We start from the raw sequence: 144,179 nt of genomic DNA on the forward strand, positions 1-144,179 counted from the left end.
ATCGGTTAGGTAAATTTTCATGATATCTTGGTGAAAATGTATTTCATTTCAGTTGTAGTAGGCAAACATATACTTAAAAATGTTGACAATTTCAGGAAAACAGAAATTACACCGAAAGGTGATATACGGATCTAGCATTATAACACATAGGTCATGTAGATTTCAAACGACTGCAATTACAGCGAATGTGGTTCACTGTTTTCAGGACCACTGTAGTTCTCAATTAACAGGGGAAGACTACTCTCTGAAACATTGGGGGGAAAAACCAATTTTGGCTATTCTGAACAAAGCATTTGTAGGCATGTAACCTTCAGAGAAACCTCCTACAACAATCACTGCGGCATGGGTATCTGTTATCAAAATAATATGGTGTAGGTTCGTAAATGCAAAAAAAAAATTAATGCCGTTAAAATAATAGAAAAATTTCGACAGAAAATTGCATCCCACTATAAAAGAAACGACATTAACTTGAACAGGGGGAAAAATTTTACATCACATACATTAAAATGCTTAAGGAAATGGAGCGCAGAATTGGTACTGTACGAACCAGTTTCAATGCATGCTAATCGTATACCGTCAAAGTATTCTGTGAAATGATTTTGGTAATTTTCCTCTCTCTAGCGACTTTCATCATTTCTTCACTGGGGTCCACGGTGTCTATTTTTTCTAAAACCGAGTTTCAGAAGTTGAAAAAGATGCAAGTATGGACTATATCGATATACTCTGTAGTCGGGGCAGTAATAAATATAACAATAAATAATTAACCAAGAAGATATCTGGTTACCTTTAATTTGTTTCGAAAATATTTGCGTTATTTCTCAAATATTTTCAAGTAGGTTGAAGTCCGCTATATCCTAATAGAAAATATTACCTATTTGTACCCTCTCCATCCGAAATAAATTGTTTCGTTGGAATCTTATGTAATAACCCACACCGGAGTTAATTTATTTCACAGCATCAGTCCATAATGCCCTGAAGGTAAAAGTGTTTGTAAGTCGAAAAATTTATTTCTCTTTCAAGGGAGAAAACTCAGAAAATAAACGGATCACCTCATAAAGTCATCTACAGTTTAGGCGGTCATCATATCAGTCCTACTTTCAGTTAGTGCAGCGCTTTCTTTCATATGTATTGTCGAACCAGTCTTGTTACATTACTAGGTAAAAAGACGCGACTTAAACTAAAACTGTTTGATTGAAGGGAACAACTAAACGCAGGGATGTAAACAAACATTTCAGGCCGGATATAATACTATACAAGAGTGATATACTGAGAAACTTCACAATGGTGGTAAATACTAAACAACAGTGGTTTATTCAGAAACTTCACAATAGTGGTAAAATATTGTACAATAGTGGTATATTGAGGAACTTCACAATAGTGATTATATATATCACAACAGAGGTAAAATAATGTAAAATAGTGGTGAAATAATATAAAATAGTGGTGAAATAATATATAATAGTGGTAAAAAAATATAAAATAGTGGTGAAATACATCACAATACTTCTTTATAGTGGTAAAATAATATAAAATAGTGGTGAAATAATATATAATAGTGGTAAAAAAATATAAAATAGTGGTGAAATACATCACAATACTTCTTTATAGTGGTAAAATAATATAAAATAGTGGTGAAATAATATATAATAGTGGTAAAAAAATATAAAATAGTGGTGAAATACATCACAATACTTCTTTATAGTGGTAAAGTAATATAAAATAGTGGTGAAATACATCACAATACTTCTTTATAGTGGTAAAATGAACATTTTAAGAAGAAGTATTTAGCTACGACATACAATTCATTTTGAAAACACCATTTCACAAAGCTTTTTTATGTAGTTATGATCTGCGTCGATCCAATGACGAATTTCCCACATTTAATAAAGGCAAAATTCGGCAAAATATATTCCATATAACTTTATATTTGCACAGCAATAATAACGAACAATTAATAAATCAAAGGAACAAAATAGAGGATTTCATACGCCTACTGAGAAGAACGCTATGAACCTCAAGGAAGCTAATGGTGAGACTTTAGCAAACACCAATTTTTACATATTGAGTATTAAAAACGAGGAAATCGACTCGAATTGTGATGGGATCCCTGGGTTCATCTGCACGACTGCAACTATCTAGTTCAGTATCAGGGCTAATTTGTCTTGAAAGTGGAAAAACATGTGGTAGGATTTTCAGCACAGTTCAGGATCTTGAATTTGGTACACCCCTCTCCATGTAGATGGTCATGAAAATGAAAAGGAAATTTTAAATTCCAAATAGATCTCCACACATGTCGACTCTCTGGGATAAAACTGATTACAATACGCAATTAAACATGAAACAATTCATGAATGAAAATAGAGTAATAATAATGATTTAACATGGCTTGATTGTTTATATTGGTATTATGGACTTCCATGGTATTCACAAATTAAAAATATGCCAAGTATTTGTTTATCCTCCAATAATTGTCGTTTCTATAACAAAACGGGCTTTTTAAAGTTGTGATCGTCCAAAAGATTTAAAGTTCTTTCGATGGATAACAATTTATTATATATATATAGTTAAATAATAAGATATATTTCACATTGTGTATTGTAGTTTCGTTCACGTGAAAATTAAAGATGATCGAGATATATAAGGTTGGCACAAGTCAAGTGAAAAATAGGAACTGGTAAAATACCGCCAGTTTCCAAGTAAACACAGATCTCATCTAACCTATCGAAGTATATTTATATCATTGGCTGCAAACCTCGTGTTGATAGGTGTGACATCCCCCAAAATCTCTAAAAGTTGTTTTTGGTCTAATAATTTTTAACCATTTTTATGACCATAAGAAAAGTATAAGGGACACTAACAAAATACGGGGTTAATAACAGGGCAAACTATGGGCTGATCCTATAGAGGTGTATTTTATTACATTTATTCGGGGTTCTATTTCCTCCTCGTCGACACTTAGGCGGTCAAGAGTTGTCTTGTTAATTAGTAAATCAGTTATTGAATTTTTTTTAACCAGGGATATATTTAATTATATAACCCTATACCGAGTGCCCAGAGCTGAATTTGTTTATTTTGGATAGGCAATTCTAATAAGTATTTTAATACACTTCAAGGGAAGTAACTCTGTTAACAAAAATATATATTTCGAAAGTAGGTCAATACCATAGAGTTTTATATCAATCTATAATTTACCTCTATGGTCAACTAATGTTATGAGACCTTCTACAGAGCTGATCATTTTGGTATAACTCATAGAGAAAATCTTCTAGGATGGGAATCAGCTTCATTTTAAATGTTTCGTTTAAATTTGGGTACATTTCGCTAGAGTGTTGTAAGTATTTCAAGAAAAACTGTATATTTGTCAGATGAAGAGTAACTTGACCTACGGCAACACGAAGCGGCCTGTAATAGAAAATGTTTGATCGCCATCTAGAAAATTGAAAATATATGAAGGTAATCTATATACTATAACGTTTCAGCGTTCTGAGCTCCTTTTACCTATTCGGACAGGTAGCCACGTCTATAAGCCTAAGCCACAGGCGAATGTATCTGAACACTACACAACCATTTGACCCAAATTTAGGGGTTTTTTTTTTATCATGTCTTCGCGAATACTGAACCAAATTCAACACTTTTTAAACCTGAAAATTAAACCACATTTCTTCTATTTTTTCGTAATATCAGAATATAAAAAACAAACTTTTTTGGAACCTAAATTTTAGTTTTTAAGTTTTGTAAGAGTTAACTCCCTTAAAAGAGACTTCTGGTAACGCCCTGCGGCCCATTGCTGGTCAATATGTGATATACATTCAGGATGGTACAGGATAAGTTACTTCAAAAACTTTAGGCGGCAAACCATTTACAGGTGGAAGACCTTAATAAATAAATGACCTTTAAATGAGGTGGCCTGTCAAATATTGAAATTAATCTTCTGTGATTAGCACGAATTTCAATACAACTTCTAAGAATATTTACCCACCCCCATTAGTCAAAGAGCCATTAGTAGAGCGTAAAACTCTATTTCTTTCCATAGATTTATGTAAGGAACATGTATGCGTTAACTGTCATATAAATACAGTACATATATGATGACAGATGCAATAAATATTTATTTCATAAGATTTGACGAGTTACACATGACGCCTGATTTTAAGTCAATTTGAATTTTAAAGTATTTTCAAAATCCTTTTTATAGCTCTTTTTATCACTTGTTGTTTGGATGTAAAGAAAAACGCGTAACTGGGTAAGGTTTTTCTTGTATCAATGACAAAAACTGCAACGAAACTTAATAATTCATCCTTGCTGCTGTGTTTCCAGTTCCACATTGAGCTAATGAAATGAAATGGAGAGTTTTATATCACTGTTATGTACCTTATTGGACGCATGAAATGAAATTACGTTTGCGTCCTACTGTTCTATAAAAATTAGTAATGGGTTAAATGAAGTTTTATGTCCTATTGTTTTCCACCTTATGAGTCATAAAAAGACATGTAGTTTTATGCCCCATTGTAATGTACCTTTGGTTAAGTAAATGAAAAGGAATATCATGATTCAAATTGTCCTTAATAAATGTGTTTTACGCCCTATAAAAGGTCACTGCTCTGCTTGTAGAAGTGGTAGTGGAACGAAATATGATGATGACCAGACTTGGAATTAATCACGTGATGTTTCTGGTGGTATTCGTCTCAAGCATCCACATGATGTCGTCCTTCACACACGTCCGGTTGAATCAGGACTTGGGTGTGATTAGGAAACCAACGTTTCAAGGCGATATCGGACCAGGTTCGTGAACAATTCGTTTGTCCTTTGTATTTTCATAGTTTGAAGTAATTATCAGGTATACCAAAGGACAACCATCACAATATAGCTTATCAAAGTGTTAAAACTAATAGAGAATCTAACAAAATAAACTATGTTGACTCACTGAAAGGATTTTGAGTTAACAAACACAGTCGCAGCAGCATCAGGAGCTACGGAGAGTACGTTTTACTAGGGACACCCGTCACAATACTGATTATAGTTTGGCTGAAATTCAAGATTTTTTCGGATTATAGACTTTTATTCCCCAAATATATTGTATTTTTCAGGTTTAATCCAAATGATGAGAAACGTATTTCGGAAAGTTGTCAATGAAAATCTGGTGAACGAAAGAATTAAAAAGTTTAAAGCAAAGCAACGCCGAAAGAAATTACGCCAACAGTCAAATCTCGAACGAATGGTCGCCTCAAAAAGCAAACTGAATGATTTCTGTTCTCTAGAAGCATCTTGTACAGTATAACTGTACATTGATTTTAGTTTTTAAGTTTTTGTTAACTCCCTTCAAAGGGAGATTTCATGTAACGCTCTGTGGCCTTCCTGGGCAATGCTATTCATGAGTAAGAATTACGAACTGCGTCTAACACCTTGACATAATTAGGCAGCTATTTGATTGGATGTATAACGGACTGAGATGGATTGGTATTGTAGCTTATTATGTGTCTTTCTCTTTCTTAGATGGGGACTTCGTTTCTGACACAGAACGATTTTCTTCAAACAGAATTGGGATCTGAATTTTTCTATTAAATACATGCAGGTATCTATGCCACATATCATCTTTTACATAGCTTCTTATTATTCACAAAGGTCACTGCCTTTCAAAAGCACGTCACTGCTGAGGATGAGGTTAGCCTGGGCCTAAGTGTAAGCATTCTACTAATTATGTTCTACCCCCCTCTCACCCACCACCTCCTCTTTTCTGTGACACGTGTATATTATTTTTTCAGAAGTCCAATTAACGGATGTCGTCATAGTTGTTGAGTGATACTCTACCATAGGGTTTATATATATATAGTAAGATGTGAAAATCTGGTGCCCTATACATGGTTGACTTGAATTTTTATACTGTGTCATTCGTCAAGATATCTTCTGTTTACATTCATCATCTATGTATTTTTGAAGTGACATTTTTATGTCCAAAACACGCGGAACATGACTTGTAAATAAATTATTTTCGCGATATATTATCTACACTCTGACAAATATATTCAAATTATATTTGCCGCTGACGATATTGTTACTACTGTCTTAAGTAGATATTAATAAATCTAAAGTTCCTAATAGATGCAGTGAGGTGTCAGCTGTCAGGTGTTGGAATATCGATACAGTAGAAATTATACGTTTTCTAGGTCTTTCATGTCAAATAGTACTGTAATATGACATCGAATAATCCCCAATGAAAGTTTCGCTCACGCTCTGAACCTTGTCGACACTTTACGGCAACTTTAAGAAGGAAGCCGAACAGAATGGCTTACAAACTGAACAAGCCAATATTACGAACATAGAAGATATAGACTCGACTACTATAAATCAAGTTTACAGATTTTTAATGTCGAATACAGCATGTTATAAATAACACAAAACATAGAGAAAGGCCATAAAATTACCCGTGGACTTGTTTACGCTCTTTCAGGCATGACTTCATTCTCGTTAGTTAAAACAACGGTTTGCAAGCTTCGTATGGCTCACTTTAACCTATCTAGGAAGTGATCTGAAAAACAGGCTTTGAAACTACCCAAAAAATTGCGTTCCGGTTCAACCCGTATGTTCTTTTAGAAATTGGCATTGTGAACCCTCTGTTAAGCTGCCTCTGCTAGTTGGCTGTTTTCAGTTAGGTATTGCTGGACTTTTGAATAGTTCTTTTTCCACAACTTTGTTTGTGTATCTGATCAGTCATTTAGATTGGTTTCAAAGTTTTTGTGTCATCCGATTAAATTATTGAAAATTCGGAATGTAGATAGGTTACAAATGGATAATCATAATCTTTTCCGTACACATTATTTCCCAATTTTTAGTGCTACAACAAAAAGGGAAACTCCTTATTCGAATCAAGGCCCAAATCAACCTCCATCAAAATTAAAAACCTTGGCCTTTAAAGTTGCGCCTCACTAGAAACCTTTACACCAAAAATACATTGTCCTTAACTGTCATTATCTGGATAAGTTTCCGATGAGTTCCATGGCATAAGAAATAAACTGGTCTCAATAAAATTGGTTTAAATAACACAGATTTTAACAACAAGTCACTTTGCTTCATTTTTGAACGAAGAATTTTTTCCCTGTACGCCAGGCGACGTAAAATATCCAGATTTCGTTTCATGATCAATCGCTCAATTCTCCAAATTTTCACATGCCATGAGGCGATGTCCATGGTCGGTGTTGCCCGCCTGTTGGTTTCCATTCTAGATTTAGGGATGATAACGTTTGGAAGCTGTCGACTCTGTTGACGAGGTGGTCGGTTTTGTAGCACTCTTAAAACTTTGATTATATTTTTATCCGCTGCCAAAGAAAACTGAGAATGGTAACTAACTAGGACAATTAGAACCAATATCACATGAACTCTAGTCATGATGATCTGAAAAAGAGCGGAATGGGAAACGAATAATCTTCTCAAAGAAACGATCCATTAAATTATTAAACAAGAATCATAAAATTACATGGCAAATCTGGTAAAAAGACAAACGATATCATAAAATCTGCTAAACGACGTAACTAAGATGTTATCTGGTAAAAAAAAAAAGATATTCGTTATTTAAAAGGTTGTAAAAATTGGCCTCGTCGGAAACTTCGTGAATCAAACCTTTCTATGATAGCTGTTTGTTCAAGAACTTTACTATCTAAAAGAAGCTGTTGAAATGACCAGAATTGTGGTCTCACATAGTTATGTGGTGCTTTCGGTAGCAGGAAGTGCAAGTATACTGCGAGTTATATACAACTTGCGTCGCTTTGATATCTTGGACCCTACTTCCTCCTACCCCTACACAAATCTGGCTTTACCTGCTCTGCGTGCTGATATCCCATCCGTATAGCACGTACAGGAACGGGTAGGACCAGGTTTGTTGGGCTAGCAACCCCAATACTTTATCGAAGAAAAAATATGTTCTTACCTGTAATTAGAGGTCAGGTAATAAACATTGTTAGGGTGTAGTTTCAATGTAGTCATCAACAGAAACAAACTGAGGTATAATTTATGAGAATGATAATAATGTGTTTAATAATAACTGTCATGAAGATTCAAGCCATTTCAAACCCGATCCTGTCATTTACTGCATCTTTACTGTCTACAACCATCACATGGACGGTGTCCTATTTTACACCTGTGGAAATTGTGGTCTTTGGTGTTCAAATAAAAAGTTATCATTTTTTGCTCAATTTACACATGCGGAATCTGTATAAGCCATTTCAGTTCAGTGTAAAATTTCGGTGTCACATTTTCTCATGTGCAATTGGTTGTTCTTTATACTTTGTCAACTTGGTTAAGTACTATTTTGTAATGGTTTTTCCTGGATTAATGGTATTATTCTGGACACACATGATGCTGAAGGCTCAAATTTCGACGTTGAACTGTGAACACTATTACTGATTTGCTTAACTAAAAAAAGATCTGAGAATGGTCAAACGGATGGCGAAACTGTCCCTTTGAATAATGGTATTGTCGAAATACCATGGAAATGTCCAATTAGGACCTCGGTTTTTACACCACTACAAATGGATGAACTTTAAATTAATGGCATAACGCTGTCGGTGTCGATGATCTTGTCGTTGGTTATGCCAAAGGTATTAGTCTGTACTGAATTATCAAACAATGTATCGTATTCATTTAGACAAAATTGAAAATACGATAACGGGATAATCAAAACAAAGCTACTCCTGTCAATACCTAAGTATAAGTCGTCGTTCACTTTCACTAAGATTCCAAGCACACCTGGGGTGAGGGAATTCACTCTCAATGGAATTTCAGGCGAAAGTTCGTAAGACAGGAACGTGCCAATGCCCAATCACATTTCCTTTTTCATAAACATATCGGGCTTTTTTTTAAATTTTTATTAAAAGATTAATACTACGATAAATAAACAATAACAATAAACAGAGTAATACAAACAACAAACAAACAATGCTTTATACAGGATAATGATGTCTGATTCAAATTATCAATTCTATCAAAATTTTTAACTTATGCAGGTATTCATCATGCAAATAGAAAAAACTCATTAAAAATCGTAATTCATGTTTTTTAACTTATGCAGGCGCACCTAGATTAGGTGATGTCTGGTGTTTCTATAAAGAGACAATAGTACATCAGTGGACCACCTTAAAAAAATTAACCCAGATTAGTTGGTGTCTGGTGTTTCTATAAACAGACAATAGTACGTCAGTGGACCACCTTCAAGAATATAACCCAGAGTTGTGATGTCTGGTGTTTCTATAAACAGACAATAGTACGTCAGTTGACCACCTTCAAGAATATAACCAAGATTAGGTGATGTCTGGTGTTTCTATAAACAGACAATAGTACGTCAGTTGACCACCTTCAAGAATATAACCAAGATTAGGTGATGTCTGGTGTTTCTATAAACAGACAATAGTACATCAGTTGACCACCTTCAAGAATATAACCCAGATTAGGTGATGTCTGGTGTTTCTATAAACATACAATAGTACGTCAGTGGACCACCTTCAAGAATACAACCCAGACAAAAGTGGCCCCCCTCTGGCATATATCATATATTTAGATGATTCCTGGTTTTCTATTAACAGCTAACAGTATAACAGTTGACTATCTCTAGATTCTAGAATATAATTCAAAGTGAACTGATGCCTTGTGTTTCTATAATCTACTAATCAGAGGTAATTAATTATTTAGTTAATTAGAGGTAAATTCTGTATCTGTAAGATCTTAATTTATAAATTTATATTTTTATATAAAGTATTTACAAACAACTAATATTATGCAAATTAACAACAAGCATTGTTATGATATAAAAGTAATCAAAAGATTAGTAAATAATTTGTTTATAGGGATACTGTTGTCTAGCTTTTCAGTGGAGATGAAGCCACCCAAAGAATTTCAGAAACTATCAATACTATTTTAGCTTCCTTAAATTTGGCACTTGTTCACATATGAATGAGTGAAAGTGTGTAAGTTTTGCTACCTTTTGGTCTGAATTGCTAGTACATGAATTTGATTATCAAACTTTCCAATCAACTTGTACACAGCCATTTTTATGTTTTGTTTTGTAAATATGAACACATGCATGAAACTTAAAAGGTGTAAACAGGAAATTTTTGCAAAACAAGCAGAATTCTAGATTTAATGATCTTTAAATAAGCATGTCTTATAAAATGCAGGGGATAAATTCGTTTTTCATGAAAAGGTGCAACAGATAGCTAAAATTCAGATGCATCTGATTGTTCAACCAATACTTAGACAACTGTATCCCATCAAGTAATAAAATTTTGATATGAAGTTTTGATTAATAAAAATTCAACATATAAATACTAAGTTTAAAAGGGCGTAGTCATCTGAATAGTTGTTTTAACAGGGGATAAAGCTCAATTACAGAAGAACAAGATGTCAGACTTGAAATCTGAAAAGTGAAGCTTATAGTTGAAATTGAGCTATGTGGCTTAATAAAGCAATTATTCAGACTACTTTGTCATTTAATAGATGACATATTATATATGTATTATGAAATAATTTTTGTTAGTGAACGAATAATATGGAATTTTGTATATAATGTAAGTTTTTTCCTTATCTTATCTAATAAGATTAAAGAACTTGTTTGATAATATAACATACTATTGTGGTCAAGTCCGGAAAAGATATTAGAAAACATCTGGGTCCAAATCTAAACACATGCTGTCCATTTTATTTCTGGGTGAATTAAATAGTAATTGAGCTGTATAAGTGTGACGTTTTTTGTGCTCACTACTACTTAAAGTACCTTAAACTAAAAATGGACTGTTTGTAATTATTTTTTGAATCTTGCGCGGACATGATCAAATCTCATGCATGATTATACAATTAACATGATTTAAATACAGCAAGCAACAAACAGGCCAAAAATAAAAATTTTAACTAACAAGCAACATGATAAATATGTTATCAAAAGATATTAATTTTTGACCAAGGCAATAATAATGGAATGTAATAGAAGGCACTTTCAGGCAATATTGACATGCTGCTCTGATACTGTGAAAAAAACCCTTTGACTAGGTTTTATAATAACTGAAATAAACAAATTTTGAGAGATGCAAACTTTAGTATTCATTTAGTACATCAAAAAAATTTATTTTATGGTTCACTTTATAACATTTGGGTCAGTCTGCTGATCATGTCTGGCAAATACAGCCCAATCAACAACCCTGCTGCTTATTTACATGTCATGTAAAAGGTACATAAAAAGAAAAACTGTGAATTCTACAGAATATAGGTAAGAAAATATACTTCTACTTAGAAAGATATAAAAACAGTCATTAATTAATTTTACTCATTTATTCAAGCAAAGATGTGGATATCTGTTTAAAATATAAATATAAGCCATTTAATATTATCAAAACTATGTGAGCTAGACTTTACTATTTTTGATAAATATTTAAACATTGAAGCCCACACATATCTTTCATCAACTATTGTTATACTTACCTTAAATTAGGCTGTTGGCTGTATGTCACCAATTTTAGCTGTGTCAGCATTGCTTGAATTGACAGAATCATTGAAAGCCCCAGACCGTGATCTACGATTCCGCACAAACCTGATAATTCCTAGAACCCACTGGACAGCCCAACACAGAAAACATATCCAACCTGCAGTCTGCAAAATAGAAGGTAAGATAAATCTTTAAAAGGCCATGCCAAATATTGATCAGATAACTTCTATGAGGTTACTTCCTTTAGTATATTGACAATGGTCAGAAACCCCAGGCTCCATTTTACACAATGACACTATTTTAATCACTGTTTTTATGATTGAAAAATGCCTGCATTGTAGTTACAAAACCATCATCTGAAAGGGAATGTCCAATATATAAATGATAAATCTGGAAGTAGCTCTCATAAGTGTCTAACTTAAGGATCTGAAATTTAACAATATAAGGACTAACCTGAGCAGCTGTGAGATAGGGTATAATATGTTTTCCATTGTAATCATTTTGAAATTTGGTTAATTCTGCTACTTTTGAACAACTGAAATCAGAAGTAAACATGTGCAGAGGTCGGCATAGAACAAGTAATTGAAATGAAGCCTGGAAGTGATATACTAATATCTGAGATGTAAATATAAGCCTTTAAATAAGCTTAAGAAAATGTTTACAACACTTTCATGAATATTTCATTTGAACATCTACTTTCTTTTCAGACAATTAGTTGATAAAAATGCATTTTCAGCTCTCACGGAAAAATGTCTGACATTTACTCACAGAGCTTGAAAACTCTAGATGGTGAGATTGTACCTGAGTTTTTTTGAGTTATCGGCCAGTCCACTACAGAGCTGCTTATACCCCACACTGATAATACATGCAGCTATAAATTCCACCACACACATCACTGCACTGATTAATACAAATGGCATCACCCACATCTGAGATCTGAAATACAAAACAGAATGACAGGAATAATACAATTTTGGTCATTTTTATGTCATAAAATCATGAGACAAGTAGTTTATGGTGTTAAGCTAGAGAAATTTAATAGATATCAGAGAAAGGTCATGGAAATAACTTTTTCAAAATAATCAAAGGAATGCATACTGGTACAATATGAGCAATTGAGCATATTGCTATAAACTAAACAAATATTCAATCAAAAAATATAAAAGTTTCCCCTTGTGCAAATAAAAGCAAAGGATATCCACATTGATGTAAGCTTATAAATGTTAAAACAGAACAGTTTAACACTGTACGATCTTCAGACAGCTAACTTATTTTAGCATATGCTATACGTAAAAAGTTAAAATCAGTAACTCAATGGGATATATTCCTTACCCTATGTCTGGATCTCTTCTTAAAACTGCGTACCCATAGTATGCGAACATTCCCAGAGCAAATAAAATACAGGCAAATACATTAAAATAGATCGTAAAATGGCAATTGATACTTTCTCCTTCTGTGATTACAAAAAATGTGGCATTCTTCCAATCAATTTCTGCGTATAACATACATTTGCCATTGAAGTCCATCTACAATTTAATGAAGAGATTGATTTAGGTTAAAGATAAAGTAGAACAAAAAGGTTTGATGCCTTCTTTTTTGATATATTACTATAAAATATAAGGATCATACATTATAAAGCTCACTGAGTGATGTCTTAAAAAAAGATAGCAAAATGGAATATAACTGAGAAAACACAGTGTCAGTGATATCAGGTGTTTAAGAAGGTTGAACATGCCTTTCTACACTGGTGGTTCTACAACGGACCTCTCTGCCTCGCCACTGGGAAAAGAGCTCTCAAAAACAACAATGAACAAACCTGAAAAAGCCCCAAGGGCACTGACACTGTAAAACCCAGGAAGAATATAGTCAAGTACAACAATGCCTGCACAAATAACTGAATATCTGGAATCTTCATTTTGATGTCGTTTAGATACAAACAACTTTAAAAGTGAAACAAAAAAGTTTATTGAGAAATGTTGTCGGAGGGCGTAACAACGGCTGGATAATCCCAAACAAAACAAAAACCGATAACTCTCATAATAGGGTTGAGACTAAGTTATGGTCTGAATTCTTTATGAGAATTAGTTGTAGTCTGAAATGAAATAGAGTTGTTTCCCTTCAATGGCGTTTGTTTACAGTAGTTAAAAGAAGAATAGAGCTAATTCATCTGTAAATTGTTTAATAAAATGGAGCACATATTTCACGAAAAGGTAATAAGGTCTTTCTGAACATATATTGTAAATGGCAGACGACATTGTCTGCTAGAAGAAGACATTTTGATGGTCCATATACAATGATTAATTGGTTATCTATCTTCTGTTCTGATAAAATTTCGTTGTAATAAACCAGTACGTTGTCATTGACTCATGAGTCAAATTGTCACAAATGTTACATTATCATTATTAAGTAACTAGGCCTAATGATACTGGTTATATCAGTATGATCTTGACATTAATTACTAAAATCCTATTGTGCTGACCCTTACAAGCCTCTAAAATAAGCTATCATTATCAATGGTAAGAAGTGTCAGATTGATATGAAAAGACTATGTCTATGTTAAATTTTCCATGTTTATTTTGCTAAACTGTTCTTTCCATTTGATTTGATTACAGCAAGAAGGGTCACTGTGTGCTCAGCACTGTTTAAATGCCTTGCTTCAAGATCAGTATTTCTCGGCTGTAGATTTGGCACAGATTGCTGAGAGACTCGACGTTCAAGAGAGAGAATATATGGCGGAAGGAGGTGTTCATACTCAGGAATATCAACAATTTTTACAGGTTTATCTATTTGCATTCAATTACTTACATTCATAATTAAGCTTACATATTGCCTGAAATGAATGATAGTCTTGGTATTTAAAATTATTCTGTTGTTGATGATTCTTGATGATGTATATTTCAGCAACCATCAAGTAATTTTGATGACAGTGGTTTTTTCTCTGTACAAGTAATTTCCAATGCTCTAAAAGTATGGGGGTTGGATATGATTCCATATAACAGTCCAAGTGATCAGGCCACAGAGGCTAGGAATAACCCTACGTAAGGTTATAGACTGTTTTGTTTTGATTATATTCTTCAATTTGAAATGGGCTTTCCATTTGAAATCATGTCACATCTAATGTAATACTTGAGTTTTATATCACTTAAAATATACTATGAAGTGTATCGTGAAATTTTATGGAAGTTTATGATACTTAAAAGTTCTGCAAATCTTTCAAAAACCAAAAATATTCAATCTATTTTATTTCAGAAACCAGAGGGCCTTTATCTGTAATTTCCGTCAACATTGGTTTGCCATACGAAAATTGGGAAATCAATGGTTTAATTTGAATTCATTACTTACTGGTCCTGAATTAATATCTGACACCTATCTTTCTTTATTCTTAACACAATTACAACAGGAAGGTAAGTTGTAAAGGGAAGTGAAGGGAAAGTGGGGAAAGAGGGTAGGGTTAATTGAGGGGAGAGCCAGAGAGGTAATAATTGACATCAGGTTTCACTTTTGTCCATAAACTAAACCTCAAACCTTTTTGCACCTTAGATGTCACTAGAGCATTAAACAGACATTGATATCTAAATATTTATCAAAACTTTATTAACATTATCTCCAGTATAATGAACTAAGTAAAAATTTTACCTTTTTTCACCTTTCCTGTTCTTTTGTTTTAGGATATTCAATATTTGTCATAAAAGGAAGAATACCAGATTGTGAGGCTGATCAGTTATTGAAGTTAATACCTGCAGTACAGACAGTGAAACCAAGTCTACTGGTAGACCCAGACAGCCAGTCTGAAGATAACAGTAATAGTAGCAATATACAAGATGCATTAGAACAGAGTCGACAAGCTGCAGATCAAGAGGACATAACTCTTCAACGGGCTCTACAAATGAGTATGGAAGGTAAGAGTCCAAACTTATAATTTTCTGAAACTATAAATTTAATAAAGTCTAGACACTGACCAATATTTTGAGGGAACACTTGGATTATCTGGGGTAATAATCAGCGCACATTTGCAATTTTTTTTTTTAGCAAGCTCATGGAATCTGTCAAATGAGCATGTGATACATTACAGATATTTCCTTTCTTGTTTATGATCTAGAAAGTATTAATTGGTATAAAATGTATTATTGTGACTTATTTCGTAGGATATGTGATTGAACCTTTCCCAGAGGTCAACCCCTCAAGTGGTGCAGGAAATCAACCAGAAGTTCGAACTCCATCGATTGAAGAAGTTCGTCAAAAACGGCTAGAATTTTATAATAAACAAAGCACTGCTACGACAGATGCACAAGAATCAAGTTCTACTAAACCATCCACAAATACGAGTCAATCAAATACTACTGAGTCAAAATCTACTGGTAATATTGGATTAATTATTAAGAAAACTTTATCAATTACATAACCCAAAACTAAAAAGCCAAATTAAGAAGCCAGTTCAGCACAGTGGACGCTCATGGCTTGGAATGTTTTTTTCCCATGATTTTACTATTGCTCTCAACAGTATTTATATTAAGAAATAGAGTTACAGCAATTAAACAAATTTACAACTCATTTTTTGAGGTGAGGCTTACAAGAATTTGCCCTTTTCTTTTTTAAACCATTTGGGAAATTCATTTGTAAAATATAGTTGTTTCTTTCTTTCTTACTTATAAATATTTTTTTAAGATTAATCGAAATTGATTAATTTAACCAATTAAGACTTTGCTAGCATTTCTGACAGCTAATAGTGGGTATATGTTATCTTGCCTAGCAAGCCATATCAATGAAGGGCATGGTGAGTGGAATAGAAAACTGAAAGAGATTTTGTTGTGTTTTTAGAAGAAGAAAATGAAGATGAAATGTTAAGAATTGCTTTAGAAATGTCAATGCAGCCATCAGAGGGAGGAGGTACAACATAATGGAACAGCCGTAATGTTATTTCTTTTGTGATATTAGCAGAACCAGAGTTCTTGGGTCTTAAAAATCTAGTTCGCAAAACTAGGCTCAAAATTTAGTCCAGTCTTGTTTGTTTTACGTATAATAGTAAAATCAGCTTCCAAACTAATCTGAACTTTAATATCTCTAGCTTAGCCTCTGAAACCTAACTATGGATTTAAGACTATGATATAGTTATTTCAAAGTCAAACATACGCAGATAAACGGTCCACTTTCAAAATCATCTGAATGGCAAACCAGGAGCTTGGTTTACTCTCATAGACTAACTAAATTAAGCTATTATCAGGCTTAAAAATAAGCATGGTCTTGTTATAATTTATTGCTTAAATACCAATATAGTGCTATATATGTATATTATAATGTCATGAATGAACCATCACAAACCACAAGCCAAATTTTGTTTAACATGATCAAAGTTATTTATGGTGATTCAAACCATTATCAAGAGTATTTCACGTAGTTATGGTATGTTCAAACATATAGAAACTAGTACATAAACTACACGAACTCAAGCCAACTTCTTCAGATGTGTATTAAATCTTTGCTTCAATATGAATTTGCTAATCTTCTGTACCACAAATGTAGTATTTTTGAAAAACAAAAGAAGTGGAAAAAATGGAAAACTATTGCATAATTATTTTATGGACATGTACATTGTAACTACCGGTAAAAAAGAAAGCAACTTATTTTGTTTTTAAAAGTTTTAATTTCACATTTTGTACATTATTATTTTTCACTATGCAATAAAATCAGACTTTTCTGTTCTTGTCTGTAACTGATTTCTTAAATACTGGCCCTATTCATGCCTTACTGTTCAGTTCCAACTTCAACTTTTCAGGAATTCAAAATATGGTTTATGTGTATCAGTGACACAGGTAAAGCTTCCGTAAGCACCATTCTGATTTTTCTTCAAAGTGGTTCCTTGGTTTGAAGAGCATTTGCGATAGTGACGTCAAAATCTTGTAATTTTTTTAGGAGAATTTAAGAGATACAGACACTTGAGTCAAAGTCAGAATGGTGCAAAGAGATGCTCTAACAGACACAGATAAAAAGTTCCTGAAGCCACCACTGAATCCCTTTAAGGGCTGCCTTTTATAAGATTCCGGTATACAAATTCCATTACTTTCCTGTCACACTTTTTTGACTCAATTCCTCACTAATCGGACTGTGAATCTGGAATGAAAATACCACATATATAAATTGTGACTGAGTGGACTCTCTGCAGCGTTGACAAACCAATGTCATCAGGTATTCAAGAAGGGTTTCCACAGATAAGAGGAATTATGATAAGCATATTAAGTTAAAGAGGGGGAGCATACTTACAATATTTGCTATATCAATCCATTGTAAAGCTTGAGAAAGTTTATCCTCTTTGGAGGTTCCTTTATCAAGATTCCAGTAGGTAAATTCTGTCATTTTTGATCTGATGTCAAACTGTCTGTCTTCATCTTCTGTGGCAGGTTTTCTTAATTCACCAACTACCATACCTACAAATTAGACATATTTTGGTCGCCTCTCATTTGATATGGATGGATTTGAGTCAAATAGTTTTTGCAACCTGTGAAAAGGTACTGGTTTAAAGCATTTAATTCACAATGGATTCATCATTTCAGACTAGTTTATTAAGATTGTGGTTAAGAGGGGTTGTAGAGATTTTCATTTATCAAATTATGTGTTGACTTAAACCATACTTTCAAATTAGGGCAGTTGAGAGGGTTCTACTGTACCGTACACTGATATGCACAAAGTCTGCTTTATTTATGTCCCCATGGACTTTCATACATTGCTCAACCCTCATATATGATAATATTATGATAAAGATGAAAGATACCTGTGTAGCCTTCTGGTACTGTCACTTTTTCCCCATTTAAAGGACGACCATGCATAGAGGCTGTCAACCCTGCAATAGATTGGATGAAAATATTAACTGGCACAAAACAAGCAACAAGAATATTTTTAAAGCAAGTAAATTAAGATCAAAGGTACCAAGGCTTACACTTCATTTAAATGATGCATATTATTATTCTGCCGAAGGGGAATCTATTTGTGGTCTGAATGCAAAAAATGAAAGTAGATAGATAAATCAAATTCTTAACAATATGTACCTTCGGCTTCCGTTCTAATTGTTGACTCAAAATATTTAGAAACATTCGCCTCTGCATTGCAATGAATTTCACATGGCATAAGATGACAGGAAGCTTTCGAAACTTTGTCAAAATTATCAATGTTTATCTGTACCGCCATTTCCTTTCTTCGTTATATCAAGATTATCCAGTGTGTTTTTCTACTGGATGTAGACTTATAGGGAGCACCTTAGAAATATCAGTCCTTATAATCTCGACTAATTTGTTTTGGTTTTCCTGTCTTCGTGGGTACCATGAGGCTAAAACATCAACAGAGGTTTCGATATGGGAATCCCACAACACTTTTTGGACGGTTTAGAAAGTATTCGTCAATATTATATTTTGTTGCTGCTTGGAATGTAGCTGGATGTACATTATGGACATTGTATGATAAGCGGCAATCAAAAACCGATCCAAGTTGGGACAAATTAAGCTCAGGTAATTCGTAACCAAATTCTTGTACAATAACGTACCCATTTTAAAGATTAGAATGGCGAATATCAACTGATTTATTTGTTCTGTGTAGAAATATAATCTTTATGGATTAAAATCGCGTATTTGACATAGTTCGACGATCCATTGATTGTAATCATCAAATACCCATATTCAATTGGTGTCACTCAATGGCTATCTTACAGCATTGGATTGATATCTCTGCAATTAACGGCTCTTTTAGACATTTGTCTTTGATAGGTCATTCAGTTTCATGGCGTTAGCATTTAAAGGGACAACAGAGTCAATCTCTTTGACTAATTTGAGCCTTCCATTTCATGTACGTCAAGAATTATCCGTGTTTGAATATAAGAATTACGAGTCGTCATTTTAAGATACTCTGTGATAAAAAGAAAAGACATATATATATAGAAATAATGAGTAAAATTCCTAGTCTGAGATATTTTTAAAGGAATTGATTTTCGTACATTTCTAGTATTTTTGAAGACTATTTTCATATTTTCAAGACTCAAAACAACCCTCATACTGGCGCAACTGTCCCTTTAAAAAGTGCGATACGAACATAGAATGTAGACAATGGCGGTCCATGCCTAACCTATAGAACTATAGAATGGACTCCACTGAGTTCTTCAGCAGCCATAGCCTCTATCATCCAGTCTCTCTTTGCCTACGTACAGCTTCGACAAAAGACAGGTATCATATCATACTGTATTCTGTCTAAAGTAAACATTAACTGCTTCTAGACCACATTAAAGTTGACTTGTTGTTTGGTTGATTGGGGTGCGCACTAATCATGACTAAAACTTGTAGAGTTGTATGGATTTGGGCACCAGAGACTTCAGCCACCATAGCATGTAAAACTATTATATCGGATTTATCCAATGTGAAGTGATTTTCAGAAGAAAAATGATGGCCTGAAACGATTTTTCATATTATAGAATCGGACCTGTCAACCTTCTCCCTACTTACTCGATCAAGTTTTTAACAATTGTAATTTTTTTCAGCCGCCAAAGTGACAAAAGCTTCATCACCAACCATTTGGGAGGAATCAATCGTGAAACGAGTTGTGTTGTTTGGACGAAAGGACTCGTCCAACAAAACCGAGGATGTTTTCAAAGATTGAGATGTATATTTTAGTAATTGTGTTCACTTCATTCTCACCGCAGAAAAAACTTTGTCTACCAGATGGACATAGTTTGTAAAGTTTGACGTTTGCTGTGTGTTGAGAGCATAGAGTTGCCTGTCATTTTTAACAGTCAGCCTGAACTAAACGAACCCTAGCATTTTTAGAACTGAAATCCGGCGCTCTGTTCTTCAGTCAATCAGCCATTAGATCAAAATTTTGAGTTTTGTCTACATTGAAAGAGTGTCAGAAGATGTATAAGTTGTATAAATTTAAGGCAGAATTGTACATTATCTTGATTCCTGGTATTTTATAATTTGTTAGAGAAGACCACAATGTTCTAAATTTGGACAAGAGGGAGATCTATTAGAGAGGGTGGGGGAACTTTAATACGCAGTGTAAACTATGAAATATATTTTATTACGAGAAGATTACTGAGGTGTGATGATAAACTGGGTCTGTTTTCTGTCGTAGATTTTACTGTGGGGATGGGCACTGCCACACTCACCATAACATACATCTGAAAAACAAACATACAGGTTTAGGGAATGTAATGTAAATATTTGCTTTGCTGATAGAGCTGAGTTAAAACTTTTAATATCACTTTTGAGAGCGATGTAATCTAGTCATGTAGGTATCTACTTTATCAGCTTTCAGAGCTCGTATTGACCACATTTCACAATTAGAAGGATATACAGACAAGCACAGTTTCATCGATGCGTTGTACATTCTGGAATACAAATCGGACGTATGGCTCTTAGTAATTAATCAAAAAACGTATTGTGGAAATTCAGACTAACGACACCGTTACTTATAATCCCTGTGCGTTTACATATTTATGAATTATGAGTGTAGCAGGTGAGGTAGAGAAAAGTATCAGCAGAACAGAACTTACCAACTCTAACAGTATAATTTCCAGGTAACCATTGTTCACAGAAACCTTGTGTTGGATCACAGTTTGGATCCACTTCGGCTTTCAGATTAAATTGGGAAGGATAAGATCCAGCTGGTTGTTGATCATGAATGAATCCAGTTTCTGGAAAAGTTACAGAATGAAACCAATATTGATGTCATTTGTAATCGTGACGAAGTTGCAGTAAAAGAGATCAAATCACAGTTAAGTAGCCCACGTGAGCATCAACATCAGAACGATATTACAGCACAAAGAAACATAAATGAATATTACTATATTGAATCCTTGGTGGGTCTTGTAACTACATGAACTCATGTCGCCGTCATTCCTAAATTGCCCCTGTTGAATATGGTAGGAACAGTTGGACAAAAAGGATTAAAGGAACACGAAAACCTACCAATGGGTAAACCATCAACAGTTTCAACGACGACAATCATTTCACCAGTTCCTGTTCCGTTCTTGGAGGTATAGGAGAAGGCAATTGTCTTTTGTCCTGAAACAACGGAAACGCATCATAACAAAATTATATTAGCTTGATTTCGACAGGGTAAAATCGAGCGATCCACAGTGAAAGTTCTGCTGGCGCTCTGCAATACACCCTGTTTTACGGGACTGCAGGGACGTGCCAAATGTGATAGTACCTTGACGTTACCTTGAGGTCCACTGGCTGGTGTCACAGAAAGTTCGGTAATTTCAGCGTCACCATTTTCAAAAATTGGACAAACTTTGACTAATTCGCAGAAATAGAAAGGGTCCAAATCGGCCCTGAAAATAAAAAAGACATATTATTTACAAATCATTTTCCCAAGAAAGGAAAGAAATTCAGTTTATAGTGAACCATTATTTGAGTAAAAAGGATTCAAATGGTCTTTATATGCTTGTTGTTGTGTCATTCTTTTCTCCCGAAAGACCACTTTGGATCAAGCTAATCGAGAAAAAGGTTGCAATTGGCACTATCACAAAAAGCCTTACTACCAGACCCGAAAGCGAAATACCACAAGGAAGTCTTAAGCCTGTCAATAATGTCTATCCATAGGCCAGGTGTATATATTTTCGGACAGCAGTTGGGAATTTTGAGAATTCTTTTAGATATATTCCCAAGTTCCAGATTATTAAATGACTATGATGGCCAAATATTAGAGCCTGTCAGTAAGTCTCGGATTGTTAAAGATCAAGAACCGATGTTTTCGACTTACTTTTGGATGAACTTGACGAATTCATCAATACCGACATAGTCACACAGTAAGTCACAAACTAAGCCCAGAGCTTCACTTCCGGTTTTTTGTTCCAGGAGTGAACACACTTTACCACAGGATCCAACCACACCCAAATCTGAAACAAAGATCGTATGCCATCAAAATCGTCAAAACTGACCTGGTGGTATTCCCCATGAAATTATCTTGAGACAAACGACGAAAACATTTCATTTCATCTCAAAACCCAGACTATCACAAAGAAGAATACCAAAATTTAGGACACTAAATAATTTTATCTAGTTTGATTTCGAGTGGAACTACCCGATCGCAAAGTAGCTGAAAATGTGATTATGCTCTGCTCTTTAGAAACAATGTGAATACGCATTAGGTGTATCGATGGACTGATTCTGCACTGTCTGACCAGACACTCTCCACAATGTTGAAATACTTACTCAGTACAATGTTAAGAAGTTCGTTGATGGCTTCTCCAGTGAATTGGATACATGTTGGACATAAATCTAACCCGACTTTCATGTGCTGCGGTAACGATACCACTTGGGATTTGGCGTGGGGCTTCAGAGGCTGCAAATACCCCACAACGGCTGGTACAGCAATTAATCCCAAAACTAACAATACGCTCTAAAACATAATGATGGTATTTTGTCGAAAAGTTAAGATATTAGGTTAACCTTTCTCCAAAAATTTGCGTCGAAATGTAGCGATTTTTATATCACAAATTCGTCCTTTTGATTTGTTTTTATTATCAGTTTATATATGTATAAGGTCTGATATAATTATAACAGTAGGCTATCCTTTGAAATAAAACACTTAAAATAGGCGATGCCTGATGTTTCTCATAGCAGACTAGTGTACAACAGCGAACTATCGCTAGAGGATAATCCAGATTAATTTGATGCATGTTTCGATAAACAGACGAAAGTGCAACAGTCGACCATCCTCTGGAATGGTTTGGTGTTTCTATAAACAGATATTAGTACAACAATGAACCACCATTAATCACCTTTTGGTATTCAAAGAAGTAAGCAAGCCCTGTATTTTGACCTTACCTTCATCGTGTTCTCTGATATACTGGTTAAGAAGCTTGGAATAGTCAGGAATTATTTTAAATTTTAAAGATAAAGTCACGTGGTGTCCGTGGAACTCGGCAGGTGTACTAGACAACGATTAGCCTATCTTTGAGCTGGACTATATTTAGGCTGTTCTAGAATCTTTACTAACCTAATTTCAAGTTAGATGAAATTGAAATGAAACATACTACTTTTCTGATTGGACAACACCACGCAGAGAGCAATAAGGTCAACTTTTGACAAAGGCTTTGTTCGTCCGAAACATCTGCTTCTAGTCCAGCCTCTGGTAGCTATTTGAACAGTTGTCGACTGGAGATTTAGAGGCTTAAATTGAGGCAAATGTTTCGGACTTGGGATTTGTAGGTGTGAAACATCGCATGTACAGCGAGGCGCCCATAACTGCGATAACAAGAACTGTGTGCCTTTCCATTCTATATTGCCCACTTGAGCTGAATTTGCTGCCGGCTAAACTGGACACAGAACTGTCCATTAGTCAATGGGAAATTTTTATTTTTTAAAAACAATTAAAGTTACGGTTATTGATGGCTTATGTACATTTATTTAAAAGTAACAATATCTCTGAAAACATCCTCCCGGTTATCCTATGAATATGTATCTATACGTGAGTGTGTGTAATGTGGGTTTAAAACAAACCATGACCCTGAACTCACACTTGGTCAATAATGAAACTTTCTTGACCCTGGAAATAATCCTCTCTTGTCGGTGCCTTACTGTCACACTCGTACCCACATAATTCTGGAAACGAAAATTTATCAATTGATATTAAAACTTGCAAGATGATTTGTTCAATTAACTCTTACTAACGAAATGGAGTTTTGCGTTTTAATTTTGTAACCTTAATATTTTCATCTCTTGAAAAGAGGTTTATGTCTTACTTTTCTTTATCTCATTTGATCTACTAAAATAAATAGAAGTTTTATGTTCTACTTTTTTGGGCTTTATTAAAATTGCTGAATAGCATCAGCGTCCATACCCCTTTAAAGAGCACCCGAGATTGGATAGAGAAATGTTGAAGTGTTTATACTTACTGTAGTCTACAACATAGCGACCTGGTACCCAAGTCTCACACGGTTTGACTTCAGGGTGACAGGAAGCCGATCTAGATGTTTGTATGAAAAACTGTACAGCATATAAGCCTGGATCTGTTACAGTGTTGATACTCTCCATATCTGAATCAAAACAAAAAAGAAAAAGAAAAGAAAGAAACAACTATACAAATTAGATTCACAACTGAAATAATGAGTAAATGACCGCGATTAGAACCCACGACAACCATTTGTTTAACGTGATCCAGCAAACTACGTCAAGGGAAGATTCCAAAGCTCTAACCTCCTGATCAATCGAAGACTATAATCTTTGTAATGGCACTATTTGATTGGCAGCACCTGCTCAAAAAGCCATAGGAAACTTTTTTTTATCGAGAACTTACGGACAGGGAACCCATCGACAGTTTTCACCATAATCTTATACTGTCCCGGATTAATAGGTTTGGTGATCTCATATCTTAATTCTAAAAATCTGTAAACTACAAAAGAAAAAGACCAAGATCAATACATCTCTTGGATGCTGATGAATCTACGGGTTGACATGACTCCGATGTTGTCAGATCTTAATCCAGAGGAATTTAAGATCCTCCATGAATACCAGAACACTCGATGCTACTCAGCAACTGTGTTGGTAAACGTATCATAACCTAGAGCAGTGTTCACAATTGACGTGTAAGTAAGATGATCCAGGAAAGATCATTTAAGGGAATGCAGTCGACAGATTGGCTCCCAAGGTAAAAAGATATACAGGGAATAACATCTGACGTACCTTCGCTTCCATTGTTAGGGAAGAGTGTAGCATTGACAACATGCACCATACCACCATCTTGTCCAAAACATTCTTTAGCTTGTTGACAGTAGAAGATAGGGTCATTGTAAGACCTATTTAAATAATAGTCCATTTGTTATATTATCAATATTTATTTAGCGATCGGGAAGTACACATACAAAATAAACGGTTGCAATCAAATGAGGAAACTGTAGTTGACTTGGATAAATTGGTAGAGAGAGAAACCAGATGTTTACATATCTGAGGGCTTCTTGGATTGAATGATAAAATAGCTGATGTCAGGACATATTTTCGAAGATTAGAAAGTTAGCCCGCGTGTGTGACTGGATATATTATTTAAGCTAAAGAGTTGTCAAATAAAGCTAATTGTCATAGTTCTGGAAGAAGCTTGGAAAATCTGCCCTAAAACAAGACGGTAAGATAAGGGCAGAACGGTTGGAATATTTACCCTTTTATAAAGTCTATGAAATTATGTAGTTGATACTGAGGGCAGTATAAATCACAGACAAGTGCCGATCTGATATCTGGAAGTTGACTACAGAAAGTGGTACAGGTCTCTTCCGGTTTTATAGTTGTATCTAAAACCATTACAATACAGTTTCAATACATAATATTCTTTGTTCCCATTGATGAAGTTTATATGAGAGACGTACAAGTTCCCTCTCCTCCTAAATGTTCGGATCCACCACTTGGGTGATCAAATTGACACTAGGAAAAGGAGCATAGTTCTGATTGACCAAAACTGACAAATAAGTTGAAAGTAGGCCTATACGTAGTGATGATTATTTTGTCGTGAGATGACCATAGAGCATTTCTTTAACCCGTTGGTTGGACAGAAGGGCCCAACCGGAAGTAAAGTTGCGTCAATATGGTATTATATCATGGATGATAGGATCGTCATAAATCGGACAAAATGATTGAATTTGAAGGAATACCGGGCGGTCTTAATCTTAGTTGGTGATTAAAACGTAGTCTCGTACGAGCACTGACTTCTGGACTTACTTTGTACAAATTCAAACCAAACCGGAAGTGGTTTACGGACAACTTGGACGCAGAAGTTACAATCTTCATCATCTCGTTTGTGAATGACATGCTGAATAGAATGATATATACAGGAAGTAAACGCTATCAGATAAAGAACCTAAAAGAAATTCAAGAGTACAAGGACAAAAACTCGCTTGGGAAACTGTAGGGCATATGTTATACCCGGTGAAAATTGTCAATGTCAGCTCTTAAATTCAATCAAAACAACCATCAAGTCACATATCTTTTTTAACATTTGTTGTTGAAGCTCACTGGCCGATTTCTTTTTTTTACCCGACGGAATCTAAATGTGTTAAAAAATACGATTCTTGGTAAATTGCGGGACGATAACGTTTTAAGAGGACTCGTGGGAGGAGAATAGGGGCTTGACAAAGGGAATACTCAGTCCAGAATTAGTGGCATAGGGCCGTTTACACGAGGGTAAAATCCCTGGGCCCACCAAGGGTCGACCCGGGGGCAGTTGTTCACACGACGGAAACTCCGAGAGTCGACTCCGGGGACGCACTCGGGTTGCCGACTCCAGTCTTCACTAGGGTCGAATTGGACCCAGGTTCAGCAGTGTATGCCGACAGATGGTTACAACCACGTCTTGGTTGCCAAGGCTTCACTGAAATTGCGACCTAGCAGACTGTCCTCGTGTAAATGGGCTTATGTATTCTGAAGGGCGAGTGTGTCCCGCCGTGAAGACAGATTTAAAGTAATGAATTAAACTCAAGATGGTATTTATAACTACTTACCTTCATTGCTATGAACAATGTCGAAATGTTTGACCTAGTTGTTTACAACTTGTAGGGTAGAATGTCTTATCAACACATCTGAAATGTCAGTTGAAGATTAGCCAAAAACATTTTATCTGTCTTGTCCTGGTCTACATCATAAGAATTATTCTGGCTAGACCCTGAAGTCAGTCACAAAATGAAATTGTAACTGGCTCCAGTAGATTGTGACTGATTTTTCAACTACTATGCAAATAAATCAATTCATTTATTAAAAAAAAACAATTTAAGTAGTGAGCACCGTGTTTTATGGTGCTTGTATAAGGGTTTTCAAATAGTTGAAACAAAACTCGACCACGACTGATGAATAAAATACGACTGACGATTTCGACAAATTGTGACGGTTGGAGTATAAAAGTAAAGAGCTACGCGGTGGATAATCTACCCGTATGAAATAAGAAAGATTTGGCCAGGAAACAATATTTGCCGACTCCTTTTTAATAAAAAATCTTCAACCCGCACATAGCCATTCCGAGGTATCATCTAATCCCCGTCTAAGTAGCTACCGTTTGACTGAAATACTCCAACTCTAGGATTAAGTCGAGGATTCGAACTCGTTTTTCTAATGATAGACTGCCAATACGATGTAGTCTAACAGATAACTTTATTCAGGTACAGTGATAGTGGATTTTTTAGAATCGTAAATCTGACTGTTTGGATGATGTGAACCACATTTACACGAACAGACAGCTGAAATAGAATAATAATTTCAAAATGTAAATTGTAGAAACGCTGTGAACAATAAAACCCACAAGTCGTTCACGATAAATTTTAATACAGAACAGTATGGCGAAAGAATCTGGTTCAATTCAATTATCTTTTATAAAGTTCAGTAATAATGGACATAACACTGCATTTCATTTCATCAGCCCAATAAGATTTTGAGAACACGTTAGCTCAATAAGATATAGATAAGGAGGACACCAAACTTCATTTCATTACATAGCCCAAACAAGAATCAAAACAATAGAAGTAAAAACCTCTCTCATATCATTATTTCAACAAGGCAAAGATCAATAGAACCTAAAACCCCATTTTATCTTATTAATTCAAAATAGTATACAGTATTAAAAGACGGTTACTTTAAGACTTACAGATTTTAATGTTGTATTTGCCTGTTGAAAGCTGAAGAGAATCTTTCATACAGTCTCGATTATTGAGTGGTATTGTATATTCATGTTGACCCGAGGCCGTCTCCGTTATTGGATAATCCAAAGCTACAACAATGGAAAATGGATCTGAAACCTCAACCAGATACTTTGCCTGATAAAAAGAGCCCCAGCTGCCCAAGTCCTTTAAGTTGGATGTTTGGTTCGTCTGTGTTTTAAAAAACACGTTAAATCAGAAGTGAATGTCGTTTAAATTTATTAAAGGCACAGAGATTTTTATTTATGTTGAAAAAGAGAAAGTGTCCGATGGGAACCCACCTTTTGGAACATTACCACCATCCTGCATTACTTCAAGCTGGATTTCCCCAGCTCCAGTACCTTTGATTGTGTCAAAAACTATGCTAATTCCAGGTGGATCTAAATTTCGATATATAAACAATATTATAGATAAAAATACCCATGTACGATACACGGCGAGTTTTCATCAACCCAAAGGCAATCTAAGATTCTCAGCAGTATTTTGTAATTGATATTTCAGTTCATATGAAAATGATTGCCAAAATTCAATTCAGAAAGCAGTGTAGTCCGAGAGTAATAAATCTTATATATACTTCCAGATGATTTCCATTAGAGGAACCCTACAACTTTTACAGTGGTTGAACCCAAAGGCAATCTTGGACTCTCAGCAGTATTTTGTAATTGATAATTCAGTTCATATGAAAATGATTGCCAAAATTCAATTCAGAAAGCAGTGTAGTCCGAGAGTAATAAATCTTATATATACTTCCAGATGATTTCCATTAGAGGAACCCTACAACTTTTACAGTGGTAAGCATTTAGGTGAACCTGGATTCGGTTGGTGTGACTAAAACATCCCACCAGATATCATCATTACCTGTATCAGTACATTCCACCCCATCTCCCAAGTATCTACTGGTATCGTAGAGACTGTGCAGACTCACCTAAGTTAAATTTGGCAAGCTTGATTTCAGCATCACCATCAACTTTAAAACCACATTGATTGATTAGCTCACAGAAATATATAGAATCGCTGTCAAATTCCCCAAAACACATTGAAAACGCAACCCTAGCCTGTTTTGTACTATTTTTTTTTAGAGGGGAGGGGGGGGGGGGGTAGGTGGGGGTAGGGTTACTTACTTTGTGACAGCCGAGACGAAGGAAGTTATACCAGATCTACTACAATATAATTGACAGCCCGTCTGCTGGGTGGGGGTTGGTAAATACTGACATACCTCTTTACAGTCCCCTACTACCCCAATATCTGGAGATACAAATATACATCATTATATACCTGGACCCTATGTCTATGCTCAGGTGACAAACTCGGTAGTACAATGGCATCAGATGTTGCAGTATACCTACTTTTACTTAGATAGCAACACCGATCATTTTTATGGGGTCGGACTTCTACTTTATGAAAGATCTTAATTTACGCTACCTGTATAACTGATAAGCTTACATTAAAGTGAGATTATGAGATAACTTACTTAGAATCACATTAAGAAGATCTTGAAGAGAATTTTCGGCATAATGATAACATTGTAGACAGTCAGGGAGTGACGAGAGACTAATAGTGGGGCCAATACAAGTAGACAGTGACAGGAACAGCAGTAATACCTTTGAAAGAATCAAAATAAATTTAATAATTATACTTCTAAGCGAGACTAGATTTAGCCACAATTCTCTTTGCATGTCGTCATGATTAAATAATATTGGATAGCAAATTGTAGCTTTACTTATCGAGAGGGTAGTAGAGAGGAGTAGCATCACATTGGAGATGGTATAAGAAAGGGAAAGAAGAGATAGAAGGCTTAAGAGTCAAAGGGATGCAGATCAAGAAGAGAAGAGACTTGCGGGAAAAGATGATATACATTGTGTGATGGATAGGAGAAGGGAAGGGAAGTACAAGAGAAATTATGAAGACAGGTAAGGAAAGGAAAACAGACGAAGAACGAGAAGGAAGGAAGCTATGCAGTCAACGAGTTGGTATCAGATAGAGCGAAGCATTTAGAGCCTACCAGTTTATGTTGAGATGATTAGCAGAATGGTGTAGCAGTGACAAAGTGAACTTAGAAGGTAGGATTAAATCTTTTACATTGAAAGGTATATAATGTACCTCCATGCAATGCTTCGAATATCAGTACTCCGAAGACTTATGATGGAACTAAATCTTCCATAACTCTGACCTTAAGTCCCATTCTCTAAGGACCGAATTTGTATTTAATTTTTTTTACAATTAGCCTCAGTGGTCAACAAATAAAATTGTAGAGAATTCTCTCCCCTGAAGTAAAACATATGTAAAACGATCTTTTAAATGAAAACTTTAAATTCGCATTCCAGAATCATAATCATAAAAGGATACCATGGATCTAGAAACATTCCAGGGTTCTTTACATAGAGAGACAGTCTAGACTTAACAAAAGTTCTCATAAAAAATATATAATTTGATTTTGATTCGCAGATCGTCGTAAAATATTCTAATTTTAGCTAATCATAAGAAATATTAGATTGCAAAAAGGACTTTAAAAATGGCGATCTGATGCGGCATCACTTAAATTGAACTCTTTCCAATTAAAAAAAAAATAAGAAATATGCATGTTAAAAAAAAACAGAAAATGGGGACATTACTTTCTAATGTTTCGACACCAAATGCTCCCTTAATGCTTGACAATATGTTGACTTTATTAGCAATTATGATCAGGTGTATAAATGAAAAAATTTCGTGACTCTTAGACTATACATGTACTTTATTCGAGCTTTTTCTGGAATTACAGGAACCGAAAAGATCGGATAGGAAATCGGAATGCTGTGAGTTGGAGAAGACGCAAAAAGTGTCACAGATACATTTACAACGATAAGAAAAACCCTTTCAATCCCTTTAAGATTCACCAGAAATCTACCTTCATGCTTCCAGCAATTTTAAAATTCCAAATATATGTACGCAATAAAATAACATCAATAATTATGTATTCAGGTATAACGGTACTTCATAACAGTCCACCTGGACCAGTCACATGACCTACTCTAATCACGTGACAAATCTCCAAGGAGGTGAAGAAAGCTCATGAGATTTGTTTTGACATGGCGGCCAATAACGGGATTTCTTGTGGGCAAAAATAATCATGGCGAATTTCTCAATAATTTAAAAGGATTTGAGGACTGAATGAATCCAAAATGGCAGCGACTAAGAATTATAAACTGGATCTCGATCCACCGAAAAGAAATGTTTTCGTGACTCAATTACATGCCAGGTAAAAACTTATAAACATTGTTTTAATTATTTATATCTTGTAACAACTTGTGTTAATATGTTATGATGACTGTATGTTTAATGATTGCGAGCTGTAATTTATGAGTAAAATGTAGACTTATTAGATACGGTGTGTACATTAAATGCCTTTAAATTTATCAATATGCAGACAATGTGATGCAGAGAGCAACTTAGTATCAAATTGTGTTAGATGAATTGCAAAGAGATTACTCCAATTCAAAACCTCTGATATAATTATAACCCTTAAAATAATGTTAACGATCACTACATGCAATAATTAATATTATTACACTTTATTATACAGTACCAATGAATTGTTACAAATTGTTTTTGTCAACCTGAAATGAATGCCTAGTTAGAAAAGCCATGGAGTGGCATCAGGTATTCCAGAAGGATAGGCATATCCAACCCGGCTGGTTTCAGAAAGCTCCAGGCCCGTAGGGAGGGGGGGGGGGCACATTTAGATGACTTTAATAACTTGTTGAGTCGTCAAGTTGAACCCACTTAAAAGATGTTGGCCCCTCCTGAGACTCTGGGCTAGCTAAAGGCCTGGAAGGCTCTACTTATAGTTCTGAGTTCGGCGTTCAAATATCAGTTGAAGAGCAGTATAATCCTTGTCTTTTTGACCTTTTATAGTTTTACTTTCTTATATTTTAGAGAAGATGAAGATGATATTGTACAAATTCCAGTTGTTAAAGAAAAGGGACATCGTCTTCTTGAATCTAGTTCCAACACACATCAACGAACTCTCCTGTTAAAACAGGAGGTGGAGATAGATAAGGTTGATGCTGAACTTGAAGCCAAACGACGAGAATTCAAAGAGCGTATGGAAGCATGCGAAAAGCGTAGGATTGAAGTTCAGAAAAAACAGCAACGGGTATGACATTACTTACAGTGGTGGCTACAGAACTTTGTATTTGGAGTGACCATTAACTATTTTTTAAAAATCTGCATTTTATCCAATTTCAAGAGTTTTCTTTTTTAAAAAAAGAAGCATATTTCAACTAGATTTGTAATTTTTGTTTTTTTTGGGGCTTGGCTCCGATACTGATTATTTACATAAGCCTACATATATTAAACTTTTGTTGAGTGTCCTTATCTCTACACCATCTGCTATTAGGCCGACAAGCCTGGAAAGTCAAAGGCAGTCACAATGTCTATTTAACTGCAGACATTTCATTCTGACAAGCTTTTAAAACAATAATGGAGTGATCATATCCCTTTAAAGGTTTTAAGTCAATAAGTCAGTAATAATAGTTGATAATAAGATTATAACCGGAATAATCCCCCTTGTTATTAATCCTCTTACTATCCAGTCTTTAGGTCAAGCCATTTCAGGTCAATTTACTAAACAAGAACATTATTAGCTATGTAGAATATAAAATTAGTTTTTTTTCTAATATTTGAATGTATCAAACAATTTCTTCAAGTTTGTGGTCTGTCTTAGGTTGTTGTTCCAGAGCAACGACAAGATGCTTTTTTCAGGTAAAATCAGGTAACATAACAAAATTATACTTCAGATGAAAGACAGAGTGGCAAAGTTTGAAAAATTTATCGAAGAAAATGAAATAAAACAACGACGAGCGATACAGAAATATCAACAGGAAGTGAGGTTACGAGATCGAAAGAAATCAGAATTAGAAGAGTTACAGGAACAATTAGAAAAGGTTAAACAAAGGTAAGTGTTGGCAAAAATTTCAAAATGATTCTGGTTTCCTCCAATGTTTTAAGATGAGCAAAGCAGCTTTTAATTTATATTATATAATAAGAGTCATTAGATAACAGATCAAGATTTTTTGGTGTTTTGTAGACACAGATATTTACAGAAATTGTTAACTCAATATAAAAAATATGAAACCTATTTATTGGCTGTGGTGGAAGCTATGCCTGAAGGTAAGTCATGCTTTAATCACAGCTTTCCTTTCAGTCCATATAGATAATAATGTTCTCTTTGTACTTAAGTTTGTCAACAAAACACCCCTTTCATCATGGCTCCTAATGTTTGATAGACAAGGTGGCATTAAGAAATAAAGGATTGTTAATGCCATTTCATCTATTTCAGACTACATCACATCATCAGAAGATAAAGTAAAAGGGTTAATGATGAGACATCGAACATTATATGAAGCTAATAAAGATATCGTTGATAAATTAGGCCACATGGAGGACGAGGTTTGTTTCATGCTGTCGCAACATTAGTTAAGCTTAACTCTATTAATATAAGCATACCTATACCAACCTCATGATATACCTTAGTCCTCTTTGAAGCAGTCAATACTAAGTGACACAATATGCTTAAGGTTATGCTACATTGAATTCAGAGTACATTGCTTTACAATTTATTTAAATATTGTGTTCAAAGGGTTAAAAAACTAGGATGTTAAGACTACAGGAATTTGACACATCTATCTTAGCTGAACTGTAGACATTGTACATCCAAGAAACACCAAGCATCACTTAACTCTAGGTTACGCCCCAGAAACACCAAGCATCACTTAATTCTAGGTTACATGCCAGAAACACCTACACCTGCAACAGGCTGTGCACGTTAAAGATCCCTCGACAGTTGGAAATCGAAAAAAAAGGAGCAGGCTAAACTGCTGTCCTGGAAAAATTTCCCTCATGGCACCCTGCATGGCACCTTTTCTTTTACCCTTATATTGCAGAAAAGTAGGACGTAAAACTCCATTCATTTCATTTACGTCCCAGAAACACCAAGCATCACTTAAATCTAGGTTATGTCCCAGAAACACCAATCAAACACAAACGGTGAAATTTTCAAGCCATAATTGTGGAGATGATGTAAGGTTTTATTTCATCGCTATCAAATGTGTTTTATTCCAGTATGAACTGAAGAAAACCAAGTTAGAAAATATCCGACAGGATCATAATAAACGAAAAGTTTCATTTAACAGTGAGCTTGCTCATCTCAAAACATCAGAAGAAAATAAAACCACTTTAAATCAACGGAAAGAACAAGAATTTCTTTTATCAAAAGGAGCTTTAAGAAAGAAGGTGACTTTTTATGACATTTTTTGATAAATCAGAACATCAATCAAATGTAGAGTTGTAGAGAAGTTCACTTCGCTAGTCCAGTGCTGAACAGAACTCTGAAAGTAGAAGTAGTATGTAAAACTGCATATTATTTTTTCAGAGAACCAATCTAGGAGTGATTTATATGTCGATAGATAATATTTACGAGAAATGCAGGAAAATCTTAGACCTGCCAGCTGATAAAGTTGATATAGACGAAAAATTAAAACGAATTGAGGTAAATATTTCAGTGTGTTGAAATAAAATCTTTATTTTTTTGTTATTTAAAACAAACGAGCATTCTGTGGGGTGAATACTCGTGTAGTATTTTAGAATAGAAAAGAGTTTGATTATCCAACCTTTTGAAATTTAAAGTTTGTTAAACAGTTGATGTGGCTTCTTAAAATCTTGAATAGATTAATTGAGACAAAAATAACTCGAAATAAAATTGATCATAAATGTGAAAGATATTTTTTTTCTTGTTTTCCAGTCTTATCTAGTAGAAAGATCACAGGTTGCTGAGATTGTCCAGTCTAATACGGGTAGCACAGAATCATCCGATTCACATCCAGTTGTTCGAGATAAACAAACTAAAACCGTGAGGATAAAAGGGCCATAACTCAATGTCGGTTGTCTTAAGAACCAAAGTAACATAAACTGTTTCTTCAACAGGGATTTGAGGTATTAATTTTGAAAAGGTTTAGTAACTTAAGAACATAGAGAAGTTTTACGTCCGATTATTGTTTTCTAACCTAATAATTCATGCATCAGATACCTGTAGTTTCAACAACTAATGAAAACTAGAAAGGAGTTTTAACATGTATTCTTTACAATGAAATCCAATAGTCTAAGGTCTGAAGCTCATATCCAATAAACTGAGATGAAATTTAGTTTTAGGAGATATTGCAATCTGATAGATCAATCATTTAAATCAATTTTAGTGAGTGAATCATTTTGGTGATTGACCAATAAGGTGATCATGTTAATTAAGGGTTGAGGGTTTATGAAAGAGCAACTGACTAAACACTACATAGATTCAACAGTGGACATTGGGTATAACTAGGGCATAAATTTGCCAGTCATGTCAGAATGTTGCCACAAAATGTCCTGATGTTGCACTAATTTTCATAGCTACCTTCAATATTACAAATGTTAACAAATTTGATTAATTTCTCCAAAAAGCATGTCTGTGAAATTATTTAAACTTCAAACCTCATTTATTTTTTTTTATCATTTATGTTATTACTCTCTATTAATGTTGTTTTGTTGTGTAATGTCGCTTTTGTTAGTGCTCTTACAAAAATATTTTTTGAATCGATGTCATTTTACTCTTTTTTTCTTTTAAGATATGAATCATGTTAAATTTCCAAATATTAATATAGTCAAGAGAAATATTTATGTACATCACGTTTCAATTCAAGTCATAAACATGAACAGACTAATTTTTGTTAAGTAGGTAGTTTAAGTATGAATAAAAATAATAATGGTCTAACTTGTTTATTACTATTTTCTACCAAAAATCAGATTCGACTAAGCATGTTCATGTTTAGAATCGTACCTACATATTCATAAATACTTGACTATATTATTTTATTTAAGAAATTAATAACTGTTTATAAATTTAATATATAATATATGGGTATTTTTTCAATCTTTATTTTTAAATTGAGAAATAGTATTTTTTTTTTTACTTTGCTCAATTCTTTGTTTCAATTCTCCAGTATTTTCAACGATCTCGTATAAAATTTCTACCATAAAATGTTGTGTTATGTTAAATTTTCAATTTGGTCTCCTAAAAATTTGATTGAAAAATTCATGTTAAGGTTTATATTCTACATCGAAAGTTTTTATAATTTTTGGATAAAGGTGGCCATGTCAGAAATGTTGTATGACTTTTTGTAGTCTTGGGCCTATTGCCAGAAAATTTGTAAATTATGTTTATTGTCCGGCTATGCAGAAACACTAATTCTGAATATTTATTTTACCAATTTTTGTATTTGATAAACCAAATAAGCATCAACAGCTATATGGATTCTCTAAAAGGGATACTGATCCTGGTGTTATAGTAATACATGTATTAAGGAAAAGCTCAAAGATATTTAGACAAATTTTTATATGTTATATTTCTATGATATTTTATGTATAATTACGAACAAATTTTAGCATTATTGTCATTGTTATATTGAAGCCAATTCTTCATATTATGTATACAAATATATTTTATTAAAAAATAAAAAAAAAATTCAAAGGAGATCTATATAGTTATCAGCTATAGGGTCCTTTAAATATGTGAACGGTAAACACCAGATCTTATCTCGAAAGCACCAGTCATGGTTTTTGTAATTGTTCTGACTCTTGAACCTACAGCATCTAATTTTGTGTGTGCTTACATTGTTGGAAAAAGCAAAATTGTAAACTGTTGTCAATGTAATAGATTCATGCTCCATAAACAGGACTTTTCTATCTCACCCTTTTCACAAATTTAATAAAAGCAAACATTCAAGAATCCTGATTCAATGTTTTATTTATAATGATAAAAATGGAATGATTTTTCTATGTTAATAAACATAAAATTATCACAAAAACTATTGCAAATAGTCAAAATGGCTTCCATGAAAAAAAAAATACATTTGACAAGGCACTACATATCTAGCACTAAAACTCATTGCATCAATAATTTTTCAAAACTTTTCTGATGAAAGCACTCCAATAACTCTAAAAATTTGTTCTATAAATAGAATCATCACAGATTTTGGCAAAAATTGAACATCCACAGGTCAAGGACACAAAACAGACATTCAAGGTCAAGGACACTCAGGTCAAATGATATATATATATGTCCAGGACTATTCGGGTCATATGGTTGTTATAATATTTAATACCCAACCAGATAACAAAGATCAAAGACACAAAATGTCAACAGATACCAAATATCCAAGATACTAGTTCTAATATTCAACAATCTACCTCAAAGGTTCAACTGATAACAAAGGTCAAGGACACAAAAAGTCACAGGAGACAAAAGGTCAAGACATTCACTGTCACACTTTTGTTTCAATATTTTGAGTCAATTGTTTTTGCTGTTCCTGTTTTTGTCGATCTTTTTCACGATTCAACGCTGATCTATAACGTTCATATGACATCACAAGTTCTTCAAGTTCTTGTTTATAGATCCGTCGAATCAATGCATCGAAATATTCCAGTTCATTCAAACGAAATAAGTCCCACTGAAATTAAATTAAATTATAATCAGTGATAGATAAACATTTTGTCATGGCACTTCCAAGATAACACTACAGAGAAACATGAATGTAGACATTGTGCCAGACACACACTATTTCTCATACCACAGAAAACTGAATAAATTGATAATAATTCAATTTTGGACAGTAAAGAGACATGCATTATTACAGTCTTAGACCTTTATTTTCAGATGTTAATGTCTTAATATGTTGATATTTTGTAAATTCATATTAGAAGTGATATCTCATAAGGCTTCAATGAATGAGATTCAACCTGACAGTGCCAATAATGGGTTCCTTCTTACCTTTAGTTTATGGTCATGTTCAGGTTGAGCTTTAAAATACACAACTAGCCATGGTGGTATTTCTGAAATTGACAAAACATTAGACATGAAATATTTTCATTGGATAAAAGAAACTGTTTACTGCCTCCAATTTCCCTCCTTCATAGGATCTTTAAAATGCAAGGCATGTAGCACACAGGGTGTTGGTTTATTGACCATTTCAAACAACTTCCATCCTGCATCACTGAGAAAGAGCAAACAGTTGAAAAATCTGAGTCAAACAGCTGACACTTGGTTAGAGAACAAGCATCTAATTGACTAAGTCACCAAAGTTCCAGTGTTATTTTGTCACAGCAAATCTAACCTTCTTTTAAATATGGGTTAGCAGGCACTAAAACATTGGTTTGACGTGGTTGTTGAAATTCTAGTTGCTGTGGTAAAGCAGCTCCCCCTAGTGATGTGCTGTGTGTTGTCATGGTTTCTTGGCTAATCACTATACTTCGTGGTACAGATGTTGAACAAGGATGATGGGTTTGAGCTGTTTTTAAAATATGGCTGAAAAATAAAATTAAATAACCACATGACTTGTATCTATCCAAATTATAATCCTAAGGTCAAGGTCCACAAACATACAAATTTAAAGAGATAGACAAGATATCGAATCTAATTTAGTAACATCATTATTATGAAGTTCTTATTCAACTTATTAACCTCAATAAATGCTATGCCCCAACTACTGCCAGATACTGAAATGACTAAGCTTTTATAAAGCATTTGCAGTTACTGCTACTGTTTCAGAGATGCCCCTCAGCTCCACATTACAGCCATTAAACCCCTTATGTTAGTTTTACTATGCCACTGGCCTCTGTGGTCGTATAGACACATACGTAGTTATCGAAAGGAAATTGCAAAAAAGCTGCTGATGTGACAAACTTACTTGACATAAAATACTCCATGTTCTTTACTTTCAATTCTTTCCCACCCCATTGGTAAACTTTCTTTCTCCAGGGGGTGACTCCAGTGAGTGGTCTGGGTATTATGGTCTATATAATATTTTTTACCCCGTAATGTCCAGTCCACTGACCAACCGACAGGTAGGGGTAATTCTTCTGCACCTGGACTACTAAGAAAATTACCTGAAAAAATTAGCAGTTACTGTAAAATCATTATTTTCCAGGGCACCAAATTGTGCAGATTTGTCCTTAGTCAAAGGGAAATATATTCCTGTATTCTGCTAAGTTCATTAAACAACTAAAGAATGTCTTCATGGATTCTTAAAAGGTAAAGAAGGCATACATCACAATAAACTTTTTTTACAACATAAATAAATACAGGCACTCACTTTGGTTAGCAGATGAGACAGCAGGGTTTAATATATCACCATGGTGATCAACAGTAGCAGACGGATGAACTTTACTTCTTCTTACACCACTGATTGGTTGATTTCTGTCGCTTGACATTAAAGCTGATACCTGATTCGTTGGTTCTGCGGCATGTATTGCACTACTTGCTTGGCTCCTTTCTGAATATAAATTTGTTAATGGCGTGGAGCGGTCACTGGCTGAAAGTAAACTTGATTTATCACTTGTAGACGAAGTCCCCGATTTTGGCGTAGGGCTATCTAATGGTGAGCCAAGTAAATTAGTCCTGTTAGCACTAGGATTTTGTTGAGCGTAGTAATTTCGTATTTCTTGATGATACTGTTGAATTTGGTAATTGTCATCATATTGTTGTTGTAAATTTGAGTATTCTGAGTTTCCCAGCCCAGAAGATTGAAACAGACCCTCAGAACTTTCCTCTGAAAAAAAAAAGAATATTGCTCATTTACTTTTCTTCAACCTTTTGAGGTGAATCTGCTTATTCTAGTATCTTAGTTTTCATTAATTATTCCTTGAACACTATTGCTAGGATTTACTGTGTGTCCTAGGCCAGTGCTTTCATGTTTCCTCTACTTATTAAGCACACCTTGCCTACCAGCATTTGAAGAAACAAAATAGAATACTCCTTGAGAAGGAAAATAATCTTACCTGGTTTTACAGTGGCACTTGGTTGATGAACAGGCGATGAATGAAAGGTAGTAGTAGGATGGTAGGAGACATTAGGATTGGCAGCAGAACTGGTTACAGGTTTTTGAGCGCTTGAAGGTTGAGAAAATGTCACACCTGAAGTCCTGGTTGTAGCAGTGGTAACACTCTGTGTGGACGACAGTCGAAGATTATGTAGCCCTTGTGTTAAATTATGGGAGGGGCTAGAATGTGATTGTTGATACATTTGTATCTGTCGATCTGTGACTTGGTTAGTGTTTACCGGAGGTTGAGCAGGAGATGTGAGACGTATTGGAGAGGGAACACCAGTCTGTAGAAAGTTACCACCTGTTGCTGGAGTCTGTTGAGGAACGTAGGATGCAGGGTTTCTAGTTGTCCTTCGAGGAGTAATGATACTTGCTCTCACTGGTGTATGATAATCTAAAGACATAAAAATAAATTTAATAATATGTCAGAGAGGGTGATCCATTTTATAAAACTCAACACAAATTACTGCATATCATTTGAGTTTCATAAAAATATCGTCATAAATTTCTGCTTAATTATGAATTTGAATAGTAAACTTAAACTTACTACGCAACATAGGGGGTGTATCTCTTTTAATATATCGTCCTGCAATTCCTTCGTTTAATCCGCCATCTTTCTTTTTTGAATTGGACAACATCCTCTTTTTATCCATGGTTCAAAATGCAGATAAACACTCAACAGTCCAGTTGCACGCAACAGACATTCATATCATTTTGATATTCGTTTTTCTGATGTCATTAACTCTGGCACTGGCATAAGGCTTTTCTGTCTGGTTTTGGCAGTTAACCTTATTCTTCAACTTAAAAGCTGGTTGCACAGAGTGAAATATTGGAATAGAAATAACTCTTGAACAGATGGCACTAGAACAGGTCCAGGTATAAAAATGAAGTAATTTAAAATCAATCAACAAAATTATTTCATAAAAACTACTGTCTATAATCTAGGTCTTTATCCAGCTAGCAAATCAATCAGTCATACAAAGTCTGGAACACTGTTAACTTTCACTCTCTAAAGAACATTTAGAATATCCAAATTCGATCGGATAGTTGCTGATTATAAAATCTTTACGGCACACTATAATGTAAAGATATGTGAGGAATATCTTAGCTACATTGTGCAGTTAAACTTTCTTAATATTGCACATGTATCAGAGTTAGACACTTTGAGCAATCTGATTTATAAATAACTCTCTTAAGTGAGTAATGCACTTAAAATTGTAGGTCACATTCTGTACTTGAGAGACATTTGTCATCCCTTTGGTATTCATAATCAAGTGGTCACTTCAATCAAGATTTAGAATAAATGGAATGCAGTTATCTGAGTTAAGTTATTTCATCATTGAAGTCATTTTGACCTTGAAAATGACGGATTCAATTCATGAGACTGACAATAACTTGACAGTAAAGTGACGTGAGAAACAGAAAAAAAGACTGACTGACAAGGCTGCAAGAGTGTAAACAAACATAAACACGACTTTGACACCCTCTTAATGCACAAAATGGCGTTTTGATTAGATTAATTTGTTAATCGGCACTCCAACAGAAATACAAACAACACTACACATCAGCCAATTAACATGAATTACTTTAATTACGGTAGGAAATTAAGATAAATTGAACTTGATAAGCTTCACAGGAAATGGCTTCTCGCACCCTCATGTGCACTACGTCACAGTTTGTGCGTACGCTATAACGGAAGTGACGTTTTGTGTCCATTGTTTATGTTTACCGTAGCAACATTACAACCAGGGAAACGGATAACTTGTCTGGCTGAAACAAATGTGATAAAATCGTTGTAGCTTTGATTTGATACAGTATTCGGCGAGTAAACCTCACAATTTACTTCTAGCTGATCCTCAGGACACACATTTCACCGTACAAAATGTCTACGTCTCCAACAAATGAGGAAGTCAAGCCAGACACACCCAGCACAACACAACTGAGTGCCAAAGAAAATGAATTTATCAAGGCAAAATCGTACCTTCTCACTGCCAGTACAAATACTGGTATGAATCTGTAAGTAGATTGAGCTTTTTAGCAAATTTCTTAGAATATTTTTTAGTAATTTTTATTTGTGAATAGATTTGAGAAAAATACTGTATGTGAGCACATCATTTAACATGAAACTCCTACAACCTAATAAACACACTAAAAACCAGAATAATGTATTCCCTGAGTAGATATAAGCTAAGGTACGGTACTTGCTATGTTTGCATTAGCCTAAAACACTACTTATCAAATAATCTGTTCTTACAAAATAATTCAATTGCCCATTTTTCTCATATTTAACTAATACCGGTAGAGCTTTTTCCCCCTTCATTTATGAATATATTTTATTGTCTCTTCAGGTATGACCATCTATCTAAAGTTTTAAACAGAGTTTTAGATGAGAGGCCAAATAATGTAGCTGATATTATTGAAGATATTAGTAATGATACAAAACGATCTAAATTCACATCTAAAGCTGATACAGTTCAGGACAAAGTTGATAAATCTACAGAAGTAGCACTTGCCCAATTACAGAAAAAACTATTCTCAGTAAGTTCTGATTTAATCACATGCCATATAGTTTCTTGTTTGAATTTCAATTTGATTAGGCATTCATGTCTGTTGATAATAAACTAAAGTAAGACTGCTTACATGAATGACATGGGAAACCTATCTGAAAGGCATAAAATTGTTACCTAAATATGGAATCTGAACTCTTAATCATTTAATTTTTATTTTTAGAAAGGTGAAGGTGAAGAAGAAGAACCACAACCAGATGAAGAAGTTGAAACTCCCCTCCCCAATCTCATGGAATTGTCCTTTTATTTTGAACAAGCTGCTATTGGTTTGAATAGAGAGGAAGTGATTCGCGTCTGGTTGGCTTTAAAAAACTTGGTAGACAATCACCCGTTACAACATGTACGATTTTGGGGTAAAATATTAGGAACTGAACAGAATTATTACGTGGCTGAGGTGGAATATCGAGAAGGTGATGAAGAGGAAGAGGAAGAAGAAGAGGTAAAACTAAATAGTTTTAAATCTCATCTTCATTAACCAAAGATAAACGTGTAAAAAAAAAAAGTTTCATTGCATTTTATAAACCAAATAAGGTACAGAACAGTTGAGCATAAAACCAATTTAATTTCATTTCATTACCCATGTACAGAATAAAACTATATAGGATATATAACTCCATTTCATTCCTCATTTTCCTCAGCAGCAGTTTTAAAATTTTCCCATTTCTATTTTGACAGGAAGAACAGAATGAAGAAGACACAACAGAAAAAGATGATGCTGAGGAGGGAGAAGAGGGTAAGATATTTAGTTTGTAAAATTTCAGAATCTCAAATGCCACCAGATGCCACTATGCACCTGAGTTAATCATATTCTCTATAAATGTGATTTTTTTATTTATAAATTTATGTTAAAGGTCATTTCAATATCTCTGTATAAATTGGTAGAAGAAAAAGCATTCCTGGATTATTGTGAGTCTAAAGCAGTCTCTAGTGATCATTCAATCAATTTCTATTATATTTTCTAGAAGAGACTGAAGAAGATGATATTCCTAAACCAGAATTTAAATCACCAGCTCTTCCACCTAAAGAAGACAACAGAACTGGTGTTAATAAGAAAACATACTTTGTCTGTAATGAACGTAAGTGTCTTTTCTAGACCTTAATCTCATTTCTTCACAGGAGCATCATTAGCGCATAGCATAATACATTAATAAACAGAAAAGTGGATTGAATCCAAAAAATTCAGGTGTAAAGAAAATATTTGAAAGTTTATGTTAAGAGTTAGGATTATGTTTTTTTTTTTAGCTGGTAAACCCTGGGTAAAACTACCAGCAGTGAACCCAACCCAGGTTTCTGTAGCAAGGAAAATCAAGAAATTCTTCACTGGCCGACTTGATGCACCTGTAAGTTAAATAGATTATTTTACATAACTCCAAAAATAAGGAAAATAAATTGTTGCATGTTTCGCAAAATGCTTTTTAATTTTTCAGAAGGGTTGTGCTTTAACTTAGCATTCCTTAGAAATTCAATAATAGCTCTTGTTAAATTTCATTGTATTTGAATCGTAAATGTATTATATTTTTATAGGTTGTGTGCTATCCACCCTTTACTGGTAATGAATCTAACTACCTTAGAGCCCAGATTGCTCGCATCAGTGCTGGAACTCACATCTCGCCCCTTGGATTCTACCAGTTTGATGAAGAGGAAGAGGAAGAAGAAGAGGGAGAAGGTAAAGCTTTGAAATTTAATTCAAAATTGTTCTACTTATTTAACTTCATCAACTTGAAATCTTGTGACCTTCTCAAAATCTTGAATAACACTTTTTCCGTCCCTGTCTTCTGTTCATTTAGAATTTTCCCGAAAAACAGAAATAGTAGGATAAAAGTCCTAATAATTTTATCATGAAACATGAAAAAAATCGAGTATCACATCTTAATCAGATATATTTAGCTGAATGTTGTGAGTAAATGTAATTTTGTAGTCTGTAGTCTCTTATCTAGAGTTATTTCCCTTTATCTATTCAAGTCTAATTCCCCATTCGACATTAAAGACATATAGTTTAACTTATGAATGTGTTTTTCCCTTTTTTACAGCTAGAGATCATTTTGTAGAGAATTTAGATTTTGAAGGTATTACTGTGAGGGAGCTAGCAGACCCTAGTTTAACTAACTGGGTTCATCATGTCCAACATATTTTACCACAGGTGAGGGACAGGTCTTGTTTATTCCTTACAATTAAAAATTGTCTGTCACTAAGTTGATGCTCTTTTGTGTTTGATTTTTTTTTTATTTAAAGTCCAATTAAGAAAATTTTGATCATAAGTTTTAGATTCAAGGTTAATTTTTTTTTATGAAGATACAAACTTTTAATTGTAAAATCACAGTATCAAATTACCTTGAAATTTGATGTTCTAGGGTCGTTGTTCCTGGTGGAATCCTGTCCAGAAATCAGAGGATGATTTTGAAGATGAAGATGAAGAAGAAGAGAGAGAGGAACCAGATGAGCCTGAGCCAGAAGTTGGACCCCCACTCCTCACTCCCATTGCTGAAGATGATGAAGTAGGGGGCATGTCACCCTGGACTCCTAAACTCTCCTCCAATATCATTCCTCAATATTCCATAGCTGTCATGCACTCTAATTTATGGCCTGGTGCTCATGCTTTCGCTTTTGAAAAGTAAGTATTAATTAAACGGTTTATTGACCCCAACTTAAAACAGAATGCAAAATTAACCATAACCTTATACTGTGCATTGAATGTATGCAGTTATTTCAATGATTGATTTTAATGCTTTCTTATTTTTTTATCTCTTTTTTCCATTGTTTTTAACAACAACAATTAAGACCTAAAATGCTTATATTTTAACAATATTGCTCTTGGTTTTTCTTTTCAGGAAATTTGAAAATATTTATATTGGATATGGTCACAAATACGCTCAAGATAATTTCAGCCCTGTACCACCCCCAGCTGTCCAGGAAGAGTTCCCTAGTGGTCCAGAAATCACAGAAGGTGAAGACCCTACACCTGAGGAAGAAGCGGCATTACGTGCTGCCCAACAGGAAGCTGCTGAGGCTGCAGAAGAGATGGAAGAGGCAGAGGAAGAAGAAGATGAAGATGAAAATTAGATTAAAAAAAGGGAGGGGAATATTGCAAAATTTTGAACATGAAATTTGAATCTGTAATAAAGCAATGCTGAAAGTACAAAAACAATTCATTTTTGTTTTAAATATTGAGGATGTTTTTGAAGTATCAGGGTTTTAAGATTTTTGGTTGTCATGGAAACACCAGGGTTCATCATCATGTCATCAGATTAAAGTATACTGTCATATCATTTTAATTCTAATTCCTGTGCAGAGGTCAATTATGTTCTGTGATGCTACCTTTTTTCAATCTTCAAAAAGATTATATTGTCTAAATTTGCTGAACACTTTCATGTTAGATTGTTGTGATTAACTTATTTCATCTTCTCTCATCAGCTGATGATTACTGAGTTGTCAAAATTTTAAATTTTCCTTATTTTTGTTATTTTTAAGATCCAACAGCATTAACATTTGATAAAAACTGAGTCTAATTCTATATTTAATAATACATCAGACTGTGGTCCAGTGGATTCTTAAAACTTTGAGAAAGGTGGAAAAATAGAACTTTGATCCAGATGAATTCTGTAATTTGTTATATGATATAGAAGTTGACTCGGCTTTAACATCAACTGTATAGACAGAAGCATTAGTTTGTAAATAACTGAAATTTTAACCTCCTCGGTCAGTGCTTCTATTGAGAAAATGTTTTAAGAATATTTTGTGATAATTTTTAACTCCAAGACCCATATTGTACTATATATTATTATTTATTAATACAATAAAATCTGAAAATTTATTATTTCTTTTTATAGTTATTGTTATAAATATTACCCATAATGGGATAGTGTAAGCCCAATTTCGAACTCTCAGCTTAAAAGTTTCAAAACATGCCTGAAAATTCATTGAGTTTTTGGGCTGTTCTCACAGAAGACCCATGCTAATTAGACTTATTGAGAAAATCTAAACACAATAAACCTACGAAATAATCATAACCGTGATGGTGTTCAAAACTTTCTTGAATATAGAACAATTACACTAACCATCTAAAGATAAAAGGAGTGTATGCTTAACATTTCAAACAACTGATGCCATTCTATATTCAGCCTATTGTGACTTTACTCAGTATTTGTATGACTAGAAACTTGTTGTTCCTTTCGTGTGATGCTTTACTCTATACAATATGAGACATTTTGAAATAAAAAAATATTGATAAAAAGCAGATCATGGTTTTTTTTTTTTTTTTTCTGATGGATGTATAAAACACTTGAATCCATCCTGTGTTTGCTATTGTCAGCTATATTTAGCTTCAATACATTTGTAAACAACACGTGGACATTAGACACGTGAGTGCTAAATATAGATTAAGTCCCGCCTCTTACCACGCCTTAATATTGATTAGATAAGTGATTGACAGAGAGTTGAACCAATAAGAGAAGAAGGTGAATATCAATACTGTTATACATTGTATGACAATGAGAGACTGAAACCAGTGTAGAGATCAGTATACTGACTGACTGTTACACACTCAATATTACACGTGAATTGCACGTTTTTAGGATTATCTAGTACATATTTGTGGATTTTATTAGTTGAACTATGTTTTAAATACCACGGGGAAGTTCTTACCGGCTTAATTAGAGATTGGAATCGTTGCAGAATGGAGTCCAAGAGTGCAATGAATGGTGCCAGTCGAGTTTCCGAGAAGCTGCCTAGCATGAAACCATTGGCATTGTTGTCTGATACATCAAGGTATTCCTTGGCTGCTAGATTGCCCAGCTTATCCTTGGATTCATCTGCTGTCGCCAGTGGAAAAGTCGCCGAAAAACGTGGATCTCAAGGCTCTGCGATGGAAGAGGAATTAAAATGTCCAGTTTGCAGGAGATGGTATTCTAAACCTTTACTTTTACCTTGTTCTCATTCAATCTGTACTGCTTGTGCCGTGGCTGGTCAGGAACCGACTCAAAACATGGTGTCCAGCTCAGTAGGGGGAACTGGGGCTCAATGTCCATCTGAAAATGGTGTAGGGGTAAATGGGACCAACTGTCCCTCGGAAGCTGACACGGTGAGCATAATGGAAATGGATAAACTTAGCTTAATAAGCGAAGCAGACAGTGGAGTTGTGTGCAATAGTCGACCAAGTAGTTACTTAGGAACACCAAGCGTGGAAAATATTTTTACCCCTTCTACTGTACAAACATATCCCTACGGTCTACGTTGTCCAGTGTGTAGTAAAATTGTACTGTTGGATGATTTTGGAGCTCTATCACTGCCCATTAACAAAGTTTTAGAAGCCATCATTGAAAAATATACTCAACCTAAAGAACCTAAAAAGGTTGAAGTTCGTTGTGAACTGTGCATTAACAAGGCAGAGATAGCTACAACAATGTGTGAACAGTGTGAAGTATTTTATTGTGACACATGCCGTGATGGATGTCATCCAGCACGTGGATCTTTAGCTAAACATAATCTTGTGGACCCCACTCAGGGACAGAATATTATTGAATCTAAAAAGAAAAGAAAAGAAGTTAAATGTAAAGAACATTCTGAAGAGGTTTTAAATATGTTTTGTGTTGGATGTAAATTACCTGTTTGTTATGTCTGTTCTCAAGATGGACGTCACATCAATCATGATGTCCAATCTTTAGTTTCAATCTGTAAACAACAAAAGGTAAGGACACTAACTTCTTGAGCATGTCAGTAGAAGTAGAAAATAGCTTAATCTGGATGCCATATTCATGTAGTAAAAACTCCATATTGAATTGCATCAAGTCATTTTGTATCCACTTTTTTATTTTCAATAATAATGACACACCAGATACTATCTCTTGGATAGTTGCACAGTTTTCAGTACTTTAACCTATCTCACTGCTGTGCACAACTCATCAACTTGCATGTTATATTACTATATAGTTTGAAAACCCAATTAAATTAATTGAAATATTTAAGTAGTTGAGTAGAATACCAGTGTTCTTAATTCATATGAAGATAATATTGAATATATTGGATATCTGCACGTGAAACTCAGATCTGTTTTTCATACTTTAAAGAAGAGTAAAATTATCTCATTTGAACCCAGAATTCATTCCCACAATATCAGTTTCAGAGATAGTAGAACTAATCCTTGTACAGGCACTGTTTTGGGATATTTCTCCAAGAAATAGTTGAGTCAAGTCTTTTCATCCTTGTAGGTAACTAGACATTTGAACTGGCCTGTCGGTCATGTCTAGCAAATACAGTTAAGTCATGCATTTGTTAGAGGTTAGGAATATGTGGTTAAATTTTTCAAGTCCCTGTGATGATCAAGGTGACTCTATGATGTTTAGTGAGGCGCCAAATTTAATCTGAGCTGATTACTGGAAAATCTTTATGTCAACTGAAACAAGTAAAACATGACAACCTTAACACACCTGTATTAACCCTTTCCAGTCATTTTCTAAGGATGACCATGTTAACCCACCACTGGCCAATACTAAATAGTCAGATTTTTTCTTTTGGTCAAGTGACAAGGTGTGGGCAGTATTTGGTCAGCGACAGTAAAGGTGAGGGAAATATTTGACCAGCGTGTTAAGTGAAAAGTTGAGTCAACATGATTTGTAACTAGATAATTTACATGTTAAATTCATTTCTTTATTTAAAAGATTATCACCTGGCCGACTGGCTACTACTGGTCTAGACTCATTGACGCGTAATTCATTTACTATCCTCGTAACATACTTTTGATCAAACAAAAAAGAAGTTCACACAGCACAATTTCTAGTGGAGAATCTTTCATAAGCGGGTTCAAAAACCAATTCTAAGTTAAATGTTACGCTTAGCATATGTAAAACATATTCTTTCTGCATATCTTTCTTCTAATTTCTCACAATTTTACGAAAAAAAAAATCACGTCAACTGAGACTATTCTCTGAGTTAAAAACCTTAGATTAAATTCTTTTATCATTTTTTGGAAGGGTTTTAGTCAACTGCTGAATAAACAACAACCCACCCCTCCCATTGAGCTGTGATTTTTGGGGCACTTTATAACTTGTGACCCTGGTATAAATGTTATTAGATATTAACGAAAAGGAGCGGTTAAGAGAAATAAGACCCATTAAAATTCCCCTGGTCATAAGAGGTTCATATTGAAAGTGGGTGTGGTTTATTATAAGATAATCTTGTAAATCACTCCATAGTGTTTTTCAAAGTAATTACTCAGTACTATGATAGGTATTCTGATAGTCAAGGATAAATGGGAAAATGTCAAAACAATAAATTCATTAGTCTCTCATTATCTACCTGATTTCTGAACCTTTATATTATTGCAGCTTTCAAAGGCCTTTTCTATAGCTACTGAACTGAGTAGCTGCACAGTGTTATTAAGTTGTTACTGAGGATAAAACAAAATGCTTTACTAAAGCAGTTTCAAATGAACAGACAACTGAATGTAGATTGGCTGGTTTTGTCAGAAATTGATGCCCTGATGCTGAATACACATCTGAAACATGTACCTAGACAGCATGGGATGTGCTCTAATTAATTAGACCTCTTTAGCAACAATTAGCTTTTTAGTATACTGATCAATCCAATAAAAGCTTTTTAATTACTTATCATAGCTATTTAATCTAGCATCATTAACAAAATCAAAGGCAAGTTAAAAAGTTTGTAATGCACTGTATAGGTAACTGATGCCCAAGTTGGTGCATCTGCGAGGTCCACAGCATATAAACCATACACAACAACTTCTTATTATAATGAGAAGTTGGGCTAATTAGAGCTGAATTAATTAGTACAGAATCATACAAACTGCTACTGACAAACTGTTACAAGCAGTTTTCATGGATTCTTCTGTAAAAAAATTATGTATAAGACATAAGATTACCCACTTTGTGTGTACTTCATTGGTTCCTTCATACTGTACCATAATAATATAAGGCAATATTTTTGTTTCATATTCTTGATTAGTGACATCAGCTATTTCAAAAAGCTTAAACATACTTGCCAAAGATAACAGTTAGGCCAACAAATTTGAAGATTATTTTGTGACAGCTCCAGTAATGATTTTGTGGTTTTGGTGATGCAGCTGTAGCAATGATTTTGTGGTTTGTAGAATATTTTCTAGTTAATGTAATGATTTTGTAGATTATTTGTAGTAAAACCTGATCCTATATTTATTTGAGTATTGAAACAGAAGATGGTTTGATGAATTGTGGCGCCACTAGTCTTGTTTATTTCATGGTTTTTTCATTGATTTTAACGTAGCGATGTTTCTTTTGATAATTTAAAACCCATTGTGGTAACAAATCTGTTTTTTACTATGATTATCCCATTGGACATTGATATTACTGTTGTTTATTTTGGCTGTAAGTTGACAAGATCCATCTAAAACTCATCTTAAGTCAGAATAAATACATTTTTCAAGTTTACCAATCTGTAATACAATTGTGCCATGTATGTTCATAAGTCTTAATGGTAAATGGATTTGCCACTGAATGCTTTTTTAGGTTATTACAAAGCTTACTATATTTTGTTGACTGAAGTGTAAAGTTTACTTCAATTTTTCTAATGGAACTAATTTCCATGCACATTATTGATATTAAATGGCATATAAACATCTTTAAATGAGTTTTGTCACCTTTTAAACTGAAGAACCTCATCTTTAACCAATACTATGATCTTATTAACACTTGATTTAATTAAAGTCAGTCCCCCTGCAGATTAATTAAACATTCTTAATGATTTTAATTTTATTTGATCTCCAGTCTTGTGTTGTCATGTGGATAAAATGCGTGAACATGAACATGTGTTTGTAGTTGTAAACATGAGCAGCAGGCGTATGAAATGTGAGTGAAATGCACATGCTAAGTTTAAAGATGTTTGAAAAGGATTGTTTTATTTGATCAGTGAAATGAAAATTATAACCAATTAAAATCAAGTGTAAGGGTTTTGTTTTGTATCTTATTACTGATGTTCCGTCTAGCTGTTTTGAATGAAATTTGGGCTTGGTGCAATGCACAAAATCTGAGCTAAAATTGGCACAGTTTACAATTATATGGACAATACACGTGCCATGCAGACTTTAAAAATGGTAAAATAACACTAAAATTGTCATTGTAAAAAAGCAACAACTATGGAGCTAAGAAGATTACATATTGATTTTTAGCCCTGATTATCATGACAGCGTAAAATATATCTGGAACCAGAATAACATAATCTTGACAAATTACATCGACAAGAAAAGCTGTTTTATGATTGGTCGATATTGTATAAGTTGAAGACAAACTGTTTTATGATTGGTCCTTATTGATTGAGATAAAAAGATCAGTATTTTTTATGGCTATTTTTTTTTATAAAACTGTTTATTACAAGAATGATTGACCTCTCTAGTCTATTCTTCATCTTCTCTGCATTGACCAAAAGATTTTCCTTGTATAAAGCCACAAGTTTTACATTTTACTTTAAAGTACCAATTCCACTATCAGAAATTCTAATATATTTCCCTTATTGCAGGGATCATTAATCTGCACAGGAAAAACAGGTCTATTGTATTGATTCTGTTGTCCAGTAGAATACCAGATGGTTATTAAAAACATGATAGCTCATTTTCCCAATATTTTCTTGGGAAATGAATAATCTAACAACTCTTACTGGAAAAACATGACTACTGTTATAATTCCATTATCCAGTACCAGATGGTTCTACAAGAAACTTAAATTCACTGGAATAACTATTGAAAAACCATACCTGATTCTCTCTTACATGATGCCAGTATGTCTGACAGTCTTTATTCCTCTCTGCCATGGTGCCATGATGTCTGTTAGTCTTTAATGACCAATTTTTATTCCATTCTTATTTTCACACTTCGAACTGTAAACTGTTCTTTGATGTAGCTGAGTCAGTTTGTTTGATGAAATATGATTTTATTTGGCCATGTTTTCATAATGTCATAAAAAAAGCAATTTTTAAAACATTTTAGTTTATGTAGGCATCAAACTTCATAGAATTGCTAGAATTTTAAAAAGAAACTTCAATCAGGTCAAATGTCAAATGTCCAATTTACTCTTCAACCTGACAATTCAAGTGTCGTAAAAAATTACCTCTTGATTGATTTTAAATTTGAAACGTCTTAGATTTTATTGATATTTATCACAATTTAATTCAACCAGATATTGCAGAACATCTGAAAATTGTATAAGGGGGTAGCATCTAGTGTGTCAAAATTTGAAATAAAACACAATTTCATTTCATTAGACAGAAATCAGGTGCAGAAATGAAGGACACAGAAACTCAATTTCATTTCATTCAGTATGAGAGGCTGTCCATATGTTGGCAAATGTCCCATTTGTCTTGAAGCAGGTTGTTTTTTTCACACAATGTCTATGAAAGGGAATGTCACATATTTTACTTTCTTTTAGTATGAATAATATTGGTTCATTTGTTGTCTGCCGGAAACACACATGTGATTAGAATGTTACAGTCAGATAGAAAGGTCGTCAGGGACAACTAGAAACGGCCATGTTTGTTTTAGTGATTGGAAACAAATATAACAGTTGAATTACGAGTAGAAACTGGACAATTGTTAGTTTGAATTTGAAATTATTGACTATAGAAAAAAGGCTGGGCAATCCATTATAAAAGCAATTGACTCTAATATCCAGACAGATTTAAAGGAAATGTGTCGAGACAGTTAATGTTTCCATGTTAATTTAATTGTCTGGCCCCATTTCACCGCCTGGTCAGCGCCATATTGAACTGGTTTAATGCATTCTTTGACCCTCTATTCTGGAACTGGAATAAATTATTCTGGAATCTATTCACTGGAATCAAAACTCTAGAGAATTGACAGGAGCTCTTGATATTCAAATTTCACTATTTACTAGTTTCCATATTTCCCATTATACCTTGACAATAGATCTTGCAAAAGAATCCAATGGTAATTTATTTTTTTACTTTAAATGAATTTTGTCTGCTGTTTCAATTATTTGAAGAAACTATACATTCATATGTGTGCTGTTTTCCCAGAAAGATAGATATGTGAAATGTTGAACCTTTCAAGAAATTGCGCTTGAAATTAGCAAAAATATATAAAAAATTAGACGGACAATTTTCAATATGATTTAGCTTGAGAACAATAGACAGATCTTGTCTCCATTTCTATCTGTATTTGATATTGTTTTGGTTAAACTGGATGATACCACTTCTAAGGTTTCAATGGGTTGAAATTAAAAGTACTGAAAGCAATGACACGGTGTAGATCTCTCAGGTAAAATTAAAGATTAGGTGCCTGTAGATGTAAACTGGCATCCTATGTAAAGATATTTAAAACGTTTGTATAGGTGTTACGGCACATCAATATATAAAGTATTATAGATAGGGTGGTTAGAAGGACAATGGTCAGGGAGTACAATCTGTTGCTAGGTATGTCTTATCTTAAATCTCAGAGCACAGTTACCAGGAAAACCTGAGAAATTTGTTAGTTTAAATTATAATAATCTATCAGAAACATGCCTTATCATTGTCGGGTGTGAAACTATTAATTTTTGACATCTTGTGTCAATTTTATGATCCTTTCTACCAATCAACCTTATCTTAGTGATGGTTGGCAGGTTTACTGAGCCACTTTACTTATATCTCTAAATCTTGCTGGGTGCCATGATGGGCTTAATTCTTCCTTCAGGGTTTAATTATTTTATGTGTGATACTAATTGTGAAGATATTTATAATTTACTTAATATAGAATACTTGTCTCTTGAAGGGATATCGTTGGTTCATTATTTGCTTTACCAGCTTATAGAACTCACTTTCAGCTATCTATATATTTTCCGAACCTATGCAGAGAAAGAGATGCTTTGCTCATTGATAAAATACAACTTTGCTCATCTTACTTATTTTGCTTTACTAACGGATATTGGTCAAATTCAGCTATCTGTATACCTTCTTAAATTATCTCATTCAGAATTGATTTGGCACGAACAATATGTGGTAATTTCAAGTAACCTCCATGTTGTCTGGTAAATTATTCGATCACTAAACATTTGGGATCAAATTTTGCACAATTACCATATATCCAACTGTAGAAATTTAAAGCACATCTTCTTCAGACTTGTCAACTTCCTTGATGAATCTTATTTCACACTTTTATTGGCATTTAATTGGCTAATAGATTTTAATCTAGACAGCCCACAGGGACTGGAGATAGTGATCTAGGTACCCAACAGGGACCTGAGATATTTAGCCCTGAAGTTAGGAGTAGTTAATATGATAATGTGAAAGTTAATCAGGCCCGTGGGTAGGATTAAGAATCTGATAAAATATTTGACAGTGTAGATTTTGACATAGAGACATAAATAAATGAAATGAATAGAGTTTTACGTCCTACTTCTCTGCATCATGTGGGCTAATGAAGACGGACAGATATATAAGATACCGGGTGGGCAGGAATGTGTCAAGATTGTAACCCCCCATTCAAGGAATATTGTTTTTTTTTTTTCAATTCATTGACATAAAAGATGGGTGTTTTGTGGATATTTTTAGTCCAGAATTGTAACATACATATTTTTCAAACAAATAATTTGAAATATATCCTGTATATTTTCCCAGACAAATTTTGTGTTAGATAATGTGATAAAATGATATTTTACAAAGGGTTAAATAACTTATCAATTTTGATCATATTTGAGTGATTTATTTCATACATTGAAATTGATTGATCATTGATATATCAGATTATAATTCTGTTTTAATTTTATCTATCTTTATATCAACTGACATGTCATTATCATATTAAAATAAAGACAGGTGTGATACTCCCCTTGAGCAGTGTAAGACTCAGACTAAATCTCTTATCATTAAAGTTTGAAGAACTCTATAATCCTGTCCATTCCCAAATATGTTGTGTCTCAGCTGAATTTTCCAATTTCTCTTTCATGCCTTTAATACCACGTGCTTCAAATAAATTTTTATCCAGACAATAAAAGGATGTCATAGTTGAATTATTATGAGGTCTGGATGTTTGATTTCTGATATTTTCTGTGTATTTTGACTATATTTTAGTCTTGGTTTGATAGTTTTCATGTATGATACCCTTGGGATTGAGTGATTGATTTAGATTTTTTTTTGGCTTTTCTTTGATGATAGCTTTTTGTTGTCTGTGTTTAATATTTTCCTGTATTGGATATGATAGAAAAGGAAAATTTTTATGTATTATTTTACTACTGTGTTTCATGACAGAAGGTGTTTGGTTCCATTGAATACATGACAGTATTATATTACAATAACCACAGACAGTTACCATGGCAACACTTTTATTATATTATCTATTATTATACTGGTTAATCAGGTTGGTTTTCCTGTCACCAATGTTACCATTTTTACTTAATTCATGACAAGGGCCAAATTGATTGATGGCATTCTAATTGATGAGAGCTCATCTCATGCTGGAGACACATGTTTTGATTTCATAATTTTCATCAAGACAGCTATTTTACAGATGCACATTTCAGATGCAATAACACTCTTTAAAAATTTTGAAAATCTTTTTAGTGTTGTAGCTATTTTAAAAAAAAATCTTATGATCTTTCAGCACCTACTCTGGACCATGTGTCTCTTGCATCAAAATCTCACAACTCCTGCTCAACTGTTTGTTATTGATAACATTGGTCTTTTGACTTTTTCCCTCAGCCGTCAGAAATTACCAAGGATATACACATACCTTGACAACTGCTTATGATGTCTTCACACCTACATTTTATATTTCAACCCCTTTCTCTAACTTCTTACATAAAATCAACAATGTTTTACACGCTTTCCACACATCTGTGGTATATCTTCTATATCGGCAAATATTTAAACCAACAACCCTTATATATCATAATGCCAATTTACAACTTATATGTCTACTGTGTTGGCACCTTTAGTTTCTTTGATCCTTGGTCCTCGCCCTTATTTGTATTACATAAATCAAATTTGCCAACAAAGTTATAGCCCTTCCTTTAGACACTCCTTAGCAACTTTTAACGTCCCCTATATTAATTTAAACCCAGGTCTCCACCCTTATCTACCTTTTTACACAATGTCCAAGTGTTAACTTTTCATAACTCTTTTATTTGTGAGAGTCCTTATCTTATTAAAATGTTAACTTCCTCGTGCTCCCTGGACCCTCCCTGAACACTTGTCAGGTCCCCCATATTAGTACTGTGATCTACTAAATCTTTATACACAGAATCAACAATTAATTTGATAACATTGTCCACAACAGCATGCTCTTTTAGAACCCACTTGACAACTTTTTATGATTTCTTCATGCTTTTCACACTATCTTTAATATTTTATTGGTGCTATTAGTGCTTCTTATCACTCTTTTGTGCTCCTTAATGTGTTGTTTACATTGTGTCATGGGTAAACAATACAAACAAAGTAGTATGTGATGTAATACATGTATTGATTGTCATGATACATGGATATGGTATTATACTGTGAATGCTTATCAATATCTTGAAGGGTTATACTGATAATGGAATAAGATGCTTCCCAGTACCAAGAGGTACAAGGTTTGATCTTGGGTCTAGTTACCCCTTAAGATTTTTTAATCCAGTTTCGTTCTGTCAGTGTCAGTAAAAAGGTCATTTTGATGTGAGTAGATGGTCCAGTACTGCAATCTGTGCACGTTAAAATACCTTGAAAGTGGGGAAATCAAAACATTTAGCTTATAGACTAATGCTGCTGTACAGACGAAACCATTGCACACTGTTTGGTGTTGGTTGTCTTCATTTACCCAATCATGAGCTGAAAAACAGATCGATGTAAACAAATAAAGATTCAAAATAAGTTTATTTCCTTTTCCCAACAGAAATATAAACCATAATAGCATCATATTATCTGAGCAGATCAAAAGATAAAAATCTATACAGCATTTAATGGCTCTGTGAATTTTATGATTAGCTTATTTAAAAGAATTATGATTTATGTTGTGAGGATGAAACATTGGGCTTTCAGTCAGCATGGGTTCAAATCCTAACTGAAACTTTATCAATATTTCAATATTCCACAGTTCAGGTTGTAGAACTGCTAGACATCTAGATGCTTTGGGTTCAAATCACCCACAAGAGTGCCTGAACATTATTCGGCTCCTATTCTCAAGTTGGAAACTTATCTTAGAATTAATTCATCATGGCACCATCATGTAGTTGGTGGAGAGATGAAATGTCTGGCAAGCATTCAGGCAACACAATTTCGCAATAACATACTGTGAAATTATAGATATGTTTGAAATCTCATGTTGAGTGCTTATCAATAAATTAATTTATAATGGCACCAGCATATGATAGCAATATGGATTGTCGTCTGCCAAGTGATAAAGCTTGAACAAGCACTGAATCAAAATATTGCAGACAACTGCATTTAAAGGGATTGTAAAGAGGTTTTCAAAACCTTTTATATGTATCAAGAACACTGACTGATAACATGGATTTGCATCATTCCAATTTTTAGTTAGACCTCTGTGGTTCGAGCACTACATCTAAGCGTTTGATGTGGTCAGTATCCCAAGGGGATCATCATGACAGGCTTAGTGTAAGTTGGAGTAGGAGTAACACATGCCGTATCGTGTAAGTCTTTGCCAAATTAATGTAGTTTTAGGTTAAAACAGTTTTGTAACATCGTGACAATAATTAATTAACAACTTGTGTTAATTACTCAAAACTTGATTTATCTTGATAACAGTATGAAGATCCTTCCACATGAGAAGGCTTTTCTGGTTCATTTGCCGAGTAAGGCCAGCATTTTTTCAATGCCGAGATATGCTACTACCAGCCACAATGGAAGTGGAAATGAGATTCATGGATATTTTCATTAATGTGCTGGTTAATATTCACTAATATTGGCTTGAAAACAGTGGTCCCAAGTACGCTTGACCAAGCTGACCAAAGAAAACTTGTTCACATAGACAGAACTCTTCACACCATACAAAATATCAAGAACAAATAGCCACAAGTGACCACAGTTGACAGAAGACAGTAAATTGGTGACTACAATATTTATTGTTTATCGAACACAATATACAGTAGACTTGCCGAAGGTCCAGTTGTCGTCTGTCTATACATTATTTATAATACACCTTTGATGTGGTATTAATATATACTGGCTGTAGGGAGTTGGTTAAACAAACAAGGAATAGCCAGTGGCCGGAAGATTAAAGGGATACAGACGTCTGAATATTTGATTTATATGTTGTTAAAACTCACTTTCAGCTATCCTTATCATATTTCAAAATTAAAATCTAGCTTCTGATTCTCCTATAATATTAAGCAAATTAGATCCATGTCCATTTTTTTGGGCATTATTAACCATCTCAGGTGTAGAAATTAAATGCAAGATCAGTTGTGACTCCATTTTTGAGAGGATGTCCAGAGGCAGTGTGCACATGGCCTTAATCTGGGCTTTTTAGAACCAATGGAATCTTTGTTCATGTTAGCCTCTCACACATTTAAAACATAAAAGAAAATGGAAAGGAAAACTAATATTTAAACTGAATAATACATGGTATTCTACTTTCATTTTCCTGTCGATTGGGAATTCAGATTTGAGTCAGTAATAGTATATTGTTGGTGTTCAGCCAGATAGAAATTTAGTTGTTACTTAGTTTACAGCCTTCAGGAGATTGAATAGATATACACTAATCATACTTTCTTCAATAGAACAAAATAAGGAGTTTTACTTCTTCTCCTTCTTTTGTGATGTGAGTTTTTTGGTGCAATGTGCAATGAGGTAATTCTGAACAAGAAAATATCACTCATTCCTCAACCCTGTTCTCGTTTTGATTCTGGGAAAATATTTTTCATAAATTTCAAGTAATTTTTAATCTTATTTGGTCACATTTACAATATAAACACTGAAACTGACTGGGCAAATATTGTGGTTATCTACTTTTTATTATTTTTCTAAATATTGGAAACTCTTTGGTTAGTTGAAGTGGACCTGAAGGTTTATTTAGGGTGAGATATTGTTTTTGATGTTTGCTGAGTGGAAAATAACCTAACAATCGGTGTGTCAATAGTTAAAAGGTTGAAAAGGCTTCATTAAAAAGAATATCATTAGATGAAAACCTGTCATATTAAATAAGGGTTACCGTGGTAATAAAGGGACAGACAGACACCCTACTGCTGGGCAGACGCCAACTGTCAAACAAGGGGAGTAACCCTTTAGAGATGTATTGAGGGATATAATTGAGCCCCTAGGGTGTTTTTTTGACAGTAGGAGTATATCTAACAGGGTTGTGAGATAAAATTCTCAAAACATACTGTCAATGTCTTCAATGAATCGACTTTATTTTATTGACTTCATTAATGTGATGTCTGTAATTTGGGTATTTCAGCAAAAAAAATCAACTTATTCCCTGACACCAGACTGGCTGACTTTAAATAGTTCAATCTCCATGGTTCCCGAGAGTGACACATACCATTCAAGATGATTCTTGAGTTGAGAAAATCAGGTGCAAATTGACCTCAATCAATGATCTAATATCCTGTTTATTGAAAATATTTCTTCGTGAATAGGTTCTAATCTTATTCCATTAACCAATTTCAAGACATTCTGGAACTTCCAGAAGCCAGGGGAAATAACCCACTACTTTCTGAAATGTCACAGGATGTCAAAAAAGCGTACTGTAAATTTGTCATGCAATCATCACATATATCATATCCTTACAGGTTATGTCTGTTCAAGGTCTGGTATATCACTAACTGTATAGTACGTTAATGCAACTGTCCTCATAATTCCAAGCGAATTTCCCTCATAGCACACTTCAAGGCCATGCTCAAATATTGTAGCTGAAACTTGAGTAGTAATAGAAAATAAAACTCCATTCCATTTTATTTAATAAACTGTTTTGTTTGGAAGTTTTTGTGGAAGTGCACAATGATATCATGTTGTTTGTTTACTATTAATATAGGTAATATATTGTTATTGTATATATTGATTGTTGATTTTAATAGGGTTTATATATTTGTTTATGTATATAAAATTTGTAAGACTATATTTATCAGTGATTGATCCATTGGTTAGTTTTATTGTTTTGATCTACACATAAAATATACATAAACACCTCAGACAATATAACTAATGTATTAAGGGGATTATAAAAATTTTATATTTGTTTAAGATCTTTTAAACATGATCTCAGCTTTAAAGTGTGTAATCCTCTCAATATTTTAGCTCTCTTTATCATCATCTGATTTTTACTTTACTTCCTGATTGAGTTCAATTTTAGATATCTGTATACTAGTCATTTAGGTACCAGTATTGTCATTTACTGGCTGATGAAGCCTAATTTTAGCTCTCTGCATAATCATCTGAGTATTCGATTTTCAATTTGATAAGGCTCAATTTCAGCTCTCTGTATAGTCATATTTGTATTTGATTTACCAGCTGATAGAGCTTGATTTCAGCTCTCTGTGTGGTCATATTAGTATTTGATTTACTTGTTGATAGAGCTTGATTTCAGCTCTCTGTATAGTTGTCTAAGATATTGATGTACCAGCTGATAGATCTCAATTTCAGCTTTCTGTACAGTTGTATAAATATTCACTCTACCAGTTGATAGATCTCAATTTCAGCTATCGTTATATTTTTAAATATAAAATCAGACACCCAGTTCCCCTACAATTTAAAAGAAACATACCATGGAATATTTGACTGTTATCAATTCAAGGGTGTAATTATAATTTTGTATGTAATTGTATGTAATCAATGATATTGATAATATTGGTAATATCTGCATGTGATCCAGTTTATTAACTCTGTCGAATTGAATGTATGTTTGTTTTTTTTATTGGGGAAATGAAAAGTGCTATGGAAAACTGAAAATGAACTTTATCTACAGGTAAAGCAAATATTTAGATGACAACATCCCTTAAACTCATAATACCTCTAGAGTATTAGGGTAAGATATAAAATGATGAAGTCAGCTAGAATTGTGAATAGAAATATAATCTGACTATTTTTTACCCTTGAGATACATTATTTTGTAGATTTTTTGTTTTTGTAAATTTTTCACATGAAAACTTAAAAGTGTCTGATTTGAATTGTTGTCATCCCATATTGTTTGAAAAATGCTGAATTTTATCTAAAAATTGATATGTGCAAAGTTTACTACATTTTCTGAAACTGTTTGTAGTGTGTCCACATAGCTAATAATGAATATTTATTATCGAGGTAGTCCAAGAAGCTTATAGTGTATATATAATACCTGTGTTTGTCAACTTGTTATTTTCTTCGGAGAGTAAGGACTGCATTTTTATTTCTAAGAGTACAAGAAAATTATTTAATCTTTCCAGAATGTTACTATAGCAACAGATGGTTGGTAACATAATGTCACTTGTCTCTTTCACAATGTAGAAGCCGAATAATGAAAAGAAATTCAAGTCAAGGCAGACACGAACAATAAAACTTCTTAAGGAAAGTAATTTAAAGATCCATGCTGAATAATAACAACGATTGTGTAGATTAAAAACAAGCATGAAAAAATAGATTTAATGGTGAAGGAAATGAAAAACTGTCTAAGTTAAACATAGTATAATATATTGGTCTCCTCCTTCAATTACCAAGTTCTAAATGAAAATGTGAAATGGGATTAGAGATGCCGGTGACCACGATAACTGACAGAAAGTTTGGACGTCCATGTCCCAACTTTTGGTCCAGGCCACAATGCCTCAGTAGATAATTCTATAAAAAGGACTGAACTCTTTTGTACAACAGAACCACTAACCTGCATCACTAACTTGGTTGAATAAACTGAATATGCTATCTTCATCATGCAAGGATGACATTCAAGTTAATGAAAAAGTCTCTAACCTGCTAAGCCACAATGGTTTAGATAACAGCCAAGCTAGAGAGTGTAGAGGGTTATAGTTTTGTTTGCAGATACAGATTGATATTAAAATACATGTCTGGATTGATCTGATTTGGAAGATTATCAAGATAGAATAAATAAACACTTGATATAGGGGATTTGACTGTGGGTGTCTTTATGATAAAAGGATCAGTAAGATTGGAAGTTTTTATCTGAATTGAATATTTGGTTATCATTGAGTTCAGCTGTCCTGTTTTCAGTAGACAGAACATTTTGAGACATTGAAATGGACTGCCTAGGGCTTCGTTACGAAATCAAGAATCTGCTGGATGCCAATAAGTCAATTTACTCCCAAAACAATAGACTTGTAATTGTCTTCTGGTCTAATTCTCAGAATACCCATCTATAAATAGTGTCAGTTATTTCATGAATGATTTTCAGAGAGAAAGAGGAAATGGCAGCTGAGATACTGACATTTCTGTTTGTGAGAACTGGTACATTATCATAGGGAAGAAAAAAATATGTTGGGAGGGTAGCTGTAGATCAATCTAGTGCTTTAAGTCTTATGACATCACATTGTTGGGTAATGGTGGTTATGAGTTTTCATTTTGAAATGTCTCAGACAATTGTACATATTATTCTCAAGAATTTAACTCAGTTAGGTGATGATGTAAACAGACAATAGTACAACAGGGAATCACCCTTTATTGGAATATAACTCAGAGTAAGGTGATGTCTGGTGTTTCTATGACAGACAAAGGTACAACTGGCAATCACCCTTTGGAAGATAACCCAGAGTTGGTGATGTCTGGTGTTTCGATGACAGACAAAGATACAACTGGGAATCACCCTTTGGAAGATAACTCAAGAGTATGGTGATGTCTGGTGTTTCTAAAACAAAAGTACATCAGAGGACTACTCTCTAGAATATAACCGAGAGTTACCTGCAGTTGAAATCTGGTGTTTTTTAAAATCAATAGTATCATTACATATTAATTTATATTCTTCTAAAGAATTCAGACTAAATCATTCTTATACCACTAACACAAGACACAGTGAGTTACCTTTAAGTAAGGATTGTATTTCTTTCAGTTTTTTCTCTCACGTCAGAGGTTAGATAACAAACCAAAAATGCCATAGGAAATTTGTTTAGAATTTTTCTATGTTTCTCACCTTACTGCCTTTAGGTAATGTTACGTTTGGCGTTAATTTTTCTCTGTCTAGGAGACAGCTTGTCTGCGCTGTCGTTTAATTTTGTTCTAAATTACCATTATCTAGGCTCAGGTAACTCTTCCTCAGTTCATATGAAATTTTTCAAGTTTTTACGTCACTTTCTCAATTTACTTTAGCCATCTTGGATTTCGTTATAACAATATTTATAATTCTGGTGGCATGGTTTTGATTTCTGTACCTTTATTTATGTTTGTAAGTTTTTCATGCAGTGAAAACTTTATTATGATGTGTAAATGATATACATATCTATTATTTGGGTGTAAATTGTTTTCACTAATGTCTGTTTGATCACATTTTAATTTCTATTTGACTTTTCATCTAACTATTTTATAGAAATTTAATAGTAATTTTCAACTTTTTATCTTTTCAGGTAGGTGAATATTTTAAATTGTCACAGAATTCTGTAAGTTTGAATATCTTATGTCCATCTTCTCTTGACTTTTGGAAATGGTTGGCTGGGTTTATTTGCAAAGCGATTTTCCTGAAATATCACATACCCTGCCTACTTTCATTTCTCTCTTATTCTCATTTCTTTTATTGGGCTTCTGGAAAGCCCAAAGATAGAACACTAATTCTCAAAGCCAGTTGGAATATCCATGGACAGGACAAAATCTGGTGAAAAAAACAATTGGTTAACAACATCCCGGAAATGAAACCCACAACCCAAGAGAGATGTAGTATTGGGTGTTCAGAAAGAGTGAGCTTACTCTGCCTCGTGCATGACATCTGCCGATATCTAGATAATCATTTTCAAAGTAGGGTAAATGAGAATGATGAATATTTGAGGAATAATATTAGTCACAAATTAGCAAATGGTGGTTCACATGGCATGGTTTTACAAAAGCAATGATTGAAATGTTAATCAACAGAATGACAAGCCTTCACAATATCCAACCCTCAAGAGATCTCTTTGGGCAGAGCTAGCTCCATTAAAAAGTTAAAAGAATGTTTATTTATGTTGTGAATTGAAAGAAAGTAATCATCATTGTAGCAACATGGCTCTTTCTGAAATAAAAGTTAAAAATCTTCTGAGATTTATATATCAAAGTATATCAGAGATATTCGGAATAAACTGTGTGGTTTAAAATCTGAGTAGTTCCATGACTCAGCTAAAACATTGGTGATATCAACAACAAACTGACCGTTAATAGTACAAAAACCATTGTTTTACCAGTGAGTCCAGAACAGGATTTTTTAGAAATACTGTTCAATGATGAGTCATGGCGATAAAATGGAAGTTTTTGATTGGATAATGAGCAGTTGTCAGACATGATGGATTTTCTTCCAGTAATTCAACATTCAATATTTACTGCTGATCGGGACTTAATTTGCCAACGTCATAAAAAAAACTTTGACTCATTCAACAAGTTGGTTTTGATTTGATTCTAAATATCTCACCTAATTACCTCACCCGGGATTCAGTCATTGACCTATACTGTCTAGGGAGGCAGAGCTTGTTCCTAGTACACCTACTGGCAGGGCTATTGAATTATGGATGGGTTTTTAGAGGCCATGAATTCAGACCTCTTAATACAAAAGAAACCTGTTTCATTTGATATTACCCAAAAAAAATGTCACTTGAAATTCATATGTCATATGCCTGATGCTACTATGCAACTGGGTTTGTCAACTAGACATCATTTCTTCAGTGGCAATATGTTAAATTGTTAATTTTGTAATAATATTACATCAACAAATGGACATTTTTAGTAGCAGAATGCAGCTGATGAATTCTGTGGTTTTTCAATTTCAAATTGAATGCTTTTCCTTGAATGACTAACCATTTTAACGAGAATTCTCAAAATTGTCCAATTATCATAGGTGTCTAATTATAAAAGTTCCTTAATTGTGTTTTAAGTTAATTGTACATCATAATGAGTCATGTTTTAGCAGGTCTACCAGTTCTAGCAGTCTTGTGATATTTCGTATCGACAGATTGGGAATTGATAATTCATTTAGGGACATTTTTTAACGCTTTCTAATGATTTATATAATTAAGGAAGGCCCCAGTTTGACATCTAAATGGCTCAACAAGTTTTATTATGGTTCTAAAGAGTTTTAGTAATTGTATTTGTGGATAATGTTCGGTGAATTTGGTGATTATTGTTTTTGATACCTTTATACTGATCAATATGATCTTCTATTCAGAGAGACTTGAAACAAATAGTCATTTACATAAGTAGAGGAGATTATTGGCCTGGACTGGGAAATTTGAAAATTTGGTCTCCTCACTTTGAAACTCAATCCTTGAAAGAGTAAGTCTCAATGGACTTGTTTTCATTTCAGTAGTCCAATAAAACGACATAAAACTATATTTCAGAGTAGGAGCACATAAGACTCCTTTTTTTTACATTAGCCCATTAAGACATAGAACAAGAGTACTTATATCGCTATTTTAATACAACATTAGTCCAAAAAAGGCATATATATATATATAAAAATCATATTTAAATCCAATAAGAAACAGAATAATGGGATGTAAAACTCCCTTTCCCTTGAGATAAAAATATTATGACAGAAAATGCAGACCATAAATTGCACTGTTTGATTCTAAGATGACTAAATTTTTAATGACTATTATTTTCTGTCATATCAATTGATAGCTATTTAATTCACGAAAAATTATTGATGAAGCCTTCGGGCAATGTAATTATTTTTATTTTGAAAACATGTTATAAGTCCAAATATTATTCTAACATGCAAAGTTTTTCTTTGAATGACATAATTCAATTTGGCTAGACAATACTGCATGATTGTTTAGAACGCACATGCTTTTTATGAATTAATAATAGAGCGCACAGCCTGAGGGGTTGGTATTATTATCAAATTTTTATTCACATTAACATGAAAAAGATTGAGATAGTCTCCTCTATGACCTCTCTCTTTTTCTCTCTCTTGATATGACGTCATTTATTTATGACTAGTTTTATTACATGCACATGCATTTTTATCATAATGCATACTTTGTGTGCATACACGTGGCGTATTGATTTCTGGTGTCCAATGATGCATGATTTATCGAGAATTTATTATATAGTGCATAATTGATTTTTGTATAGATGCATATGTTGATAAAACGCATGAAAGATTTTCTGGTTTGGTTGCGTATGTTTGATACAGATCTAATGATCAATGTTATAGATAATTAGTATGATAAAATTGTAAAGTGTTCGTTCAATCAAAATGTGAAAGGACCACTCTTTCAAACATGCATTTATTTTGCAATTGACTGTATGCATGCACCTGTTGCCTAGATATATTTAGAGGGAATATTACTGCTAGTGTTGATTTGCTTTGCATATTACTTGACTATACAGTGACTATACAGAAAAATGGTTTTGGATGGGACGAAAACCAGATTCTTCATGCTACAGCCTGTGTCAATTATCAGGCTGCTTATTCTCGAAAAAAAATTTAACACTAAGATATCCTAGCAAAAGTTTTAGTGGTAAAGACCCTAGGACTTCTTGGCACTTAAATGTTTTCGAGAATACGGGGCCAGGTTTGCTAAGTAACCAGCTGATAGACATATCTAATTCTCAATGACTAGAGCTCATCTGATGCTGGCAACACATGTTTCAGATTCAAAATCCTCATCAGGATGGTTAGTTTTCGAAATGGGGGGTCCAATATGAGTAAAGTAAATGAAATTTTTGAACAGGAGCAAGCAATCCATAACGACAAACACGAAAGCAAATATTCAGATGACTGCATCCCTTTAATACAAAGAAATCAATGACTGTTGATCTAAACAACTTTTTATCTACAGAATAAAAATGTTTGCAATGTTTATGTAACATTATGTAAGTTAGTATACCTGTCAAAGATGAACTTTAGAAAGTGAACGCTAGATTATATTATAATAATCAAATAGAAATATCAGTCAGTGTAAAACATTTATTTTATTTTATGGTAAAGTAACCACCCAGATAGAAAATTGTTTATCTCTTGTGTTATTTCTACCTATAGTTCACTTGATTGTTTGTAGAAGCAACCTTTCAGGTGAGGTTTCTTCTATCATCTTGTTTCATTTCCAATTGTTGAAGGAAGTTTTATGTTGATAGCCTGTACCACACGGGATCACAAGTAGCCTACCACACGATAATTGTCCCTTCAGAAGAACTTGATGCTGTTTCTATGTCCTTTGACTTGTTTTACTGACAGTTCTAAACTAGGTTGAAAAACCAAAAGGTAATCTCAACATGTGCTTGAAATGAACCCCAGACTCATTGGTTAGCAATCAAGCACACAATAATTTGCTTGACATCCCTAGTAAAAAAATGAATTATTCTAAATATGCATGATACTTTATCAGGGATTGAGAATATGCATGTGAGGAAGAGTTCAATTTAAGAGTTGAGGGTTGTCAACTTTAAGACAGGCACATTATTTATAGTAAATGTGTTTTCAAATTGGAAGTACGAAGTATGACCTCTATTAATATATTAAATTTATCTGCTACGTGTTTGAACTCAGGGGAAATATTCAACAAGTGAGGAAGAAACCACTTCCTGTCATCACAGTAAAGGTTAACGAATAGAAAATTAATTGAAAATTTTATAGGCTGATAATATAAGTTGTCTAGCTTGTCTCGTTAAGGCCACATCATGGTGCTAGGTCCTCCCAAATTTCAACACGGATAAGAAAATCAACTTCAACAAGAAACTGAAAACTGAAAGAGATTATGAATTTTTTTTCAATTCCAAGCGTCATCATTTTCTGAATTTCATTCCAAAGTCTGAGATACCACCCAAACTTCTTGAAAGAAAATGCAAATTGCATAAAGATTTGTTGAGTGCTGAAATGTGATTTATTAGTTCATATAACTTGACTTGGGGGGCCGACACCCAGATCTCATCAGTATTTCCAAGTTTTATTACTTGATAATTTCTGCAGTTATTAATATACTTATTAAAAAGAAACTACCATATTTTATAAAGATAATGATAGAGAAATTTAAGTGCCATACATGATACAAAAACCAAGTTGCATATAACTAGCAAAAAAAAAACCAAGAAAAACATGGATGTATTTAGATATACGATATAAATCAACATTCTGATTATCAAATACAGAAAAATAGGATGTAAAACTCGATTCATTCATTTCAGATAATTAAAACATTCAGCCATCTTTCAGTTTGAAACATTTCAAGCATCTTGGTCAGCTTCCTGATGCTTGTACATCTGAATTTGATTATCGGAAGCTCTGATAGGGGGTGGTTCTTATAACCTTGTCTGCATTTTTATTGAAGGTCAACTATGCCTTGAGGGAATTTTCAGACATACTGAGAATTACTTAGCGATGTTCTTGTCCTTATAGATACATTTGTTAAGTTTGTTATCTGTGGTTGGTGATATAAAGAAAGATGTTTGTCTTTTCTGTAATCCTGGAGGCAACAGACTTTAGGGGTGTAGGTTGCCTAACATAGTGTGATTCATTACCAAACTGAGCATACTCCTGAGAGAATGGTCAACATGTCCCAACATACATATTGAAATCAGGCAGAAAACCAACTTGAGTGGGTGATTTTAATTTATGTCAATTTATTTGGCTCTATATGATGATTTGTGGGTGGTATAGAATAATTTCCAGCTCCTAAGACCGACATCCCCATTTCCTGAAATAATGTAGATATTTCTATGGCTACCAGATGTAAATATCCAAATTTTGATGTTTTCCACCTAGTTCATTTGTTGTGGGTTTTTCCAGTAGCACTTAACTTCAATTTTTGAAGAATGGTTAGACATGTTGTGTATTGGATTGAGACAGGAAGCTTTGACACAGTGTCAAAAGTTACCAGTATGCAGATGTCTGAAGCATGGCAAGATACCCACCTCATATCGTGGTTCTGAAGTCCTGTGTCCTAGATACATAGATATATCTAAGTCACAAAAGCTTTGTCTCTGCTACTTGGTACTGGGGTGTTCCAACTGGTTTTTAATTGTCATATTATGGTGTGCAATCTGTAGGAAGTCACTGTTTACATTTTGATTTGAAGAGTTTATGTTATTTTAAGATGATTTACAAAATTTTGTTATCAAATCGTGTCCCCCAGTGTGTCAGAACATGCAGTTTTCATTGAGATATTGGCAGAATTGTTGATAGATATGTTAGAATGGGGTACCTCTATCAACAGCTGTTAATGAAATAAATACATATTCTAGGTTTTTGAAGATGAGGACAGTTTATCTTGTAATAATAACAGTATATATAACAGAGATGAACCACAGCATTTAATTTCATTTAAAGACAGGATTTAAAGAATGTAGATTTATAAATATTTACTTCGCCAGCTGATCAAGGGCTTTTTCAGCTGTCCTATCTTTTCAGAATCAATATCTGAGGCCCAGTTTCTCTACAATTCAATGAAAATGAAGATTTTAGACTGTTATCTGGGCTCTTATTAACTTTCTCAATTGATATGCAATATGGCATACATATATATATATAGCTGTATTTCTACTATCTATATCACTTTAAAAAATAAAATCTGAAACCAGTTTCTCTACAATTAAAAATGCACTGAGGAAGCATAAAATGTCAACAAATACCCTTTTAATGTGTACATAATTGTGAGCTATGAGCTAAACAGTACAAACTATTTCACACAACAGCTTTCAGGATATCTGTGATTCAGATCAAAACATCTCAAAATGAAAACAAAGTCTGGAGTAAACGATATCCTTGACAACTTTCAAAATAAAAAACTTAAGTGTCCTTCTGGTGTAATATAAACCTTTCATTCTCAATTTGACAGTTGTTATTCTTATTTTACACTTTTCACATGATTTCTGATGTTTGCATTAAAATACTCTTGACAATTCTCTTGATGATTTTTTTCTTAAAGTGTCCTTCTCATCCAGTTCAAACCTGTGACAATTTTCATATTTTTGATAAATTACTTACTTTCGCTTTTCTCACAGTTTCTGATATTAGCATTAAAGAGAGAAAAAAAACTTATGTCTCTTTTTTTCTTACAATTCATTTTATTTTGACACATCTGGTGACAAGTCAATTTAGGTAACAAATTTTTTAAACCTTTTAACTTTTATTTTCTTGGTTAATGCTTCTTTCAATTTCTGATAATTTCAAAGCCACTTTAAAAGTGATTCACTTTGGACAGCTCTACATATAATTATGACATCTATTCTAGAACCTTTTGTTATTTCTTATCTAACTCTATTAGGACATGTGGAACATTTTTATTGTACACATGAACATTATGAAAATTTGAAGCTAATCTTCTTAAACCTTCATATATCACACAATTTAACACATCATGAAGGCTTTACATACAATCACTTTTCAATCAAATTGTTAAATTTCAATTAACACATAATCTATGACATTTGGAAAGATAAAAACTAAAACTAAAGATTTTTGAAATATCAAATTAATAGAAAATAAAAACCTCGCGAAGGTTGTGTAAAACTGTGATATCAACTCTAAAACTATCAGACTACAGAGATCCAATTATAATAGACAAGAAAAATATGGTGCCGCTTTATGAAATGATAAACTCTTAAATCCTATTTTTCCAATGTGCTGAGGATGAAATTTCGGCAAGAAAGCTGCATTAGGATCTCTTTTTCGATTCTAACTGATGAGGTATCATTAAGGTATACAGACTGTAGGACACTAGGCATCACTTTATTTTCGCATTCAAACAACTAAATGCTTATTTCATGTCAGTCTCTCTGAATTGTCTGGAACTATCCTGGTATTGAACTGTGGACGTCTTCATTATTGAGTATTCATTCATAATCACGAGTAACTTGCCTACAGCAAAAATTAAAAAGCCAATTGACTTAAAAGTCGTAATTTTTCCATTCTTGATAATAAACTTTGTGAATTCTCTAAAATGAACTCAACATTCTTAAAATTTATAATTCTAAATCTGGTTTATCTATAACTGTTAAAAGAGTACAATTTATTTGAAGTTATAATTTGTAAATTTGTGAAATATTTGATACCTTGTTATCTATGTGTTATCTGGTGTTTGTTACAGATTGTGTTTTTATGTTAGTTTAATGACCAATTAGTGTACATACATTATTTCTATCACATTTATTCACCTTTCTCTAGGGTTTTTATTGGCGCCAATTAAATTTGGAACATTATTTTTTATCAGAGTCTTATCAAAACTTAACAGAAAATATCAGGCTGTTTCTAATTCAATCTGTAGGGAGGAATCAACTTATTCTATTTGACTGGAGCTCTGAGTATTTCATACACAATCCTTTTACCGACAGCTAGATATAAATTATTTTTCTATAAGATGTGACATACTCATTCTACCAATTTAGGCCAACAGTCAAAATTTATTTAAGAAGACAGAGGCTATCAGACTGATTTTCCTTTTAACTCTTATTTACATATCCAGAAAATAAAAATTCTTATCTTATACATAAAACAACAAAAGTTCGCCAATTAGATTCTGCCAATTAGATTCGCCATTTTGTTTATGTGCTGCAAGAAATTCAATTAAACTGTCTCCGTTTTAAATTAGCGTAGTTTAAATTTAATTAAAACATTAAATTAAATGAAATGTTAAGTCTCCAGACATACTGTCAACAATTTTATGTAAAAATTCCCTAATTCAGGTTTTCAAAATTTATCCATTAAAATTGAAATTTCAATCAAAATTTTTGAATTCATATTTCCAGCCAAAATATCAACATAATTTATAATGTATCATTGTTTAAATTTTTTTATTGTGAAATTTTTATCAAAAAGTTAAAAATTGGATTATAATTCATAGAATTTCAGACTAAATTGAAAAAATCAGTTTTGGCTGAAGAATTATTTCGAATATGAACTTTTCACTTTCATCTTTTGATTATTTCCATTCAAGTTTCCAGACAAATTTTAAAAAACAATTTTTAACTTTCTATTGAATTTGATATTTTGTAAGATAATTTTGTGATTTCTCGATTGAGTACATTACACATCTTGAACCCCCATTCGGACATCCAATCAAATATTTGTATTTCTTAATATCTGATTTTGTGAAACAAAGAATGTAGTCTCATGGAAGCACTGGCCAATTGTGCTAAAGATGTCACTCTCAATGATTGAAATGTTGAAACTTACTTGAGAATTCAAGGTGGCTACCTTTTACAATTTAGGTGGAATCATTTCATATATTTGTTTATGTTGGTTCACAGTTAAATTTGTATGCACCAATGCTGAAAGATGATACACATTTTATTTCTGGGTTTGTTTTTATTTTGAAAAAATCTATTTAGAAACACTGCCTAAAGGTTGATGTACCAATAGAAAATCTTGAAACTTGAATCAAAGTCAGCCATGTTTGTTTATATTGGTTTCTGGATGCACCAATTTCGAAAGATGATACATATTTACTTCATGGTTTTTGTTTATTTTGTTGAAATCTGTTGAGACGATGTGGAAATTTCTAGAAACTAAGTTCAAATTCTTTCATGTGTTTGTTTATTTTTGGCTCCCAGCTGAATTCTATTGTAGCATTTTAGTATTGAATTTGTTACTATTTCAAGAAATCAGAACCCTAGACAATGTGCACTGGGTATTTTAAGAAAGCAAGCTGAAATTAGGTTTGTTTATGAATTGGTTTCCAAATGAATTGTTGTGTGATAAGTTGAAACAATAATATCTTTACAATGTGAAGTGAGTAGCTCAGGTTATATTGTTTGTGTTTTTGGTTCCAGATGCAGAATTCGGTGGGTATTTTAAGAACTTCAGTTCGAATTATGTTTCTTCACACATTGGTTCCATGTTGATTTCTCATGTGATAAGTTTATAAATGTTTTAACTTTAAACTTGTTTTTATTTTGAAGAAACAGAACATCAATTGATGAGCAGTGGGTATTTTCAAGAACTCAAGCTTAATTTTTATTTTCTGTTGGTAACATGGTTAATACATGCTTTGGCTTTGAATTTATTTCTGATTTGAAGAAAACAACACTATTTAGACAATATGTATTGGGAATTTGGAGAAACTTCAACTTTTTTACATCTTAACAAGTTCAAAACAGCCTCCCAATACGCTATTACTGTTATTTTGATGGATTTTGAGTTTCTGAAATAAATAAACTCTTTCTAAATGGCACCTCAATTGATATTAGTAGAACATTGCTTTCAACGATGGTTCTGTTATTCAAATAATAAATATTTTGAAAGCCAAGTGAATCAGATATTGAGGTGTTAATTTCAAAAATAAGTTTGATATTTGTATTAACATATTTCAGAATCGTGTTTTACTCAAAAAATGATGAGAATTTGGATATTTTGACATCTGGAAGGAGCATTTATGTCCTATTTTGATACGTTATACTGGGGAGATTAGGTGTTAACTTCTCCATTTTCAGTCTGGTGGTTGCATCATTTGGTTAGAAATTGATTTGAACGAAGTATTATGGACTAGAATGGCTTTGTACTGATATTAAAAAGTGTTTTTCAGTGCCATATCTCAATTAGAGTTGATGCTTGAATACGCTAATGCCTCTAATGTGTTATTCTAGCTTTCAGAATAATTTGCCTGCAGTTTCAATGTTATTTTAGTAAATTCTGTGAATTCTTCTAGTGCCTGGGGATTTTTTTATATGATAATTCTGTGTGGCTTTAAAGCAGATTTTATTTCTAATGAAACCTTACATTATGTGTTATAGGGCCAGTTTTTCAAAACATTTTCCAAAATCATTCAGTTTATCATATTTTTAATCATGAGCTTTACTTAAAACTCTTCATTTTAGACTTAAAAATTAATATTTCAGAAAATACAGCAGATACTGTAACTTAAAGAGCATGTTAACGTTGCAACATCTCATTGTAAAACTTTGCTAAGAGTCCAGTTTTGACTTTTTTTTTGCTATTTACAAAACAGAATCATTTAATACAATGAATTTTATATCCATTATTTGGTATGATTGAAAAAGAATTCGAGACATGCTACAGACTAAATCACTAATACCTTTACATTTTTCTCCTAGCATTTTGCAAGCCTGGCTTTCTATTCTTTCTTTGATTTAAGTTTATTTTTTGAAATTCTAAGATGTTTTCTTCATTGTAATGTTTATGTCTAGAAAAGTTTGTGGATGTGCATAACGTGTGAACCGATTCCACATGTTTACATTAAGTCTGTATGTATTGCAAATTTAAACATCAATTTTGTTCGTAAAATGAGATATTTTGACTGTTATGTGGTGATTTAGGTGATAGAAAAGAGAAATTTAGGTGATAAAAGTCAGTTTTTAGACAGAGAATGAGTATTTTGAGGAAATAAAAGTAATTTAGGTGATTATAAGTAAGAAAACATGGAATAATAGAGTAAAATTCATCACTTTCCTCATTTACTTTAGAATTAGAAATAAAGATCTTTTGACACTGACAGACTATTTTTTACAAGGAAAATTATGCGTAAAAAAGCAAATCTTTTTGAAAGCTGTTCAAAACCTATACATTGTTTTGTTAGCCTTTGACTATGAGTCCCCAATTGCTACAGCCTGTAAATGTTAAAGTTCCCTGATATAGATGACTTATGCTGCTTTCTAAGCAAAATTACCTTCAATGAGCACTGTGTGTTTAAATCAAATCTGCCCAATCAAAGCAGTAGTGTTGAATTTAAACTTTTTATTTTAGCCAATTAGTGGAAATGTAAATTTGGGTTTTATGTGCCCACATCCTTATCTATTGATCAGTCAGTCATCTTGTATATAAAACTCTGAATGAGTCGTTTAATGTTTCATTCTGTATCCAGAATGACAGATCTCCATTTAATATTGAGAATGATCCATATTTCTTGTACTTTGTGTTTAAAATAATGTTTTTCTCTCATTTCAGAATGAACTATCACAGAATTTACAATCTTTATCAGAAAAAGCCAAATCAGGAACAGAATTTATACAGAGATTAAAAACAATGGCTGAAAAAATAAATGTAAGTTATAAAATTTTCTCATTTTGATTCAGGAAACACATTACACAGTTTTACATAACTGAAATGTGTAGTAAACTTTGCAGAAAGTTGTTACTCTTCCACAGGCCCTTGGTTTTGTCAATCATTTCATTCTTGAATAATCCAAGTAAGACAGCTTTCATGTTTATATAAATAATCTTTTGGACTGTATTTTGATACTTCTATTTTTTCTGCTTGATTTTGCACTTATTTCTATTATTGACCCTTGAAGTCTCTATTAAAAAGATAAATTAAAGTCTAATGAATTGTAAATTATGCAGATAACAGTTTTCTTCTGGCCTCTGGTCCTTGATTCATATTGCTAATATTCCCCCTGGAGAAAATTTTCTGTCCTGTTCCGAGCTGTCAGGATGAAATAATGATTTTTTTGGCGTCTCACTGGCGCCAAGATTCTAATTTATTGGCAATAAACTGTACCCGTAGGACATTGGTTCCAGTAGTAAATTTGCCCAAAGGATATTGGTAGAATATCGTCAAATTGTCTCCAACATTTTGGCATTTGAAATTTATAGTTCCTTGTCTCATTCATTCTAAAGTTAAATTAAATTTATTAAGCAAATTAAATGCAAAAAAAACTTTCTATCAAGGAACTGCCTGCTAGCTCAAATGGATCTGCTAATAAAAAATATTGTAAATCTGTGAATGTTTAAAACATTTTAGCAAACCGCATTATCAGATATGTGGACTCTCTGTAAAGGATGCTTATAAGCTCAATAAACCATACTAACTTTGTTGAATCTCTGAAAAGGGTTTTTCGAGTTGACAAACATAAATACCAAGTTAACAAACCCATTTTTAAAAGGAAAGAAAATTAGATCTCTATGTAAGTGATGTTAAGAAACATTATAATCAATGTTGACTCTCAAAAAGAGTTACAGATGACAAATCTAAAGTTTTTAGAGATACCCCCTTGATACAAACATGTATATGAAGGCAATAATGGCTGGTCCTGTGGAATTATTAAATAATCTTGACCCTTGAGGCTAGTAATGTCAGGCTTCTGTCAGTCTGGCGCCGGTGCCATGACAGCTCATCAATTTATCCTGATATTATAAAAGTCAGTAATTAACTAATTAATTAAAACTGATATTTGTATGTTGTCAGTAAATCAAAAATTTATCAAAATATTGTCTGAACTTAGAATCATTGTTTAAAACCAATAAAACATTTAGGGTTATGGGTTATTTAAGAAAGTTCCATTGCTTTGAATTAAGGGATAATCTAGGCCATGTTAGAAGCCAAGTTGGAAGGAAAGTGGATTGTTCTCTGCCTAGATAATAGCCACTATAGGTTTGACTCCTCTTTAAGAACCAAATGTCAGATACCATATCCAGTGCTTTTGGACTTGGCCTGATGTCAGCTCTCCACTTCTTTTGTAATGTTTACTGTGGCACATGTGAGGTAGAGCATATCTATCCTCCTGAGACACTTGATGTCACTCTTTGACTAGGTTTGTCAACTTCGCATCTCTTCCAGAGATTCAACATCACAAATTCTGTGATCCTTGTTATGACATTTGTTCATAGCTTATAATGTTTATTTGAGCTCTTCACCTCTGCATTCCTTTCCACATGGCTCATAATTTTTGGGTGGGTTTGTCAGCTCAACAACATTTGTTAAGACTCCACACTGCTATATATCTATACCAGTAAGTTGTAACAAGTCTATGAGCAAGGTCAACAAGTAAATTAATCACAATCTACAGCCATTATCAATAAATCTAATAGAAAAATTAAAGCCCAGACCAGAAGTTCTGATCAATAAAGAGTAGATAATTTATTTATCTGGAAAAACATGACACGAATACATATTGATTAAAACTTACTTATTGCCCTGTGTCAGGCCATTATCACTTCTCACCAACTAATACTGGTGAAACTTGCTGAGTGGACAAACTTGATTTAGTCTGATCGATTTTCACAATATTGGGTTGGAGAAGAATAATCAAGGTAGATTAAGTAGATTTGAATAATGATGGGCTAAAAATTTACTTGAAAAAAAATTAAGGAAAGGAAGCATGGACATTGTGTAGTAAAATCACGGCAATATTTAAGTTGACAATACATCACAGTGAGCCCCCCTTATGGATTATATCCCATGTTACAAAACTGAGGCTTTTATTAGCTTTTAATAAAAGGAAAGTTCTGCTTCAATTTAAGCCAAAAAGGGGGTTTGTCCTCTGTATAATGATCAGCAGTTCTCCAATCATAAACTATACCCCATCCGTTAGCACTACTCCTTTTTTTTTAAAAGAGTTTGTTTATCCTTTTACAGTGTATGGCCAGGTCCAATATTTTACAATATTGTAGAGTATTTGATGTGTATATTTTCAGGGTAACTGCAGTGAATTTGAAGCTACAGTCATTGCTCAATGTGATGCTCTAATTGAAAGAATAAAACTACGTAAAGTTGAACTATTGGCTAGTGTAAAAGAAGAAAAGGACATGAAGACAGTGACTATGAAAGAACAAGTGTCTGATTGTACAAGTCTACTACAGCGTACAACTGGATTGTTACAGTTTTGTATCGAAGTTTTAAAAGAGAGCAACCAATCATCTTTTCTACAGGTAGGTCAAAGACATTATAACTTAGGGTCAGGGGTCATTTTGGATCAATGTCAAGGACAGAATGGGGTCAAGGACAATATCTTCAAGGCGTTCATCAAGGATATTTGATTTGATACAATTGAAAATTTGATTTGGTATTGTTATTTTTAATTTCGTTTTTTTAAGTCAGTATCCCTTGTGAAAGAGCCTGGTGTTCAGGGGGTGGCTCGGCAAGTTAAAAGCTCAATCGCTTACCTCAGGGTTTTTCTCTTTGCAAAGTGCATGGCAGTGACTTTCTTCAATTGCCTGTCTTCCATTCCTTTTCTGTCAAATTAGCATGCAGATAATGATGGATGAGGGCCAAATAATTAACATAGACTACATGTTTAATTAGCTAATTATACCAGCATCTTAATTAGATCATGATTAAATAATAATGAAGATAGATTTAAGATAATTAGAAATATGATTAATGAAGTTTTAATTATAGTTATATCTATGACATGAATATTGTGAATATTGTTAAAAACAGAACAATTTTACACGCCACTTAACTATACATTATCTGGTAACATAATTGAGTTTTACATCTTACTGTATCTAATTAGTCTAATGAAATGGAGTTTTATGTCCTACTATTATTTATCTTATAAAATGTTTTTTTCCAAAACAGAGTTCACCTTTTCATTTTTCCGGTTCCAACTGTCAAAGGATCTTATCACATACACAGCCTGAAGTATGTGATGTAAAACCTCATTTCATTCTGGCATTCATGTGAAATAATTTTCTATGTGCCATGATAATGTTGAATCCAATTGTTGGACTTTTCTCCTGTTGAACTGTTTTCACTTTTTTTAAAGAACAAGATGTTCAATACAGATCATTTTCTTTTGATGCTCCTTAATTCAATTCATAAACAATCATTTCCAATCCAGTTTTATTCTGCTCTTGGACAACTGAAATTCCATTAAAGAACCAGGCTTATTCATCAGAATTCTCTTTGTATTTTTGAAGTATCCTAATTCTATTGTTACAACATCAATTATTACAACCATTCCAATATCTGACCTCTCAGTTGTTACACCAATTTCAGTATTTCCACTACCAGCCTGATTTTTATACCCCAGATTTTAACTTCCACTTTAATTGATACGATTACAGGATTTGAGAGAAATTGAAATGAATTTGTGAAATATTAGATTGACCTGAAGTCTTTGTTTCTGACCCGGCAACTCAAATTATTCGTCAAGTCTGTAATTAGTGTTGTCATCTTAGCGACGTCATGACAACTATTCTAACTGACATGACATCACTTTGTTACGATTTACTTCCTAATGTGTTTCCGTGGTGATTAAAATTTTACTCCTAGTTGTTATTCAGTATGATTAATTGTAGCTGAGATTCCTAAATTTTTACTGAAACTGTAACACTTTGTGATACAATTCTGACAACTTGGATAAAAAATCACAGTCTTTGTTGGTTTTCTAAACAGATGAGCTCTAGTTAGACATGATTGGCTATTGCAGTCAAATCAACAGTCTAAAGCTCTAGTTTGACATGATTGGCTATTACAGTCAAATCAACAGTCTAAAACTCTAGTTTGACATGATTGGCTATTGCAGTCAAATCAACAGTCTAAAACTCTAGTTTGACATGATTGGCTATTGCAGTCAAATCAACAGTCTAAAGCTCTAGTTTGACATGATTGGCTATTGCAGTCAAATCAACAGTCTAAAGCTCTAGTTTGACATGATTGGCTATTACAGTCAAATCAACAGTCTAAAACTCTAGTTTGACATGATTGGCTATTGCATTCAAATCAACAGTCTAAAACTCTAGCTAGACATGACTGGCTATTACAGTCAAATCAACAGTCTAAAACTCTAGTTTGACATGATTGGCTATTGCAGTCAAATCAACAGTCTAAAGCTCTAGCTAGACATGACTGGTAAATATAATCAAATCAACAAAGTGTAGCTCTAGTCAGACATGAGTGGTAAATAGATCCATAAAAACAGCCCTCATTTGATAAGGTTTTTTTTAGAAGTGTTTATATGTGTCAATATATTTAAAATAATCCTTTTATCTGTCATTAACTCAGTCAGGCATCAAATTGGGTTTCATTGAAAATCTCTATGTAAGAAGGATTATTATCAACATGTAGGCTAATATGAGATGAATTGGGGCAGTGAATTATTGTGTCTCCGAGGGTGGGGCTTTAAATTAGGTCAACTCATTGAGAGGGGTGGTTAATTAGGTTGATAAAAGGTGATAAATTTTCATAAAGATATAATAGGCTAATAGACAACAAACTGGATAGAATTCTAGAGTTATTAAAAAAAGGTTATTTCAAATTTTGTATAACATTTATATCATTGTATTTTGATATTACCCTATCTTTGCTGATAACAGTTGAATTTTAAATTTGGCCGAACAGTTTAGTATCATTTGATTAGTTTGAAATAATGAGCTTCTATAACTGTATAAAATCTACCACATGATTTAAATGCTTTGCTGTACTCATATTACCTCAGTTTTGTCAGTGTTTGTTTTAGGATGTGGTTTTATAGTTTCAAAAACTATTCTGATATAGATCAATGGGCAGATCTCAGGAATATGTTGCTTTTGGCTCTTGAATTTAAATAAAGTATATTTTTGATGTTTCAAGTATATATTTGAAGTAACAAGTTGTTTTTTAACATTTTCTATATATCAAAATATTTTCAAACACAAGTGGTTGTTTATAAAATATTCAGATGAAATGTTATGAAGATAAATTTTGGCAAATTTGTATTTTTTGTTTATCTATGATGAAACATGCGGTTAGAGACTTTGGTTTTTGAGGCTTGGTTGTATATGGGGACATGTGTTTAAGATAGGGACAAATAATCAGTATAGAGCTCTTGTCAGACTTCTGTTGTAGATATAGTCATATCAACAGTCTAGCTCTATTCAGACTGGTGAATACAGCCAAATAAACTGTGTCGTGTCGAACTCTAATCAGATATGATAATACACCCAAATCCAAGAGTCTATCTATTTGTACTTGATTCTAAGAAATCAGGCTAAGATATATTAATTGGCTAGGAACTGTCATATCTTAGTTGAGAGTTTTGAACCCTGATGCACTATGTTCTAGAAGATAAAGGCAGGGATGTAGAAGAAGGGTGTTGACAGGGATTGAGATAATGTAAAATTCTGACCCACTCATGACCTGCAACATTATACTGTAGAATTTTCACATTGTTAATTTCTTATCTCTGTTCATTGAGTGCACTCAAGACTTTAGAAGCAGCATCACCTGATTTTGGTTTATATATTCTTAAAGGTGTTCACTGTTGTACTATTGTCAATTTATGGAATCACCAAACATCACCTAACCCCAGGTTATTTTCCAGAGGGAAGTTTACTGTTGTACTGTTGTACTATTATAAATTTGGTTATATTTTATTACAGTATGGACTTCTGAATTGCGACCTTGATAGATAAATGTTTTCCTCCTTGTAGTTGTAACATATTACGTTCAAGGTATCACCACACGAAAGCTCTTAAAACCTACTCATTTCCTTATCAACATAATACTTTGATAAACTCAAGCACATAGCAACTGATTCCAAGATGGCTACTGAATTTCAAAATGGCTGCCAGATTTTATCGTGGAAATTGTTACAAGTAGTTTTTGATTAATTGTTCCTTCTGAAGTTTCTGCTTTATCAAAGATTTTTTTTATGTGAAATGAAGAAATTAAGATTACAACTGAAATATATCTCTTTTTATCCAAAGACTATCTGGCATCGAGAATATCTGGTGCTAAGATGTTGAAGTTGTCAGATATTTTTTTCTATGAAAATGTATAATACAAGTGGTTGTGATAAAAGGAGAATGGTTGGGAATTAAAAGGGTTAGTTTCCATTTAAAAAATTAGGCAGTGTAATAAAAGTTAAAGTGTTCATAGTTTCAAAAATAAGTTGAAAAATTGGCCTTCATGACTTCTGCAGAGTGTTTCATTTATTCATTTATGCATTGTATTGTTGGGTTTATGAGTTTAATTTCAAGTCATGCATTCCCATGTTGGTTTATTCATTCATTCATTTTCACATTCATTTTCACATTCATTCTTTTACACTTGTTTCATTAATGCTAAGTCACTTTTTTCAATTCATTCCAGATCTCAAGTGGTTTAATCTATCGTGTATCAGAGGCTAAGGGAAATTTTAATAAAGAAATGGAATTTGCACCCAGAATTTCACCAGAATTTGAGATGACACTAGACAATAAACCCAGTCTAAGAGCCATAGAAAATATGAACTTTTTCCAAATGAAAGGTGAGTTTGAATTTGACTAGCTTTCAGTAATTAGAGTAATAGAGATGATTGGTTTAAAATATAGAAGAATATAGAGTTAAGAAAAAGTTAACATTACTGCTAATTAAGATGTTTTGAGGTAAATCCAGCTCCAGTAAACATAACCTGAAATCCAAAACAACATTTTGGCGAAACATCTTAGAACTATGGTGATTGTCCACTGATGTTTATTGATGAAATTTATACACTTTTTGCTGATGTCTTTCTGGAAAATAATTTAAGTATGAAAGTTATGATGAATTGTATTTTAACGACCTTGTCTGACCTTGAAATTTTTTGTGTCAGTGACATTTTATTTTACCAGATGTCAGTTTCCATGACGTCTCGAGAACTTATCCTGGTTTTATCATTAGATTTTAAATTTTACTCATTTTACACGGAACCTTGGAAGGTTTTATTATCTCCCCTGAAGTTTGGCCTTTGTTTAAAGTTGAGATGTGCCTATGATTTAGTTTGGTTTGGTTCAAAGTTTGATTCTAATCAGCCTTGCCTTGATTGTTGTATTAACTCCCCTTAAGTTTGTCTGCATCAAATTTTCAGTTGAGTTGTACATCATGGTAGTCATTATTTGGCCTCATGGAGTTTGTTCACCTTCAAATTTTCTCCTTTTTTTGCCACAAGTGTTAAAAAGATAATTTGGGGGAAAATTGATAGTTTTTTTTTCTGACCTGCTGCCAAAAGCTTTTAACCATATTTGGTACTAAAATTTCTGAAAAGAAAACACAGAAATATTATTGACATTTCTCCTATTCTATTTCTTTCAAAAGTTTTTATGTGCCAAATAAAACGTGTGATCAAAATTAAGATGGTTGGGTCAATTAGAGATGAGGTTGTTTTAAATATATCAGCTGTCAGTTTAGTTAATAGTCGACTGTTTTGATTGGATCAACTCCAAAATCTTTATTTACACTACACCATTATAAGATTAAAGTAGATGTGTTATAGAATGTCTAAATATTGTACATGGATCTAACATGACATGTTGAGTATTAAATCTTGTTGGAAACTGTCAGTTCAAAATGTCACCAAAATAAAACCTTTTTGTCAAATTTCAAATATTTCCATCATGTTTTTTGGCTATGAAAATAGTCTGTTGTCTATTCGCTTGTAAAAAATAAAACTTTTTGTCTGGTTGTTCAATCAAAAATGAAAGATACAAAACATTTTTTGTTTTTCTTGTCAGTTTTGCTGTCACTTATGTCTATGTCTACCAATGGTGCTTAAACATGAGAATCTGTACAAGCAGTTTATCATTTCTCTTGTCTGAGAAAACTAGCTATGTTCCTTGCAAACTAAAACTTGAAAAATGAAAATCCTCTGTATAGAGACAAATGAATAAGTCAAGATATCTGGAATTTTCAATCTGAAAATTTTCATAACATTGTATACCGGAACTTGAGTTTGGCATCTGAAAAGTTTATGTATATGAAAACTTTTCAGTCATCAAAATTTCAACATTTCTTCCTGATTAAAACTGTTGAAGTTGTAACACCTTACATAACCAACAAAATTTTGCTATGTATATGAAAGAGGACATCTCAATGAAAGCAACGTAAAATCCTCAGACACCAAGTTGTAGGTGGATTTATTTAATATAAAATATTTTTAACCAACATCTTTAATACTCAAACATTACAAAAACAAATTATTTTTACTCTTCTTCTTACAAATCGAGATTAGAATTCTACAGGGACTTACTTTACGTCTGTTTTCTTCTTCTATAAAGTTAACCATCCATTTTGATTCATCTTTTTACTTCACAGAAATCATTTTAAATCTCCAGTGACCAGTGGAAAACCTGGTTTGTGTTTTAATGTTTTTATTCAAGTTGTTATAACAACTGTTTTTAATCAGAGTAGCAACCAAACGATGATAAGTTCTTCTGATATCAAACTATGATAACATCTGATGAAAACCACCAATGTTGTTTTTATTAAGTAGTTAGTTATCTCCCTTGATTCTACGATTATTTTAATTCGATACTAAAAATAGATGGTTATCAGCCTCTTTCTGGTTCACCAGATCAGGTCCATCTGTTTGTTGATTGGTTGGTCAGTAGGGTGGTCTGTTTTCATCTTCACACAAAAAATTGTTTTTCTGATATTCCCCATTTGTTTTTTTATTTATTTCTCTTTGTGCCTTATCTCTCAAAATCAAGCCTTTATGTGCCTCACTGTATGCATGATTGGGATTTTGTTGTAAAACATAATAAAGAATTGATATAAGTTGATCCAAAGCTATGCAATAAACTGTGGTCAAGTTCTTGTCTGCCAGATTGGATCAAGTTTGTTTTGGATGAAGCTCAGTTTTCCTTTTGGTTAGTTTTATGGTAGTCATGGTGGTCAGTTCTGCTGTTATATGAAACTCTTTGCCATCAAAAGCATTGTAATGTAATAGTAAAGAATTCTTTTTATGATCTGTTTTCTAAATGATTGCTTCCGTAGAATGATCTTTTACGAAACATTCTCTGTTTTGAAAAATTTGCAAGTCATCTTCTAATTCTATATTTTGTTTCTATTTCTCTCTCCTCTATCAGATGGAATAATTGGTGAGTAATAATTCAAATTGTGTGAAATTCAAGTTTTATTAACATTTTATTTTAAATTATAGAAGTGTGGCTTGGATTAACATTAATTTGATGTTTTTCTGTCCTAACCCCTGAGGTTCTTATCAAAACTTAAAGTTCTTAGTTGGACCTCCCTTAGCCAATTTTATGTTTGTTTCTCTTATGATGATTTTTGTTTTTTAGCAAATAGGCTTTAGTGATTTTTTAATGTTCGAATTTTATTATGTTTGTGTGCAAATAGAATCCAAGTGTGTTTTCCCTGGTTAATTTCTTTAGCTGTGTTTTTAGTAAACTAAAATATCATTGGTTGTTAGCACCAGTACTGTTTCTTGACAAAAAAACTTACTGCACATAAATTTAACGCTTTGAAAAATACAGAAATGTAATTAACTGAGTTTTGTATCTGTATGCATCCTCTTTGTTTTTGGCACTAAAATTTTCATTGATAATTTGATATGTTACATGAAATGGTGATCATTATATGCTTTGAGGGCAATCAACTTTGGAACAATAAAATTGCTATGAAATTTAAGACCTTTGCTGAAGAATAGATTAATGAGATGTTCTGATGTGTTTCATTGGATATGCACATTATGACAATTTTATATTTTAATTGCCCATCATTTGAATTTTGACAACTTCCACAACATGTTTTGAATTTTTACTGTTTAAAGATGGGTTCCCTTATTTTCATTTATGAAAATGAAAATGCTAATATTTATATGATTTATTTCACATTATTCATTATTAGCTTAGAATAACTAGCAGAATTCCAATGAGTGACTGATCAAGAAAGGTCAAAAAGTCTTTTTTTGTATATCTAGACTGTACATACATGGACATTTATGATTGGTTAAAACTCTTAATTATATGCAATAAGATGATAAAGATATGATTAAGAATACATGATAATTCATTAGAAAATTACTGTTCCTCTTTTCAATTTTTCATGATATTTGTGTTTCAGCACCAGGAGAACCGTATATTCTACCAGAAGAATGTAGTGCTGAGAATAACAGTGTCACTATTGTATGGCAGCCATTTTGTAATACAACTGTCGTAGAAGCCTATACTTTAGAATTAGATGATGGAAATGGAGGCGATTTTAGGGTAAGGTTTTAGCTTCGTTTCATACACCCCCATCTTAAAAATGTTTCTGAAGGCTTAAATGAGCTGTAACGGTCTGTAAGAAAAATTTAATGGCAATATCCTTTTAATAATTTATTGATTAAAAGTTACACAAGATAAAAATCAGAAAATCATCCTTACCAAAACTTCCTGTTATAAAATAGATGTTGATAAAAATTATAAAAACATTAAAACTCCATTAAATTTGTTAGTTTAATAAATATGTTTAAATTATTATAAAGTTAAAAGTTTTCAGGTAAAAAATCTCGTTAACTATTTACACCTGTCTTTATTTCACCTGATTTTTACCTGACATTTTTTATCTTTTAATCAAGGCCTGGACTCCTTAATAACCAAAAATTATGAAGTAAAAAGTTATATAGTATAATCTGTTATAATTTCTGCAAGATTTCAATTCTAAAATAGTTTACGAGGCAAAAAATACAACTCTGATAAAATGGAATGTAGAAAACTTTGTGAGTGAAATTTGTAAAACAAATCCAAAAAAGGCAAACATGCGTTCAGAATTGTAAAAAATTTGTTGTTCCTTTTTTAATGTCTTCACCAATTTTTTAATCAAAAAATAAAGGTAACATTGTTGCAGACAAATTGTTGAATCCATAAAAACTGTAGAATCACTTAAAGTAATGTGATAAAACTCTAACTTGAGCATGAAGAAAAATAATCAGAATGGTGCCAGTCAGTCTGTCAGACTTGCAGACTTCCACAATCTCAATTCCTGATTTTAGTCTTTCTCTTCTAAACAATAGAATTACTCTTCAAGCTTCGTTTAACTAAACACTAAAAAATTATCTTAACTCTTTCTTTGAAAAATTTTGATGTATTTAAGCATTTCAGGAATTTATTTTCTGAAATTTTGTAATTCTGTAGTTTTGTTTGTAAATTCTGAGTTTTATAAAATCTGTTTATGAAACACTGGCCAAGCCATCTAACCATATATTTGCTGATATACTATTTCAGAAATTTTTCAATTTTTTCGCATTAACAAATATTTAAACACCAACCGAGTCAATCATGATATAACACAAGGAGACCATCTCAGCCCTCTATTGTTCTAAGATTTTAATGATGTTTTGGTTTCTTGTGGTGCCCAAGTTTTTTTTCTTCACTTTTTGCCGTATTTTATTCCAGGTAGTATATGTGGGAAGAGAAACTATTTGTACTGTGGATGGACTTCATTTTAACAGTATTTACAACGCCAGGGTTAAAGGTCACAATCATGCTGGAGAGAGTCCATACAGTGAAATTGTCTCCCTACAAACTGCTGAAGGTGGGTTTCTTTATAGGCTATTTATAGTAGATCAAGGGCAGTTCACAGTTCAGATATTTTTATTGACATATTTAGTCGTTGCATAGGTGGCACCAAGAAAAAAGGAAAAAGCAGCATTTTGATACCATTATTTTAACTTGCTCCCTGTCTTACTTTTATATTGTTTTTCCTGATTTTAACACCCAATTTAAGGTTGTGTTTTTATTGTCTATTTAATGTCATGTTTGACCAAGATGAAGTTTTATTGAATCTAGACGACGTCTTGTCTCTAATATTCGGCTTTGTGTCACACAACGGCACCATGTCTCGTTAATTTGACATGATGGCGCCATAATCTCACCGAACAATGACCACTTTAATTTATTCTGGTAATCAGGAAATCTTTTCAGGAAAATTAATCTCAGTTTAAAGTGGAAGAAGCCATTTTAATTGTAATATTGGAAATTTGTAATTAAAGTTTTTGTTTGCTGTCTTTGTATCTAAATAGTGATAACCTTTTTGAAAAGTTGTCTTTTAACAGATAAGGCGTTTTCGTTAAATTTAAATTGTCTTCTGTACATTTGATCCTGTAACCACACATCAAGATATAATATTGTATTATTTTATATTTTCTAGTGGCTTGGTTTACATTTGATCCTGTAACCACACATCAAGATATAATATTGTATTATTTTATATTTTCTAGTGGCTTGGTTTACATTTGATCCTGTAACCACACATCAAGATATAATATTGTATTATTTTATATTTTCTAGTGGCTTGGTTTACATTTGATCCTGTAACCACACATCAAGATATAATATTGTATTATTTTATATTTTCTAGTGGCTTGGTTTACAATTGATCCTGTAACCACACATCAAGATATAATATTGTATTATTTTATATTTTCTAGTGGCTTGGTTTACATTTGATCCTGTAACCACACATCAAGATATAATATTGTATTATTTTATATTTTCTAGTGGCTTGGTTTACATTTGATCCTGTAACCACACATCAAGATATAATATTGTATTATTTTATATTTTCTAGTGGCTTGGTTTACATTTGATCTTGTAACCACAAATCAAGATATAATATTGTATCATTTTATATTTTCTAGTGGCTTGGTTTACATTTGATCCTGTAACCACACATCAAGATATAATATTGTATTATTTTATATTTTCTAGTGGCTTGGTTTACATTTGATCCTGTAACCACACGTCAAGATATAATATTGTATTATTTTATATTTTCTAGTGGCTTGGTTTACATTTGATCTTGTAACCACAAATCAAGATATAATATTGTATTATTTTATATTTTCTAGTGGCTTGGTTTACATTTGATCCTGTAACCACACATCAAGATATAATATTGTATTATATTAAATTTTCTAGTGGCTTGGTTTACATTTGATCCTGTAACCACACATCAAGATATAATATTGTATTATTTTATATTTTCTAGTGGCTTGGTTTACATTTGATCCTGTAACCACACATCAAGATATAATATTTGCCAACAATAATCAAAGTATAACGTGTAATAGTTTTGATCATCGAGTGGCTCTGGGAAATGTGGGTTTTTCTAAAGGTGTTCATTACTGGGAGATTAGAATTGATCGTTATGACAGTCATACAGATCCTTCTATTGGTATAGCTAGATTTGATGTAGATAAAAACACTATGTTAGGTGAGTAATAGAATCTTTAACCCAAGAACATTTGTAGCATAGAATATTTTGTTTACTGTCGAACTCTGGCTCTTTCACATCACCCCACCCCACCCATGCAGGTTGGAGGTGCTGCATAAGAAAAGGCTTCAGATAATTAGGAAAGGATAAAATTCCTCAACATTTGGTATCTAAAAAGTATGTAAATGCTGCTGTCATGTCAAAAGTTCTGTCATTGCACACTGTATGGTGTTTTTCATCATCACTAAGACCTAAAACTCATATATACATGTATTTTCATCTTTCAATCAATATTTTCAGGTAAAGATGAGAAGGCGTGGAGTATGTATATTGATAATCAGAGAAGTTGGTTTATAAATCATGATGAACATACAAATCGTACTGACGGAGGAATTCAACCCAGTGATACGATTGGTCTATTACTTGATCTCAACCATCATACTCTCAGTTACTTTATAAACGACCATCCTCATGGACCAATAGCATTCACCGATTTACACGGAGTTTTTTTCCCAGCAGTCAGTATCAATCGTAATGTACAAGTGACTTTACGATCTGGACTAGAACCTCCAGTTGATAGTGAGGTTGGTGAGAGTGACGTAGATTAGTATTTCTATTTATAGATTTATTTATTTTCTTTATTTATTCTCTTTACAAATAATAAACTTCATATAAAATTTGTATTTCATTTCTGATTTTTTACATTGGCCATCATGATAGCATCTTCACAATGTCAAGCTGTTGTGATATTCGTCTTATAACTTGACTACAATACCCACCATCATGGAAATTTGTGAATGCAGCGATTTGATTCCATTGTGAGTTGGCGAATATAGCCAATAGCCTTGACAGAAAGTCTGTAAGCAATAAGCCATAATCTTATAGAGTTTGTTTGTAGAGGCCTACGATTGGCTGTAGTCATTGACATACAATCCAATCAAATCACCGCATTCCATGATACTAGAAAGGTGGCAATTGCAGTCAAGGTATAAAACGAAGTTCGTAATAGCTTGACATTGTGATTTAGAACAAGTTTACCGGCAGTTTTATGTCTATTGAGGTTACTTTAACTATTTAAGCTAATACAAATGAAATCAAAATAGCACAATTCCATAGTTTCATAGATTGCCTATAAAAAACTTTAGAAAACCTCTTTACAATCCCATTTAGTGTCCACAATACAAAACCTCTTTTGAATCCATTTGATGAAGAATTTCCTCCAAAAAGCCTCAGTCAGTGTATTCTAATTCTTCTCTGTACTAGGCATAACACAACGCGACTTCAGATCCCCCAGTCTATTTGCTTTCTAAGATCTGGACCCTAAAACAGAGTAACAATACCATTCTTATAATATTCTCTTAAACTAGTAACATCATAACATTCTAAGCTTTAAGCTCTTGAAGTTAAGTCCAAACACTTCGTTGATTTGAGCTTAATATAAGTTCTGTGTTGAATGTCGCGAGCAAAACAGTCATGCTCACTCTTCTAGAACACCTGATGCCACTAACTCATCATCCCTATTGGAGGCTAACATTGTATCGTCTAATATTAGTGGATGGTCACTTCCGGACAGCTCGAACGGTCAACCCGAGTTCTTTGACTTGCAAGTTGAGGGATGTTGTTAGGTGGAAAATGCATTATCTACTATAAAAGTTTCAAAATTCGGTGTGACGTTAGCTATTACTCGCTTCATTCAATATAAACATATAATAACAAGAATCTCTCCTAAAATCTCTAGAATATAAATAAACATTTTCAGAAATATCCAAACCTGTCAAAATAATTAATTTTAAATTTTCGAAAAAAAAACAAGTTTTAAAGATAAATGTGTATTTTAACAGACGTACGGCTGTCTTATTTTTAAAAATAGTTTGTAAACCATGTTAAACTTCAATTTATGTGAAAAATTACATGGAATGATGTAATTAGTCATTTTCAGGGATGTACTTTTTAACATGGCATGCAGCCTACTCATTTTACTATGTGATAAAGTTCTGTAATATAATCTATTCCCATTTTTCGATTCTGGGATCATTCAGCTGTCTTCACTATTAATCTGTTTCATTTTCAATTTATTAGATCAATAGGGTACAGAACAATAAGATTTAAAACACTTATTTCATTTCATTAGTCTAATAAGGTACCGAACAATAGAATATAAAATTCCGTTACATATTTTCATTAGTCCATTACGCTACAGAATAGTTGGCCATAAAACCCAATATCATATCATTTTCCAATAATACGGTACAGAACAGTATAGCACATCCACGGCATTTCTATTTAAAGTCTTACTTATGAGGAAAGATTACAATATACAGGATTTCAAATCAGACAGTGAGAGAAATGGAATACCAAAGACTGCAGGAAAGACGAAAAATATACAAATATGATTATTTTGAGAAGGTTACCATTATCTAAAAACAATACAGATAGCTGTACCGACCGTCTAGACTGTAGACATAATGTTACTTGGGTTTATTATAGTGATACCAGAAAACTGCAGGAATAAGACTTCTGGAGCCGTGATGACAACCTAGATAAGGTGCAGCAAAAAATATTTTGGGGTTAAGGGAAAAATATTACCACATAATATTCAATAAATGCATACAATTCAATGAAATAAAATAAAGTTTTTAGTCCTTAATGCTGGTTGTCATGAAGGACTACATTTACCCATTTTTGCGATTTTCAACTGTCCATTATCACACTCGATAAAGTGCAACATGAGGTAGTGGAACCAGGTAGCTGTCCACTGTGAGACATGTATAGCTTAGTATAAATGAACATCTGAAACAAACGGCAAATAAAAACAGAAATAGTACATCCAAAAATGTCGTGCCTCTTATTAATATTATTGCTATTTCAAAATGCCTTATATAAATTTCATGCCTTGAATATTGAAGCGGATCCCCAAAGCGACGTTCCCATTCCTGGTGTATGTCCCTGGGCAACATATTTTCAAGGAACCCCATAGAGGTACAAATTGAAATGTTGATTACACAAAAACTGGTATTTTAAAAATTTCTCATTTTTGCCTTGCCCTTTCCAATCTTTGGTGCAAATTCTACCACCTCCTGTAGGGTATAAATTAAATTTATTATTGTTTTGTCTCTAAGTGAAGACTAAATATTATCTAAATGATAATGGAGTAATGACGTGGAGTAATTATTTTTCAGACGACTATTTGTTCTTCAGTTTTCTCATTAAGATATGATAAACAACAATAACGGACTGAGATATCTAATCTTAAATAAATAGTATAAAGGTGAAGTGCAGTGGAGTTTTACGCCCTTATACCCTGCTGGCTATTACTACTTTGTCGTCTCACAATTTTCGAAATACTTTATCAATTTAATTCACATAATGCGATGTGCAATGAGATAGCTTTTTGTCAAGTTTCGTATAATATTGTTGGCAATGATGCCGAACTTTTTCGGATCGAATTTCTTGCCATCTTCACAACGCAAGTTATATCGAACTGTGTCTAAAACCTCGACATCAATAGTGGCAGTATATAATTGCAGCAATTTGATTGGATTGTACTTCAACGAATACAGCCAATCAGAGCCCATACAGAAAGTCTGTACACAATGAGCCATGTCTTTCTTTTCTGCTCTGATTGGCCGTATTCGCTGGCATACAATCCAATCAAACGCTGCATTCCGTGATACAAGAGAAGCTTTTGCAGTCAAGGTATGAGATGAAGTTCGTAATAGCTTGACATTGTGAAGATGGTTTCTTGTGGGCCTGGATTCTTTGGCTTCAACTCGTCTATTAATATCAAGAGTTTTCTGTAAGTCGGGATTCTTTATGATATCAGTAAATTGCTATATAGAAGTATTATAGAAGTGTTATGTTGTAACTAAGATGATGTATATTATTTCTAGTATAATGTGTAAACTATTAAAATAAAATTAGACAAACCTCTACCAACTTACACCAGGTGTTTCTAGGTAGGATATCTTCTTTTATACCTGACGTTTTTACCTGTATATCTTATACCTTAAGTATTTTTACCTACAACATATACCTTTACCATTTACCTTCAAATTTGTACAAGGCTTGTTTACTTGAAAACAGTTTTGTTAAAGTTTTTTGTGGTTATTTTCCATCTGATGTTTACCCCCTGTTCTGTTCCACCAGATGTTACTATGTAGGCCAAGGCGTTCCTTCACTCAATCAGCAATTTTTTAAACAATTTTTTTCAAAGTTTAAGTTTACCCCCTCCCCTTTCCGACGAAACTAAACCAGATGTTAGGTTGTAGGCCATACCCTAAATTTACCTGAAAGTTTTACCCGTTTTTTTTTACTTCTTAGTGTCAAAACCAGATGTTTCATTGTATCTTCAGTCTACCTCGAAAAGTTAAAAGCAAGTTTTTCAGTCGAAGTGTACCCCCTCAGCCTCTCCCTTTCTTTCTTACCAGATTTCCAGCCGATGTGTATCTCAATTTCTCCAATTCATCAGAAACGATCACCTGAGTCTTTTACCTGAAGAATTTTATATTTGAAATCTCAAAACTAGACAGAGCTGAAAATTCCATTATAATTGATTAGAGGTAAAAGAAAATTTATATGTTAAGACTTTGCCATCTGTTGAGTTGAGAATAGTTCAAAGCCTTTTGAGTATCAGTAGCTTTAAAAGGTGATTACCTTGTTGCACAATATGAATTGCACATAATTTCTCTTATAATTTGTTCTTTTATCCTCGATTGCACAATAGACATGATCAATATTGTATTTTATTTTATCATGAAAGGTATAATGAAATATAGACAAAGGACGTCTGTCAGTAATTAAAATAAAGCCAAAAGGAATAAGACAAAGCGACGTCATTTCTCCTCAACTCTTTTAGAAACACGTATATGAATTATGGAGTATATTGATCAATACAGCATACATGTATTGAGGCAAACTCGAAATCTTAATTTCGGTCTGTGTTGCTTTAGAAAAGTAAATCGATTAAGTCTATATAAGTTATATTTCTGGCAGAGGGTCTCAGAGAATTCTCAGAAAATGTAAAGGGCATCTGGTGGTACAGAAACTACATTTAGAATGCAGTCCACAATAATGTTTAAAACTTTTGGAAGGTTTAAATTTTTAGAAATCGACGAACTCATTAAAGGACAAATAATATTTCTCAAAGGTACATTAATATTTTATAAATTTGTTGATTAACTTCGATCTTCATAAGAGATCTATAATTAAATGAACGCTAAGAATTTATTTATGTAGAACAAAAAATAGACCAAACCTGTCCTTATAGAAGATAGTTGAATGTTTCACGACGCCTGGTTCCAGTCTCCAGAAAGTCTGGAGTTCTACAGTATATCAATAATAAAATTAATTCTGGTTCATTCTACAGGTATAAACCTATATTAAATTCTTCATGGAATTGGTGTTTATAGAAGTTTATTACATTAATAGCGGTCTGGTTGTTCGAGTTGTAATAACATTCTCTAATTTATGGATTATCCAGAAGACTGGTCAATTTCTAGGTCAAGTAGAAAGCAAGTGGTTGGAATTGTTCAGAAATGTTTAGATCAGCAAATCGTAGAGATTAAGTTTGGTACCTGTAAATCCCGTTCCCCCTATCAATGATATAGCGAAAGAGTCGGTCGTTTAGATCGGTATTAAACTTAGAGTCCCCCCTGTTTGTGATGCAGCTTGGCGGGACTGGCATGGAAAAAAGCGTTGGACCGTTTGGATGGAACAATAAACCGAGATCCCATGACCACAGATTGTGAACGTTACAGATTCTTTGACAGTAAAAAATGGAAAATGATTTGTCGGCTAATACCATTGTCCTGTCAACATGTACACTACATGGCGCTGTCCCATGAGATCATTTCCATCGAGTAGGGGAGAAACGTCTATATGTAGTATTCGATTTTATTTCTCCTCAAATTTTAATGTTGCTTGTTTGTTTGTTTTTTTTTTGGTCCAGTAGAACGTAAAACTCATTTCATTTCAATTTGTTCATAAGAATAACTTTTACCTCATTTGATTAGCTTATTCTAATTTTACACAACAGCAATTATACTCCTCGAAACATAACCATCAAGAGAAAAAATAATAAAACCGTGTTGGATAATTTGACATCATTACAGATTCGACATTCATTACGTCCTACAATTAGGTTCTTCAGTGATCGTTACAACACCTGCATCAACATGTGCATGTCTTTTATACGCCGTGCATGATATTGAATGCACACATGCACACAAAAGTGATTGCACCAAGGGATGATGAACGTGTAAGATAAAACACGTGATATAACAGTAGGGTGTCTACAGTCGTGATATATGATAGGCTTATTACCAGTTCTCGAAACACATCCTCACTGACAGCCAGTTATTTTTTATCAATTTGTCGGCCAATTATTTTGTTGTTAATTTTAATGATTTATTTAAAGAAATTGATGCCTATTCGTATAAAATACCTCAACGCACGTTTCACCTAAATATTTCCTGATAGAGTTCAACATCAGCTATCCGTAACACTTTTACGAATTAAATCAGACGTCTGGTTTTCTTGCAATTAAAAAAATTCTCTCATGTAAATAAATATATGTGATTTTTTTATTGTATAAGAACGGAAGGTGTGAATTTAATTCTAAAAAGTGTTCAGGTAGCTAAAATGGAGATCTATTACTAAATACATGCACATAGAAATGACATCCTACTCAAGACACAAAGCGTTACGGAAGCAAAATATATCGTTTTACATTGAGAATCGCCTAAACTCTCAAACTTATCGTCTAAAGGGGTTGGAGAATCATTGAACCGTTATCAAGAAGCATGAGTTTGTCAGTTAGTAAAGCTATCAATTTTAAAAGCCATATTTTACTTCTAGTGTTGTACAGTCAGCACTTGATGGTGATTATTTGTTAGTAAATGATATCAAATATGATCTATTACATACAGCATGATTGTACGGTGTGTGATTTATTCAGAACCCGTGTTAAGATAGCAGCTTGACCGCTCTGACGGGGATGGGGGTTAGGACGTGCACTGAAATTGTTTGTCGGGTAAACATGGGTAACAAGTCAGACTATGACGTGTCATCTAAATCCATGTGGGCCATATGAGTCGAGATCTGAATGTGTGGCTCTACTCAGAATTATTAAAACAGAACCTGAAACATGTTGATACTCACAGTGACTCTTAACATACAAAATTACCTTGTTTAACTAGCATATAAGAATATTGTCTGTTGTCAGAAGGGATTATATACCAAACTCAGAAATTCTCACTATTTCAGAACACCTAATTCCCTTGGCACATGATTTCTTAAATAACTTTAACAGGTCTAAAATAACTTATTCATCACTCTACAGCAAAAAAGTTAAAGTGTTAATTGTACTGTGAGTTCAAACTACGATGATGACTATGAAAAAGGAAACATGAAGTTTTGATGGTGACATTTCTAGTTGACCTAAACCTTGGTAAATAAATCTAACCCTGTATCAAGCAATAATTATTATAATTGGTGGTTTGGTTAACACCAGAAATCAACCTTCACTCATACTCTCTCGTCTGACAAATTAATTTCATTTTTAAAGTTTAAAGGTAACTCAGTATAAAACACTGACAAAACGTTTCGATATATTACATTATTGTGACATCTCAATTGCGAATTTAGTGAAAATATGACCATCTTCCATATAATATCAAGTTCAAGGCAAAATTTGAGCCAGTCAATTCTGGTACTCGAAGTATAATATGAGCTAGTTAATAATAAAATTTAGGTAAACGAAATGAAATTTGAGAAGTAAATTAAGAGATAAAGATAATAATGATATTATTTTAACATAAAATATAAACTATCAAATTAGTTCCACACTTGTCAATACCATTATTATAGTAGCAGGAATGGTGCCAGTTTGTCTGCAACTCTTCTAGTCTTTTACAATCACTTTTCCTGATTTTCCACTTCAAAGACCAACTATTGTTTCCTCAACTGGAACATCGCTTAATAATATCTCCAGGCTGATCAACCTAGATATAAATGAGTGTCGTGCAGTGACAGTGGCACCAAATCAAAGATAAAACGGTTTTTAAATTTCAGTTTCAGGGAGTCTGATATGGAACCGAGGTGTCTCAATACATGTATTGATTGTTATTAGATTAATTATCAAGTGTAAGACGTAAAACTTCAGCTCATATCATTAGCCGAGTATTGTCCAGCTCCAGTACCAATACATAACGAAGTAATATTCTCTTCATAAAACCAAAGTATCATTTTAATCGTTAATCTGCTGAAATGATTTTAATTCTCATGTTGAATAACCAAATGAGAACAAAAAGGCGGAAAACTCCACTTTTTAGAATTGTTCTTTCTTTGTCAGAAAATAGATTTTTATCGAAAGGAATATATTTTTTTTTATCACAACAGACATAATTTCCGTTTTCAAGCTGATACACTAGATTATCGCCCTCCCTCTGGTAAATCTCTGTTTATAATAAATTATAATAAATATCAATTAATACTAATTAATTATACGAGGGAGTAAAGGTTAATGCATCAAGAGCAGTAAATCTTTCAACTTACAAAACAGCAGTGGATGGTGTGAAACACCCATTGGCCTCAAGTCAGTGAATACGAAAATTGACGAAGCCCCTCTCCAAACATTTGGAACTATTTTGGTTCAGTGTTTACAGAGAGTCCAAAAATCAGATCTGTCCATGAAGACATAAACCCGAACATTAATTTGTCAGCAATGAAAATACACACTGGAAATTGTGCGATTTAGAGGTGAGGGGGCCTCTTATAAGTCAGTCCCACGAAAAGTATCAATTTGAGTCGATTATTGTTAGGGCTAGAGGAAAAATCACACCCCACAAATATTGAAACACTATATGAATAAAAATGTTATTACTTTGTGCACCACTCACACTTTGGTTCAATGATTATGCACTCATTTCGTCTGAATGGGTATGACATCATTGTCAATATTATATGTCATTAGACGAGGCTAGGAGCCGTAATTATTGACTTTGTTACGTGATACTATTGTTACAGTCATGCTCTGAAACTTCTGGCACACACAATGGCATGCGCGTGCATTTAACGCCTTTGTAGCATTGACTGCTTTGATAGAGAATATTCTGGTCGATTGTGGAATTGTTTAGGTAATAAAATATAGACAATGCAGTGAAGTTGTTCTATAAATTGACGGACAATGGTGGCATGCAATATGGTGTACGAGCGCCTTCATTCATACTACAGGATTTGTCATAAGGTACCTACTAAATGTCAGGAAATGATTTATTCTCTCATAACGTGAAGTCATTGTGACTTTCCCTCGGATTAACACGCGGAAACTGCGATATTCGGGAAGAGTTGGTCAATGCCCAATTGCAGACTACATGGGGTTTACTTCATGAGCCCGGCGAGGTGTAGAAAAATAAGACGTAGAAGCAGTACAAACCCAAAGATTGATTTTACGCATTCTAGGCCAGGTTAGATTTAACAAAGAAACTGTAATTAGAGTAAACTAGAAAGGTGTGATGAAGTGAGGAGAGACTTGACTGGACTTATCTTGGAATTATCACGGTAACTTGGTAATCCTTCCAACTCGATTGAATTGACTGAATAGTTGAGACCGGCTGAATTTCAGGAACCGGAAATAGACTTGGTTCCATCTATATAATGTACATTGCGTCTTCATAGCGGGTTCTACACTCTATGGCTGTGCACAAATCTTAAGCAATGAATTCTGATTTGGTAATAATGAGTTTTACGTCCTATTTTTATCTAATGACATGGAGTTTGTGTACTTTTGTTTAGTATCTTACTGGACTTAATAATATAGAGTTTTTACGTCCTAATGTTTTGTATCTTACTGGACTAATGAAATGATCTTATGGAGTTTTCCGTCCTATTGTTTAGTATCTTACTAAACTATTGAAATAATATGGAGTATATTTCGTAATGGGCCAAACATCGAATGATAGAGTCCTATTTGCAATAATGACAAAAAATAACGTCCCATCTAAATGTGCCTTACTGTGTATTCTGATGCAATCCATATTATGTAGGCCTAAGAATGATCTGTAATGATCTTTTTGTTCTTTTCTAAGTCCATGTATCCAGTATGATGCTTAGGCTGCAGACTACAGACATTAAGTGGGCTGTTGTTATGTAAAGGAGATAATTTAGATTTTTGTTTGAGTGACGTGACCATTGTTTCATCAGACTAAAAATTAGAGATAAAACTTGAAAATTAGGTGAAGTCTGTCAGTAATTGTTGTAGCTTAATCCACATTTCTTGTTCAGATGACATGGTCATCGTGTCATTAGTAAAAAATCAGTATTTTGAATGAAAATTAGCAGCAAAATAACAAGTATTTCTTTAAGATCACGAAAAACATTAGGATAAGCAGCGAAGTTTTGATCTAACAATGAATATCTTTATTGCAGATGAAGTGTCTATTGTGTCGCGAGAAAATTTAAGATTGTTACTGGAATTTTTAAAGAATGCCTAATTTGATGATCTAATGATTAGGAAATGGAATTATTGTTCCGTAATTAGTTTAATTATGTTATTAATTAGTCAACTGTCGATAATGTCATTAAATTAAGAGATGAAAAATACAATCAATTTTCGATTGGTAACCTAATTTTCATAGAAACGAGTTTTTTTAATGTTATGCTTAGAAGAATTCGGTTAAAGTGGGGATTTAGGAATTAGAACTAATAATTATGACAGTGTACATCATACAGGCATTTTTTTAAACGATACTTTGAAAGTGTCAGATCAAACGAAATGGAGATAATGTGCGGGCCCACATTAGAGATTTCAAAAGAGGTATAAAAAATGCGAAATCGGAACAATAGTTCAATAAAAACATTAAAATGAAATGGAATGTACCTCATATTTGTATCTGATTGGGCTAATGAAAAGTGTTTTATGTCCTACTGTTTTGTTTCTTACTGTTCCAATGAAATTCTAGTCCTTCTGTAACTTATTGGACTAATGAAAAGAAGTGGAGATATATGTCCTGTTCTGTAAAAAAAAAGAATTTAGATATGTCCCAAAAGAACCGCCTTAGAAATACTTTCGTTGCGTTGCTTAACCTCTATATTTCAACCAATGACTCCTAGAAATGGTACTTTACTGTCAAACATTTCTGCCACATATTGCAGATTGAAAAAAGGAAGTGGATTCCGAGGTTTGTAAGGAAATGTAATTGAATTTGTGTGTAACAATGAATCTCTAATACTGACTGAAATTTCATTAAGCCAGTTAAGTGATTTACGATAGAAATAGGCAATTAAAGCCCCTATAAATATTCATGATAACGTATAAATTCGTTAAAAATCTAATCACTATTAAGTCTTTATTCTAGTGACTTTAATTCACTTGAATTATCACATTGTAATCTGCGATTATAATTTTCAGAAAATAGTTGTCTTTGTTCCGAATCCCATGGACCATAAACCTGCTCTACTCAGTACTTTAATGTAATTAGGACTGATCCATTCGATATGTTTCTTTTTACCGGGGGTGGGGGTGCCCCAGAAGAGAAGCCGGTCAGGGTCCCCCCTACTCGAAACCCCTAATTCGTATGGATTGGATTGTACACTTCAATTTTCTAGTCTTACGACTGTTCATCTTCAAGTGAGGGCTTCTCATAGGTCCGCGCTCGCGCTTTACGTTTACGTTAGTAAACGATATAACTGCAGGTCTTCGAGTTTTCCAACAGATAATCTAACCAAACCAAACCAAACCAACGACTACCATTCGACTACCAATCAACAAGAAATACCATGATCAGAACGAGTTTGGAAGAATGAAGGAGACCGAGTAACTCACGCCACACCATCCACGGCCGAGTCTCACCGCCATGTCATTCGACCCGACCAGATCTAACGAAGAATCAACAACCAAACCAACAACACCGAATCATCCAATTTGATCCAATCCAACTACCAACTACTACGACTACCAACAACTACCTAGTTTGCGATATCAGATTCCGCTGGAAGCGAACGTTAATTTGTCATCTACCTACCTACCGATATAACTGTTGAAGTGGGTCCAAGATTGAAGATACTGGGTCGAAGAATATTTGTATAAAGCAGATTTTTCTTTATCATTACACAGTCGGTACCACCTGAAATAATCACCTGCTAATTCTTCTATTTATTAATTAATTAAACTTAACTAAGCTAATCAGCCCTTTGAAATTAATATTTCCAGTTTCGTGCTTGTTATGAGTTATATTCTCATTTCAATTTAACACCAAATGCTTGCAATGAAAGGGCTGTCAAGTTGACGAAACCAAATAAACAGTTTCTGTAAGGAAAATCAATTATAGCTCAAAAGCCCAGTTGCAGAATGACACACTCTCCAATCTATTTATAGCTCTAATTGAATGGAAATATTGTGTCCTTATATTTAACACATTACTGGAGTTTTACGCCTTACTGTTGATTTCAAGATTGAAGTTTACCGTATCTAACAAAGTGATAATTGATAATGAAATGAAGACATTTCGATTCCATGGTGATGTCATATTATGATATAATCTTAAAGACTTCCAGGAACAAAATTGAGAAAAACAGTTTTATCTTTAATTTGGTGCCACTGTCACTGCGCGACACTCATTTATATCTAGGTTGATCAGCCTGGAGATATTATTAAGCGATGTTCCAGTTGAGGAAACAATAGTTGGTCTTTGAAGTGGAAAATCAGGAAAAGTGATTGTAAAAGACTAGAAGAGTTGCAGACAAACTGGCACCATTCCTGCTACTATAATAATGGTATTGACAAGTGTGGAACTAATTTGATAGTTTATATTTTATGTTAAAATAATATCATTATTATCTTTATCTCTTAATTTACTTCTCAAATTTCATTTCGTTTACCTAAATTTTATTATTAACTAGCTCATATTATACTTCGAGTACCAGAATTGACTGGCTCAAATTTTGCTTTGAACTTAAGATCACCAACTCCTCAATTTGATCAACGATTTTCTTCAAACCGGTGCTCGGCTGATATAACTAAATGAAATTTTACTTTTTAATAGACTACTAATATTCTGTGTGCTCAAATAATATAAGGAAATGTAGTCCTTGTCTTCTGTAACTCATTGAAATGAAGTTTTATATCGCACAGTTCTGTATATTATTTGGTAAGTGAAATAGAGTTTTATATCGCACAGTTCTGTATATTATTTGGTTGGTGAAATAGAGTTTTATATCGCACAGTTCTGTATATTATTTGGTAAGTGAAATAGAGTTTTATATCGCACAGTTCTGTATATTATTTGGTTGGTGAAATAGAGTTTTATATCGCACAGTTCTGTATATTATTTGGTAAGTGAAATAGAGTTTTATCTCCCACTTTTCTGTACCTAAACAGACTAATGAAATAAAGTTGAGTTTCTATTATTGTTCTGTATTTTATTGCTCTAATGAAATAAACCTTTACGTCCTACAGTTCTGTGACTTATTAGACTAATGAAACAAAATGCAAGTTTACGCCCTAATGGTCTGTACGTACCTCTAATGAAATGTGTATATTGAAATATAGAGAGATATATTACAGGTATGATAAAATGTTGTGATAGAGTAGGTTAATTTAGAATGAAAATAAATAAAGTAAATGGTAAATTAGATTTCCAGGTAAAAACTTTCTGATTCTAATACATCTACACCTGTTGATATATTCTGTAGATTGACTTTCTGTGTTTTAAAACAGATTATACAAATAGCTTAGTTGGGCGAGTTGGATTGTCTGTTAGGCTATCATGCGCTCTGGGTTCGAATATATCTCTAATAAATAAATTCTGATGCCGGGTCCAGGGTCGGTGCTCTTCAGAGTCAGGTATCTCTTTGTGACCTTAATATGATTTAGACAGGTATATGCCGGTTTGAAGTATATGATGGTCTTCACATTCTGATTCATATAAGTATAATATGTCGGTATTCTTCTTCAGATTCATATAAGTATATGTCGGTCTTTGTCTGATTCATATAAGTATATGTCGGTCTTCTTCTTCTGATTTATATAAGTATTATGTCGGTCTTGTCCTTCTGGTTTATATAAGTAAATGTCGGTCTTCTCCTTCTGATTTATATAAGCATAATATGAGGGTCTACTCCTTCTGATTTCTATAAGTATATGTCGGTCTTCTCCTTCTGATTTTTATATGTATATGTCGGTCTTCTCCTTCAGATATAAGTATAATATGTCGATTTTCTTCTTGTGATTTAGATAAGTATATGTAGGTGTTCTCTTCGTGATTGAGATAAGTATATGTCGGTGTTCTCTTCGTGATTTAGATAAGTATATGTCGGTGTTCTCTTCGTGATTTAGATAAGTATATGTCGGTGTTCTCTTCGTGATTTAGATAAGTATATGTCTGTGTTCTCTTCGTGATTTAGATACGTATATGTCGGTGTTCTCTTCGTGATTTAGGTAAGTATATGTCGATTTTTCTTGTCGTTATTTGGTGAATTATTAGTTACGTTTGTTCAAGTGATTTGGATAAGTTTTCTCCTTGCAATTTTTGTTCACTGATAAGTTGGGTGTGGCTTTGTGATGTGGATAGGTTTTTCAGTTTTTTCTTAGAGATTCAGATACAAGAATGATTATTCTAGAATAGACGAAGATGTTAAATTCTAATGAGATTATAATAAGCCTATCATATATCACGACTGTAGACACCCTACTGTTATATCACGTGTTTTATCTTACACGTTCATCATCCCTTGGTGCATTCTCTGGTGTGTGCATGTGTGCAGTCAATATCATGCACTAATGATGTTTGCACAGTTTCTCGAGTGTTTTCTAATTTTCACTAATGAAAGTAATGTTTAATTAATAAGATATGAAATATCATCGGTAATTGTTAAACGATGTGCACTAATATGCAAATAAATGAAGAAAAAATATTAATTTCAGTAAAACATATTTCGTGTTGAGAAAATAATGAATAATTTGAACTGAAGTATTTTCACGATTGCAGAAATTTGGCTAATGGAGAAAAGATCAAAATGAGAAAAAAATGTACAAATTTCAAAAGGAGTTTGTTTTTCTTTGTATAAAATATAACACTCCTAGCTCTAATTGAGTTTTGCATCTTAATTTCTGCACCAGACTGATCTATCGAAGACGAGCAACTAATTTAAAGATAAGACCCTGCCTCCTTGTCTATTTTGAAAAAGATGAGGCTTATGTTACAAAATTTCTACGTAAAGTATTTCGGGATCGTCAGCTTCATAGAGTTGGATTTAAAATAAATATATATCTGTGAGACAAAAAGTACTCCCTCCCCACTTCCCCTTCCCCCACTTCTGGAAATAAAAAATTGAATTCATAATATACAGGAAAAAAACATTTAAGTGGAAATAGGGTTGCAATTTTCGTTTTACTGAGACAGGATAAAAAAAACTCTTCAAAGAGAGCTAGAATAATGACAACAGCTTTATAAACCTGTCATGTTGGAATGGTAGCAATTAAAAACTAATATTAAGTTATTTAGTTATTAGTGTAATGGTTATTGTTTATTATTTTAAGAAATAGTTAATATAGGTGTTATAATAATGGTTATTTAAATAATCTTACAACCAATTTATCTTTACAATATCTTAATCATAAACACATACAGTGTATAGCTTACCAATTCTCATGAAAATTTTCTGCAACATTTGGTAACTTCCTTTATCACAATTATTTTCGCAATAAAGTCAATTATTGTCTTTGATATTTTTCTTTTGAGCATCTTGTTCATATTGCATCCTCAATATTTCGTCTCGTGGCTGAAGGCCTTTTGAATTCAAGACCTTTTCGTACTTTTGCCTTGACTGCAATAGCCACCCACGGATTGCAGCATTTTGATTAAATTGTACGCCAACGAATACAGCTAACCAGAACCCTCGACAGAAAGGCTGTAAACATTATGGCTTTTTTGTTCACAGACTTTCTGTTTAGTCCTATGATTGGCTGTATTCACTAGCAAACAATTCAATCAAATCTCTTCATTTACAAACTTCCATAATACTTCTGATGCGCAAGACATTATTTGCAGTGCTTGAGATGCTCGTGCTAAATGAAATTCATCTTATATATTTTTCAAAAAATATTAATTACCTGACCACTATCCAAATAAACAAATAGGTGCGAATAAAAAAGTTTTAATATCCAATGTTCTCACGGTAAATGGTCGGTCTGTAAACAACAGATATCTGAAAAGCTCATCAGGGTCTATATCTAAAATAGAAACAATAGGTGATTACCATACCACTAAAGTTTACTCTCAGTCATCAAAAACCTGGGCAAGTTGCAGACAAGCACAAATTTCAAACAGTGCTTTTAAAACCCACCCCATATTTGAAATCGAAGTTTGGATTTTCCTCTTAACCCAACATGTATTATAAGGGGAATATAATCTTATTATAACATAATATGCAGAATATAATTATCTAATGCACAAACTCTTAAGCTAAAAGATAACATATACATCTTAAGAGTCTCTTTAAGACAAGTATTTATAAGTAACGAATGCCTGATTAGAACCGGTTCGCTGCATGATCCAGGGTTTCTCACGGTCTGTCTATAAACAAAAGATATCTGAAAATCTCATCAAGTCTTATATTCAGATACAAACAATAGTTGATTATCATACCACTGTGAATAACTTCTACATCTTCATCTTTACTCTATAATGAATTCTCAGTATGATACATATAGAATTAGAAATCCCCGTGGTAAAGTATCTGAAACAATAACCTTGACCCACTGATGGTCTGACACTATGATTGGGGATAGAAGATGGCTTGATGGCTTTTACCCTCCTGCAGAAGCGGTGCATTTGAATCTGAATGTCGAAAGTCTACAATGTTTCAGTCTCATTAGACTAAAATGCCAAATCATCAACGACAAAATTTCCCAGGACAGATCTCGACCCCCTGAAACTCTTCACCATCAATTTCTGACAATGGCTGACAATTTCAAGTGGATTGGTGATTTCTATTTAAACAATACAGTCATGTCAAGATCTCAAGAAGAGAAACACGTGCATGGAGAGAAACCACATTTTGATATCAGACGGATACTAAAACTTGAAATGAAATGTGGTAAGATTGTGTTTACCATCAAAATTTAATTCATATATATATCCTATGAAAATGTTTTTTTTTTTTAGTAAAGTTAAAGTTAAAAGATAATTTTGCACCTATATTGTGAGTTAATGAATATACAAAATAAACATTACTAGATTCGTTAACCCTCTGATGGGATGATGAGTTGATAAGTCAATCTCAGTGTAGCATCCACCACAGTCCATTTTGGGATCAAATTTAATAAAGCGGCACTAGATGAAACGATATGTTGCGTGTACACTTTAACCTGCCAGAAACTAAGGTAAACTGTGTGTGTTTATGTATTAAAATGTCCCTGGACAAGAATTTATATGTGTATTTTTTACTAAAGCTGTTTTACATCTGACAAAAATATATATTATGTCAGCTTTGCTTTATTGCATAGGTTTTAGAAAATATAAGTTACAAGAAAAGCTGGGTTGTAAATACTACACATTGAAGTAAAAATACAATGTAAAAACTTAAAGGTAAATCGTAAAGGTATATGTTGTAGGTAAAAATACTTAAGGTATAAGATATACAGGTAAAAACGTCAAGTATAAAATTAAGAAAACCAACCTAGAAACACCTGGTGTAAATTTGAAAAGATTGGGGGGGGGGGGGGGAGGAGGAGCATAAATATAAACTGAAGATACCCCACCTAGACAAGTCGGTAGAAAAGGTGAAGGGTGGAAGGTGTGGACCTGGTGTAAATTGGTATATGAGTTTGTCTAATTTTATTTTAATAGTTTACACAGTTTACTATACAAATATTTGGCCTCTCACTAATACAATAATACTTATACACATGCCATTACTACTTCAGTCATTAGTGCCATAATACTTCATTATTCCTCGTTTCAAAATATATGGTTCTTGGCACGGTAATTAAGGTGCCTACCAGGCGACAATCCAACTAGCTACAGACTGAGCTATACCTGTGCTCCAGCAGATGCCAATCGCTACCGACTAAACTATCCCGGTGTTCTAGTGGATGCTGCCAGGGCTATTCCGGTGCTCTAGCTACCAATTGAGCTGCCTAGTAGACCATTGCCAACCTCGCTTCTGACAGTTATACCGGTGATCAGCAGATGACCATCCAACTCACTATAGATTGAGCTATTTTGACTACGTTATCTTGGTGCGCTTGTAAACAACAGCCGAGAAGGCTACCGACTGCTCTATCCCGAAGCTCGAGGAGATGACAATCTAACTTGATATGGTTTGAGCTTTTCCACTACCATAAAAGAGCAATGATCCAAGCTGGTGTAAGAGAAGAAATATTGAAGCTAGTTAGAAATATAGTTTATATTATAACACCTCTAACTTAAACACACAATTTCCTTCTGTTGATAGAAAAAATAAACAGAAACTGATACTAATCTACTAAATATGTTCAATCTTTTTACCTTGATGGTATTTTTACCTCTTCCTTGTTCTTGTTTAAAATATTACATAAAACAGCCCGTCGTAATTTTTCAATCTACGTTTGTCGTATGGATGTAAAATGAAATGGAGCTTTCCGTCATAATAAATGAAATATGGCTTTATTTTGCACTGAACATTAGTCCAATTAGGTACAGAATAGTAGGACATACAACTCTATTCCATTTCATTAGTCCAAACAAGTATGGAATTAGAAGAACAGTACAATGTAAAATTAAATGCAGTATTTAGCTCAGTAATGCACAAACCAGTAGGGTGTAAAACATCTTTTCTTTTATTCCTGGTAAGAGTAGGACGAAAATGCAATTTGCAGAAAAGTTCAGTTTCTCGCTGTTAAGAAATTCATAAAGCATGCATTTAATTTGCCAATTAAACCCGATTTCACTAATTCTTTTATCGTTTAACTTTGGGTGTTTCCCATCAAAAAAGATATTTAACTGAAAATATTTTGAGAAGATTAAAAAATACAGCCCCTCCTCCGCCCACATCCTAGCTTTCATCTTGAAGATGTTTTTAAAATAACTTTAACTTAAAACTCCCCCTTCTTAACTAACACGTGAATAAACTGAGAATCGTAGTGGCATTCAGTTCATTAAAAAATAAACACTCTTCTCTCAAAGTGTACCCAGATTGTCTCTACGAATCATAGAAGGCTCAAAAAGGTTTAAAGCTCCTTGGGTAGACTAGGCTGTCTATTTCTTAATAACGTTAAGTACAGTGATACCCCTCTAAGCAGGACTAACGGAAATTGTTCAGAGCGGAAAAGGCTTCTGAAACAGAGTAACATTCCTGGACATATGGCATCCACACTAAAACGATAGTAAATGTCAACGGAGTAATGTATTTGGACGATATCGTAATTACATAACGATTATGCAATTACAGATTGATGACGTCATAAAACATATGCTATCTGGTGCTTTGTTACATTTTAAAGCATTATTACATGGTTTCTCATTACCACGAGAATTTGTATATTTGTCGAGTTTAGTTTAAAAGCTATTTTGAACCAGTGTCAGAAATAGAGGTATCTGACAGAAAGAACTAAGTTTTAGACCGAGTTATCAGTTAACTATAAGTATAGTTAAGTATAATTATTGATAATATATCAGTTATCAGAAAGGAAAGAAGTGATGACATGTAGTTATCTTTCTAGGTTACTAGGAAATAATACAGAGCCTCTTATCGCCTGTAACTTAAACTCGTATTTCTTGTTTTACTGTTAAATTTCCCCTTTAAATATTTAATCGACAATAGTCTAATTGGTTTGAGATCTCTGAAACCGGAACAATGGGCCAACAACAACAATTTTTTCTTATTTTGCGACCAAACCTTTCGTGAGAATCCAATTTTTTCCCATTCTGACCACAAAAAATGTCAATGGACCACGCACATTTTCTTGAACATCTTAATTCCTTATGCCTCTTTTGAACACGAACGGACAAAAAGGGACAAACGACGGTATACACCAGAAGTAACTTTCTGCTTTTCTTTTTATACCCCATTTTGTGTGTTTAGTGTACATGTATATTCTTCTTGTCAGATTATGTGAGATTTTCTGTTATTTGGACTGACGTGGTGGTTTGGTGAAATCATCTGCAGAAAGTGTTATCGCAAGAAGATAAAAGAAATTATCGCTTAAAAAATTTGGCAGTTGTAAATATTTACAAAGACTGATCATAAAACAATCTAATCAAAAATCTCAAAAGTTTTTTCGTCTTTAATTTTATCTCAGCCATTTTTCATTCAGAATTATCAGGGAAGTTGTTCAGCTTTGATGCCAAATTAACAATTTAAACTTGGGTTATCAGATCTCGCTGTTCTTTACATTGAAAAACAGATTTTTCTTTTGAAAGAGTAGAAATATCTTTGAAGAACCATATACGTTACAATGCATTAAGAAATTAAAGTTGTATGTCCTATGTTAATAACAGTGCCATGCAATCTGCACAAATTAACATTGTATAACAGCATTAGGACATTATCCTTATCTCTTTTAAGTTTTAAGCTACCAAGATTTTTTTATTTTTGTCCCTTCAGAATGTTTATTAAAGGCACTTTCATCCTTTGATACAAGGAAGGGTTTGTAGCTAACCAAGACTTATACACCATTCGATCAACACTTATTCTCGCATATGACCCTAATTCTCCTAAGGGGGACAGGCGACCAGAAGTTTGAAAATTGTGTATGTTCTGTTTTCCTTTCCTGTTACAAACATTATATAAAAGTGACAAACAGTTTCTAGAAAAGAGCAGAGATTTGTTTCTCTCTCGACATAAGCAAGTAGAACTACCTCCCAGTGTCGCTGTTTAACATAAAACAAGCTTGTACACTCTTCTAACACCAACAATCTGATTTTCACTTCGCCTGCAATTTAAAAGAAATAAAAAGTATAGAATGCCAAGTACAAGGGTGAAGTGAGTACATTAAAAATATGTTTTGTGAAATTTAATCAAAAGATAGACTTGGTATCTCTCCAGTGTAACGGGGTGCAGACATTATGATACAACAATGTTTACAACAAACCATGTTGGCATAAAACATGAAAGAAAATTTGGAAACAAATGCGGTTCTTTTAAGTAGAAAAAGGCATGTTCAAATTTACATGATGAAACGATAGATAAGATTGTAGGATTAAAGGGACAGATTCGCCATTTTCGGTAGTTGAATATAAATAAATAGCCTTCAGAAGTACAAAACATATTGTAAGGAAAAATATCGCAGATTATACTAGACAAAGGCTAAAGTTTCGATGGTGATCTGTGAACCTTGTAACTGATTAGCTTAGCTAAAACAAAAATTCCGCTTCTGAGACTAAAGTAAAATTGTTCAATTTAAGGATGCCTAAAAGGCGGCATTTTTAAGTGGTGAGTTGTATTTTAAAACAGTTCACCCTACGGGGTACTGTTTGAAATCTACTCACTATCAATAATCTACTAATTTATCTGTTTTAAGTGATGAGTTGTGTTTAAAAACAGTTCACCCTACTGAGTAGTGTTTGAAATCTACTCACTATCAATAATCTACTAATTTATCTGTTTTAAGTGATGAGTTGTGTTTAAAAACAGTTCATCCTACTGAGTAGTGTTTGAAATCTACTCACTATCAATAATCTACTAATTTAGATGTTTTAAGTGATGAGTTATGTTTAAAAACAGTTCACCCTACTGAGTAGTGTTTGAAATCTACTCACTATCAATAATCTACTAATTTAGATGTTTTAAGTGATGAATTGTGTTTAAAAACAGTTCACCCTACTGAGTAGTGTTTGAAATCTACTCACTATCAATAATCTACTAATTTATATGTTTTAAGTGATGAATTGTGTTTAAAAATAGTTCACCCTACTGAATAGTGTTTGAAATTTACTCACTATCAATAATCTACTAATTTAGATGTTTTAAGTGATGAATTGTGTTTAAAAAACATTTCACCCTACTGAGTAGTGTTTGAAATCTACTCACTATCAATAATCTACTAATTTAGATGTTTTAAGTGATGAGTTGTATTTAAAAACAGTTCACCCTACTGAGTAGTGTTTGAAATCTACTCACTATCAATAATCTACTAATTTAGATGTTTTAAGTGATGAGTTGTATTTAAAAACAGTTCACCCTACTGAGTAGTGTTTGAAATTTACTCACTATCAATAATCTACTAATTTAGATGTTTTAAGTGATGAGTTATGTTTAAAAACAGTTCACCCTACTGAGTTGTGTTTGAAATCTACTATCAATAATCTACTAATTTAGATGTTTTAAGTGATGAGTTGTGTTTAAAAACAGTTCACCCTATGGAGTAGTGTTTGAAATCTACTCACTATCAATAATCTCCTAATTTATATGTTTTAAGTGATGAGTTATGTTTAAAAACAGTTCACCCTACTGAGTAGTGTTTGAAATCTACTCACTATCAATAATCTACTAATTTAGATGATTTAAGTGATGAGTTGTGTTTAAAAACAGTTCATCCTACTGAGTAGTGTTTGAAATCTACTATCAATAATCTACTAATTTAGATGTTTTAAGTGATGAGTTGTGTTTAAAAACAGTTCACCCTATGGAGTAGTGTTTGAAATCTACTCACTATCAATAATCTACTAATTTATATGTTTTAAGTGATGAGTTGTGTTTAAAAAACATTTCACCCTACTGAGTAGTGTTTGAAATCTACTCACTATCAATAATCTACTAATTTAGATGTTTTAAGTGATGAGTTGTATTTAAAAACAGTTCACCCTACTGAGTAGTGTTTGAAATCTACTCACTATCAATAATCTACTAATTTATCTGTTTTAAGTGATGAGTTGTGTTTAAAAACAGTTCACCCTACTGAGTAGTGTTTGAAATCTACTCACTATCAATAATCTACTAATTTAGATGTTTTAAGTGATGAGTTGTGTTTAAAAAACATTTCACCCTACTGAGTAGTGTTTGAAATCTACTCACTATCAATAATCTACTAATTTAGATGTTTTAAGTGATGAGTTGTATTTAAAAACAGTTCACCCTACTGAGTAGTGTTTGAAATCTACTATCAATAATCTACTAATTTATCTGTTTTAAGTGATGAATTGTGTTTAAAAACAGTTCACCCTACTGAGTAGTGTTTGAAATCTACTCACTATCAATAATCTACTAATTTATATGTTTTAAGTGATGAGTTGTGTTTAAAAATAGTTCACCCTACTGAGTAGTGTTTGAAATCTACTATCAATAATCTACTAATTCAGATGTTTTAGTTGATGAATTGTGTTTGAGAACAGTTCAGTCCACTGATTACCCTACTGAGTAGTGTTTGAAATCTACCCACTATCAATAATCTACTAATTTAGATGATTTAAGTGATGAGTTGTGTTTAAAAAACAGTTCACCCTTCTGAGTAGTGTTTGAAATCTACTCACTATCAATAATCTACTAATTTATATGTTTTAAGTGATGAGTTGTATTTAAAAACAGTTCACCCTACTGAGTAGTGTTTGAAATCTACTCACTATCAATAATCTACTAATTTATCTGTTTTAAGTGATGAGTTGTGTTTAAAAAACAGTTCATCCTACTGAGTAGTGTTTGAAATCTACTCACTATCAATAATCTACTAATTTATCTGTTTTAAGTGATGAATTGTGTTTAAAAACAGTTCACCCTACTGAGTAGTGTTTGAAATCTACTCACTATCAATAATCTACTAATTTATATGTTTTAAGTGATGAGTTGTGTTTAAAAATAGTTCACCCTACTGAGTAGTGTTTGAAATCTACTATCAATAATCTACTAATTCAGATGTTTTAGTTGATGAATTGTGTTTGAGAACAGTTCAGTCCACTGATTAGTATCAATATTCTACTAATAGCATCAGTTCAGAAAATTTTCGAAGGCTATGCAAAGAGTATTTTCAGAATCATAGAGCATTTGGACACCAATTTTTGGTTCTTCCCCTGTAAAAACGAACGTCCACATAAATCACCAATTTGTCACCAAAATTGAAGTTTTATTTAGATTCAGATGCGTTTGTAGTAAAGAGCGCTCACCAGATCATCATGTCCAACAAACGATGATCGTTTCTTGTAATCAGAGTGAAGAAAAATGTTGACAAATGTAAATCGAATGCAATGAGGCTAATCGCAATTTCCTTTTCTTGTAGATTACTCCACAAAGTAAAGGTCAGAAAAAATCGGTCAGTATCTAAACTGACTTGGAACAGATGTTCACAGTCCAATAGGTGCCAGAATAATGTAATTTTTATGCATGTACACATCTGTGAGTTTCTTTGATAATAACCTCCTTATCTTCACAGAAACCATCTGTTGGGTCAGAGCTGACACCACACTGACTGCCGAAAGCACTAGCCAGGGCACAAATGTTTCGTGTTTTTAGACAAGTTTTTATGTTTTAAGTCAATCGGTCCTTTTGCTTAATGGACCTTTAGCTTATCTTGCAGTGTTATTTTGTATGAAATGAAATGGGTTACAACAAATCATTTTTAATTTTCGTTCAGAAAGAAGAGCCTCGATTTCTTGGTCGCCATGTTATAGACCTCTAACTTCGGGTTTTTATGTTTAGATTTTCGATCTCCTTGTGATTTATATGTAAAGAATGTAATCTGTATGGTATTTTTATGTAGATTGAACCAATCAATGATTGTCCACTATCATTGTAGATACGTTCACTTAGTACGTCTTGGAACTGACCAAGTAAACATATTTGAATTCTTATCATTTGTTATCAGAGAAAATACTTTTTGGTCTGGTACTTGACTTCGTGATAGTCTGTAAGCGCTAAATCTCCAAACGAAAACGATACCAGTATAGGTGATCTGATGTTTCCACCAGGATATTCTCTCAAAGTTGATAGTTTGGGAAAGCACAGAAAGGTCGTCCATCGAATTATGAGATGCAGAACTGAATATCTATGTGCTCAATTTTGTGGCGATAAAGATCTTCGCCAATTAGGAGTTGAAAATGAGTCAGATTTCCCAGCGAATGACGTTTATTATCACAAGGAGCTCACGGATGCGTACACAAAAAGAGTTCCATGGGAGCAGCATTAAGCTTTAAGTGAAAATATTGTCGATCTCGGTGGTCGAAAACGAACAAATCTCATATGTCGCACACATCTGCTAACTAGTTGAACACGATAATTTCATATGAATTGTAACAGTTGTCAGTAGGGGTTCATCGATTCCTTGGAAATGCTATATTTTTTAATAAACCCCTGTCACCTTCTGTCATCGATTGCAGTAAAATCAATCATTTTGATATGGTAGATTTGAATAAGAACAAATAAGATTACGGTTCATGTAAAACAGGTATATAATAATACTTATTTTAATATCGACTAGTCAAAATCGTCAGAGGGGTGGGGGTAAAATTGATCTAGAACCTTATTCTATAGATTATTTAATTAGGGAAAATATATGTAAAAGTGCAAATAGAAGAGGTATAGTGTCCGGTCCGGAGAGGAATGGTTGATACAATTTAAAAATAGAACAATCGAATACCATACGACGTCTGGAATCGTGTCGGGACCCCTCTTTTTTTTCTATTGTTTAGAAAATCCAACACTGGACCGCACACCGGACCTATTTTGTTTACACCTTCAGTGTTGTTGTCGTATACACTTTTTAATATATGGGATTTTTAGTTTTTATTCATAGGACCATAGATGTTAATTTTATTAAATCAAAAGTTTTCGTCGATCTACAAATTCAAAGTCATGTCACGTTAAAGAATATAACATGTTTTTGCTTATTTTTCTATTTTTTCTCTTTTGATTAGTTCAAATCCAAACAGCTATATACCTGGAAATGTGGGATAAATCTCATATCAAATACATGCTGTTGAGATCTCTCATGAAAAATTTCGAACAAGTGGGAACAAATTTACAGATTTGAGGCGCCTGTTTTGATATGAAACAGCACAGCACCCCATGAAAAGCTATTTAAAAAAAGAATGTTACTGAAATATTTTGGTTGTCTGGCAGGAGCCAAATAGATCATAGCTATACCGACTAATAAAGGTTAGTCTTAAAGTTTGTTGACAGAAGCCCTAATGTTATCGCTAATGATTTTCAAGTGACTCAAATCTTCAATACCGACGTTTTGTTTACGGTCTGTTACAGCAGGAATTTTGAAAATGGGTAAAATTTGACGGAGATAATATTTTTTTACCAGAACATGTCTGTCATTCTGATAGTCTACGTGTTTTGAAGCATTATCCCCAGTCATTGGATTCGATCATCTTTGCGCGATTTAAGTTGCTTATAACATACCTTGACGAAGGGAAGATGCTTGTCGAGTTTCTATCTCTATTAGCATCAGAAACTCCTGATCTTATCTTAATTTGCCGCTGTCTTTATTTCGTCTTTTTCATTCTAGTCTTTCACATACCCCAGATTTGTCGTTTAAAAATTATTTATTAGTTTGTACTCGATGTTCCGTAAAGGTTCCTTTACTCGATGGTGTCTTCAGATGCACCAAAAAGATAAAGAAAATACAGACTACAATGTATAATAATAATAATAACTTTATCTTTTTTTGTCCTTAAATGGCCCATTGAAGTGGAGTTTTACGTCTGCTGTATCATTTTGTGGAAATAAAGTTATACACCCAATTGTTCTGTACGCCTACCTTGTATTGGGCTAATGGAATGAAATTGAGTTGTAAATCTTGGACCTATTTTGCAACGTTAAATACCCTTATGAACTAATGAAATGGATTTTATATCTTTAGCCAACTGTGTTCGGGAAATTTTAATGTTAGACGTGACTGAATATTACTCTTATACTTACAGGTAAATATTTTTATACCTGAATATGGCTGAAGTTGGTGTCATTCGTTCTGGATTTAGATTAGCGCCTGGAACAACCTTCAAGGTTTTCTACTTTGATTTTCCACAATAAAGATACCAATCGTTTAAGACATGCTCTCAAGACAGGCCGATTCCAAAGTAAGATAATTTTGGTATTCTTAACATTTTTTATGAGTTTTTGTCGACTTTTTTCTTTTACTTCAGCTGGAACCAGTTTTTCGGGTGAATTATTTGACATTTTATGGTTCAGTTCCGAACTTAAATACACAAAGTTTCAACACGTTAAGATTTATTTTTCTGGCACGTCTGATAAAAATCACACGTTGAAATTCTCTCTCTTACGACCTGCCTCAGCTTGTCTTGAAAATAAAAACAGAAAATTTGTTGAATGAAAATACAAAAAAAAAATATACCACTTGACATTCAAGCATGATGGTGTTTTTATGGCTTTAAAGAAATTCGAACCCATCCGCACTAAATCGTTAGGGAACTATTTCATTTGAAACAACGGATATCAGAAATTATTGGATTATTGAAATTCAAACTTTGTTTGGGAAAAACTCGCAGTGTTATTATTTACAGAAATTTTGTGACACGATTACGTCCACAATTAGACTCAAAGACCATCTACATGGTACAATGTCAGCTTTCTGAGTCTTGTTGGCAGAGTTCTTCGACTGTTCATGGTACAATCAGCATCAAGCGGTCAGAAAGGTTTAGAGAGAAAATCTTGCTTCATTCATAATTCAACGCTTAATTCATCCAAATCAAAACAAACCCTTTTGAAAACTTGAAATTTGATTCTAAATGTGTCAAAATACGGTAAATCTCAAAGGGGGTAGAATGGGAAGTTAATTCTAAGACAAACACCACTAAACACCTGTTGTTCGAGCGAGGTCCAGTGAGACAACTTGACACAGGTTCAGTCAATATTATTATAGCATTTTGTTGTGGAAAATGATACTTAATTTGAAACTTCAATTATATTCCCACATGCATAATAAAATAAATCACTGGTGAAAGAGAAATCCGTCAAACAAATAAAACAACATCGAAAATAATCTAACATATTGTATGCTGCAACACCGTTGCGTTCTGACCACCTTCCATCCTGTAACTCCTCCCTTCCCACAAAGTGCAGCTTTGTGGACCTTCGTACGGAGCCCCTAAGGCGCAATTGTTATTTATTATTTCGAGTAAACGAATTAATTATTTCGTTTAAACGAAATAAATGATGATATTTCGTTTAAACGAATTAATTATTTCGTTTAAACGAAATAATTATTTCGTTTAAACGAAATAATAGATAAATATGTTTACAATTGCGCCTTAGGGGCTCCGTACTTTCGGCATCCACCCCATCCACTTTCTCAACCAAACTGTGGCGCAGCAACCTCAGCAAGGTCGACTGCAATGTTATCTTGAGAAATATATGTGATATAAGAAGTCATGTGGAAACGATTGAAATTCCAGCAGTAATTGAGATGTTAATAGAGGAACTGAATAAATATTGACATGGAAACTTCATCTGGGAAAGTTTGAGATGAAGATACAGAGGTCAGAGAATTTAACAAAATATCATGCTCAAATAGTCATTGGGGGTATCCAAATAAAAGGGAGATTTATGTCTCTCGGGGTTGTTTTTGGACAAATAATGGAGTATTTCGTCTTTTTAAACCATAATAGGGTAATGCCATCTCTGTTCTGTTTAATAATACTAGTAGTTTAACACCTTAAGGAGCAACGGTCATCTGTCAAGTAAAACATAAATACCTCCTTTGCATGACAAAGGCTTGCGAAATATCGATACCAAATGGCTATAAGATCTGTGTCTGGGACAATGGTTTTCTGTGGTAGAAATGACGACACACCTTTGGATATAGTGGAGTTTTACATCCCAAGATAATCTAATGCAACAAATAAATTTGAAGGCCATACTAGTTTTTCTATAGAGTCTCGATTACCTTATGAAAGGAAAAGTTCAAACGTTCGGAACCTTATTGGGCTAATGAAATAGACTTTGGGACTTGCGCCCCACTGTTGCCAAAATTATTTCTATAAAATAAGTTAACAAGTAATTGGGAAACTGTGCCTTAATCGAAAATCAAAGGTTCCTTTCCATAACAAAGTGAACAGTTGGAGAATTGAATTCGGTCTGTAATTGTGTTTTGCTTTCCAGTTAGTTGTTTATTCTTGATGTGAGATCTCTCTCTAATATAGGGCACCTGCTCTTGAACTTTGTTAACTTTTATTACAGTGTCACTGTCGTGTTACTCGTGATACTGTATATACCCAAGTAAACCACGCACCTGTGAATAACGCGCATACAATTCACTGGCACTGGCGTTTAGAACAACGGTTGGTGTTTCCATATAAGGACTTATGAGCGAAGTGGACAGGTAAAGGGGCACATGCATAATGGTCTTCTAACCTATTTTTATAGACATCTTGCATAAATGCAATATCTAGCTTCTATTAGCATTATTCCAATTACCACGCCCAAAAATATGAGTTTTGGTTTACATTGGCCACTTATCATTTCCAATTCCATTTTCCAGGGAGGTTGGAGGAGAAATCTGACAACAAAATGACATTTGAAAGCACTTAGAATGGCATTGGGAATTTCATTACCTGAAAGAGCATTTAAGTCTGGGGCACTTGTCAGAGGACATACCAATTGAACTTCATATAGGAAAATGTAAAAACTAAATCAACTTTCATTTATGAAGTTTATTATTTGTAAAGAGAATAAATAAAGAAAATAGATAATCTATAAATAGAAACACTAATCTACGTCACTCTCACCAACCTCACTATCAACTGGAGGTTCTAGTCCAGATCGTAAAGTCACTTGTACATTACGATTGATACTGACTGCTGGGAAAAAAACTCCGTGTAAATCGGTGAATGCTATTGGTCCATGAGGATGGTCGTTTATAAAGTAACTGAGAGTATGATGGTTGAGATCAAGTAATAGACCAATCGTATCACTGGGTTGAATTCCTCCGTCAGTACGATTTGTATGTTCATCATGATTTATAAACCAACTTCTCTGATTATCAATATACATACTCCACGCCTTGTCATCTTTACCTGAAAATTAAAGGTGGGCACAGATAAGTTGGCTATACACAGTATCAATCATAACTGTTGATATGAGCATGTTAAAAAGATTCCATCAAATAGGATTTAATTGAACAGACTGAGAAAAGACAGTGGGATCCAAAAAACTGAAAGCAAACTCACATAAAAAGAGTGAGAGGTCAAGTGTCAACTTAATATACAAATACTCACCTAACATAGTGTTTTTATCTACATCAAATCTAGCTATACCAATAGAAGGATCTGTATGACTGTCATAACGATCAATTCTAATCTCCCAGTAATGAACACCTTTAGAAAAACCCACATTTCCCAGAGCCACTCGATGATCAAAACTATTACACGTTATACTTTGATTATTGTTGGCAAATATTATATCTTGATGTGTGGTTACAGGATCAAATGTAAACCAAGCCACTAAAAAATATGAAATAATACAATATTATATCTTGATGTGTGGTTACAGGATCAAATGTAAACCAAGCCACTAGAAAATATAAAATAATACAATATTATATCTTGATGTGTGGTTACAGGATCAAATGTAAACCAAGCCACAAGAAAATATAAAATAATACAATATTATATCTTGATGTGTGGTTACAGCCTGTAACTTACAGGATCAAATGTAAATCAAGCCACTTTATAGGAGCATTCTGAATCTTTTCCAAACAGAATTCTCTTTAAGTGTGTCACCATCTTGTGTAAATTACAAACTTTCTTTAAATAATTAAATAGAAATGAGGTGAGAGTTTTACTTCCTTTTTTTCTGCTCCAAGACAATTAAAGACTGTTACGATAAGTTTAAAGAAAGCTATTATCACTATTTAGATACAAAGACAGCAAACGAAAACTTTAATTACAAATTTCCAATATTACAATTAAAATGGCTTCTTCCACTTTTAAACTGAGATTAATTTTCCTGAAAAGATTTCCTGATTACCAGAATAAATTAAAGTGGTCATTGTTCGGGGAGCTTATGGCGCCATCATGTCAAATTAACGAGACATAGTGTGACACAAAGCTGAATATTAGAGACAAGACGTCGTCTAGATTCAATAAAACTTCATCTTGGTCAAACATGACAATAAATAGACAATAAAAACACAACCTTAAATTGGGTGTTAAAATCTCAGAACACAACATATTACTATGAAACAAAACAATTTGAATTCCTTTTGTAAACAGGGAAAACTCACAACAATGGCAGAAAAAAAGCTTTACCAAAGTCTACTTGTTTCAATTTCCTTGTTTTCATGATCAAAAAAGACTTGAAGCTCTAAGATGCCCCTCTCAATTGTATGAAAAGCAGATCTAAAGTTTTTGTTTTTGTTTTAGAGTAACTGCCCTTGATCTGTTATAATAATCTGTAAAGACACCCACCTTCAGCAGTTTGTAGTGAGACAATTTCACTGTATGGACTCTCTCCAGCATGATTGTGACCTTTAACCCTGGCATTGTAAATACTGTTAAAATGAAGTCCATCCACAGTACAAATAGTTTCTCTTCCCACATATACTACCTGGAATAAAATAGTGAAAAATGATATTTGTAATAGGCTTAACAATCTATGTAGATTTTGAATGCCAATCTTCAGATTACATCAAAGACAGGTAACAAGGTAACATTGGAAAGGTAGGGGACATATTTATATATTGGTGAATGAAATGAACTTTATAAGCTATGTGAACTCTCAAGACACTGATTATTCTGAGTCTTAAAGATCTTGATGCACTTTGTATGAATTCCAATATATAAGAATTCCTCAAAACACCCTCATTCATTTCTATTTTAAGTATCTATTAAAATGATGGTTTGACCAAAGTTTCAGGAATAAACTTTTTAAACTCAATATTTACAAACAAAACTTATGTACTGGTATTTCAAAATTTCAGAAAAATAAATTTCCTGCCAAAATACATAAAAATTTTTCAAAGAAAGAGTTAAGATAATTTTTTAGTGTTTAGTTAAACGAAGCTTGAAGAGTAATTCTATTGTTTAGAAGAGAAAGACTAAAATCAGGAATTGAGATTGTGGAAGTCTGCAAGTCTGACAGACTGACTGGCACCATTCTGATTATTTTTCTTCATGCTCAAGTTAGAGTTTTATCACATTACTTTAAGTGATTCTACAGTTTTTTGGATTCAACAATTTGTCTGTAACAATGTTAGCTTTATTTTTTTTTTGTTTTCATTTATTTGGACTTCTTGGACACATTTCATAAGAAATTTCTTGAAAACATTGTTAGTACTTAGTTTATTTATTCTACTAAAGAAACTACCTATTCCATAGTTTAAAATTTTCTTTTTCACTGATTCAAAAAGTACTTTAAAATCCATTTCTAAACTACAAATTGAAATCTTGCAGAAATTGTAAAAGAGTATATAACTTTTTACTTCATAAAATTAATTTTTGGTCTCTAAGGAGTCCAGGCCTGGATTAAAATGTCAGGTAAAAATCAGGTGAAATAAAGACAGGTGTAAATAGTTAACGAGATTTTTTACCTGAAAACTTTTAACTTTATAATAATTTAAACATATTTATTAAACTAACAAATTTAATGGAGTTTTAATGTTTTTATAATGTTTATCAACATCTATTTTATAACAGGAAGTTTTGGTAAGGATGATTTTCTGATTTTTATCTTGTGTAACTTTTAATATATAATTTATTATAGGGACACTGCCACCAATTTTTTCTCACTGGCTGATGGCTTAATATCAACTACCAAATTTTAAAATCTTAAAAACCATAATAGATTTAGGGTGTATCAAACCATGCTAAAACCTTACCCTAAAATCGCCACCATTTCCATCATCTAATTCTAAAGTATAGGCTTCTACGACAGTTGTATTACAAAATGGCTGCCATACAATAGTGACACTGTTATTCTCAGCACTACATTCTTCTGGTAGAATATATGGTTCTCCTGGTGCTGAAACACAAATATCATGAAAATTAAAATGATGGGCAGTGTCCAGTAAAAATTTTTGTGTAATGACAACTTATTCTTGCCTCGACCTGCTTTGCACAGAAGTTTATTAAAATTTACAACAGAATATAGCTGAAATGGAGTTTTACATCCTATTGCCAAGATATTTCATGAATCATATCATCTGACTGATTCAAATCATATCAAAGACAGATCAATTGGACTGTTAAAGTAACTAGCTCCAGTTCATTATGCCACTACTGAAATGACTTACAACTTTATGATGGTCAATAAAATAAACCTGGATGCTGTTGGATTATGTTGCACTATGTACACAAAATAGTAAAAAACACTATGAAGCTAATACACACAACACTGCAAATTTGTAAGCAATTCTAACAAAAACCACAGTTGTATTTGCTAAAAATATAAAATTGGCAACATAGCAGTGGGGTCAAAATTTAAAAAAAAACAGTCAAGCACTACAATAGGTTAGAATAGAAAAATCATTCAATAAAATTTCCAAAAAACAAAGATTGGCAAAAAGAGAACCAATGATATTTAAATTCAGCCACACTTCTAAAAATATGTTAATAAAAATCAACTTATAAATTTCCACACAATTTGAATCATTACTCACCAATTATTCCATCTGATAGAGGAGAGAGAAATAGAAACAAAAATTAGAATTGGAATCGCTGCAGATCGTAATTTTTGTGATAGCTGGGATGTTTCTTGAGAGACTGGATTACCTATTTTACCACAAATCTATCACAATCAGAAAAGATGTCACTAAAAGACATGAAAATTTGATATCAGCAAAACAGAAGATCAGGCTAACTAAATAACACAAAACCCTAGCTTTATCAAAAACAGACAAGCCCTTTTATTGACCAATCCATATCCAAAATAGGTCCAATATAGTTCACAGTTTCAGGAGAGGGACTAGGTTTTGACAAAGGCTCAAGAAATTGACATGAAAAAGAACTACCAGGTAACACAAGCATCACCATTTTTTTGAGAAATCAACCTATCAATCTAATTTAGTGAGCCCGAAAGAGGCTGATAACCATCTATTTTTAGTATCAAATTAAAATAATCGTAGAATCAAGGGAGATAACTAACTACTTAATAAAAACAACATTGGTGGTTTTCATCAGATGTTATCATAGTTTGATATCAGAAGAACTTATCATCGTTTGGTTGCTACTCTGATTAAAAACAGTTGTTATAACAACTTGAATAAAAACATTAAAACACAAACCAGGTTTTCCACTGGTCACTGGAGATTTAAAATGATTTCTGTGAAGTAAAAAGATGAATCAAAATGGATGGTTAACTTTATAGAAGAAGAAAACAGACGTAAAGTAAGTCCCTGTAGAATTCTAATCTCGATTTGTAAGAAGAAGAGTAAAAATAATTTGTTTTTGTAATGTTTGAGTATTAAAGATGTTGGTTAAAATATTTTATATTAAATAAATCCACCTACAACTTGGTGTCTGAGGATTTTTAAATTGGTTTCTGTTGATTCTGTACAGTTTGACCATTTTGAGTTAATATTGAGTTCACATAGTATGAAGTTTGTTACTATTACACTAAAAAAAAACTAACCAATTTTATTGGTTTTAAATTATTTTCATGAGTAATTATATGGCCAATAGTTTAGGTATTTCTACATGAAAATATCAAGTAACAATCATTCTTTCAATGACGAAATGACAAAATTTTCAGTTCTGTTCTTTCCATAACAGATGGCTGAAATGTTATCAGCTGTCATGTCAAGAAATCATAGACAGGTGAACCAGTGACAGAAAAACAAAAAATGTTTCGCATCTTACATTTTAGATTGAATGGCATAACAATAGAAATATATTTTTACTTGAATAAAACAGAATATTTTCATTGCCAAAAAAAACAAGAGGAAAATATTTGAAATTAGACAAAAAAGTTTTATTATGGTGACATTTGAACTGACAGTTTCCAACAAGATTTAATACTCAACATGTCATGTTAGATCCATGTACAATATTTAGACATTCTATAACGCATCTACTTTAATCTTATAATGGTTTAGTGTAAATAAAGATTTTGGAGTTGATCCAATCAAAACAGTCGACTATTAACTAAACTGACAACTGATATATTTAAAACAACCTCATCTTTAATTGACCCAACCATCTTCATTTTGATCAAATTCTGTTTTTAATTATTCTTTAATTTTCATGTTATTTTTTACCAAATGCATAAGATAAATTTGTAAAAAAATGAAACAAATTGTTGTTGAGAACTAGTTTGGAATAAAGTCTATTTAACATAGTTTATCAAAACCTTTTGAAGAAATAAAATGGAGTAATTGATCAATAATATTTTTTTCCACTTTAATTAGAGAAACTTAAACCAAAAAAGGTTAACAAGCTTATGGTAGCATCACATTATTAAGAACAATTTGAAAGCTATCCATTTTCACGCAAGTCAAAGTACATTTCAATTTCTAAAACTTCAGTAAAATTCATTTTGTACAAACTTCATGAAAGGTCAAAAATAACCAAAGGAAAAGATGGGCAAATCATCTGAGGCATTATGCCTAAAAAATTTTAATTCTTCTTCATGGTAGATGCCAAAACTACCAAGGTAAGACTAATCATCAAACTGAAACCTAATCAAACTAAATCATGGACAAGTCTGCAGAACTGTTTGTGTTCACCTCAGCGTTAAATGCAGAATAGGATGAAAATAAACCTATCAGGGTAGGCCTGAGTACCAAACTTTGAACCAATTTTATCTGAATCTGTCTCTATGCTACTCAGTTTTAAACAAAGAACAAACTTCAGGGGAGATAATAAAACCTTCCAGGGTTCCGTGTAAAATGAGTAAAATTTAAAATCTAATGATGAAACCAGGATAAGTTCTCAAGACGTCATGGAAACTGACATCTGGTAAAATAAAATGTCACTGACACAAAAAATGTCAAGGTCAGACAAGGTCATTAAAAAACAATTTATCAGAACTTTCATACTTAAATTATTTTCCAGAAAGACAATAGACGTTTATAGTATAATACCCAAATTCAAACTCACCTTTCATTTGGAAAAAGTTCATATTTTCTATGGCTCTTAGACTGGGTTTATTGTCTAGTGTCATTTCAAATTCTGGTGAAATTCTGGGTGCAAATTCCATTTCTTTATTAAAATTTCTCTTAGCTTCCGACACACGATAGATTAATCCACTTGAGATCTGGAATGGACATAGCAATTATTCTTTACATTATTGAGAAAGGTAAAATGAATAAATTTGAGGATAAAAGAATAAACGAACAGATGAAGTTCTGGAAAAGAAAAGATGATTTATGAGAAATCTTTTTCATTGATGAATGAATGAATGAATGAATGAATTAATGAATGGAAGAAAAAAATAAAGGGAAAGATTGATTGCTATCCTATTAAAAACCTATACTTCTAACATGTATTTCGATTTCATTTGATATTTTCTCTTTTTTCAGATTTTATTTCCTACTTGTTGTTTGACATAAAGTTGTATACAATCTAAAAAGGAATGAATGTCTTAAAAACTGGACTAACAGACACTATTCAATTTCCGTGTAATTTTTCTGATAAACCACATTGATAAGACCAAATCAACTCATGTAGAAATTCCAAATATTGGAATCAGTGTGCTAGAAGCTTGAATTTGGTTTAACTGCCCTACTCCCATTAGTGTTGACCTAAATTACTGCCCTACACCTCAGTTCTGAATAAAATCCATTAAATGAATAATGAATGCATTGAAAGAATTAGGGGGGGAAGTAGGGGGTGGTAAATTTTGAGACATTCCTACACATTTGAAGGGTTTTCTAAATTTTGTGTGTATCGGTGACACTGATAGCATCAATTTGCACCATTCCAAGTTTTAATCAGACGTCTGTGGTTCCTGCATCAAGTGATTGATGACTTCACTGATCACGAAAGGCACATTTTGCGGTTAATGATGTCATCAAACACTTAGTTTTAGTGGAATAGCAGAAACCACAGACGTCTGATTGAAAATTGAAATGGTGCATATTAATGATAAGTGTCCCCAATACACATTAAAATTTTAGAAAACCTTTTTAGAATCCCTTTAAGTCTGTCCTTTCTACAAAGCTTTTTATGTAGTTTTACAAAGAGTGATGGTTCAGGTTTACAATTTTGAGAAAGTTTTGTACGTAACATTGACATTTAGTATTACTTGATTTTACTCCTATCTTACATTTCACCACAAACTTTTTAAAGTGGCAATAGCACATATGCATTTTGGAGCAAAAACTATGTAAATGAATGGAGACCCAAATCCAGCTAGATTGCAGACACTTTTATCTCAATATACCCACTTCTCCAAATCATCTCTCAATCTAATCCTTACTTACTTATCTCTCACCTTCAAAACCATTACACATTACAAAGTTACATTTCCTTACTTTATAAACAACCACTTGTGTTCAAAAATATTTAAATATCAAACATTTCGATAAAAGTAACTTGTTACTTCAAAAACATACTTAAAACATCAAAAATATACTTTAAACATCAAAAATACACATTGATCTATGTTATTTTAAAAAAATTCAAAATACAAGCCAATAAAATAAAAGTCTAAGTGCAAAATCGTGTTATTTCTGCAATTTTGATTATAAAAAATTATTTCTTACTTTAAGGGGTTTTAATTCATATAAAATTTTTCTTTATAAAAGAAAATAAAATTGTATGTACCATTAGTGAAAATAAACTGATAAAAACATCCAGCCAAATCTCTGAAGCTTGGTTTAGCATTATTATTACATCTTTTTTTAAACACCAACATTAAGCTTATAGATGGCATACTTTTTTATAATTTATTAACCACTTATAGCTCACCCATTGTGAAAAATTATTCATTTTTTATTCCAAATTACTTTTCCACCCCTTCATCAACCTAATTTCTTGCCCTGGGTTGATTTGGTTTAATTACCCTACTCCCATCAGTGTTGACCTAAATTACTGCCCTACCCTCTGAGACAGGTTATTATGCCTCAGTTCTGAATAAAGCAAAAAAAAAGATAATGTAGTTTTTAATGTAAAGATAATGTTCAAGGAAATATAATTTTCTACTTCACTGAAGACATGACTATAAATCATGAATCTAAAAGTTTTAATGTAATATTGGACAGTTTAGTACCATATCAAACTCAGTAGCTTGAATAATATAATATTATATTATAGCATAAGGTATTTAAAGAGATAATGTCTTCAAATCTTTTATTTAACAAAGAGCTGATCTATTTGTACTGAATGTTATTTAACTCTCATGGATCCTTTACATGCATAAGTAGTAGCACACAAAGCATCTGTTTATTGCAGAGCTGTTGATTTGGCCATATTTGACAGACATAAAACTCTATCAAATTTAATGTTCAATATGAATGACTGGACACTTTTATCATATCAGCCCCTCCAAACTGCATCTCTCACAGGGTTAACCAAATTATAAAAAATCTTTAGATACTATTTTGACATAAGCTGTTAAAATTCAAAGATAGCCAGAACCAATATATGACTGAAAAAAATCACACATCCTAAAATATCTCATGATTAAACCAAAACTGAGAGGCAAACTGAAAATGGTATGGTTTTCCCATGAGCTTGCAACAACTATGGTAATATTTGTGGTTTGAATCCCAAGATGCTCAAGTTGTCAGATTTGTATCAGTTTCAGTAAAAATTAAAGAATCTTGGCTCTGATTAATCAAATTTAATACTAACTAGGAGTAAAATTTTAATCACCACGGAAACACATTAGGAAGTAAATTGTAACAAAGTGATGTCATGTCAGTTAGAATAGTTGTCATGACGTCGCTAAGATGACAACACTAATTACAGACTTGACGAATAATTTGAGTTGCCGGGTCAGAAACAAAGACTTCAGGTCAATCTAATATTTCACAAATTCATTTCAATTTCTCTCAAATCCTGTAATCTTATCAATTAAAGTGGAAGTTAAAATCTGGGGTATAAAAATCAGGCTGGTAGTGGAAATACTGAAATTGGTGTAACAACTGAGAGGTCAGATATTGGAATGGTTGTAATAATTGAAGGCAATGTTGTAATATTATAATAGCATTAGTATACTAAATATCTGAGGAAATTCTAATAAATTTTACATTTTTAACATTTGCCATGTTTCTTTAATAGATAACTACTTGATTGAAAATTATTGCACAAAGATAATTAAAGTGCTTAAAAGGGTATAGGATATAGGTCTAAGAATCTGTCTATGAAAATGAGGCATGGATCTAAAGGGTATATTATCATTTGACCAACTATGTGTTTTGACCTTTTATCCATGTTAAATGCCCTTGACCTACCTGTAGAAAAGATGATTGGTTGCTCTCTTTTAAAACTTCGATACAAAACTGTAACAATCCAGTTGTACGCTGTAGTAGACTTGTACAATCAGACACTTGTTCTTTCATAGTCACTGTCTTCATGTCCTTTTCTTCTTTTACACTAGCCAATAGTTCAACTTTACGTAGTTTTATTCTTTCAATTAGAGCATCACATTGAGCAATGACTGTAGCTTCAAATTCACTGCAGTTACCCTGAAAAAACGAAGAGAATTATTACAAGATTAGTGCTTATAAAAACACTAGATATCACCTAAATCTGGGTCATATTCTAGAAGTGATCTCCTATATTGTACTCTTGTCTGTTTAAACCACCAGTTATCACCTTACTCTGAGTTATATCTTCTAAAGAATGATTGCAATGTAGAAATTGGTCCTTAGATTTTGTCTTCTAAATTGCACCTTTAATAATTTATCAAAATCTTGTCCACGTGCTCACAAATGAAAATTTCAAGATATTTTTTTTAGGAATCTACTCAAGCTTTTAACTTCTGTTTTTATTATAAAACTCAATATTGTGCTAAAAAACAGGAAGTTCACAAATTGTCTGTACTTTTTAACCTAACAAAATCATTATTTCTAAGCTTTTTATGTGGACTAGGGAGGCAAATACACAACTTTTATTTTAAACTCAAACTTACTGAACCCTTAATACAGAAATGGATATGGATATACATATGCAAGACTATCCATAAAGAGAATGATTTAAGCCCATAGACCATATAGTCAGTGATAATCCAAAATAACGATATTGATTATGTGGACTCTCTGAAAATGTTGCAAACCTAGTTACAGAGTGGCATCAGGTTTTAAAATGGTGAGCATGTCCTTATAGAAACTTATAGGCTATATTCTGACAATCTAGATTTGGTATATCTAATCAAAATCAAGGATAAAACTTTGTTGTGTGGAAGCTACAATAAGAAATACCCCAAAATTAATTTACTATACACTATTTTAAGGGGTTGTATAAAAGAGGTTTTCTTTACAATCCCTTTAAAAGTAAATAGTTATCATTCGAATAAATGTGAAAATCTAGCTTTAAATCTATATTATCAATAATTAACAAAGTTTTATCACCAACATAAATTTGTGATAGATAAAAATTATTGCTTTATATCATGTTTTTCATTAATCTTATCATTCTGACTAATATTACCTGTTAATTCTCAGATAAAAATATATGATTATAGGAGCCCACCCATACCAGATGAAATATCTTTACATTCTGTCCCAAAACATCTTAAAATGTAAAAACAATGAATCGGCCAAGTATTAAAAATCAAGATTATGAAAAAAAATTAATAGCAAAATTTAAAACATAAGCAATATGTCAATAAGCCAGTTTCTGATTGTATGAGATTATTTGTTCAAACAAATATGAACCCAATATTTTGATTTAATGTGGACATTTTGGAAATAAGCCCATTTAATAGAACAGAGAAGAATATTGGTTCACAAAACGAACAGAGACAGCAATAAATCTATCATTTAGAATTAGATGTGACTTTGGTTTTACAATGGTCATCGTAACACAAACAAAAAAAAAAACAAATGAAAACCAACCCAGATTTTGATTTAATATGACATCTCTAATGAATTTCATTAAGTAATCAATTTTATCCCTGAGAAAACTCTCTGGGACTGCTCAGTTGATAAATCAGATATTAATTATGACACAGACTTCACAGGTCTCTTTCTGTCGTCTGTGATGAGACAAATGGCGCCTTGTGCAATAACTTTCAAACAATGTTAACCATGGGGAAACAACTGGTGCTGGGCTGTTGATTTATATTTTATATCACGACGATGTGAACCACTGAAAGACACCCTGGACCATGGCTGCTTAATTATTTCTTATCCAGCTGGACTATATTTCAAACTTGTTTTTAGTACAGCACTAACGTTGGAACTATAAGTACCAAAATGTTCTAAACAGTCTGAAGCTATTCTACCAATATTCTATGGGCAAATTTACTACTGAAACAAATATCCAATGGGTACAGTTTATCACCAGTAAATTAGAATCTTGGCGCCAGTGAGACGCCATTAATATCATAATTTCATCCTGACAGCTCGGAACAGAACAGACAATTTTTTCCAGGGGGAATATTAGCAATATGAATCAAGGACCAGAGGCCAGAAAAAAACTGAGGTCTCGTTAATTTTCAATGATTTCATTAGATTTAAACTTCAAATGTATTGTCATAAAGAGCTAAAAGTGGAGCACCATCTCAACAGGCAATGGTGCAACAGTGGACCATCCTTTAACCTACAGATAGGTACAGACGTAATACAGCAGTTGATCAGTATGTAGAATATAACCTAGAGTTAGGTGATGTGATGTGTTGTGTTTTTATAAACAGACATTAGTACAACAAATGACCACCATCTACAAAATAACCCAGTGTTACATGATATCTGTTGTTAATACAAACAGTAGGAATGAATGGTTGGAATATGTCTTTGTCTTGGTCTCTGGCTCTTGAGCAATTTCGTTCTTGTTGTGGATGATAGGTACTAAGAGATAGTGTATCGAAGTTAGGGGATATATATAAAGTTCAAACTGTTGGGAAACACAGCTTTAACGTCTTCTGTCTACTAACAAACAATTGTCAAATATAAATGACAATCCACCAAAATATTTTTATAACTTACATTTATTTTTTCAGCCATTGTTTTTAATCTCTGTATAAATTCTGTTCCTGATTTGGCTTTTTCTGATAAAGATTGTAAATTCTGGGATAGTTCATTCTGAAAAAAAAAAGAGAAAAACAGATTATTGGACCAAAGGTATAGAATTTTGGGCAATTCTCAATCTTTATGGTGATATATCCTTCCATGAACAGAGAAAAATATAAAAGCCAACTTCTAAGAAGGTCGATTTGATTCAGAATTCAATGATTCCATTCACACCAACACAAAAATAAAAATAGTTATGGCTTTTATTTTCTAATTCATAAATCAAAAGTTACAAGAGAAATGAATTAATTGATGTTTTATTTTTACTTTGTCAAAATTGAAGCACTTCAATGTAATTCCTGTAATAAACATTTTATCGTGAGTTTTTATAATTTAAGCCTTTTATTTCAAAAGAATTTCAAAACTGCAAGACACTTGGAAGAAATTTCTTTAACTTGCAAAGTTTATAAAAGTTAGAGATTTGTGCCTGTTAACCTCTAACTAATAAAACAACATAAAAATACCATTTGTTATTTTTTCAATATATATTATACAAGTTTAATTTCTACTTAATAACTTTGAGAAATTGCGACATATTTTAACCAACCATTGAGTTGTGACGTTAAGAGTAGTAATTTGTCTTTAATTTCCACTAAATGGCACCAAAAAATCAATGTTTTTCTTGTACAATTTCCAGACAATGGAAGTCTCTTGAGTTAAAATCGATGAACTGGTCACATTGTACAAAATTATTGATGAACATGCCAGTTATGGCAACAGAAGGTTAGCCCTTGTAAGAATCTGGGGAAGTACATTTTTTCTAAATTTGTGGACTGATAGTGCATTGATTTTTAACCTTCTAAGTTGTGAGTGATCCTGATGGTTGAACATTGATGTATATTTGAAAGGCCAAAGATTGTTACTGAAAAGACTTCATAATAACAAATCTAGTTAATCGTAAAAACATACTTTTAAATTTGTAGTACTTGGTTTCATCTTCTGATTTCTCTTTTACTGTCAAAGCAACCTATGAAATACTACGCTCTTAGACTTCAAGAGCAATCTACAAATGAACTCTACTTTCAAGGGATACAGTCATCGAAATATTTCTTTAACCGCTGATATACCTCTAACCCCTACAGATAGTAACTTTTTTGATTATTTATGAAAGAAATGAAAGGTAACCAGTGCCTAATTATCTGAAAGGTTAATTTACATAAACGAGACACTGTATCGAACTTTATTTATCATCAAATGTCACATGATCTCGTTCCTCCAGATTTATTTACTATCTCTGTTACAGTTCAAATAAACACAACAAATTCCTAGCAAGTTTCAAAACTGACAGACAAATAGTTCACTTGCTATTGTCCTCGAATTATCTGAGTTTGCTTGTTATTTTTCCATTAAATGACTCACATTGCTTGATAAATTTCCTCATTGTCCTTTCAGTCTAATTTTGGAAACCTATCATGCATTTGCAAAAGTCATCTTGGTGAGGATTGTGTATCTGAAACGTATGGCAACAACATGGGATGAGCTTCAGACTAGGAAGGCCTCAAAAAGGTAAATCTACGTGGTACGCCAATGATCTTCCAGCCTTTCAAGGGTTTTTGCAATTTTCCAATTTCAAGTAAATGTTTCAAATTTCCTGAATGAAACAAGTAACTGAAAGACTTGCAGAAACCTGAAAGGTGTGAAGATGAAGGTCATTGATAAACCCAGAGATAAATTTCTTGACAAAATTTAAATTTCTCGGGGGATAATTTAGTCTGAAGAATGACAAGATCTTAACAGTGAAATCTTGTATCTGATTTTAAATTCTACTCAGGGGCCTGATTAACTTTCACATTATCATATTAACTGCTGCTAACTTCAGGGCTAAATATCTCAGGTCCCTGTGGGGTACCTAGATCATTATCTCCAGTCCCTATGGGCTGTCTAGATTAAAATCTATTGGCCAATTAAATGCCAATAGAAGTATTCAATAAGATTATCAAGGAAGCTGACAAGTCTACAAAGGTAACCTGTTAGAGTCAGTTTGGTGCAGTATGTTGGGCAAAAAAAGCTGGCTTTACTTAACAATTCCCAGTGGAAACGCAGTTATTTTCCTTATTGGGTCATTCCTAGTGTTTCTATAAACATAGTACACCAGTGGTCAGTTGACCTATCATAATTAGGTATATCAAAATTGGTGCAATCTGTAGCTAATTAATTTTTGTGCAATCTAAATTGAACCCTGTTTATACCAGTCACATGCATATAACCCAAAGTTAAATGATGTCTGGTGTTTCAATAAGATGACAACAGTAAAACAATGATTGGTTTTTACAATGACCTAGACTAAATATGATATTTATGAGTGAAATTTGAATATCAAGAGTTCCTGTCAATTCTCGAGAGTTTTCATTCTAGTGAATAGATTCCAGAATAATTTATTCCAGTTCCAGAATCGAGGGTCACAGAATGCATTAAGCCAGTTCAATATGGCGCTGACCAGGCGGTGAAACGGGGCGAGACAATTAAATTAACATGGAAACATTAACTGTCTCGACACATTTCCTTTAAAACTGTCTGGATATTAGTCAATTAATTCAATAATGGGTCATAGAGACTTTTCTATGGTCAATAATTTCAAATTCAAACTAACAATTATCCAGTTTCTACTCGTAATTCAACTGTTATGTTTCCATGTTTCCAATCACTTAAACAAATATAACCGTTTCTGGTTGTCCCTGACGACCTTTCTATCTGACTGTAACATTCTAAGACGTGTGTTTCCAGCAGACAACAAATGAACCAATAATATTCATACTAAAAGGAAATTAAATGTGACATTCGTGTTTTAGAGAATTTTTTGGAAAAAACAAAACCTGCTTCAAGGCATATGAGACTTTTGTCAACATCTGTCCAGTATCCCATAAAGGCAATAGAGATCCAGACATGTTGACAAATGCTTTGGCCGACTTTGATGATGTTAAATACAGCAGTTTGATCTAGGTTTGATTTCCATCTCGAAAGATTTGGCCAATCAAATTCAATGTTGACAAAGTTACCTCCAGTTCAACAGCTGTTCTCCATATCTTTAAGATTTCAAACCAGCCCCAAATATTAACTGAAAAGCCAATATTGTTAAATTCCTGAACTTGATTATTCCTTTAACTTATGTAAGGAATAATTATTCTCGAGTCAAATTTAGATGAAACAATTTATAAACTGAACAAGCTTTGCCTAAATTCGTTTGACAGTTATTTTTGAATGCTGCCAACAAGTTTCAAATTTTAACACACTACATTCTAATAAGTAAGCAATTTCAGTCAATTTAAAGATGTTCTGCTGTTTCTGGTTGAATTAAATTGTGATAAATATCAATAAAATCTAAGACGTTTCAAATTTAAAATCAATCAAGAGGTAATTTTTTACGACACTTGAATTGTCAGGTTGAAGAGTAAATTGGACATTTGACATTTTACTTGATTGAAGTTTCTTTCTGCAATTCTGACGATTTTATGAAGCTTAATTTCTGTACCAAATTACAAGAAATTTAACACATATTTTTTGTAACCTTTACATTTATATGAACAGCTTTCATTTTTACAGTTTAGGAGCTGACAGTGATTCATCCTATCATAGATTTCTCATGGATAAATTTAAGGATTTTTTTATTCATTTATTCTCATTTGACATTAATGGCTGACATACATGAAATGATAAATTTGTGTATTGTTCTACAAATGTTCTTGTGTTCTAGCTCTTCATAAATATCTTTTCTTGACTCCCATGTTATATTCGATTTTTACTTCATTTATTAACATTTGAAGATGACAACAGAATAGAGTGATAAAAAATTTAATACAAGCAACAAGTTAAACTGTCGGCACACTTCACGCATTTAAGTTAAAGACTTGATAACCAGTTAAAATGTGACAATTGATCATTATCCAGCCTTCCTTCTTTTATTGCTTTGGATCAGATTTCATGCAAAACAAATACCACCGCCCTGATAGGGATCAAAACACGCACAGATCAGATAAAAACTGAAAATTGAGCAGTGGTATAATTACAGGGCTGGTTAAACATGTCTTCATTAATTTAAACAAGTCAAGATTATCATGCATTTAATTAAGTTCAGCTATCAATAACTTTGACGACCAAATGACGGTACCAATGAAATAAAGATGCACATATTCATGTTCTGTATTTTATACAAAGAGTATTATGTCTTTAAGTGTTTCGCTCTTTATTTAACTAGTTAAATGATATTTCTCTGTACTTAATTGAATTGGATTTTACAACTTACTTCACTGTTCAGCTGATGCTTTAAGATACTAAAGCCAAAGTGATTTGTCCTGAATTTCTTTTTTAATATTATGATATTGACGACAAAATACTACCAATTAAACATGTCTGCTGATGCATTTATAATACACCCAACTGTTTTCTGTAGGGGATTGTTAAACGGCACTAAGGGAATTAGAGACAAAACACAAATAATTAAACAAATAAATTTGACCAGATAAACACGCACTGATATTGATTTTGTGTACAAAAGCCAGGGTTTATTTTCCTAACTGCATTCCCATAATGCTAGTTAGAAAGCAAGAAATGTGAATGATTTACTATTTAGACTGAACAAATTCTAATTTCGTTATATATATACAAGATGCTTCTCTATATTTATGACTCTTGTGGCTAATATCCTCGCTTTAACAGTGAATAAAGTTGTATTGATACGACTGAAACATTGGCACACTATTTCAGTTGAAAAACTACAGATTTGATCTGGTATAAGAATATTTCATAAAGGATATTTGTCATTAAATTGATTAGTCAACTTGATATTAATGACTAAACATAAGCAGCACGTTTTCGCAGTAGGGATTGGAAGGATAGGTTAAAATTCTACAAGAGAAGAGTAGCTCCACCTTCCTTGGAATTGATGACATAATTATATTGTTTCACCTTCACCTTCTTTGGTTTTGATCAATTTGATTTCACTGATCATTTAAATTCACTAGAGATCATTTCATGCCTCCAACATGTATTTTAGATACAAAATCCTCATCAGGAAGATAGTTCAAAATTTTGAAAAACTCTTGCACCTGACCCCAATTGGTCATAATTTTCATTTAATTGATCATATAAAATAATCTTCATTTTCAAACATATTTAAACTGAGTGTGCATTTCACTCACATTTCATAGCCTGCTGGCTCATGTTTACAACTACTAACACATGTTCATGCTCACACATTTTATCCACATGACAACACAAGACTGGAGATCAAATAAAATTAAAATCATTAAGAATGTTTAATTAATCTGACTTTAATTAAATCAAGTGTTAGTAAGACAAATTCAAACAGTACAGACAGATTGAAGACTGAGCTTCCTGAATTTTGATAGTGTTCACAGCAACTCTAGTGGAGTATTACTTTCCTATCACTGAAGGATTTAATTAAGAAGTTCTATCACAATATTCCCAAAGGCTATATCATATTGGCAAGTTATTTTCAATATAAACATATTTCAATAACATTTCTAAAGGCAGTCTCAATATTTTCTTTCTTGACTCCAGAATTCCTGCTTGATGATGAAAAGGAAATCTTTCTGAGGCTCTGATATGATTGAAAATGTTTTCAATTCCACCCATAAAATTTCCCAATAAGTATTTAAGTTAAATTTATTCTGGGAATCAATAAAATTCAAATTGATAATATTAGAAACATAGAATGAAAACTTATTAGCTGGACAAGACATTTCTCTGAGATCCCCAAACCTTCCTGCAATCAGGCTTCAACATTATATTGATATTTTCCAAATTCTACTTTGATGATGAGTATTAAAGTCACTGCAACTGATTTTGTTTCTAATAAACTAGCCTTGTTTTAAGAAGAACACCAATAATAATTTGTAAAATTTGTTTGCTGTTAACACTAAAGACAAGTATAAACTCTTCTCAAGCATCTTATGCTACTATGTTACCAGATTTATAACCCTGGCTCTTTTGCATTATGCCCCAATACTTTTTGCATCAAATTATGAACATTCTGAAGTAATCTGCAACATCTCAAAGTGGATAAAACCAGTGATTCACAGTTATAATCAATCTAATTACATTCAGTGACAGATTTAAACTAATTCACAATCCATAATATGAGATTTATAAAGATATCATAACATTACAAAGTCCACACATCTTTTTTCTAAAAAATAGAATTGTCAGGATCAAGTTTCTCATCTGAACTTGCACATAATTAACTATTGAACAAAAGGTTTTAAAAAAATGAAACCCAAATATTAGAATCAAATGTTGATCTGCAATATCTCAAACTGGTTAAGAGCAATGATTCACAGCATCAATCAGGTAAAAAAAATTCTTTCAGCCTTCAGCATCAGATTAAAAATGTTTGATATCGAAACCAGATGATGTAAGGTTATCAGTTAAGACTTTTTTCGACTAAAAATCAGAATGAAGTAGTAGTAAATTCATTTGTAATTGGTTGATGGTGGAAATTAGGGAATGAGTCACTTTGTAAATCTCTAACTTGACCCAACAGATTTATTTTACTTTCAGCAGTCTAACATTATTATCATAGTGTTGTGATGGATCTAAACATGAAACTTTATTCTGAATGAGTAACTACCATACCCCTCTAACCCCTCAAACTTGTGCACAATTGTATCTTCTGAATGCAGCTATTATTTATGATGCTACTAAGTACTATATACTGCTGCAATAAATAACCCTTTATCTGCTTCAATAAGATAAGAAACAAAAACATGGTTCTAATGGTCAGTTCCTACTGTGTGGCATACTGAACACACATTCCATACAGATCAATTATACAAAATATCATTTGTAAAACCATTTTCAAGGCCATCTCCAACTGTGAGTAAATATAAAATTTAAAGACATGTTCCATCTCCATTGATTATCTAGTGCAAGTATCCTTAATCAAGAATCATTTATGAAACCTTGATGAATTCTGGTCCTTTGTGTTAAGAGTAATATTGAATGAACATGCATTCCAGCCAAACCAAATACTTGTTCCTACTGTGAGGTGATGGTGGATAGCCAATGCACTGGTATACACATGCCATTTACAAGCTAGATTTTTTATATACCGTACTTTATTTTTTTGCTTTTGTCCTGATACAAGCCACAATCTTAAGAATTTTTTTTTTACATTCTGGATCAGAAGATTGACTATATCTGCAGCAATAGTAGTAGTGTGTGCTACTCATTATTTTTCAGGACAGACTCTTGATTGATATTTCTGCAAGTTATGATGCTTCCATCAACAACCTTTGAACTCATATCAACAACAATGTAGCACATTTAGAACATTTTGTTTGAAGATTTTATCTGTTATTTATTAATGAAGTGTGGCTAGGTCTAAAATTACTAAGTTGTTAAAGTAACACCTTTATAAAGTTTACTTTGTATGATCTTCACATATGTTGGTGCTTTTCATTAAAGGTTAACTATAATGTTCCTTCAGGGACCATCAAGCCTTGCAATCATCTGTAGATAGAGCAATATTGACTTAATGAGCGGATATGGTAATTCATATTTGCTTTCAGAGCAAAGATAAATTCCTGACACCATGTTCAATGTCTCTAGACTAATAGCATAGCAATAGCTTAACAAATCAGTGAATATTGCAATGTGTTCCTCTAAGACAATAACAATTTCTGGTTCTGAGGCCAATGTTTCTTACACATGTAGAATTGTGTCAAAATGAACATAATATCTTGTCATCATCTGTAAATGAAGCACAACACTCCAGAAGACAATTCTTCACAAATCATGTCTAACATCAAAACTAACACTTAATGCTGGATTTGAACATGCCTATTCAGGACAGTGGGAGAGTTGAGAAGAAAGTTGAACTGTTGTCTTCTTGGCAGTTAAGAACAGTGGGTATGAAACCGACATAAAAAAATTATACCACTGTTTATGCTTCTCAGAGTTGGCCCAGTGTGGGAGTCCAACCCCCTTCAATTACAATTTTTGTTTACTGTTAAAACTGTTGGTGTCGTGTCTTTTTTTGAATCTATATGTTACTTTGATTTTTTGATTTACAAAAAGAATTCCGTAGGACCACAACAATGGTTAAATTATTTGATGTTAGCATTCTTTTAATCATACTATCAAATTAAGAAGTGCTGATTTTGATAGATGAGGCACAGATGCATATCTGTAAATAACAGAAACCTTGTGTTAACACATCTTTAATTACTGCATTGATATTTGTTTCATCAAATCACCCACTAATGATGTAACAGTACATCAAAGAACAGTTATAATTTTTAGTATATACATACATATCATGCACCTATAACTATTCATAATTGCACACTTAATCTTTCTAATGATTCACCATAATTATGACTACAAGCCCGTATAAATATTTATCCTTCTTCATGTTCCAGACCTGTCCTGTTGGAATTACAAGGCAGAAGATCAAAGCAAAAGTTGATGAAATTGATCTAATAAAATCAACATTTTACACTCTCCTAAGGAGTTACATCACACAGTCCACTTATAAGTAATTTGGCCATAAATAATTAGCCTTAAGTATTACCAGATCTTCTTTGATATGATGTAACATCCATGTAAACCGCACAGGTGTATGTAAATTATTCCAAACTGGCCATTTTTTACAGGTTTGAAGTTACTTTACATTGTAAAAAACAATCTTGATCATTGTAGTATAGAGAACAGAACAGGACCTTAGTTACAGAAATATTACAATTTAATTATCAATTACTAAATATAACCGAATAAAAATCCACTTTTACAAATTGTTATTGATCTGTCTTTTATTTAGTAATGCATATGCTGTAGGAGCAAACTGTGATAATCCATCAAGAGGAGGTTATTCTGTTTTCTACTAATTATTCTGCTTAAATTTACATCAGTCATCATCAAACTGTGAGTTATAAGGGTCTTTTTGTTGGATTGGATTTTATCTGAATGACTGCACCTAATGGTTAAATGTTACATTGCAATTTCAAATTACGTTCCTGGTATATGTTGTGTTCTTTTTCTATGTTAAAGTTTGTTTTGGGCTAGTACAATATATAGTTTATCTCCATCCTCTTTTCCACAATAAATTGTTGTAGTATGTGTTCTGGTGAGTCTATCAGTTTGGCCAAAAGTAAGCTGTGAGGCTAGTAAATGAAACACAAGTCCATGAGTCTGGAGCGATGGTAACCAACAAACCAAGTGATCATCTTTTAGGCTGAGGAATCTTTTTAAGTGTAAATTTTTTTGTTTCCTATCATGTTGGTAAAATATTTTCCACAGCTTTACTGTTGGTGATCAAATACTTTCCTCATCTCTACTGTCAATGGGCAAATACTGTCCACACCTTCTCACTTGACCAATATAAAAACATTCACTTTCTGCATTAGCTAGTGATGGGTGAACATGACGATTTTTTTAAACTTGGTACGCAAGTTAATAAAGGAGTGTATAGGTCTTCATATTTTACATGTTTCAGTAGACAAAAGGATTTTCCAGTAACCAGATGAAATTCAAAGTCAAATTGACAATTATACCATCCTAAAGAATTTACCACTCTGTCTCTTTTCAAGTTGATGAGATGGAATCAAAATAATCACATATATAAATTGATATCAAATTCTTAAAAGTAAGCTGCTAATGATGATTCCAAAACTGGTACATTTACAATGAAATATATTGTCAAACCAATCTGTGCTTGCATCAGTTTGTAAGATTATGGACTAATGTTGTTGTATCAATAATGAAGATTCTATTATTCATTGAAACAGGTCTGTGTGTATAAAATACTATGTTATACAGCAAATATCCACTAACATATAGACTTCATATTTTAGACAATCTTACATTTTACTTCAATTAACAAAAATAATTTCTATTTAAATTGTACAGTATCAACCCAATTATAAAGTGTGGTGCACAGCTAGCTGTGTAATGTGCTAGAGTGCTGAAAACTGTGCTAGAATATCTGTGAAGCATATACTTGTAGGTGCAAATGTCTGAACATTTAATAACTTGATTTATTGGAATTGTGTTGTAGTTGTAAACACAAGTCTACTTTCAGCCATGCTATTTTCTACTTCTACTGACATGCTCAAGAAGTTGCTGTCCTTACCTTTTGTTGTTTACAGATTGAAACTAAAGATTGGACATCATGATTGATGTGACGTCCATCTTGAGAACAGACATAACAAACAGGTAATTTACATCCAACACAAAACATATTTAAAACCTCTTCAGAATGTTCTTTACATTTAACTTCTTTTCTTTTCTTTTTAGATTCTATAATATTCTGTCCCTGAGTGGGGTCCACAAGATTATGTTTAGCTAAAGATCCACGTGCTGGATGACATCCATCACGGCATGTGTCACAATAAAATACTTCACACTGTTCACACATTGTTGTAGCTATTTCTGCCTCATTAATACACAGTTCACAACGAATGTGTACCTTTTTAGTTTCCTTAGGATGAGTATATTTTTCAATGATGGCTTCTAAAACTTTGTTAATAGGCAGTGATAGAGCTCCAAAATCATCCAACAGTACAATTTTACTGCACATTGGACATCTTAGTCCATATGGACAACTTTGTAAATTCGACACATTGTAAATATTTGAGACATTAGGGGTACCCAGATAACTTCCAGGCCTGCTATTGCACACTACCCCACTATCTGCCTCACTGACCATGCTCAATTTATCAATTTCCGGCAGACTGTCACTGTCAGAATTTCCCTGACCAGAATTTGATACCTGGTCGTCTGCAACACTTCCGCCATGTTGTGGCACCAAGCTCTGCGACGGTTCCTGACCAGCCACGGCACAAGCAGTGCAGATTGAATGAGAACAGGGTAAAAGTAATGGTTTAGAATACCATCTCCTGCAAACTGGACACTTCAATTCCTCATCCATCGCCGAGCCTTGAGATCCACGTTTTTCGTTGATTTTCCCTCCAATTTTACAAGACGTTTGCTCGCCTAATGATAAGCTCGGTAATCTCGCTGCAAGTGAGAATCTCGCGGTATTTGATAATAATGGCTTCATCGGCAAGTGTCCGTCGACTAGTTCAACGCTATAGATCTCCATTTCCAGTTTTATTCAAGAAAAATCGTGCACTTCTTTCAACATACTTCGTAAACAAACACAGGGAGAGAGGACTAACCACAAGGTAAGGCACGTGCAGTTCGTGAGAATGCTGACAGCACAATAATGGTGTTGAAATGGGGGTGAGAAATCATTGTTCAGCGAAGTTTTATTGTGCAAATTTGATTGGTCAAATTTCTTTGTTTACAATCTGTCATTTTGAAAAGTGGGTGGAGTTTGATTTATTTGTATCGTAAAACCACGTGGGGAATTGCGGAAAATGTCAAATGGCCAAATTAAACCATAATAGAAAGATAAAAGTAGACCGTGTTTGTATTTTAGTCATCTAAATCTGATGTTACATCATTAGACTGTTTGGTTAGTATTTGATACAGCTGGGTTAGGGTTTATTAAAACTTTATGTAGTCTTTCATCTTTTAGTTATGTGTACAATGTAGGATTTGAAGGCTACTTATTGTCTAAGCAAATCAAAAAGTCATTAGCATTTTTTGATATTCTTAAAGAGAATTGGAAAATCAGTCTCAAAATAGTGATGATAGTCTTAGAATGTCTTTTATAAGTTTACATTAATAGTCTTAAGAAGTACTAAAACGCATGAAAATTGCATAATCCCTTCTAATATACCTGAAACTAGAAATTTCACTGTCTATTTTTATATATGTGTTTTTCTATATATGGCATAGTCTCACTAAAATTCAAGTCAAATTTTTATCTTTCAAACAAGAGTAATTCTGGATACACATGGATTTGAAGGCATAAATTTCGACGATGACCTGTGAACACTATTACTGATTATGTAAGCTAAAAAAATTCCTGTTTCTGAAACAAGGGTATGATTGGTCGAACGGATAGTGAAGGTCCTCCTTTAAGATGGATAGATGATCTTCAAGTTTTGGTGCTTACAGTGGTTATTTTCTTTCAAACATTATACTACCCCTGAAAGCAAGTATCAAAAAAAGTTCTGTAAAATATCTTCTGCAATATAAGCCTGTATAGTTTCCTTTACAATTCCTTTAATTGGACACATAATGCATCTAAAATGAAAGGTTAACACATTCCTTAAAAGTAAAAAGATAATCTTGTAATGAAATTCCATTAAAAGTTAAGAAATGAAATTTTTAGGCTATGTTTTTTTTCTTTATGCTTATCTGACTCGAAAGCCTTGATAAGATTGAAAAAAAGAAATTATCTAAACCAGATACCAGGAAAATGTCTGAAATTTTTGTTATTTTCTGAAAAAATAATGAAAAAGGTTGATAAGGTATATTAAATGATGTTTTGAAAGAAATGTGACCCATTATGTTGCCCTGGAGATAAAAAACAAAAATAGAAATATCGTTTAGACTTTCATTCCTGAGAAATCTTTTCGGTTCTGTTGTGAAAAGTTTATTTAAGGAATTTTCTCACAGTTTTTTCACTCCTGTTTAGTGAATTTAATGTTTGAAATGGTTTTCTTCATGAATATGCCTTATGTATACCCAAAAAAATGTTAGCAATATAAGAGATGCTGAAACCACAAACCATGTTGCAGAGTAGTATCAGGTGTCTAAGAAGAGTACGCATGCTCTGTTCTACATGTTATTTTAGCCCTTCACAGCTGTCAAATTAAGTTGCTTTTGAAATTGCTTGTATGAAGTAAACATTGTCTATTCCTGAAATCTTTCAGAGCAAGCTTAATAGTGTAAGTATTTTATACTAAGTTAGTACCATCTTATTCTGATAATATAGTCATTCATAACATAATTGAATATTTCTTCCATTAATGCTTGTCTTTGATCTGAAATTTCAGTGCCGGAGCCAATCAGTACGATGTTATTGTTGTGGGAGGAGGAATTGTTGGCATGGCAACAGCCCTCGAACTTATTACTCGCTACCCAAATTTATCA

At 33.0% G+C, this 144,179-nt stretch overlaps 11 protein-coding genes across 11 annotated transcripts in view; 5 read left to right on the plus strand and 6 right to left on the minus strand.

Moving 5' to 3' along the window:
* Positions 1 to 11,024: 11,024 nt before the first annotated feature.
* Positions 11,025 to 13,453, minus strand: LOTGIDRAFT_232478 (hypothetical protein). The gene is made up of 6 exons (XM_009056832.1): positions 13,281 to 13,453; positions 12,797 to 12,990; positions 12,266 to 12,400; positions 11,918 to 11,999; positions 11,461 to 11,628; positions 11,025 to 11,043 (listed from the first exon to the last, which is right to left on the minus strand). Exons 1-5 carry the CDS (start codon positions 13,377 to 13,379, stop codon positions 11,467 to 11,469), a joined length of 672 nt encoding a protein of 223 aa, XP_009055080.1. The 5' UTR covers positions 13,380 to 13,453; the 3' UTR covers positions 11,025 to 11,043; positions 11,461 to 11,466.
* A 197-nt stretch (positions 13,454 to 13,650) lies between these two features.
* LOTGIDRAFT_118875 (hypothetical protein) lies at positions 13,651 to 15,383 on the plus strand (the record flags this gene model as incomplete). The annotated part of the gene is made up of 5 exons (XM_009056833.1): positions 13,651 to 13,674; positions 14,077 to 14,241; positions 14,366 to 14,502; positions 14,714 to 14,868; positions 15,133 to 15,383. 5 exons carry the CDS (start codon positions 13,651 to 13,653, stop codon positions 15,381 to 15,383), a joined length of 732 nt encoding a protein of 243 aa, XP_009055081.1.
* A 1,039-nt stretch (positions 15,384 to 16,422) lies between these two features.
* On the minus strand, positions 16,423 to 18,665 carry LOTGIDRAFT_203942 (hypothetical protein). Its single transcript, XM_009056834.1, has 4 exons — positions 18,505 to 18,665; positions 18,231 to 18,299; positions 17,723 to 17,886; positions 16,423 to 17,572 (listed from the first exon to the last, which is right to left on the minus strand). The coding sequence occupies exons 1-4, from the start codon at positions 18,641 to 18,643 to the stop codon at positions 17,519 to 17,521; spliced, it is 426 nt and encodes a 141-aa protein (XP_009055082.1). The 5' UTR covers positions 18,644 to 18,665; the 3' UTR covers positions 16,423 to 17,518.
* A 1,833-nt stretch (positions 18,666 to 20,498) lies between these two features.
* LOTGIDRAFT_189496 (hypothetical protein) lies at positions 20,499 to 23,312 on the minus strand. Its single transcript, XM_009056835.1, has 7 exons — positions 23,275 to 23,312; positions 22,660 to 22,846; positions 22,208 to 22,343; positions 21,664 to 21,776; positions 21,409 to 21,504; positions 20,994 to 21,134; positions 20,499 to 20,618 (listed from the first exon to the last, which is right to left on the minus strand). The coding sequence occupies exons 1-7, from the start codon at positions 23,278 to 23,280 to the stop codon at positions 20,530 to 20,532; spliced, it is 768 nt and encodes a 255-aa protein (XP_009055083.1). The 5' UTR covers positions 23,281 to 23,312; the 3' UTR covers positions 20,499 to 20,529.
* A 650-nt stretch (positions 23,313 to 23,962) lies between these two features.
* LOTGIDRAFT_161450 (hypothetical protein) lies at positions 23,963 to 26,939 on the minus strand (the record flags this gene model as incomplete). Its single annotated transcript, XM_009056836.1, has 7 exons — positions 23,963 to 24,051; positions 24,345 to 24,485; positions 24,746 to 24,841; positions 25,132 to 25,244; positions 25,601 to 25,730; positions 26,155 to 26,293; positions 26,934 to 26,939. 7 exons carry the CDS (start codon positions 26,937 to 26,939, stop codon positions 23,963 to 23,965), a joined length of 714 nt encoding a protein of 237 aa, XP_009055084.1.
* A 4,276-nt stretch (positions 26,940 to 31,215) lies between these two features.
* LOTGIDRAFT_232483 (hypothetical protein) lies at positions 31,216 to 35,390 on the plus strand. Its single transcript, XM_009056837.1, has 8 exons — positions 31,216 to 31,353; positions 32,031 to 32,250; positions 32,894 to 33,051; positions 33,184 to 33,266; positions 33,436 to 33,545; positions 34,218 to 34,388; positions 34,528 to 34,644; positions 34,897 to 35,390. The coding sequence occupies exons 1-8, from the start codon at positions 31,277 to 31,279 to the stop codon at positions 35,023 to 35,025; spliced, it is 1,065 nt and encodes a 354-aa protein (XP_009055085.1). The 5' UTR covers positions 31,216 to 31,276; the 3' UTR covers positions 35,026 to 35,390.
* A 1,522-nt stretch (positions 35,391 to 36,912) lies between these two features.
* Positions 36,913 to 39,575, minus strand: LOTGIDRAFT_189497 (hypothetical protein). Its single transcript, XM_009056838.1, has 5 exons — positions 39,275 to 39,575; positions 38,870 to 39,068; positions 38,297 to 38,487; positions 37,954 to 38,015; positions 36,913 to 37,633 (listed from the first exon to the last, which is right to left on the minus strand). Exons 1-5 carry the CDS (start codon positions 39,390 to 39,392, stop codon positions 37,448 to 37,450), a joined length of 756 nt encoding a protein of 251 aa, XP_009055086.1. The 5' UTR covers positions 39,393 to 39,575; the 3' UTR covers positions 36,913 to 37,447.
* A 2,310-nt stretch (positions 39,576 to 41,885) lies between these two features.
* LOTGIDRAFT_118662 (hypothetical protein) lies at positions 41,886 to 45,630 on the plus strand (the record flags this gene model as incomplete). The annotated part of the gene is made up of 10 exons (XM_009056839.1): positions 41,886 to 42,019; positions 42,352 to 42,541; positions 42,734 to 43,009; positions 43,255 to 43,303; positions 43,536 to 43,646; positions 43,813 to 43,910; positions 44,095 to 44,236; positions 44,601 to 44,710; positions 44,922 to 45,181; positions 45,399 to 45,630. 10 exons carry the CDS (start codon positions 41,886 to 41,888, stop codon positions 45,628 to 45,630), a joined length of 1,602 nt encoding a protein of 533 aa, XP_009055087.1.
* Positions 45,631 to 47,431: 1,801 nt separating this feature from the next.
* Positions 47,432 to 89,781, plus strand: LOTGIDRAFT_118698 (hypothetical protein; the record flags this gene model as incomplete). Its single annotated transcript, XM_009056840.1, has 8 exons — positions 47,432 to 48,253; positions 75,464 to 75,559; positions 77,932 to 78,165; positions 82,313 to 82,469; positions 86,042 to 86,184; positions 87,355 to 87,493; positions 88,949 to 89,173; positions 89,474 to 89,781. The coding sequence occupies 8 exons, from the start codon at positions 47,432 to 47,434 to the stop codon at positions 89,779 to 89,781; spliced, it is 2,124 nt and encodes a 707-aa protein (XP_009055088.1).
* Positions 89,782 to 118,743: 28,962 nt separating this feature from the next.
* LOTGIDRAFT_215734 (hypothetical protein) lies at positions 118,744 to 142,101 on the minus strand (the record flags this gene model as incomplete). Its single annotated transcript, XM_009056841.1, has 8 exons — positions 118,744 to 119,118; positions 119,320 to 119,544; positions 120,511 to 120,649; positions 121,920 to 122,062; positions 125,137 to 125,293; positions 128,436 to 128,669; positions 131,133 to 131,228; positions 141,304 to 142,101. 8 exons carry the CDS (start codon positions 142,099 to 142,101, stop codon positions 118,811 to 118,813), a joined length of 2,100 nt encoding a protein of 699 aa, XP_009055089.1. The 3' UTR covers positions 118,744 to 118,810.
* A 243-nt stretch (positions 142,102 to 142,344) lies between these two features.
* Positions 142,345 to 144,179, plus strand: part of LOTGIDRAFT_215736 (hypothetical protein) — a gene marked incomplete at its 3' end in the record, with an annotated part of 4,762 nt that continues 2,927 nt past the window's right edge. The window contains exons 1-2 of the mRNA XM_009056842.1: positions 142,345 to 142,357; positions 144,083 to 144,179. The exon at positions 144,083 to 144,179 is cut by the window's right edge and continues 31 nt beyond it. Of these exons, the coding sequence (XP_009055090.1) occupies positions 144,135 to 144,179 (45 nt within the window). The 5' untranslated portion in view covers positions 142,345 to 142,357; positions 144,083 to 144,134. The remainder of the gene's footprint in view (positions 142,358 to 144,082) is intronic.

This window comes from Lottia gigantea (assembly GCF_000327385.1).
Source record: "Lottia gigantea unplaced genomic scaffold LOTGIsca_29, whole genome shotgun sequence".
Classification (NCBI taxonomy): Eukaryota; Metazoa; Mollusca; class Gastropoda; family Lottiidae; genus Lottia; species Lottia gigantea.

Bases quoted from the DNA above. Each gene is read 5' to 3' on its own strand.
- LOTGIDRAFT_232478 (XM_009056832.1), bottom strand. From the start codon at position 13,379: ATGAAGATTCCAGATATTCAGTTATTTGTGCAGGCATTGTTGTACTTG. The intron at 12,401-12,796 runs GTAAGGAATATA...TTTGTATTTCAG, and splicing joins AGAAGAGATCCAGACATAGG to ATCTCAGATGTGGGTGATGC. The intron at 11,629-11,917 runs GTTAGTCCTTAT...TCTATTTTGCAG, and splicing joins CCTATCTCACAGCTGCTCAG to ACTGCAGGTTGGATATGTTT.
- LOTGIDRAFT_203942 (XM_009056834.1), bottom strand. From the start codon at position 18,643: ATGGCGGTACAGATAAACATTGATAATTTTGACAAAGTTTCGAAAGCT. The intron at 17,887-18,230 runs GTATCTTTCATC...TCTAATTTGTAG, and splicing joins AGTACCAGAAGGCTACACAG to GTATGGTAGTTGGTGAATTA. The intron at 17,573-17,722 runs GTAAGTATGCTC...TTTTCATTCCAG, and splicing joins GGATTGATATAGCAAATATT to ATTCACAGTCCGATTAGTGA.
- LOTGIDRAFT_189496 (XM_009056835.1), bottom strand. The intron at 21,777-22,207 runs GTAAGTCGAAAA...TTTTATTTTCAG, and splicing joins TTCGTCAAGTTCATCCAAAA to GGCCGATTTGGACCCTTTCT. The intron at 21,505-21,663 runs GTAACGTCAAGG...CCGTTGTTTCAG, and splicing joins ACCAGCCAGTGGACCTCAAG to GACAAAAGACAATTGCCTTC.
- LOTGIDRAFT_232483 (XM_009056837.1), top strand. From the start codon at position 31,277: ATGGCAGCGACTAAGAATTATAAACTGGATCTCGATCCACCGAAAAGA. The intron at 31,354-32,030 runs GTAAAAACTTAT...CTTATATTTTAG, and splicing joins GTGACTCAATTACATGCCAG to AGAAGATGAAGATGATATTG. The intron at 32,251-32,893 runs GTATGACATTAC...ATTATACTTCAG, and splicing joins TTCAGAAAAAACAGCAACGG to ATGAAAGACAGAGTGGCAAA.
- LOTGIDRAFT_189497 (XM_009056838.1), bottom strand. From the start codon at position 39,392: ATGTCAAGCGACAGAAATCAACCAATCAGTGGTGTAAGAAGAAGTAAA. The intron at 38,016-38,296 runs GTTAGATTTGCT...TGTCAATTTCAG, and splicing joins TAACCCATATTTAAAAGAAG to AAATACCACCATGGCTAGTT. The intron at 37,634-37,953 runs GTAAGAAGGAAC...ATTTAATTTCAG, and splicing joins AACATGACCATAAACTAAAG to TGGGACTTATTTCGTTTGAA.